The 121,143-nt window shown below is 41.4% G+C and overlaps 5 protein-coding genes across 12 annotated transcripts; 3 read left to right on the forward strand and 2 right to left on the reverse strand.

Annotated features, from left to right (window-relative positions):
- Window positions 1–18,782: 18,782 nt before the first annotated feature.
- LOC129767866 (ubiquitin-conjugating enzyme E2 L3) lies at window positions 18,783–21,120 on the reverse strand. 2 transcript variants are annotated; one of them, XM_055769108.1, is made up of 4 exons: window positions 20,995–21,120; window positions 20,677–20,772; window positions 19,540–19,726; window positions 18,783–19,484 (listed from the first exon to the last, which is right to left on the reverse strand). In XM_055769108.1, the coding sequence occupies exons 1-4, from the start codon at window positions 21,019–21,021 to the stop codon at window positions 19,333–19,335; spliced, it is 462 nt and encodes a 153-aa protein (XP_055625083.1). In that variant the 5' UTR covers window positions 21,022–21,120; the 3' UTR covers window positions 18,783–19,332. The 2 variants fall into 2 exon arrangements, with proteins under 2 accessions (XP_055625083.1, XP_055625084.1); XM_055769109.1 differs by lacking the exons at window positions 20,677–20,772; window positions 20,995–21,120 and adding an exon at window positions 20,283–20,426.
- A 2,818-nt stretch (window positions 21,121–23,938) lies between these two features.
- LOC129767990 (coiled-coil domain-containing protein 86) lies at window positions 23,939–24,622 on the forward strand. Its single transcript, XM_055769330.1, has 2 exons — window positions 23,939–24,267; window positions 24,323–24,622. Exons 1-2 carry the CDS (start codon window positions 24,056–24,058, stop codon window positions 24,612–24,614), a joined length of 504 nt encoding a protein of 167 aa, XP_055625305.1. The 5' UTR covers window positions 23,939–24,055; the 3' UTR covers window positions 24,615–24,622.
- LOC129767989 (DNA replication ATP-dependent helicase/nuclease DNA2-like) lies at window positions 24,616–48,392 on the reverse strand. The gene is made up of 10 exons (XM_055769329.1): window positions 47,978–48,392; window positions 47,562–47,909; window positions 47,279–47,503; window positions 46,587–47,220; window positions 46,359–46,520; window positions 45,629–46,296; window positions 25,724–25,917; window positions 25,244–25,658; window positions 25,007–25,186; window positions 24,616–24,937 (listed from the first exon to the last, which is right to left on the reverse strand). The coding sequence occupies exons 1-10, from the start codon at window positions 48,230–48,232 to the stop codon at window positions 24,638–24,640; spliced, it is 3,381 nt and encodes a 1,126-aa protein (XP_055625304.1). The 5' UTR covers window positions 48,233–48,392; the 3' UTR covers window positions 24,616–24,637.
- A 9,877-nt stretch (window positions 48,393–58,269) lies between these two features.
- LOC129767466 (zinc finger protein 39) lies at window positions 58,270–61,498 on the forward strand. Of its 5 annotated transcripts, none has more exons than XM_055768405.1 (10): window positions 58,270–58,614; window positions 58,664–58,817; window positions 59,006–59,227; window positions 59,284–59,629; window positions 59,685–60,029; window positions 60,084–60,211; window positions 60,266–60,355; window positions 60,415–60,504; window positions 60,560–60,700; window positions 60,756–61,498. In XM_055768405.1, exons 2-10 carry the CDS (start codon window positions 58,686–58,688, stop codon window positions 60,819–60,821), a joined length of 1,560 nt encoding a protein of 519 aa, XP_055624380.1. In that variant the 5' UTR covers window positions 58,270–58,614; window positions 58,664–58,685; the 3' UTR covers window positions 60,822–61,498. The 5 variants fall into 5 exon arrangements, with proteins under 5 accessions (XP_055624380.1, XP_055624379.1, XP_055624382.1 ...); XM_055768404.1 differs by having other exon boundaries at window positions 58,670–58,817; XM_055768407.1 differs by having other exon boundaries at window positions 58,270–58,595.
- A 17,313-nt stretch (window positions 61,499–78,811) lies between these two features.
- Window positions 78,812–120,258, forward strand: LOC129765370 (armadillo repeat-containing protein 2). Of its 3 annotated transcripts, none has more exons than XM_055765619.1 (10): window positions 78,812–78,954; window positions 79,018–79,106; window positions 79,177–79,488; window positions 95,773–96,029; window positions 96,100–96,240; window positions 96,320–96,454; window positions 118,160–118,262; window positions 118,344–119,260; window positions 119,351–119,900; window positions 119,961–120,258. In XM_055765619.1, exons 2-10 carry the CDS (start codon window positions 79,094–79,096, stop codon window positions 120,167–120,169), a joined length of 2,637 nt encoding a protein of 878 aa, XP_055621594.1. In that variant the 5' UTR covers window positions 78,812–78,954; window positions 79,018–79,093; the 3' UTR covers window positions 120,170–120,258. The 3 variants fall into 3 exon arrangements, with proteins under 3 accessions (XP_055621594.1, XP_055621593.1, XP_055621595.1); XM_055765620.1 differs by having other exon boundaries at window positions 78,872–78,933; XM_055765618.1 differs by having other exon boundaries at window positions 78,835–79,106.
- The last annotated feature ends 885 nt before the right edge of the window (window positions 120,259–121,143 follow it).

Consider the following 121,143-nt stretch of genomic DNA (forward strand, 5'->3'; position numbering starts at 1 on the left):
AGCATTATATGAGTAGGAAGCAAATAATCGCTCGAAAATAAGATGATTTTCGCGATGTGATTTTTTTTTCCGTTTTTCATGTTATGCATCCAATATTGGATACGAAAATTATCTACTGATAGGGAAAAATAATATTCAGAAGCTTTCCTGTCAATTGCGATTGATTGAAAAATCACAAAACCAAATGTATTTGGTTGCAGTGTCGTGTGGATAGAAAACATTAAAATAAACTCTTTCGCATGAATGTATTTTTCAATTCCCAGGGGAACTGGTAGATTATTTTTCAGCAACGATGATAGCAACGAGGGTTCCGCGCGTGTATGTGTGTGGCGGCTGCTCCGATGTTTCAAGCGGAACCGTGGCATCACTCTCCTCCTGATGGATTCCCTTCTGACCAGTGTTTGCCAAATGATCCACTCATTGAAAAAATCGCTTTCGTTTCCTTTCTCACAACATCCATTTCTCGTTTGAGAAATTGTTGACTAAACATCGTTTGCCAGTGCGCGTAGAGCGGGAATTCCTTAAGATTCATTGCACCTCTAATAAATTGCCGAAAGACGTGATCTTACTTTGATCGCACTTGATTGAAAAATCCAAAACGAAATGTATTTGGTCGCAGCATTATATGAGTAGGAAGCAAATAATCGCTCGAAAATAAGATGATTTTCGCGATGTGATTTTTTTTCCGTTTTTCATGTTATGCATCCAATATTGGATACGAAAATTATCTACTGATAGGGAAAAATAATATTCAGAAGCTTTCCTGTCAATTGCGATTGATTGAAAAATCACAAAACCAAATGTATTTGGTTGCAGTGTCGTGTGGATAGAAAACATTAAAATAAACTCTTTCGCATGAATGTATTTTTCAATTCCCAGGGGAACTGGTAGATTATTTTTCAGCAACGATGATAGCAACGAGGGTTCCGCGCGTGTATGTGTGTGGCGGCTGCTCCGATAATTCAAGCGGAACCGTGGCATCACTCTCCTCCTGATGGATTCCCTTCTGACCAGTGTTTGCCAAATGATCCACTCATTGAAAAAATCGCTTTCGTTCGTTCAAATATGATCTTTCAGGAAACATTTCCCCCAGCGGTATTCTATTGTTGTTATGTGCTGCAAATCACGACACAAAAGAGAACGAGACAACTCTGCATTGACGGCGCCAGTGGTTGTATGGTTAGCGTAACAGCCTCACAATCCGATCGGCCTGGGTTCAATCCCAGCTGGCGTCGTTGGGATTTTCTGAGGCGAAAAATCTCTGGTTACGTCTTCCTTCGGAGCGGAAGTAAAAGAAGTTGGCCCGGCTCATGGGTTGTTGAGTCTGATAGGTAGGAACAGGTGGAGTCGCCTCCCTGATGTCGGTGATTGGCACTAAAGTGGCGGAAATAGGCCGACGAAAAATAAGCGAAGATAAAAAAAAAAAAAAAAAAAAAAAACTCTGCATCGGCTCGCACTTCATTGCACACCAGCATGCAAGCAAAGCTATCATATACGCTTTCGGTGCAGAAAGCTTATTTTCTTCTTTGCCTCTAACATATGCATATCGACCTCTCCATGCATCATGAAACATCAGGATCGTACGGACAACGCAAAGCGAAAGATTCAAATTCAGCTAATGTAGCAGATCCTGATATTTAAGTCTCAGAGAGTGCAAACTATATGATTATTTAGCTCGATAGAGGCTAAGGGAAGGGTAGTCAGATTATATTTTCCATTTTTAACGTCTCTATCCCTTGAAATGTGTATATTCATATAGTTTAGTTATACTAGCAACACCGCTCCAGTGAGAAGCAAAAACTCTCGCGTTTTATCTCTTTTCGCATTCGCTGCTTTCCGCAAATGGTGACGTAATGATGACGTAATTTTTCTTGTATCATTTATTGCTTTGCACTTTTCTGTGCAGTGGGATTCGCTATAGTAAAATGGGACGATATATGCGGTTCAAACTTGTATGCAGGCTTCGAAAATGGTATGCGATGTTTGATACAGATTGGATATGCAATCAACAGTCTTCGTTCCTCTCTCAGTTTAATCACTAAATATTACACAAGTTATTACTGACATTCATACAAGTATCTGAATGATCCTCTCATATTTGGTTATATGTTCGTGAGAGTTTACTGGCATGACACATTGTTTATCATTCGATTTTGATCGAAATCCAAACACTGCTTCTGACCTAAAGTGCACAAACAGGCTCTTGGTGACACCGTTCATCAGCGCTTTCATGATAAACGAAGTTAGCTTCATCACAACAGCGACAACATGCTCCAATCGCTGTTCAATTATAACTGAGTGGGTTTACGAGCGGCGCTCGCTTATATACCGATTGGTGATTTCAATAGCCTGTTTTGAAAGCAATTGAAACAAGTTTTTGGATGAAAAAATAACAAGTATATAACGCGTAGACATTTTATCTTTCGAATGAAGTGTTTATCATACCATTTCGTCTAGTTGTTTAGGAGCTTTTAACGCTCAAAATCTCGGTCTCCGGCGTAACGCTTTCGTTTTCGAAACTTTGATTTTACACCCCGGTATAGAAATGAAAGACGTAGTCCTACGTCAAAAGTGACACTAATAAAAAGCGAGCGAATGACACTGAGACAACAGGTCTACTTCTTTTGACGATATTTTCGGCCAATAGTTAGAATCTCATGAGAATAATTCTCTCAAAAACCCACATACGCTATCATACTGAAATGTCTTCACATATCTTATAATGTCTTCGAAATGTCTTCACAAAATGAAATATCTTCACAGTAAGTCAAATGTCTTCAAGATGAAGACATGTCTTCAAACCTGGCATCTCTGATTCACATACACAATCACCGGCAACTTTGACGTCGGCAAAATAAGTCCAAGAGAATAGTTGACGGGACGGTGACGGTGACGCTGTATGTATAGCGCACTTTAAGCGGTGAGCGTTCCCCGTGAACACTGTTGTTTAATTACGGTACGAGGAATAGCTAATGAATAAGACGGGAAAAAACGAAATGTCATATGACATTTTTGGTCGACGGTACATTGACTGTTCATGTTATGATGTTCATTAATGACACAGCACATACGTCTCCATGAATAGTCATACGATGGTAACCATTAGCAAGACTGCATGAATCTGATAACTTCCCACAAATCTACTTACTAACGTTTGCATTAAAAATGATGTTTTTTCGGATGATGATAAAAAAAACTAAGACAGATAGGTGGACTTGATAAATTTCCCATGTAAGGTTATTATATTAGCTTACTTGCAAAAAATTCTACGCCCTCGTGAGCGGCCTTCCTGCAGTTAGTCGGAACATTCGCCATGGCAGACGAAAATATGCGTATAGGCGTGTAGGCGTGTTGTGACACGTAAGATTTTAGAAATATTGTTTCCTCGAGTTTTCAATAGTTCGCGTTCACTTACCTTACCTTACCTATCACTTACCTCAGTGAATCTTGATTCTTACCTCACCCACTAACAACGATCTCTCCCATGATAAACGCTAGGGAACCACGCTATAGAGGCGACCCTTCTGGCCTTCGGGCGGCGTATATCATACTAACATTCCTTCCCTTCCCCTTGTGACTGTATGGACGTGGCCGGCTTCTTTATTGACCATTTGAAGCTCGAATCACCGAAAATTGCACAACGAGAATGATTTGCTAGTCCCAAGCGTCATTCTGTGTGTTCTTTTGTGCAATTTGGTTAGTTCAGGTCAATCACGAAGAGCAACTACGAAGTGTACAGTCTACCCAAGCTCAAGCTCAAGCGCTTCCCTCGATTTATTTATCAATTCTTTTTCAGTTTTCGCGACAAAATTGTTGGAGTAGATCTTACGCTTTAGGTTTGCCCAGAAGTTCTCGATGGGACGCAGCTGGGGGACGTTGGGCAGGTTCGCAGACTTGGGTACCACATCGATATTCAGCCGCTCCATCTCCTCTAACAATCGCTTCGAGAAGTGGGCCGACGCCAGATCTGGCCAGAACACCACGTCTTCGCCCTTATGGTATTTCTTGATGAACGACGCAACTTCCGGTTTTCCCGTTCACGGCCAGTCCGAAGCTAAAGAAGAGCGGCTTTGACATCTCTTTCTCGCTGATTGTCAGCCACAGCAGCATCTTTTTAGGGAACTTGGTGTGTGAAATAAACTTCACTTCGGAGCTCACTTCCTTCGTGGGAGAAGTAAAATACGAAGTAACATGCCAGTCGTTGCCATCCATGGTGACATAGGTCTCGTCGTCCATCACCATCGCCACGGTGCGATTCGCCGGGAAAATCGACTTGACCATCTTATTCAGCCGCTGCCGCTACGTCATTGCCTGCAGCTCCGAGACCAGTGGACGGGGCTTCCGGTTCTTGACATGTATTCCATTTCGCCAGGTACTTTTTCTCTGTTGGACCGGTTGCACCGACCTCCCGGCCAAGCACACGCAGCGATGTAGCCACTTTTCCCTCGATCTTCCTCTTCAGCATCCTTTGGGGTTTCTTGTCGCACAGGGTCGTCGGACGTCGGGAACCAGACTTGCTATGATTATTGTCCAATAGTGCCAAGATGTTGTAGATGCCGGAACGGGCGTATCCGGCGTCCACAAAATGCCCCACGATGTCCGTTTTCGACGCAGCGAGGTAGTATTCTTTGAACCTGCACACTTCTGAACGGAGTAGCTTCACTGTTTTCGCCATCACGGTTAGAGTTCGACTGATAGAGCTGTCAATTTGTTTCTACTGACTCACGGGTAACTATTGATGCTGCATGGGTAGTTTCGTCAGTGCGTGTGAAGGTAAACCCATTAAAAATCGGCAATTTTTGTCCATTTTTTAATGCAAACGTTATTGGCGATAGACCGCGAAAGAGGGACTCAGACAGAATTTTGAAGGCACCATTCAGGATTGTGATGAAACGGTAGTTTCCACAATCCAGCTTGTCAACTTCTTTATAAATGGAGCAGATTACCCCGTCCTTGCACTTCTTCGGTAGCTGTTCTGTGTCCCAGATCCTGACTATCAACCGGTGCATACACTTTACAAGTTTTCCCGGACCTCCCTTGAAGAGCTCCGCTACGGAGCCATCCTTACCAGCTGCTTTGTGGTTCTTTAGCCGTCTTGAGCTCCTGTGTAACTGTTGGCGTAAGTGCATGGGTGAGATGCACAGAACTAACGAGTCTTGTTCCGTCTTGTTCACGAACTAAAACGGGAAATACCTGAGCGTGGATGAGCGTGATATTTCACCGCTTCATGCCACACTTACAACGACGAGATGACGCTACACTCCCCATGCGCTACCCGAAGACCAAAACACCCGCCATAGATGACACTATTTTTATGGCCAAGTATGATGGCGGAAACCACGGCACCTGAGAACGGACCCGGAGGGTATTTACCAGAGGCTAACGTGAATGCCCAGAAACACAAGAGAGGGGACTTCTAAAGAAACCTTTGTAACGAACGGTTGAATCGTATTCAACCAAGTGTCGCGCGAGGACAAAGGAATTACGAATAGCCGCGTGACTAAAGACTGTTTCGAAAACAGGAAGTGGGTTATATCTATGGTATAACCGCAAGGGTGACGTAGGACTATCGTTGATTTAGAGATCATTTGTTTGAAGTTGAATCTAAATCCATACTGAATGAATGAATAAATAAATATTTGGGTGACTTCAAAAACGAGAGCATTACGTTGGAGGCTCAAGGTTTTATGCATTCAATATTGGATACAAAAAACCTTGTTCTGAAGAATAATCTTCAGAAGCTTTCCTGCTAACTGCACTTGATTGACAAACCACAAAACCAAATGTATGTGGTCGCAGTATTATATGGATAGAAAACATTAAAATAAACTCGCTTGAATGTAATTTTCAATTCCAAGGGGAACTGGCAGATTATTTTTCAGCAACGATCATTTCTTTCCAGGTTTCTTCTCGATAACCAGCAAGCGAAAAGAGCTGATACTCTCTTGGTCACCTTCTCTTCTCCTTCTGATCGATCGGCTTTTCTGCGCTCCCTCACAGTTAAAGCAAACTGATTGCATTTCAGGTCAGGTCAGGCCAGGTAATGAATCCCTCGATCCTTCGCCGTTCAGCTCGTTCAGTAACGATGTTGTCTTGTCGATGTCCTCAGGCGTCGTGCACAAATTACGTAACGCTAAAAATCCGGATCGCCTCCCCCCCCCCTTACGTAACGCAATTTCCTATCTCCAATAAACAGAAAGTAACGCAACATCTACCCCCTCCCCCATTATCGCGTTACGTAATTTGTGCACGACGCCTCACCACCAGAATATCATTTAAGTATGCTTTTCGTGCGTGATTGAATCGTGAGAAGGTGTGGTTTACGATGGCAATTTGGAAGGCAAACTAAGGGAGAATGAACTCTCTGAGTATGAAAATTTCGGCGACTGAGCAATAATCGATTGAAAATTATATAATTTTCGCGATACGAAACATTTTCCGTTGCGCGCGCATACAATATTGGATACGAAAATATCCTACTGATGGGAAATAATAATCTTCCGAAGCTTTCCAGCTAATTACACTTGATTGAAAAATTACGAAATCAAATGTATTTGGTTAAAACTAAGGTTTTATGTTCTGCGAGGAATTATTATTTTCCTGAAAATTGAATGTTACATTAGTTCATATTTTATAAGCTTGCATGAAACCTATTCCGGGTTTTTCGACTTACGTTTAGTCCCTTCTTGTGACTTATCAATGTCTTAAATTCAAAATATAGCTGATTCGAGCTATTTGCACTCGCAAACTATTTGCACTATTCGTACTTCCTGTTCGTATTATAAATTAAGGCATGAGTATATGTCCGTACTATAGGTTAAGGTATGACTATTTATAAATAATTATAAGTTTTACCTTTTAACTACTTTTAAGTCCAATTAAGATTAGGTTCAAATACTGATAATTTTAATCGTTTTGTAAATTCCTAATAAATGGAAATTAGTAATAATAATTACTTTTTATATAGCACAATAGCGTAGTAAACAATCTGATTCGGTTTTAATTTCCACTCACGAGGATTACTTGTTCGTACTTTAGCTTTTGTGTCTTCTATAACTTGTAGAAAACCTATAGAAAAGTGACAAGTATTGTTTACTACGCTAGTGTGCATGGGATGGTTGTGCTGGTGAAAGCGACTGCCAGAACTGGGTTCTTGTGTGCTGGTCGAAAACGAGCCACAGTAGCGGCGCGTTGGCATGAACTCGCCATCAGTCGCTGTGTTATATGGTTAGAAAACATTAAAATAAACTCTTTCGCATGAATGTATTTTTCAATTCCCAGGGAACTGGCAGATTATTTTTCAGCAACGATTAGATCTTTCCGGACTATTTTTGCCGCGAACGGATTTTGGCGATTCACATACTAAACGAATCGGAAATTTCGCAAGATTTGTTTAATATGCTATACATTACAATCCCCTGGTTTGTAAATAGTTAAAATTCATGAAAACTTGAGACGTTTCCATTTTCCCATACATTTGTTCTGTCCATTTGTGTGCTTTCCCGAACAGACCTGTCAATAACGAGCAACTTATCGACGACCAACGGAGGGGAAATCGTATGATTCAAAGTCCCCATGAACAAAGGAAAAGTAGAAGAATGAAGTGGAATACTTGCCTAGAGTATAAACAGTGGATCTCGCTGTGGCAAACTTTCATTCGGCATCGGACTGTTGAGCAATCCAGTTCACTTTGCTTTCGCTGCGCTTCGATCTAAGATTGGACCCCACCAGTGGTAATCCAACTTGGATATCGTCGTTTGATTTTTCTGTTATTCGTACGTGTGTTTTTCTTTCCGCGTCATAAATTGGACGCTTCGCGTAGTGTATGATGAGCAAGAAGAAGAGGAAGGCAGGCTCGAGCCCTGCAAAAAACGAACACATTGCCAGGGGCAATAATATTTCGAGGCAAGCGTCATCCAATGATGCACGCGATGTTGGTGCAGTGAAAAGCGCTCGCACTGAACCGAGCCTTCGCGAGTGTGACACCGCATCGCACAACAGCGAAGTAGGCGATTTCGGCGCGTCGGTCGAAAATGTAAACGCCGTTACCCAGGCAGCAACCAAAATCAAGCTCCCCCGCTGGTGGTGAAGGCAGTCGCTCTTGACAAACTCAACAGCGAATTCGCATCGATGGGTGTTACAGCAGAGTACAAGCTGCGTGGCATAATTCAGTCTTTTTCCAAGCAGTTAACATTGTTTGTTTTCCGTCATCATAAGGGCTTCGTTGGTGCCTTTGGAATGCATCAATGCATTAAACTGACGTAATGGCGAAGCAGGCGTTAAGGTTGTGCGTCAAAAAATATTTGGGGAATACCAAGCATCTTGAATGTCTTACTGGAATGTTATAAGTTATTTGGGTTCGCGTGCCAGTTGCAAAACTGCCTTCAGCTAGGATTGCATTAGCGCTATGAAGCATTGCTACTGTTTTCGAGGTTGTTATTAACAAAAAGAGTTTATTTCGCTTGTTTAGTCACCGAGAAAGTAAATGTCGTTCTGGAATGTTGTATGTGGTTTCGCTTGCCAGTAGCAAAACTTCCTCCACTAAGGGTGATAGCTGCGCTTCTCTCGAGCATGAGAAAGAAATACAACTTTTTTTCGAGGCCAGTAATATTAACAGAAGCGTTTCTTTTGAGAATAGCGCAAAATGATAAGTGTTTTATATTCCTAGTAGTTTCAAGCCACCAATGTATGGCTCTGTATGCATGCTATGGCGAACGCTTGTTTGTCGCTTGGTTTACGTGGTACGAATGATGCCTAGAGGTGCGATTCCTTTAAGGAAATACTAAACAACATGTAGCATGATATTTGATACTTGCAAGTGTTGTCATTGTTGTTGTTTCTATGCGGTGCCAAAGAAATATTGATGTAGTTATGAGATGTGGAATAATGGTGCTGGTGCAACATGTATATAATCGACTCTAGCCGAGTCTATGTCAATTGCGAAAAAAGGCAAAAAAAAATGAAAAGCGTTCGAGGTAAATTTTCATTGCCATGACATGAAATAAATTGCGACTTACGATCAGCTAGTGTATTGTTTTGCTAGGGCAAGAATGAATCATCAATCAATTATCGTCAACAAATTCTACAATGAAAAAACCATTTCAGAGATTATTCTACTAAGCAGTTGTTTCTAAAATTTCACAGCATTATAGAATAATATCCGAAGGTATAAATAAGCGACTTATATAGAATAACAGCGTAGTTCTACGTCAACAATGCGGTCGTATCTTAGACACAACCTCCTATAATTTTTTTTCTTGGAATTTACTTAGCAAAAATAATGCCCTTTCCTAACAATTGAAAACGACAAACGGTAAACAGTTTCATCAAAGTGGTTTCTTAAGTGGTTAGTCTTTCGGTGGTAAGGCACCACGAAAGCAGCTCGGATAAGCGCACCAGCCGCAGGAAGCGTGAAGAAGGCACATCGCTATCGACCGGGAACTTCGCATGAAATTCGTCGCTATCAGAAGTCGACCGAATTGCTGATCCGCAAGCTACCTTTGCAGCATTTGGTTCGTGGAATTGCTCAGGACATCAAAACCGACTTGCGCTTCCAATGTTCCGCGGTTATGACGCTGCAGGAGGCTTATTCGAAGATACCAATTTGTGTGCTATCCATGCAAAACGCGTCACATCATGCCCAAGGACATCCAGCTGGCCCATCGTATCCGAGGAAAGCGTGCTATATTAGCTTTGCATATAATCAACGGCCTTTTTCAGGGCTCCAAATTTGATGGATTAGAGTTCAGAAAAGTTTTTTACAGGCCGAACTGAAAGGAGCATTTAGCGAAAATCGTGGTGTCGATGATAATTCGATACCGATAGGTGCCATGGATATGGATTTCATAATGAAGAATATGAAATACATGACATGATTTAGTGAATATATCCGAAGAAATCACTTTGGTGTAACTGCATTATAAAATTATTTGTGTACGAATGCCGCAATCGATAGTCGACTCTAATTTGCGCTGGGTAATTTCCTCGGAGGACTCGATTCCTCCTTTGAGCATTAATAATCTCTTTCTGGCAAAACGAAGTGGTATGAATCACATTATTTGAAGATAGAATGAAGAAGTTTTCTGCCAATTTCCTTCAACCTCCAAACATATCTTTCTTCCGTTTGTCGTTTTCGCGTTCGCTAATCCTTTCTCACAACACCCATTTCTCGTTTGAGAAATTGTTGAGTAAACATTGTTTGCCAGTGCGCGTAAAGCGGGAATTCCTAAAGATTCATTGCACCTCTAATAAATTGCCGAAAGACGTGGTCTTACGTTGATCGCACTTGATTGAAAAAATCCAAAACGAAATGTTTTTGGTCGCAGCATTATATGAGTAGAAAGCAAATAATCGCTCGAAAATGACTTGATTTTCGCGATGTGAAACATTTTCCGTTTTTCATGTTATGCATCCAATATTGGATACGAAAATTTTCCACTGATGGGGTAAAAAATATTCAGAAGTTTTCCTGTTAATTGCGATTGATTGAAAAATCACAAAACCAAATGTATTTGGTTGCAGTGTTGTGTGGATAGAAAACATTAAAATAAACTCTTTCGCATGAATGTATTTTTCAATTCCCAGGGGAACTGGTAGATTATTTTTCAGCAACGATGATAGTAACGAGAATTCCGCGCGTGTATGTGTGTGTGTGGCGGCTGCTCCGATGTTTCAAGCGGAACCGTGGCATCACTCTCCTCCTGATGGATTCCTTTCTGGCCTTAGGTGCACAAACAGGCTCTTGGTAACACCGTTCATCAGCGCTTTCATGATAAACGAAATTAGCTTCACAACAACAGCGACAACATGCTCCAATCGCTGTTCAATCATAACTGAGTGGGTTTACGAGCGGCGCTCGCTTATATACCGATTGGTGATTTCAATAGCCTGTTTTGAAAGCAATTTTAAGACTATTGAAACAAGTTTTTGGATGAAAAAGTAACAAGTATATAACGCGTAGACATTTTATCTTTCGAATGAAGTGTTTATCATACCATTTCGTTCAGTTGTTTAAGAGCTACCAACGCTCAAAATCTCGGTCTCCGGCGTAACGCTTTCGTTTTCGAAACTTTGATTTTACACCCCGGTATAGAAATGAAAGACGTAGTCCTACGTCAAAAAGGAAGTCCGAGCTGCGGTTTCGCGAGTGCTCGCGATTAAAGTTCGCGAGTGGTTTAAAGAGATTTCCTCGACATCAAAGAGGTACCAGAGACGCCACTGTCCGTCGTCTACACCCCGCCCTGGCTCAGAGCCCCGGAAATGGAAGATGAGTGTAGGCTTTGTTAAGTTTGTGTTTAGTTTCTTGAAGAACTTCCGCGATTCTCGAAAACGATAAAGCAGTTCCATCTCCTCGCACTCTTTCTCTTCCAAGCGGCCCTTTTTTCCCGAAAGAGATATGTTTGCTGCCTTCGCTTCAGTCTGTATCGTTCCACGTTCCACGTTCCACGTTTTGCTGAGTCGCTCGTTGCAGCATGGCTGTGCGCGCTGCATTCTACTCGTTCAGGAGCGCTCGGCACTCATCGTCACACCATTCGTTCCATTGTCCACATTGTTCATACCCGATGACGGTCTCTGCTGTGCTGCTAATTGCTGCTTTCAAGGTGTTCCAGCATTTATCGAGGGGGCAGCATCCAGTTCGTCTACGCGAGTTTGTTGCAGCAACGTTCGGCTCCTGCAGTCGTCTCAGGGTGGTACCGTGATGAGCGCTGGTGTCTTATGTTATTGACGACTGACAGTTCGGAACCCAGTTTGACCATCATCAGGTAGTGGTCTGAATCGATGTTAGCGCCACGATAGGTTCTGACGTGGATGATATCCGAGAGGTGCGACTGTCGATCAAAACGTGGTTTATTTGTGTTTCTGTTCGCTGAGATGATCTCCAGGTGTAAAGGTAATGGAGGCGGTTCTGGAAGAAGATGCTACGTATGGCCATGTTCATGAAGGCAGTGAATTCGATAAGTCTAAGGCAGTGTGTCGTGTTTTCCTCGTCGCATCCTCAGTCTGCACATTCTTTCGTTGATCGGCCACCAGCCAATCACCCGTTTCTGCAACTCCCCCACCACGATAAATCGATGTTGAATCGTGAATGACCTATTTGCGACTTTTCCGAATGATCAATTAACTCTCGTGAATTTCTTTTCCGGGCTCAAAGTGGCGTCATAGTGCAGCACATTTGAAGTCAGATGTGAAGAAGGTATATTCTAGCGGTGACAGCTGGGTTCCTAGGTTCCCATCCCATCACATTTTCTATTTGGTTTGGATTTTCTGTTGCCGTTCTAAGTATTCTTTGGAATGTTGTTCTAAGGAGCGTTGGAAATGTAATTTCGCTAAGAGAATACTGAAATACTACTTTAATATTCAATTCAGTATTGACGTAGAACTACGTCTTTCAGGAAGGGTGCCAAATCAGAAAACATGTCACGTTTTTATGAAATAAAGTTAATGTTGATAACTATTTTCACTGTGAACGAATTCTCATAATTTTTATACCAATCGAATCAGGGATTCTCTAGGATTTGTTTGTATAGCAATACATTACAATTCGCTAATCTCTAAACGGTTTAAATTCATGAAAACTGGAAGAACTTCCTTCTTTCCCATACATTTGTTCTGCCGATTTGTGTGCTAACCCTACCCGTATTTCGAATGCTTATAACTCGAACATTTCATAACAGATCGGAAAGATGTTTGCATCAATTGATGGGGAATATTTCTACGCGTCTATCACAATTAATTAAATGTTATTTTTCATAAGATGAACAATTGAATAACTGTAAAATGTCAAGCGTTATCTAAACGCCCTAACTGCCAAGGGTTGATTGGCCCGATTTACGGTTTCTCCAACACAGACTTCAAAATCGATGTACCTGTGGAAATCCGCTTATCAAATATATATGCAAGTCGGAGGTGTTTTTGCTCCCACCGAGCTGTGTTTCCCTAACACGGACTTCAAAATTAATGTGCCTGGGGGAATCAATACAATGATCGTTTGGAATTTTTCCGTTCCCATATTTTGGTAGTCCTAGGCATCATATCGGACGTACTAGGACGTTCATCAAAGGGCCTGGCCGGGTAAGGGAGTAAAACGTGCCCCCAAACCAAACACCAGCGTATGGCAAATATTGTATAGGATATTAAATAAGAAATTTTGGCGGTTTTTTTGAATCACTATGTTGTTTAGCATAGGATCTATAGTGAAAAATGTACTTTTTCGTTTATTTGACGCCATCCTCAGAAGCTTCGAAATAAAAATTTGAAAAAAATACTGAATGTGCATCTCACTAAGGTGTATCAAGCAAAATATAAAAAAAAATTCATCAAAAATTTAAATACTAAAAAAATATTGAAATTTTGAAAATTTGAAAATTTAGAGAGATTTAGTACTACTCTAATTCATATTTAAATGTGTTCCTACGGCTTTTCTAGATATGTGTGATTTTTTTCAGTATTGCGCGGTGCAAAAAATTTTTTTTTATATTTCCAATGGGCCTGGCTGGGTAAGGGAGTAAAAAGTGCCCCAAACCAAATCACTAGCTGTATGGAAAATATTGTATAGGTTACTAAAAATGAAATTTTGACAGTAGTACCATATGGTACAACATAGGATCTATGGTGAAAAATGCACCTTTTCGTTTTTCTCACGCAATTATCAATAGCTTTGAGACAAAAATATGAAAAAAATACTTAAAGTACATCTTACTAAGGTGTATCGATCAATATTTTCAAACAATTTTTTCATCAAAAAATAAAATACCAAAAAAAAAATTTTAAATTAATCTTTATTTGAATTTTAAATTATATATATTTTCAGGCATTTCGAAATTTTGAAAAAAAAAAATACTTTGAGACCCAATTTTGCTCTATTTTTTATTTAAATGCGTTCGTATGTGTTGTTTTTTCCACATGTAGCGTAATTTTTTCTTGAATTTTGAAGAGGATTGCGCGAAAAAAAATTTGTTTTGGCCTTTGGGCATTTTTAATTTATTTTGAATTTAGAGACCCAGTACTGCTCTAATATTTATTAAAATTTTGTTTTTAATATGTCTAAACTTTTTCTGTATATTTAGAGCATTATGCTGTATAAAGATTTTTTTCTCGTATTTGAAAATATATGAGATTATCGTTACATTGGAATTAGATGTTTTACCAAATTCATATGAGTCAGCAGTACGATAGAATTCTGTGAGAAAAAATTAAGCCCTTGAGGAAGGATCATTCGGATTAATGAGAAGAAACCTTAAAAAATCCAAATTATTATATATTTTTTTTATTTTAATCTTACAATTGAAAACCACGAATACAATAAAAAATCGATTTCAAGAAAATAAAAAAATAGTGGGTTATATCTATGATATAACCGCAAGGTTGACGTGGAACTACCTTAGCTTAGCAATCATTCGTTTGTATTGATTAAATTCTTGATTGAATGAAACAGTTTCCAAATTCTATTGAGTTCAATATATTTGCTCTGTGAGTGAAAAAAATGAACAAATGCCGTGTAAAGTCAATTCATTTATTGTGATTGATTGTTCTTCGTTACAAGTAAATTTAATGACGGACCTTTTACGTTTGGTATGATGACTAGAACAAAATATATGTACGGAAGAATTATCAAACGTTTGATGAACCAGCCTAAGGCTGAAAATCTTTCCAATAAAGACAAAAAAAAAATTATCAAACGATTATTCTATTTTACATTTCCCTCTGAAGTTTACATCCCAAAAGTGTACATACTTCTCGAATCTCGAATTTGCTTGAAACTGGGAAGTTCATTCGCTTCTAGTGGCTGCACGATTTTCCCAGGTTCCTAAGTTTAGAAGATCATGTTAGGACAGACATATTCCACTCTGCACAAAGGCAAGCGAGGACAAAAGTACTCGCAGTTTGCATTTATTTGCAGAGCCGATTTCCCCAGAAACCTCGGTTTTGAAGTCTGTGTTAGGGAAACACATTTCAATCGGAACAAAAATACCCCCGATTTGTATGAATTCACAATGCCGATTTCCCCACGCTTCATGGATTTGAAGTCTGTGTTAGGGAAACACATTCCAGTCGGAACAAAAATACCCCCGACTTGCATTAATTTGAAATACCGATTTCTCCAGGCACCTTGGTTTAGAAATCTCTATTAGGGAACACATTTCCGTGGGAAAAAAAGCTCCCCCTACTTTCGTGTGTTCTTCTTCTTCTTTTTGGCTTTAAGAGGGTTTAAAATTTTCAGTTCACTCGCCTCTAGGCTCTTTCGTGTATTTGCAATGCCGATTTCGCTGCTTGGTATTAAAGTCTGTGTTAGGGAACATTTTTCGATGAGAACAAAAGTCTCCCTACTTTCATGTATTTGCAATGCCGATTTCCCCAAAGGCTGCTTGGTTTTGATGGCTGTGTTAGGGAAACCGTAAATCGGGCCAATCAAAACGATGCAGTTAGGGCGTTTAGATAACGCCTAATATTTTACAGTTATTCAATTGTTTATCTAATGAAAAACAACATTTTGTTAGTTGCGATAGATGCGTAGAAATATTCCCTATCAAGTGATGCAAACATCTCTCCTATCCAGTACGAAATGTTCGAGCTATAAGGATTCGAAATCTTTCATTTTTTCCTGCATGTTTTGTGTTTAGGTTTTCATTTTACCCTCCATATATTCCGGTTAGACGTAGTCCCACGTCAAAAATAATAATGCAGACGATGAAGAAAATTATTTTTGTGTCTCGCAATGCTCTTAAAAATTCAGGAAAAATTTACGCCACATGTAGAAAATAAGACACATACGAACGCATTGAAATAAAAAATAAAGCAGAAGAGGGTCTCAAAGTTATTTTATGAAAATTTCGAAATGCTAGAAAATATATAAAATTTGTTTGTACCGCGTATTTAGAAAACGAAAAGGTGCATTTTTCACCATATATCCTATGGTGAACCATACAAGGACTCAAATATATGGCACTACTACCAAAATGTATTTAGTACCCTATACAATATTTTCCATACAGCTGGTGATTTGGTTTGGGGGCTCTTTTTACTGCCTTACCCGGCCAGGCCCTTTATTTGTAACGAAGAACATAATCTGTTACAAAACTTCGATGCATTCTAAAATAATATTCGAAGTGGTAAACAAGTGGATTGCATAATATAATTGCGTAGTTCTACGTCGGAAATATGCGGTCGTGTCCTAGGTACAACCCTTTACAATTTGTTTTTTTTTATTCTTTATTTGAGAGGTTTTCAGCCTCCTGGGTTGGTTCGCCTCTTCATCGACGGCATTGCCGCAAAGTTTCGTTGGGAACAGATTGCACATAAAATTATCTCATATAAATTGGACGTAAAAATTAAACACAAATCCTTTTGCGAAACATAACTTAACAAAGAGCTTGCTGTTTACTTGTTGGACCAGATGGAAAGGATTTCCTCGACCCATGGCTCTAGGCCAGTGGAGAGGAAGCCGTGCCGTTGAAGATGCCGAAGTGTTCTTATTCCCCTTCATCGTGATGGCAACAAGGATCATTTTGACTGATCCATTGTTCAGACGCTAGATCTTAAAAAATAGTTCGGCATCGACATCCGTTTCATATCCCTCCTATCCGAACGATAAACTTTTACTTAGTCGCGGCAATACATACACACACTCTTTACAGATACACGGGCCAAAGGTTGAGCAGTCCACTGATCATTCAACAAGAGCCAAAGGTTGTACCGCTCAACTCTACACGAGCTGATGATTGCGCCGGCTAGTGACCATTCTATCCTGGATTCCTCGAGTCGAGAAAGACGCACCACGCTAGATATGGGATACAGACTAGGGGGCGTTGCTGATTAATGGTCAGCTGCATCCCAATAGGAAGTATCCCGTGTCGGGCACACGTACAGAGCATCGAAGACTGCAACACACCAATTATGAGAACACTTGTAACACTAACCTCGAGCCAACCGCGAGTAATCGGTTACATATTACTAACATAGTTGTAAGCAAACATTGTCGAAATATTGAACTCCCGGCCCCGTTAGGCTGACGCCATATGAGCCTTAATAAAAATATATATTTTGGATAAATTATCCTAATCTTTTAGGTAACAGGCAAGCGCTGTTACTCTTGCTGGATCGTCCATCAAGATTAGCCATTCGCCATTCTTTCCGGGATCTTGGATGAACAGGAGGTTAAGGAAATTGGACGGTAGCCTTTCACGTTGTTGCTGCTTTGACCGACTTTAGGTATGGGTATTACTAAGCTGTGTTTCCAACCCTCGGGAAATTCGTGTGTATTTCACCGGTCGTTAAAGATGCTGAGAAGGGTGGACTGTCCGAGCTGGGACAACTGTTTCAGCATCTTATAGCCGATACCGTCAGGGCCAGTTGACTCACCTTTCGCGGAACGTAGGGCGACAGAAAGTTCCTCGATGGTGAAGTTCCGGTTGAGAGGATTATTAGGACGACTCACAGGGACCACAAAGTTGCTGACTGACCGAAGGGATAACCGCTCCCTGTCGGCGGATGAAATCGGGCTCATATTCGGAGATCGAGGACAATCAGCGCTTTATTCCCCGGAGTGGTTTTCGTTCTTGAAATGGAGGCTTCGGCTGCCTCCATAATGGTTTTGTTGAAAGTGACAATGGTGGTTGGGTTGTCACTAGATACCAAGAAGTCGGAGGATATTTGAAAAGCTGTCCAGTCAGCTCTTTCGAAGATCCATCTTGGTCTGCGAGTCGTGAGCGGCTGCGGGCCGTTCAAACTGATGGTTATCGGGCGATGGTCGCTGCCATGAAGGTCGTCGGCTTTGTTCCACCCTAACCTATCCACCAAGTTGAGACTAGCTGCTGAAATATCAATGGCTGTATTGCTCGTACCTCTACGGAAAGTGTTAGTGCCGTCATTTAAGACCGAGAGCTCCATCATCTCAAAGAGGTCGGCAATGATATTCCCTCTGACGTCTGGTGTTTGCATTCCCCAGTTGCGGTGATGAGCATTGAAGCCCCTCAAGATGATCTTTGGGTCTCCAAGCCTGCTAACGCCTCAGGCAGCTTCCGTCGTAGTTCCGGGATTATGCCACACGGTAGGTATATACAAATGATCGTCACCGGAATCGGGGCCTTGATTTGCTATTATTGGCAAGTCAGTGAATATTTGTTTTCGCAAATGGGGAATGTTTCTCTGGACACTCAAAGCAACGAAGTGTTGCAAAACGGTGCCCCGCTTAGTGTGCCAGTGGAATTTACCCCCGACAATTTTTTGTATGTTTGTTGGGGAAACTCGACTTATCTCTTGGAGTGCGATGATGGACGAACATAGCTCTCGGTCAAGGATCTCCAGTTCTCCCAAGTTGTTGTACAGTCCATTGATGTTCCATTGCAGAGCGAGGTTGGTTGATGTGTTGGTGGACATACTTTCCTGGTGATGGGCGGTATGGTGGGGAATCAGAGGTGTAGTGATACTGGATGTGACGATTCCCGGTTGAACTCCACCGACGATAACAGGTTGGGCAGCCATTCCACTCGGAAGCAGCCGAGGAAAGGTGGTGAGGTTCGTTGGGGAGCTGGAACTCCCGGCCATAGCTTGCGTGAGATCTCCTCGGCTACGTCTCCATGCATCATAGATATTGGCATCGGACCTAGCTTCGGCTGGCATAGGTGAAACAGGCCTTGCATGAGCTTCCAGTGGAGGGGTTGTGGCGGCCAGCTTAGCGCTGGCGGCGATACTATTCAATTCAGTGTTTCAATATCGCTCTAGTACATGTTAATTCTGAAAGTTAATTTTGAAATCTGCAATAGAGAAAAAAACACAAAGAAAAATATTTTTCAACATTCGTTCATTCTATTTATTGAACATATTTTTCCTTGTCTAATTATGATTAGAACGCAGTTTTTCTGTCACAGACGTGTTACATAGTTCACATATTTACGATCTAAACTAAATGAATTACACATTTTTTGCCATCTCATGAAGTATGAGTATGTTTCTTGCTCTGGCTTCATGTTGAATTTTGTTGAAGCATATTTGTTCATGTGTTACATATTACGTATAACAAAAGGCAAAGGGCACTCAAAGCTCAACAAGTTATTTGATCACAGCGAAAATGAAATGAAACAACAAATGAGTTTGAAATGATACAATGAAAAGCAAAGCTTAATAAAAGAAAAAAAAATCTTCATCTATTCCAATTTATTATTATCATATTTTTAACGTTGGATTTTCAACGACACAACTTCTTATTTAGCCTTCATTTAAATTAAAGAGATTTAAAAGAGAAAAAAAATACTAGATGAATTTAAGTTTACACAACGAAAAGTTGTGTTTGTGATTTGGATTTGCTTTTCGATGCCAATTGTGGATAAATATATTTTATTCCGGTCGCTTTTCGCTGTGCTTCCGTGTATACTCTTCGGCATTTTTGGTGAACTTTTTACGGTCTTTCAAATATTCCTCTGCTAAATCTGCCCTGAGTGGATGCTCAGGTTCTGGGTCATTGACCAGTGCTATGAGAGCTTGAATTACTGAAATTACAGGAAATTTTGACGTCATTATTTTTTTATAAAAGCTTGTTCTTACCTTGATCAGTCTTCGTTGCTGGTTTCCAATTCTCTGTGCTAATTATGGGCAAACATACTTGACCTTTTTCATCTATGTTGGGATGATAAATCTTGGTTTTGAAACAAATTTTCGGCGGTTTGAAGGGATATTCAGCCGGAAACGTAATTTCAATTCTAAATGCGCCTTTGTTGTAGGGTGAATTTTCCTAGAGGAAATATGTGGATAAAAGATACAAATTCAGATCAATGATTTTTTACTGTTTATAGGGTCTTAAATACATCAATACTACCGAAAACATTAATAATATTGTAATTATCTTATTATGTACTTATGGAAATAGATCATCATTGTAGATAGTTGCATAAGTCACAGATAGTGAAATCCAACCTTATTTAAGAGTGCACCACACCACTAATGCTTAATGGAACAAGAAAGCGTGTTTCGAAATCTGGATGGAAAAGGATTATGTTATCCAGTAAAACGGGGTCTATGCCAGAAGTTTTATTACTTCAATCGTCATGACATCGAATGTGAAATTTGTTTTCACATGATGATTAAGATTTGAAATCCATTAACTATTTGCTAAGTGCTGCACATTCAAATACAAAGGAAATGTTCTAAGAATTCTATTTTATGAATAATCAATCCTTGGAAAGTTTGCTCTTTGTTCTGAAAAGAAGTCTATTTTCGCTTTAAACGAAATAGATTCGCATTATCATTTGCTATTTCGGGCTGTAATCTTGATTGCAATTGCGGCTTACCCTTGAAAAATTTCGGCATTTTCCTCCCGACAGAGGCATAATATTTTACAACACGGAAATCATTGAGATTATAGGAAAACTAAATTCAAATGCATTTGCATCAATCATTCGTTCAGAAAAACGACATTGACGCACAAAAATAGCCTAACCTTCAACTGTTCGATGCGATGTTACCGGCCTATATAATCATAAGAAGTATTCACCTCATGTAATGAGATTAAAATTATCATTCCTATCATCAACCTATGTAGAATGAGTCACCTGCATGTATTCCATGACTCGAGGAAGAGGTATTTTCACAACCTTACCAATCCATTTGGAATGGTACGGTCTTGTCAGTTATTTCCACAATACATTGACTAGAAGGTATATTTCTTCAGCGATTATAACTTACCGGAACGATTAAACCTGACCATAACAAAAGATTTGCTTCATCAACTATAATGTCTCTGAACGATTTCAGACCAGACGCCCGGATATCTGCTAGCTCCTAAAATAGTGATATTGAACAAACCGATTAGAATAGGATACAATTTCAAGACTTGGTTATTTGAATTTTCGGAAGCATAATTCTAACCGAGGATTTGGTTCTCAATTGATGAGACTTCCTCTAGAAATATGCGGAACTTTATTTGCATCTTTGAAATGCCACTGATATGATAATACCAGTAAGCTATTTCATTTGCAAAGATGATCAAATTTGAAGAATTACCTTTTGAAGTCTTCTTGTGGCTGCCATTTTGAACGTATATTTGCAAAAAAAAACTATTTATGACTATTTTCCTTTTGACATTTGCAATATAGTTGTCAGGGATGTCAGGTGATTTTGGTGATTTTGTTTTGAAATGTCTTTAAACTCACGATAATTTTGTATGACATGTGCATAATTTCCACATGTCATACAAAACATAAAAAAAAATTTATTCATTATTCATTTTGAACAACAATAACATTGGGAAATGCTTATTTATTTCTGAAAATTCAGGTACTTTTCTAGGAAAATAAGGTAGAACCCCCATTATCCGCTGAAGTAAGTTCTATAGTAATTCTAAAGAGCTTTCCGAACTTTGTCAGTGAGTGGTAGGCTCTTGATCTTTTGTTTTGGTTATGGCTATCACATTTTCGGACCACTGATATACACGAGCTTAAAAATTCTATGTATTAGTTTTTATGCTGAAATATCTTTTTTTGCGTTTGGATGTTAGAGGCGATTGAACTGAAAAGTTTAAATCGCGTTGGTGAGATTGAGCTTCGTGTGCTCAATTTATGAAGCGAAAAAATAATGAATTATCAGGTATGTTACGACCCCTTGGTCGGCGCGACTCACGTCACAATTTAAGTAACCTTAGGATATACTTCTAGGCGTCTTGGTCATGATGACGCGACGGGCTCTCGGTTTGTAGAGCGCGATTCACATACAACATCCACATCACGTTCACGTTCCGTCACGTAACGTTGCGTCAATTATTATTCCATACAATTATTATTGAAGCATTCACATACACCAGCAACGTTGCAAGTTGCCGTTGCCGGTGTATTTGAATGTTTGCATAAGAACTGCTTGGAAGAATAATTGACGCAACGTGACGGGACGGAACGTGAACGTGGCGTGGATGTTGTATGTGAATCGCACTTAAAACGTCATCCAAGTAGCTAGGTGCCTAGAAGTATATGCTAAGGTGAGGCCGTTTCTGCACTAAGTTGGTTAGGGGAGCGGTATATGAAAACAGTACGGAAGAAAGCAGAAGAGGAATTATCAATCACAATCGTATTGTGTTTCGTTTACAAACAAAACACAGTAGACTTCCAAGATGACTGAAGAGTGGTTGCAGCAAGTTGGCTCACCTTAGGATATACTTCTAGGCGCCTTGGATAGGTGGTGATTTCCAAAACAGAAAAATTTGTATTTGTATTCTCATACCGCGAGCACCAAGTGAAATAACAAATTCAAGTTCAATTTGTATTCGAATAACCCAACCATTGACAGATTGCGGTAGGATTAAATTTATTTAAAAATGTATACATGTGAAATTGTAAACCTGACACGCACACACTAGCCAATTGTCGGCCGAATATTCTCGAAAGACTGTATTTAATTTGTGTTTGACAACGGAGAAGGGAACGGTGAAGGAAAATCAAAAAGAGATTCAGAGAGCATTGGGTGCATCCCATTCTCAGCGATTCGTACGGCACGTATGTCGGATGTCAAAATTGAGAGCGAATTGAGAGCTGTCGGCTGATAAACTATCGTCGTGTGTCCGTGGATCGATGCTAGTCAGTACTGATTAAACAAACGGCCGATAGTTGACCGACGGAATAGTTTGAATGCAATTGGGAAGCCTATCAAACTTTTTTATCGACCGGTACTGAATCGGCACATATGCATATCGCTCCATACTGATTAAGTCGTCCGACCGATCTATCGGCCGACAAAAGTCTGCAGTCTGGAGGGGCTCTTCGAGTTCCATATATTCCCGTCAACTATTCTCTTGGACTTATTTTGCCGACGTCAAAGTTGCCGGTGATTGTATATGTGAATGCTACCATACGATTTCCACAGAAGAATATTTGACTTTTCATTCCTTTACGTTGACTTCAAGGTGACGGGACGTTGTATGTGTAGCGCACTTAAAGTTCGCTACACATACAACGTCTTGTCAACTATTATCTTGGTTTTATTTTGCCGACGTCGAAGTTGTCGTTGATGATGTATGTGAAGGCTACCTTACGATTTCCATGGGAGAATATTTGTCGTTTCATGCATTTACGTTGACTATATGGTGACGGGACGTTGCATCTGTAGCGCACTTAATGTTTATTTTGAAATATATCATTCAATATATCATAATAACAACGATTTCGTTTGGAAACTATGAGGGTTTCATTTGTTTTTTCCAATAAATTTCAAGTCTGTTCATATCTTTGCATGTTTTTAAATATCTTTAAAATGGAGACATTTCTTTACATTTGGCATCACTGATTCGAACGTTAAATGCAGTTTTTGACGTTTTGAGGGATGCGAGTAAATGGAGTAAAACCAAAAAAAAAATTGAAGTAGCTCGCACGCCGGATCACACATAACACTGGCATGATGCGTTCACACGGTGTGACTCGTATGTTTACTCGCACCGTATAAAACCGGCTTTACATGATTCATCGAACAAAACAAAAATAATAATTTTAAAACCCAACTTTTGTTTTCGTTCGAAGAGTTTGATTGTAAAGATATTTATGAAAATCGGCTGGCAACCACCACTTGCGTTCACTCGCAGCAAACCACTCCTTAAACAGTTTCGCCGCGTTGAAATCCGCATCGCATTGCGTTTACTATGTCAGGTCCAGCGGTTTGCATTCGATTTGCATTTTGCGTGAACGAAATATCTTTCCCACGAACGAGCCCGCGTCCGCGCCCACATCGCATCGCTATGTCCTCGGTTTAACTCATTTAGAATCGATGTTTATTGTTTACCTAGTCAAATCAACACGAATTGGTGTTTAAGTGGTAAAGAAAAAGTAATAAATGTTCCGTTTTCGCAGTTGCATTTCATGAATCACTATTTTTTTGTTCTAGTGTAGAAGAAATTTATTTTGTGTATAAATAGAGTACAACTGAACAATTATTTTTCAAAGTACTCTTGACAATATCGTTTATTCGGTTCATTCGACCACCTGGAAACTCCCTGTTGATATTATTGGAAGCCGCAACATCTAAACGCACGTGTTATTTCTATTGAAGTCGTTTGTTTATTAAATAACATTTAATAAAAAAAACAATGGAAACTACATCCGTACCGGATATTTCTAACATTCTATCAAAAATCGAGAATGCTGATAATGTCAGCTTGTCAGAAGAGATAAACACCAAAAAACATTCGAAAAGCGCAAAAGCTAACGTTCAAAGTAAGGAACCAATAAAAAAGCCGGAACATGATATTCCCAGAGGCAAACCAAAATCTGGCCGTATTTGGAAAACGTCAAAAGAAAGGTACATCGAGCATCCGTTTAGTTCATGTTTCTGATTTGATTTTTTTTCATTATAGATTTGCGACCGTTAAAAAATCCGTCAAAGGCAAACCCATCAAGAAACACTTAGCGTATCGGGAAGAGATCAAACAGATTAAGAATCTGTCTCGTTCCATCAAGGAAGAACGTAAAATTCAGAATGAGGAGAAAAAGCAACGCAGCGAAGAAAATAAACGCCGACGTCTGGAAAACGAGCGGAAGTCCGAAATTGTACAGATAATCAAAAATCCTGCCAAACTCAAACGAATGCGGAAGAAGCAACTTAGACAAATAGAGAAACGAGATCTCGACAAAATAAAAGTAGTTTAAATTTGTAACTGAAAGTGGGTTTTTTATTCATCACAGTCTTCAAGCATATCCAGTGTACCTAGGACATCATTCCACTCGAAACCAAACGAGTTCTGTTGGAGGGTTATTCTACCAACCTTGGCGATGTGTTTGAAGAGCTCTCGAAACGGGGTATATCTCTCAAGGCACTGAGTGTCGCCGATAATGATCAACTTTTTCTTCGCTCGCGTTATTGCTACCGTCAGTCTTCGGCAATCTTCCAAAATTTCGTACTCTATGCCTTCTGAACTGTCTTTTGCTGGCACATCTGGATTTAGGGTTTTCGTGCATGTGTAGATTATTACCTAGCGGGAAAAATGTTATAGTATTGGGTAAATGTATGAAAGGGGTGTTGTTTTCCTTCTCTGACTTACATCTTTATCCTTTCCTTGATATTGATCCACGGTGTTTACTTCTATGTCCAAATTTTTGGGTTCAAATTGGTCGCGCGTTTTTTTGTAAAATTTCTTCAACTGTCCAAGATAATAGCTTAGTAATTCGACTTGTGCTTTGAACGGGGCTATTACACCGATAGCTTCGCCTTCGATGCCACTCTGAAAGGGAGAGTAAAAGTTATACACTTGCACAATTCACCGCTTGATTATTCCAACCTCGAGTAGTGTCATTGCTATGTAGAAGACCACTGCTGCCTCACAATAGTTTTTATACAGTGCTGCTGCATCAATTTTAGTTTCCGCCCGTCCCCATTTTGTGCTCTCGCCATATGTCACACTGCTTTTGAAAGTATTTTGTGTATTTATTAGCACGACTCCTAGCTCCAGTTGGGACGCAATAGCCCTCAGGAGCCACTTCTCCGTTTTATGTTTTTCTTGCACGTTTCGAATGTTTGGAAGCTTCAAGAATGAGCTCGCCACCGATTCATTAGCGCAAATCAATTTTCCTTTATATGAGAAATCGTTGGCCAGCTTTGTGATGGTTTTATTCATGCGATATTGTGCTGGTAGGACACAACAGGATGCATCCTTGTCCAGGCGCAAGAAGAGACTTTCATCTGCTCCAAATGCTCTAGAATGAAAAATAAAATATTTAATTCTCTCTGCTTCTCATTGAAATGCAACAAATCGCTTCACTTTGCTTTGCGCGATTTTACAACTGGAGGTAGTTGATCCGGGTCTCCGATGAGGATGAATCTGTTTGAAAGCAACAATGGACGTATCACGGCGCATTGGAATACCTGCGTCGCCTCGTCCACAACGCAAAAGTCGAAAGTCCTTTGTGTGAACATTGCATGTGAGGATCCGAGACATGTGACGCCGACAATTTTCTATGTGAAAATTGAATATTAGAATATAAGTTTCGAATTTATTAATACACTTAGGGTATGTGTACCGATTATGGAGAAAATATGCCACCAACTTGCAGAAATTTGCGAAAAATACTCTATTTTTGTTCAAAAGTATACTATGGTATACTTTTTCTAGCAGTTTGAACTCTGTTTTTAAAGATTATCACTGATATTTTGATGAATAATTGACTAAATGGTATAAAAAATATGTTTGAAAATGCCACTTCCATGTACCCATTAGGGGCTGTCCACATACCACGTGGACAACTTTAGGGGGGTAGGGGATACGAAAATGTATACGTTTGTCCATGGTGAGGGGGTGGGAGTTCAGATAATGTCCACGTGGACATGTTAAACAAAAGTTTTTTAAAAGCACATTCAGATCTATTTTCAAAAATAAATGAAATCTGTTCTGCAGTTTTAAGAATGTTTAAACTTTTCGCCCATTTTGAGTACTCCATATTTATCCATAAAATGGTTATTTCGGATATTTTTCCATATCAGCGAACTTCTTCGCTCAAATATAGGGTTAGGGAAAAAGAAATGTATTTCTGATCGAAATTTGACGCTTTATTTAACATACTTAAAATTATCTAATTTAAGTCAAATATGCGCCGTTTTGTTCGCAAACGTGTTGCTATTTAGAAGGCAATTTCATTATCCCCCCCTTATAAAACCCCCCTCCTTATTCGCAAGAAACTCAGACAGCCAGTTTTCGCAAGCCTCTTTTGAGGCCAACTTAGTATCACCAAGAGCGTTTTGCATGGACCAACCAATTGCAATCACTTGTAGCCAGGTCCGGACTCTACGGTGGGTACAATAGTACATCCCATCCGAGCTCCCGTAGTTTCTGGCGGGTCATCAAAGATGTGTGAGGCCGTGCGTTGTCCTGGTGGAGAACAACACCATTCCTATTGATCATTTATGGCCGCTTCTGGTTAATCGCCTGCTTCAAACGGTCAAGCTGCTCACAGTAGAGAACCGAGTTGAGGGTCTGGCCATAGTTGAGCAGCTCATAGTGAATGATTCCCTTCCAATCCCATCAAACAAACAGCAAAACCTTCCTGGCCGTCAATCCGAGCTTGGCGATGGTTTGGGCCGGCTCACCGCGCTTTGACCACGACTTTTTCGCTTTAGGTTGTCGTACGTGATCCACTTTTCATCACCAGTCACCATCTTCTTCAAAATGGGTCGAGTTCGTTCCGTTTCAGCAGTGCATCGCAGACGTTGATTCGGTCTAAAAGATTTTTTTTGCTTCAACTCGTGTGGCACCCATACATCCAGCTTTTTTAGGAATCCAATCTTCTGCAAATGGTTCCAAACGGTTTTATGGTCTATACCCAGTTCCTGGCCAATCGAGCGAGTGCTCACATGCCGGTCTACTTGGATAATTTCAACGATTTTATCGGTTTCCACGACGATTGGCCTACCAGTACGGGGTGTATCTTCGACAGCCACTACCGAGAACGAAATCGATCAAACCAACGCTGTGCGGGGCGAATCGTTATAGTATCGGGTCCATAAACTACACGATTTTTTTCGGCCGCCTTCGTTGCAGTTTTACCTCGCAGGTAGTAAAAACGTAAAATATGGCGAATTTCTTGCTTGGTGGACTCCATCTTTGACGCGCTATAACTTGAGACTGAAAAGAACAATCACAACACCGTCAAAACGACACTTGTAGCACAGATTGTCATCTTTAAATAGCCGTATAGTATGACCCGATGCGATAAGTGCAACAAAAGATATGTTTAAGTGCTGCCATATATTGACAATATACGACATTTCTTTTCCCCAACCCAATATGTATTCTAAATGAAACTCACATAAACTGTGAGCGATCAAGTTTCCATTGGAAGTAGAGGATCATTGTTTTCAACTTCTAAGCTACGTCATTTGATCATAAATTGGACAGCAGAGTACATGTGGGGTGTTGATAACATGATGAAATGACCGGAATATTTGGAGGATTATCTAAATAATTTGGGAAGGACTTAAGGAAATGTGTTTGGAGGCGAATGAACTGCAAAGTTTAAAGCCTCTTAAAAACAAAGAAACGTGAAAAAATTAAGGAAATGAGTCCTATCCAAATCTCTATACCTGCACTTGTGTATTAGAAGAACCAGATTCAGTCCACCTTTTCTGAGTACCCTCGTTCCCGAATATTTCCCGAATTTTGCGACGTTCTCTTTAATACAGCTGAGTTAGGCATGCTCAGCAGCGGAGAGCGGTTTTTTTTACTTTGTTCTACCGAACGAAACACCGCGAGTAATCGGTTTTCCACCTTACTAACCATAGATGTAAGAAAATTGTTTATATATATAGTTTTAAAATTATATTTAAGAATTCGACTCCTTTAAACTTAAGTTACTGAGCCTGCAAAAATAAACGAATTAATAAAAAAAATACCGAACGAAAGATTGGGATGTTACAAGTGAGATTTCCGTTATTACAACATTCGTGTTTTTTTTTCAAGAGGCTTTGAATCCGGGATTAGATTACATATTTTGCACCACAGCTAAGAGGAAACTGCTATCAATTAGATCAACGGCATAGTGGAAATCACAAGCGATAAGTCTTCCTATATTTGAAATTGAACTTGATTATTCCACGTTTTATGAAATTAACCGCATCGAAAATACTTTTGTTTCAAATTGGAGCATTTTAGGCCATCAAAATATTGTTTTATTAGTTCTGATTTTCGCTTCACTATCTGAACTTGTATCTCACTGTCAAAGTTCAGTAAAGAAGTATGTCGAAATCCATTAGTTGTTTCTCCATTGGAATGCTTTCGACACATTTTTCTTAATAGTATCTTGATTAGCTTCATTTAAAACAACATTCAATTGTGCTAAATCATTTCAGAAGTCTTCAGGAAAACTAAGTTCAATAGACACTTGTTTCTCGGAGATTTTCTGCAGGTGAATGATTTGTCGTTGGTTTTCTCGAATGTTCTCGAAAAGCTATTTGGAAGGAGTAATATTTTGGGCATAATACCAGTTATCATAGTGGAATTATTACATAAATGATTAAATAGATTTCCATACGTATTAGAACAAATGAGATAGAAAAGAACGAAATTTTGTTTTAGCAACTTTAACCCATCATTTCATACAGTTGCCATTACCGAGCTCCTCCTGCAGCAAACGATTTAACATATTTTCAAACTATATTGGTAGATATATTGGTAGGAAGAGGTGCAATCAATCAAAGAATAGAAAACAACCGCAACTACTAATAATGTTTCGTATTTTTTTCCTTTCCAAAAAAGGATTTAGGATTATGATCCGAGTAAAACGATTTCAATGTTGCAGGCTCCGGAAGTAAAGCAGTTTGCGTTGCATCGAAAGAAAGATGCGCTGCCTGAGTCAAGAATTGTCTAGTGTAATTGTGCCTCACGAGCACTCCGAGAGAAATCTGGATATTCAATGCAGAATGGTCGCTAGGAATTTGTTATTAAAACAAGTTTTCAATGCGAAAAACCAAAACAAAGGACATCTTTTTTCTTTATTTTAATTGTTTTTTATCATTATAAAAACACAAAAAAGGACTAATTTAAAATTGAATATAGACACAATGCAATTATTTCTTTTTTCCAATTAAAATATATGGAAGAATGTCCACGTGGACTACAGGGAAGGAAGGGTTTTTTTTGGCAGACTTATCTCACTTCTTAACTAGGCGAACCTAGCCAGAATTTTCACCTGCCCCCGGGCTTCTGAATGCCAAAGGGGGACTAGGCTCTGCGGAATGCACGTATCTGCATGCTCGTGCTGTTTTAGTCCTGACCGAGGAATTGTCGGACAATCGCGCAGGTGCTAAGGATGACCGACTTTTGGATGCCGGCCAATTCCTTCTCGATGTTCAACACCTTTAGCGCTTCCAGAAGTGTCTTCGGGATAATTCCAGTTCCAGAGAGAACGACTGGAACAATTCTTGGGACCTCCCTTAGCCCCCACAGTTCCTTGAGCTCCACGGCCAATGGTCGGTACTTGCAGATTTTGCGACCGTGGGTCTCCTCCAGATTCTGGTTCAGTGGAATAGCGACATCGATGATGGTGACTTTGCGGTTGCTCTTGTCGTAAACCATTATATCTGGGCGGTTGTGGTGGATCGAGAGGTCGGTCAGAACAGTGCGATCCCAGTACAGCTTGAAACGGTCATTTTCCAGGACAGGTGCAGGCAGGTACCGGTAGTTTGGTACGTTGTCTTCCAGTAGAGCACATTGGAGCGCCAGTTGTCGATGAACAATACGGGCCACGTTGTTGTGACGCTCGGTGTAGGCTGCGTTGGCCAAAACGGGACAGCCTCCCATAATGTGCTCTATGTTTTCACCTGGTTGATGGCACATCCGGCAAATGTCATCAACGTCTTGATGCCAGACGTACCGCCTGCAGTTTCTCGTCGGCATTATCCTGTCCTGGATGGCTATCATGTCGGCTTCTACTACTGAAGAGAGTTCACCACGCGTTAGCCACAGATTAGATGCGGCCTTGTCGACGTGTGGCCGGTCCAGTTGATGGGGGTGGGCACCATGCACTGCCTTCTGCTTCCAAGCTGCAATCTTCTCCTCCACTGTCTGCAGATTGCAGTTTAGTTGGTACTCCGCTTGCGCCAAGTGCAGAGCGCTGTATCCTCTGTCAGCGGCGCAGACAGCCCGGTATAGCGCGTTTTGGTTGGCGCGTTCTGCGAAGTACTCGCGCAGTTGTCGTACCTGGGCAACACACAGTGCAGAAATGTCGACGATTCCAAGTCCCCCTTCTTTGCGTGGTAGTGAAACTCTCTCCAGTGCCGATTGAGGATGGTGCATTCCGGCCTCTTTGAATGCTTTCCTCATCCTCCTCTCAAGGTCCTCTAGGTCAGTTTTGCTCCATTTGACTACACCAAAACTGAAGGTTTTTTTTTTTTTATAGAGGTGAGGAACGCTCTACCAGCCTTATCTGGGAAGGGTTAACCCAGACGTCGAGTGGGGATCGCACCCACAAAAACCAAGCCCTCTACTCGTTGCCTTATTCCCCCTGGGACCATATCTAGGCGACTACTTCAGGGGGCGGCTGTGCTCATGCACTCTTCGAGTTTTCAACGCTGACTAGCGTTGTCCTTCCCTTTTTCTCAACATTTTTTTCTCTCTATTCGCTTTTCATTCCACTGCGCTTATGTCCTCTTCGCAGGCATCCATTTACCCGTCGAGACGTGTACCGATTCGGAATTGCCCTCCAACTTGACGCGCAACCCGTCACAGTCACCCTCGCGGGATTTCTCACCTGTCGAGACGTGCACCGATTAGGAAGCGCCCTCCAACTTGACGCGCGCCCCGTCACAATCACCCTCGCAGGATTTCTCTTCCCAGCGGAGTGCCGATTAGGTAGTGCCCTCCTACATGACGCGCACTCCGTCACAGCTACTCTCGTGGGGTATACACCATTTTGATCACGGCTTCATCCTTCGCGGTGTTTCTCCATCCAGGCCACGATCAGGCGTTGCCAGGCAGGCATTTTTGCTGTTCTCCGTGGCAGTATCCGGTTACCTGTCGAGACGTGCACCGATTAGGAAGCGCCCTCCAACTTGACGCGCGCCCCGTCACAGTCACCCTCGCAGGATTTCTCTCCCAGCGGAGCGCCGATTAGGTAGTGCCCTCCAACATGACGCGCACTCCGTCACAGCTACTCTCGTGGGGTATGCACCATTTTGATCATGGTTTCATCCTTGATGCTCGCTCCTTCGAAACGTTCGCAGTGTTTCTCCATCCAGGCCACGATCAGGCGTTGCCAGGCAGGCATTTTTGCTCTTCTCCGTGGCAGTATCCGGTTACCTGTCGAGACGTGCACCGATTAGGAAGCGCCCTCCAACTTGACGCGCGCCCCGTCACAGTCACCCTCGCAGGATTTCTCTTCCCAGCGGAGCGCCGATTAGGTAGTGCCCTCCAACATGACGCGCACTCCGTCACGGCGGCTCTCGGGGGGGGGACTATCCGGTACTACAGCCGTCTCGATTATTCATCTCTTATGGTCAGGCGTTATCCGCATGCTGGTCGGTCCTCCACTTCCGCTGTAGCTCGGACATGATATGTACGATTGCACTGTTTACTGCGTTCCAGGTGCCCTCGTCACGACACATTTCCTCCACGATGTTCCCAGCATGAAGGGTAGGCAGCCCCTCGCGCACTGTGGTGAATCTGGGACATTCGAATACGATGTGTTCCGGTGTTTCCTCCACATTTCCACACTCCGGACAAAGAGGCGATCTTGCGTGTCCGAACCGATGCAGATACTGCCTGAAGCAGCCATGACCAGACAAAAACTGCGTTAGATGGAAATTTACCTCTCCGTGTTTCCTGTTCACCCAGCCCATTAGTGTCGGTATGAGCCTGTGCGTCCACCTGCCGTTTTGCGCGGCACTCCACTCTTGCTGCCACCTAGCCATCGACTCCGCCCTCATTAGATTCCGGATTCCTCTGGTTCCCCTCCTCCTATAGCACTCGCTGTCCTCCGCCAAGATGATGTCTATGGGGACCAACCTGGCTATGACGTAGACCGCTTCTGTTGACACGGTTCTGTACGCACTCGCGACTCGCATCGCCATGAGCCGGTACGTACTATTCAGCCTCTTCGTGTTCCGCTGAGTTTCTAACGCCGCGATCCAGGCTGGACCACCGTAACGTAGTGTCGATGAGGAGACACTAGCCAAGAGGTGCCTCTTGCTGCTGCTTGGGCCAAAGTTGTTGGGCATGATTCGTGTCAGTGCATTGATTGCCTTCGTTGCTTTTTTACAAGCGTAGTCGACGTGACTGTTGAAGTTCAGTCGATCGTCGATCTGCACCCCCAGGTATTTTAGGTCTCGCTTCGAGGTTATCGAGTGCTCTCCAATTGTGATTTCTGCACGTTGCACCGCCCTGCGGTTGCTGAAAATCAGCATTTCCGTCTTGTGGTGGGCTATCTGCAGTTTCACACTTTGCATCCACCTTCCGATCATGTCTAACGACTCGGTCGCGAGCATTTCGACCCGTTCCAAAGATTCCCCTGTAACGATGTCATCCGCGAAGCCAATGATCTCCACACCTCTGGGCAGATTCAGTTTTAGTACACCATCGTACATACTATTCCAGAGCGATGGGCCCAGGATAGAGCCCTGCGGAACTCCCGCCGTAGTTTTAATCTGCGCCTGGCCCGTGTTTGTCTCGTACACCAGCACACGGTTCTCGAAGTAGCTTCTCAGTATTCTACACAGGTAGTCTGGGACTTTCATCGTGTGGAGCGCAGTCGCGATGGCCTCCTAGCTGGCACTATTGAACGCGTTCTTAACGTCGATCGTTATCACTGCGCAGTATCGATTTCCTCTGAGCTTCTGTTTGGATGCTCTGTTGGCTCTTTCGACCACTATGCGAATGGCATCTACCGTGGATCTCCCTTTCCGAAATCCGAATTGATTATCGGACAGTCCACGAACTCCCTCCGTGCATTCCGTCAGCCTATTAAGGATGATTCTCTCCAAAAGTTTCCCAAGAGTGTCCAACAGGCATATGGGTCTATACGATGCTGGACCACCCGGCGTCTTTCCTGGCTTGGGCAGTAATACTAGCTGTTGTACCTTCCATCGATCCGGAAAGTAGCATTCGTCTAGACATTTCTGCATGGCTGTCCTGAACATATCAGGGAATGCTAGGACTGCCGCTTTCAAAGCTACGTTGGGGATTCCATCTGGGCCAGGCGCTTTCTTCGTTTTTAGGCGTTTGATAGCTGCAACTAGCTCATCGTTCGTCACATCTCTGCGTTCGATGCTATCCTCATCCTCTCCATATGGCGTGGGTGGCCAGGTCGTTGGGTCGTGCTGCGGAAATAACCCTTCCACGATAATTTTTAATTTTTCGGGACACATTTCGGAAGGTGTCGTTAGGCCCCTGAGCTTCGCCATCACCATTCGGTAAGCATTGCCCCATGGATTGACGTCCACGTCCCGACATAACTCCCTGAAGCAATTAGATTTGCTCCGCTTAATCGCCCGTTTAAGACTGGATCTAGCCTCTCTGAATTCCACTCTCCGCTCTTCTCTGGTGTCTATGCTTGACCGTTGGAAACGTCTTCTGGCGCTAAGGCAGTTGGCCCGAAGCACGCCAAGTGCCTCGCTCCACCAATAGGCTGGAGGTCGCTTATACCTGGGTTCCCTTTTTCTTGGCATTGTTATATCACATGCTGTTGCTAGCGTTTCCGTCAGTTCATCCGCGTTCATGTTCAAGACGTCGCTTTCCACGCGTAGTGCTTCGATGAAAAGGTCCTTGTCAAAGGTTTTTGTCTTCCACCTGCGCGGGCATGTCCTATTTATCCGTACTGCCACGGAGTTTCGTTGGCCAATGGTATAACGGATGGCTTGATGATCACTGTGGGTGTATCCTTCACATACCCTCCACCTCATTTTCGTCATTAACGAAGGACTGCAGAAAGTCAAGTCGATGATGGACTCTCGACCCTCTCGGCGGAAGGTACTAGTGGTGCCCTCGTTGCACAGGGTAACATCCAACTTGGCTAGAGCTTCTAGTAAACTAGTCCCTCTCGCGTTGGTGCATCTGCTTCCCCACTCTACTGCCCAAGCATTGAAATCCCCTCCTATAACGACTGGTTTTCGTTCGGCGAGCTCCTCGGTGAGGACATCCAGCATATAGTGGAACTGGTCCATCGTCCATCTGGGAGGTGCGTAGCAACTGCAGATAAAAATTCCGTTGATCTTTGTGATCACGAAACCCTCGCGAGACCTCGAAACTACCTCCTGAATGGGATATCGGCCCATGACCTGGATGGCGGCCATTCCTACTTTATCCGTCACCCAATTACCGTTACCGGGGGGAACGCGATACGGCTCCGCGATAATTGCGACATCACATTTTGTTTCTGTCGTTGACTGCCACAACAGTTGCTGTGCGATGTCACAATGGTTGAGATTAATTTGGGTTATCTCCATCACTGTTGGCTTGCCCACGCCTGTTTGTACACAGGGCAATTAAAGCCTCCCGTCATATGGTCATTACTGTCCTCTTTTTCGCAGAGCATACACCTTGGTTTTCCCTTGCAGTCGCTGGCAAAGTGTCCCTCTATTCCGCATTTCCTGCACAGTTTGGATCTATCTGGCCCCAAGCAGCCTTTCGCCAGGTGGCCGAAGTTTAAACACTTGAAACATCGCTCCAGTTGCTTGGGAACAGGCGGAATGATTCTAAAACGACCCACAGCCCAGCAGACGTTTATACTCTCTAACTTCAGTAACTTGTTCGCTGCGTCCGTTGAGAGACGAATCGTTGCGGTCTGCGTCCCGCGATACGCCTTTCGTAGTCGGATTTTCATCGGAACATCGAGAACCCTTTCTACAAGATAAGATCCTTGAATGCTGAGCTCCTGATTTCTGGGTCTCTCTTCAGCTCGAACAGCATTTCGCCGTTCTGGGTGCGCCTGGACTTCACCACGCTCTCCTCCAGTTTCTTGAGGCCAGGGTCCTCTCGCATTTTTTTAAAGAGATCAGCGTATGATACGTTGCCCTTCGCTTCGACGATGAGTGCATCGCCTTTGTCTCTCGCCCGCCGAGGATTAGGCTTCTTGTCTTTTGGCCCCTGCCACTTTTCATTCTCTTTCTTATTTTTTTCCACTATTTTCACTTTTCTCTCGCTCTCTTTTTCTTCGTTCCTTTGTTTTTTCTTGTTTCTTTTCGTAACCGTGCTCCAGTCGTTTCTCTTGCTATCGGTGCTGATCTGGTCATCGCTGTCACCCAGCTCTTCGCTGTCGCCCTGGGCGGCACTATCGTCTTAATCATCGTTGTCGTGATCGTCCTTGCGTTTTTTGAACATTTCTTCTTCTGCTGGTGAATCCTTTTTTCTTTTTTCCGAACGGTTTCGACGAATCTTTGGCGTCACCTGTCCAGCTGCAGCTCTTTGCAACGCTTCTGCGAGTGCCTTCTCGGCGGTTTTCGTCCTTTCGACGAGTCCATCGTGCTCCTTCAAAGCTCGTCCCAAGAGAGATCTTATACCCGACATCCTGGTCTTGATCTCCTTATGCACGTTGGGTTTGTCCTGCACGAAGGTGTCGAGTTCTTTGACCTTCAACATGATCGTGCTCAGGATGCTATCTCCAGTCAGCCCTCCTTCCTGGGTTAAACTACCGCTGGACTTTGGCAGGAACAGGGGATTGATCCCCCGACTTTGCTGGGTCTCAGGTATTCCTCCATTACTGCCGCTAGGGCCTGGTGTTTCCACTTGTTTGAGTATTGGCGATCGCAGAAGCTTTTTACTACGAATGAACGCGTTGGCTTGGTCACCTGTATCCATCATACTCTCTCTTCGTTCTTCGTTGGTTTTGTAGGTTGTCTCCATTTTGGTTGGGTCCCAACTTCGGGCCGCTATCTCCGCTCGTTGTACATAGTCGCCTTTTTGTGATCCCATGGTTATCTATGCAAGCAGTGAGGCCATGCAGGGGTTGACACGGTCCTTCATGGGGACCGTGTTCAGAGCCGGATCAGCGCAAGTCAGGAATGTGACATCTGATGCCTAGTACCTAGTGCCAAGGCCTAGACGAGCATCGAACGTACCCGAAGACTTGCCAAGTTGTTACCGGGACGGGGGCAACCGTACTATTAACCCACACGCCATTTCAGGTAGGTGTCACCCTTCCTTACTCAGGGAGCAGAATAGCACGACTGTCGGCTTTTAGCATCGCATTTTATCCGTTTTCGTGTCTTGTCCATTTTCCATGTCATACCAGTATGTCGTAATCAGGATCTTACTGGCGTCGATCCTGATGTGCTCGGCACTCCTCTCGTTGCTCCTGTACACGGTATTTCCCCCGTGCATTCTCATAGGTTTTACCGCGCCCTTACTCGCGTTGTCACCCGATTAGTCGCCTTCTACGACAGGGACAGGGACGTAGACCCGAAGTGCTATTCTAGGCCGGCAGCTCCACGGCTCCACGGGGTATAGTCAATGTCCACGCTTGTACACGGAGGGGGAGGGGAGTCTAAAATCGTGCTTTGTCTGTCCACGTGGTATGTGGACAGCCCCTTATGGTAATAGTGTTCCTGGAGTTTCGTAACAAGTGTACCTATTATGGTAATAGTCGGTGTCACATGGAAAAAGTGTTAATAGGATTCAAATAATACTTCAATAATAATTTTTAAGTAAAACTATGCCTCTAATTCTTATTTCTAGTGTGCAATACTATGTCGTTAATTCCACACTCGACAAAAAATATGGGAACGTAGCGCGAAGTCGAAATTTTTAAGTGATTTTAGAAACGCTGTAACTTTGTGAAAAACCAACGCATGAAGATGGGATGTACATCATTTTAAAGCTTCATTTGAAGCTTCTAGTTTTGAGATGGTTTGTTTGTTAGTTTGTAGCATGTTCCAGGTCCTGCCTGGGGGAGTCTTCGTGTTTGTCTACGCGGATGACATTCTTCTGATGGCAGTGGGTGACACCCATAGGATTCCACGCATCAGGATACAGGCAGCTACCAATGTCATCGGCCGGTGGGCGGCCGAGAGAGGATTTAGACTTTCATCGAAGAAGAGCAGCCATATGGTGATTTGCAGCGACAGACATCAGGGTCCCAACTCCAGGGTCCAGCTATACAAAAACAACATTCCCCGCCGAAAAACGCTAAAGATCCTTGGAGTGTTTGTTGACCACAAACTTAGCTTCCTCCGCCATTTCGAGGAAGTTAAGAAGAGCTGTGCCACTCGGTTGAATCTGTTGAAAACCATTTCCAAACCGCACCGGAGCAACAACAGAAATATCCGAGTACGGATGGCTAAAGCCATCATCAACAGCCGCCTCACCTATGGCCTTGAACTGACGTGTTTGGCTGGAGACAAGCTCCCAAAATCTCTGGCACCGATCTACAACAAAGCACTACGGACTGTCTCCGGTCTCCTGTCATCAACACCAGCTGCCTCTGTCAGCGCTGAAATTGGCGAACCTTCTTTCGATCTAATCACAGACTCGGCGATCGTAGTCAGGACTGCTAGTTTCTTGTTGAAAACCAGCGGTAGAGGGGAGACCCACCTGACCGCCCTTAGCAACACGATCCTGCAGCGGGTGGCGCATTCCAACCTCCCCCCGGTGGCAAAACAATCCTGGTTTGGTGCGAACGACTAGAGGTTCCCAACTGTTCTCGTCGAGAACGGTATTAGGGACAACTTTCGAGCCGGGGCGAGCTCGATCGGTCTGCTAGAATATTTCAAGGCCATCATAGCAGAAAAATACCGTCTCCACGAGATCAGATACTCGGACGGCTCAAAAGGACCATCGGGAGTTGGATTTGGGGTAAGCGATACTAATAATAGTCTGATTTCCAGCAAAAAACTCGCGGACGTCTGCCAGGTCTTCTCGGCCAAAGTGGCCAGCATCTTCGAGGCAACTACAACTCCATCTTCCAAGCCGTTGTTGGTCGTCTCCGATTCGGCAAGCGCCATTGATGCCATCGGTACGACCAGGTCCAAACATCCATGGGTACAGGCCATCAGGAAGTACATATTGCCCGACACTGTGCTCATGTGGGTCCCCGGACACAACGGCATCGCAGGGAATGAAGCGGCCGACCGGTTTGCCGGAATCGGTCACACCAGACCGTTCTTCACCCGGGATGTGCCGCTTGACGATGTGAAGTTGTGGATCACCAACTCTTTCCGCATCTTTTGGACCGAAAGGTGCTTCGCAGAGAGGGTGCAGTTTCTCAGAAAAGTCAACGGCACGATTGCCAGTTTTGACGATGTTAAAGGGATGAGAGAACAACGAATCCTGTCCAGACTGAGGACCGGTCACTGCTCGGTCTCACACGGATTCAATAGAAGACCCTTCCATCTACTCTGCGACCTCTGCCAAATCCACAACTCCACTTCTTGTGTGGTTGCTCGAAATTTGATGATCTGCGAAACCTTCATGGAATCAACGGGAGTGTAAGAGACATCTTGAGGGACGATCCAGCAAGAGTAGCAGCGCTTGTCTGCTACCTAAAAGATGCCGAACATTTTTTTAAGATCTAGCGTCTGAACAATGGTTCAGACAAGAATATCCTTGTTCCTTCCTCTCCTTTTGGCCTGGAGCCATGGGTCAAACAAGCAAACAGCAAGTTTTTCGTTAAGTTATGTTTCGCAAAAGAATTTATATTTGTTTAATTTTTACGTCCAATTTTTATGTGATAATTTTATGTGCAATCTGTTCCCAACTAAACCTTGCGGCAATGCCGTCGAAAAAGAGGAGAACCAGCCCAGGAGGCTGAAAACCTCTCAAAAAAAGAATTTAAAAAAAATGTATTAGGTGTAGTGGATAACAATACTGGAAAGAAAAAAAAAGTTTTCAAAATTTCAAAAAATTCTGTACAAGAATAATTATTTATTATTCGTTGTTCGGAAATTTTTGCCTAATTTATGCTTTTATCTTGATCGATTCTCTTAATTGTCTTTCTCTTACGATCACCATGGACAGATTTTGTGCCACATAATTTCAATATGCAAAGAACATCATCCAATTATTTGAATACAAAATTTAAATAAAAAAAACTAAGAACTTCAGGGATGATAATCTGAGAGAGGGTACACTTAATTAACTAGAAATCAAAAAAGAATCAACAAGCATTACAAGTTCCGGTTATGATTTATCTTCTGTTAATGAAAAATTATTGTTTTTTTCTAATATCCGGTATGCGGCCGGATACCAAATATTGATCGGATAGGAAGGATACCGAATATCCGTTTCATCTCTAGATTAGACTGTTGTTGAGTGCTTATCGGTTGTAAAATAACTGCCTGCTTCTCGTTGCTAGGCCTTTCTGCTAGCTGACAGGAGAATCACAAAGACGTGAGGGTCGTGATGCAGTTCTCGCTTCTCTTCAGGAACTGAAGAATATTAACCCACTCACCTAAGATTTAACATTCAACAGAATAGATCAAACAAATATGCTTCGATCGGACACGCTATTTCACTACACTACTGAGCGTTCAAAAGCGCCTATGAAATGCAATTGCACAGCGTGAAAACGTGAGGTACAACCATAATAGCATAACAACCATAACATAACAACGTACAACCAAAATAGGAACCAGACTTCCTGTGCGCGCGCTTTATTTTCGAGGGACGAGTATCGATTTCCTCTTCCTCACAACCCTTTCATGTGCAAGCGATGAGATCGGGCTTTAGTACACGGGCTTGGGATTGACTCTTTCTCTTTTCTTTCGTAAAACACTGAGAAGTGTCCAGACTTCCTTTGCGCGCACGCCTAAATTTTGAGAGACGAGTATTGATTTTCTCCTCCTCTCAACCCCTTCATGAGCAAGCGATGAAACCGAGCTTTAGCACACGAGCCTGGGTTCGGCTCCTTCTCTTCTCTTTCGTAAAATATTGAGATGCGCTCAAGAATACCTCGTTGCACCTCAAAATGAGCGATGTACATGTGTTGTATGCATGTAAGAGACGCTCGCGTATTAGTCCTCGCGAGACTTTCCCATGTACCTGCCTCAAAGTGACATTTGGTGCTGTCGGGGGAAGTTGTGCTTCTGGTGTTAAAATTTTAATCTTCGTAATATGATACGTACAACAATTAGTGATGTAGAACTGTTTCACATAAATATCGCTGCTAAAGTCATCTAATAAATTCATTCATTTGTTGCACACAGCTCGCAATGATTGTGTGAGGTACGAGGCTGAATAGCGAAAAGCATATTGTCTCTTGTACGTGCTGTGCGAGATCTCAGAAGGCCTGATCAAATTTCACATTGAGGCAGTTACACGAGTAAGTCTCGCGAGCACTAATGCACGAGCATCTTTTCGTGTACACAACATGTTCGCGCACGAAATAAATTATCTAAGCAAACTATGTCGAATGTCAAATTAGAATTTCGCCTCCATGCCAACCAAACAACCAATGCTACGCAACAGTTAAAACAACACATCAGTAATGTTTGTTCTTATGGTAACCAAACAAATCATACCAAGCAACCGTTAAAAACAAATATAACAGCGAATACGATTGGCCACCTCAAATTGTTCTAAGGGTATAAAATGAAAACCAATCTAGGATTTGATTTATTAGTGATCAAACCTTCCAAGTGAATGTTCCAGTTCCGGCCCTCCCAGTGCCAGTGCCAAGTTAGCTACTACATTCCGTGGTGACGACGAGTTCCAGTTCGGGCCCTCCCAGTGCCATTGCCAAGTTAGCTACCACATTCCGTGGTGGCGACGAGTTCCAGTTCGGGCCCTCCCAGTGCCATTGCCAAGTTAGCTACCACATTCCGTGGTAGTGACGAGTTCCAGTTCGGGCCCTCCCAGTGCCATTGCCAAGTTAGCTACCACATTCCGTGGTGGCGACGAGTTCCAGTTCGGGTCCTCCCAGTGCCATTGCCAAGTTAGCTACCACATTCCGTGGTGGTGACGAGTTCCAGTTCGGGCCCTCCCAGTGCCATTGCCGAGTTAGCTACCACATTCCGTGGTGGCGACGAGTTCCAGTTCGGGTCCTCCCAGTGCCATTGCCAAGTTAGCTACCACATTCCGTGGTGGTGACGAGTTCCAGTTCGGACCCTCCCAGTGCCAGTGCCAAGTTAGCTACTACATTCCGTGGTGGCGACGAGTTCCAGTTCGGGCCCTCCCAGTGCCATTGCCAAGTTAGCTACCACATTCCGTGGTGGTGACGAGTTCCAGTTCGGACCCTCCCAGTGCCATTGCCAAGTTAGCTACCACATTCCGTGGTGGTGACGAGTTCCAGTTCGGGCCCTCCCAGTGCCATTGCCAAGTTAGCTACCACATTCCGTGGTGGCGACGAGTTCCAGTTCGGGCCCTCCCAGTGCCATTGCCAAGTTAGCTACCACATTCCGTGGTGGTGACGAGTTCCAGTTCGGACCCTCCCAGTGCCAGTGCCAAGTTAGCTACTACATTCCGTGGTGGCGACGAGTTCCAGTTCGGGCCCTCCCAGTGCCATTGCCAAGTTAGCTACCACATTCCGTGGTGGTGACGAGTTCCAGTTCGGACCCTCCCAGTGCCATTGCCAAGTTAGCTACCACATTCCGTTGTGGCGACGAGTTCCAGTTCCGGCCATCCCAGTGCCAAGTTAGCTACTACATTCCGTGGTGGTGACGAGTTCCAGTTCCAGCCCTCCCAGTGCCAGGTTTGCTACTACATTCCGTGGTGGCAAAGAATCCAGTTCCGGCCTTCCCAGTGCCAGGTTTGCTACTACATTCCGTGGTGGCAAGGAATCCAGTTCCGGCCCTCCCTGTGCCAGTTAGCTACTACATCCCGTGGTGGTGACGTGTCCAGTTCCGGCCCTCCCAGTGCTAGGTTTAGCTACTACATCCGTGGTGGCGACGAATCCAGTTCCGGTCCTCCCAGCGGCATTGCAAGTGCCAGATTAGCTACTACATCCGTGGTGGTGACGTGTCCAGATCCGGCCCTCCCAATGCTATTTAGCTACCACATCCCGTGGTGGCGACGTGTCCAGTTCCGGCCCTCCCAGTGCTAGATTTAGCTACTGCAACCGTGGTGGCGACGAATACAGTTCCGGCCTTTTGCTGTAAAAGTGGTGGCGTTTCCCATAACAGTTGGCTAGGTCGCCAACATTTGGTCCTTCGAGCCGGATACTGAGCTTCGAAGATTGTAAGTAGATCAAGAAAGAAATTATCAAGAAAAAGTATCGTGTTTCAACTAAAAACACAGTATCGCCTCTGAAAGGCGTCGAGCTATTGACAGCAAGAAGGATTAAATTAGTATCCTGTGCCACGTTCAGCGTCAACATATTTCCAGTGCACATTTTGATAATCGATTTGTGATTCAGTCATCGTTGTTAATTCAATCAATACGCGACAGAACACCATTTGAATTTTGTTAATCACATTCGGAATTTTAATGCCGATCGAACATACACCGATAAAACCATCCACAAAAAGTGATACAATGAAACATGTGAAACAGCTCGTTCATCAAAGGGGTCAGATAAGGGCTCGAGTTACAGCTATCGTCAAGCTTCTCGATGCTGCTTTAACAAATCCCGCCCTCACCATCGTGGCACAAATTAAAGCATATTCTAGAAAATTGGAATTAAATTCCAACCGGGGGAGAATGTTCGCGCACGAAATAAATTATCTAAGCAAACTATGTTGAATGTCAAATTAGAATTTCGCCTCCATGCCAACCAAACAACCAATGCTACGCAACAGTTAAAACAACACATCAGTAATGTTTGTTCTTATGGTAACCAAACAAATCATACCAAGCAACCGTTAAAAACAAATATAACAGCGAATACGATTGGCCACCTCAAATTGTTCAAAGGGTATAAAATGAAAACCAATCTAGGATTTGATTTATTAGTGATCAAACCTTCCAAGTGAAAGTTCCAGTTCCGGCCCTCCCAGTGCCAGTGCCAAGTTAGCTACTACATTCCGTGGTGGCGACGAGTTCCAGTTCGGGCCCTCCCAGTGCCATTGCAAAGTTAGCTACCACATTCCGTGGTGGCGACGAGTTCCAGTTCGGGCCCTCCCAGTGCCATTGCCAAGTTAGCTACCACATTCCGTGGTAGTGACGAGTTCCAGTTCGGGCCCTCCCAGTGCCATTGCCAAGTTAGCTATCACATTCCGTGGTGGCGACGAGTTCCAGTTCGGGCCCTCCCAGTGCCATTGCCAAGTTAGCTACCACATTCCGTGGTGGTGACGAGTTCCAGTTCGGGCCCTCCTAGTGCCATTGCCAAGTTAGCTACCACATTCCGTGGTGGCAACGAGTTCCAGTTCGGGCCCTCCCAGTGCCATTGCCAAGTTAGCTACCACATTCCGTGGTGGTGACGAGTTCCAGTTCGGACCCTCCCAGTGCCAGTGCCAAGTTAGCTGCTACATTCCGTGGTGGCGACGAGTTCCAGTTCGGGCCCTCCCAGTGCCATTGCCAAGTTAGCTACCACATTCCGTGGTGGTGACGAGTTCCAGTTCGGACCCTCCCAGTGCCATTGCCAAGTTAGCTACCACATTCCGTTGTGGCGACGAGTTCCAGTTCCGGCCATCCCAGTGCCAAGTTAGCTACTACATTCCGTGGTGGTGACGAGTTCCAGTTCCAGCCCTCCCAGTGCCAGGTTTGCTACTACATTCCGTGGTGGCAAGGAATCCAGTTCCGGCCCTCCCTGTGCCAGTTAGCTACTACATCCCGTGGTGGTGACGTGTCCAGTTCCGGCCCTCCCAGTGCTAGGTTTAGCTACTACATCCGTGGTGGCGACGAATCCAGTTCCGGTCCTCCCAGCGGCATTGCAAGTGCCAGGTTAGCTACTACATCCGTGGTGGTGACGTGTCCAGATCCGGCCCTCCCAATGCTATTTAGCTACCACATCCCGTGGTGGCGACGTGTCCAGTTCCGGCCCTCCCAGTGCTAGATTTAGCTACTACAACCGTGGTGGCGACGAATACAGTTCCGGCCTTTTGCTGTAAAAGTGGTGGCGTTTCCCATAACAGTTGGCTAGGTCGCCAACACAACACATGTGCATCGTTCGCATCGAAACGCGACGAGGCATTCCTGAACGCATCGCAAAATTTCACGTACGAGATGAGAAAGAGCCAATCCCAAGGTCGCTTGTTAAAGCCCGGTCTCATCGCTTGCACATGGGAGAGTTGTGAGGAAGAAAAAATCGAAACTCGTCGCTCGAAATTTAAGCGCGCTCGCTCGGCTGCCTTCTGCCTCGCTCGTTTGTTGCAGACAGCTCCCAATGACTTTGTGAGATGCGAGATTGGATAACGCAAAGCACACTGTATTTTTGCGTGCTGTGCGAGATCTCGGAAAGACTAATAGGAACATAGCAGCTCTGCATTCCAGCTCTGCAGCGATTTCCTACAACCATAAAAGGAACAAGGCAGCTTTCGATATTGCGAAAATTGGCACGTAGACGTGAAATTGTACCAATTATGGTAATACAAAAATACATGTTTATTTCGATCGTATAAATTGGTCAGCCACTTCACAGCATAAAAATCTCATTATTTTGATCGCCTATTCCTTAGCAAAATGCTAAGAAGTAAGCATCAATTGGACATACTGTCAAGGGGATCTTCGTAACCACTTGGTTACGCATTCGCTTACTAAGCGATCGATCTTGAGTTCAAACTCAGGACCCTCGATTGACCATCTTTGTGTTGTTATAGAATAACGACATCCACGCAACCATCATCAGCGATGGAGATGTATCCACGGTGGAACAAAGATCGATTCCTTTATACAACTGCTCTGTTCTGCAAGAAACATCGGGCTGCTGTTCTATTAATAACCCAACAATGATCAATATCAACTGTCTCCGCTGTCCGGGCTGCTGAACAATGGAAGAACACGTTACGCCTAAATGGCTATTACTGTACAATTTACCATAATGTAATGAAACAGAAAAGCATCACGCCTAAATGACTACTACTACTGTGTAATTTATAATTTATAGAACTATAAACATATGCACACACGATTAAAACCCGGCTCTGTTACAGCTAAAGCTAATAAGCCTAATAAATAAAAAAATGGGACACACTATTTTCAAACTAAATTTTCAACAATTTTTTTTTTCAAACGGAATCAAGTACCAAAATCGACAAAGAAGAGATTTATGATGTTTAAATATCATATTAGAACCTTAATAATAAATATGTTTTCTAAACCAATAAATATTACCATAATAGATGCTATTGCGATGATAGATACTTTTACTCTACTTACAAACGAGTTGTAGATGGCCGTAAGCTCCTCGGGAGTTGTGCAGTTTTCTGTTAGTGTTTGTTCTGAGAATTGTTTTATTGCTGGATCGATTCTGGAGACATTACCAAGTCGAATAAATCTAACATTATGAAACATTAATCGCTTCAGTATGTTATCAACTGCGGAATGCGTGTTGCTGGTGATGAGTACTGAATTGTCCATTGCTACCAGAAGACGAATTAGGGCGATCACAGTTTGAGTTTTCCCAGTTCCCGGGAGACCCTTGAAGAGACAATAGCTTTTGGTTCCAATCGCTGTTAGTATAGCGATTTTCTGATGTTTGTTTAAATCTTTCAGGATATCCTTGGCAGTGGCAGTCACAAGCGAAGATACACTTCGTGTGAAGGTGGGTTTTTCTTTATCAACAATAATACGCCTCAGAATGTCTGATCGCTCGGTATTATCCAATAGCACTCCGATGTTGGTCAAATTAAATGTCATGCTTGTTTGTGATTCGTACTTGTCCAGAATAAATTGTTCGTCCATTGAAAAAGTATGACTAAGGTCACGTTCCAAACACATAGTAACATCTTGTTTACCAATCGCAATGACCCGACCGGCCGCTACTGCAATTCTCTTGGAAGTACTGCATATCAAGTACTCATCCACCTCAAAAAACGAACTTACATCTTCATTGAATAAGAAACAAATTATTTTCAAAATAATATGCCATCATTTTTTCACACTTTACCGTGGTTACTAGCATCTCTGTGGTCAAAGTTCTGCTGGAAAGTATGAAAATACTCATCTCCTATTCTAATTACTCGACCAGTGAGCTTGAGGTTTGTAACAGCTCGCTTCATTTCCATACGAACCTCTGGGGTTTTTGTCCATAGATGCTTCAGCTTGAAATCTGTAACAAGAGTCAAAATTGTTTAATCTGTTTCAAAAGCAACATTTACCACCTCCGTATACTTGCTTCTTCTAGATTCTTCGTGCTCGAGGAAGATAAGACCAGCCCAATGAATGAAATAATCTATGTGCTTGTCCGTCAAATGGCTCAACGATTCATCAGCAATCAGTTTAATAGCGTGATCATCCGAAAGATTCCTTTCTTCGCGTTTGAGGTATGCTGTACAGAGGACACTATATGGACAACGCGAACAAACGTGTCGGTTGTTCAACGGTTCTGGGAGTGGCAATATATCTTTGGAAATGTTGAAACTATCACTGGTAATATTTGGAAGTCCTTTCGATAAATAATAAGCAACTTCGTTTCGTAACATAATCAAATCACGTTTCATGTTACGGTTACTTAACACTGGGGCACATTTCCCCTCTCGCAGATACAGCAAAATACCCTTCTCCACGTGATGGCCAACAAGATTCATCATCATTTCGTAAAGCACTATCTGTCCTTTGTGCTCTGCGGAGAAGCTCGCTCGGCCTGTCTTCAATTCTAGAGGCATCAGCTGGAACTGCTCTTGCGGGGAACATCTTGCTTTAACTGTCACGTCAATTTTACCCTTCAAACCCAACTGATGACACCAGACATTTTCCTCAATATCTTTTATAGTGTTGATCTGTAGATCTGATTTGCTGTTCGATGATGTCTGAAAATATAGTCGTAAATTAAATTGTAGATGTTTACGCGGTGTCATCTCGAATAACCTGATTGTAAGAAACGTGTTTTCTTAAGAAGTCAAAAATTTTGGGATAAAACTGCTCCAATTCTTTCGAGGCATCTGCTTGGCTCATTTCACAAGCATAGAGCATATGTGCAATTTCTTTAGAGTTGACGTATTTCTTTCCCAGCATTTTGATATCATCGATACTTGTTAGCTGATCTCTGAGTATCTTCTGTAGCAGCTCGTGGATTATCGTACCCACAGTCATCTGAAAAAAAAAAACAATATGAATCACTGTTTGCAGTGACAAATAGTCACAAATTTACGATTTTATTATCAGAATCAATTCCCCTGAACCGTTCCTGCAGGACGCCTCTTCGTTGACAGTAAAGAGCTCCCACCACAGATGTACCCGAGACAAGGTGGTCCGGATCGGTGACTAACATTCCACCATTGGAGGTAATTTTATACAAGTTACTAGATGTGTCGAAATGTCCACTAAGTGAAACGACATCTCCTTCCTGGATATGTAATGTTGTCCACGGAGGCTCGATGCAACATTTTGCTTTTGCTCCACTGCTTTTTTCCTCTACAGTTAGAATCATGCATCGCGCTTCATGCAAAACGGAAATAATTTTGCATCGTTTCCAGGTACTGAGATCGAGGGTGTATTGCTTAGAGAATAATTTTTGAATATTGTCATTAGTATTACGGACAAGCTCAAATAATTAATAAATCATACCTCAGCTTCGTTTAGAGCATTTTCAAAAAAATCGTCATCCTCATCAAAAAAATTTTCCAAGTGGTCGATTTGTTTGGTAATTTTATTCATTCTCGAACCTATTTCCGTGGTATAACCGGTAACGTCCAGCTTCGGCAAACATTTATTTCTTTTCACGGAAGGTTGTATTTTGCCCACATCATCGTATTCATTCTCGTCGGTATCGGAATTAGAAACATTCGACTTATTTCTTTTAAACGCCCGTTTTCCGTCCATCGAGTTACAATGTGCAAATCGTGCAAACAAGTAGTAACGAGAAACCGCGAAAATATGAATTGGCGCTTTGTGTACAAATAAATGTTTATTGTTTGCACCAAGGCGCGTAGAAGTATGTCCTAAGGTGGGCCAACTTGCTAACACCACTCTTCAGCCATCTTGGAAGTCTACTGTGTTTTGTTTGTAAACAAAACACAATACGCTTGTGTCCAAGCTCGCTCGTGATCAGTCTGTCTCTTTCACGCTTCAAGGAAATAATTCCCCTTCTGCTTTCTTCCGTACTGTGTTCATATACCGCTCCCCTACCAACTTAGTGACGAAACGGCCTCACCTAGTATCATAGACCCGTCTTGGTTTGCACATCACATCCAGAATAAAAATAAACCATATAGGAAACCAACCATGTGGTGTAGACAGAGTTGCATGCAATCAGTATCACTATAGAGTGAAAACCTATTCACTTTTCAATTCGGGTTATGTAAGAAAAACTCACAAGTGTGTAATTGAACAGGGATGGCAGGATTTTTTTCATTTTTATAATGCATCATAATGCAAAATGTGCATCAACATGCCTGCGGCTGATCAAATTTTTATCTATCAAAAAGAGCCAAATTGGCTTCGCCCAACCAGCGTACGAGCACCCTGAGCAATGCGAGAAAATTTTGACCGCACCACGCACAACTACAAGCTCCTCGCACGTGAAATTGCCAGAATCGAACTTCAAACAGCTTTCATGACAGGGGTTTTGCATGGCTATGAAAATGAAAAAAATGGCAGACCTCTCCAACGTCATAAAACACAAAAATAATAGCAAAATACGAAAAAAAATATCGGACATATATGCCTTGAGCAACGTCTACTGCCTTTCCTCAACATGCAGGACAAGCCCGTTGTGTTTTGGCCGGATTTGACTTCGTGTCATTATGGAGAGAAGACGATAGAATGGTATGCCGAGAATAACGTGATCACGGATTCCAATACCCCAGAGCTCCATCCCATCGCCATCACCAAGCGGAACATAAGGAATACCAGTGGCGTAGTGTGCGAGGGGAGAGCGGGCGGTTCGCCCCGGGTGCCATTCTCAGAGGAGTGACACCAAAGTCTTGCTACAGCCTATTTCTTCCTATGTGCTCAGATGCTTTTTTGACGTGGGACTACGTCTAACCGGAATATATGGAGGGTAAAATGAAAACCTAAACACAGAACATGCAGGAAAAAATGAAAGATTTCGAATGCTTATAGCTCGAACATTTCGTACTGGATAGGAGAGATGTTTGCATCACTTGATAGGGAATATTTCTACGCATCTATCGCAACTAACAAAATGTTGTTTTTCATTAGATAAACAATTGAATAACTGTAAAATATTAGGCGTTATCTAAACGCCCTAACTGCATCGTTTTGATTGGCCCGATTTACGGTTTCCCTAACACAGCCATCAAAACCAAGCAGCCTTGGGGAAATCGGCATTGCAAATACATGGAAGTATGGGGACTTTTGTTCTCATCGAAAAATGTTCCCTAACACAGACTTTAAAACCAAGCAGCGAAATCGGCATTGCAAACACACGAAAGAGCCTAGAGGCGAGTGAACTGAAAAGTTTAAACCCTCTTAAAGCCAAAAAGAAGAAGAAGAACACACGAAAGTAGGGGGAGCTTTTGTTCCCACCGAAATGTGTTCCCTAATAGAGATTTCTAAACCAAGGTGCCTGGAGAAATCGGTATTTCAAATTCATGCAAGTCGAGGGTATTTTTGTTCCGACTGGAATGTGTTTCCCTAACACAGACTTCAAATCCATGGAGCGTGGGGAAATCGGCATTGCGAATTCATACAAATCGGGGGTATTTTTGTTCCGATTGAAATGTGTTTCCCTAACACAGACTTCAAAACCGAGGTTTCTGGGGAAATCGGCTCTGCAAATAAATGCAAACTGCGAGTACTTTTGTCCTCGCTTGCCTTTGTGCAGAGTGGAATATATCTGTCCTAACATGATCTTCTAAACTTAGGAACCTGGGAAAATCGTGCAGACACTAGAAGCGAATGAACTTCCCAGTTTCAAGCAAATTCGAGATTCGAGAAGTATGTACACTTTTGGGATGTAAACTTCAGAGGGAAATGTAAAATAAAATAATCGTTTGATAATTTTTTTTTATCTTTATTGGAAAGATTTTCAGTCTTAGGCTGGTTCATCAAACGTTTGATAATTCTTCCGTACATATATTTTGCCAAACGTAACGTAACCACTAAACGTAAAAGGTCCGTCATTAAATTTACTTGTAACGAAGAACAATCAATCACAATAAATGAATTGACTTTACACGGCATTTGTTCATTTTTTTTCACTCACAGAGCAAATATATTGAACTCAATTGAATTTGGAAACTGTTTCATTCAATCAAGAATTTAATCAATACAAACGAATGATTGCTAAGCTAAGGTAGTTCCACGTCAACCTTGCGGTTATATCAGAGATATAACCCACTCATTTTTTTATTGAATTTGGAATCTGTTTCATTCAATCAAGAATTTAATCAATACAAACGAATGATTGCTAAGCTAAGGTAGTTCCACGTCAACCTTGCGGTTATATCAGAGATATAACCCACTCATTTTTTTATTCTTTATTTGAGAGGTTTTGAAGGCTACAAATGGTGAGTTGACAACTGGGAATGAGCGTTAACCAGAGCTCTGATCCCCGCAACTTCTTTTCTCACGCCTTCACCAGTCATACTACCAATCGAAACATGGAGACAGTTGGTGGCGTAGCCTGGGCAATGTTGTCAATCCGACAATAGCAAAGTGAGGTGGTGTGACGTAAACACTGGCGCGGTAAAACCATAGCAAGGTGGTAAAGGAAATACTTCGCCAAACCCGAGCGTCTTTTCTCCAGATTAGGGGCGGCTGAATCAATCGACTTATTGAAGAGCCGTAAGTTTGACGTTGTAGCGTTGCAGGAGGTGTGCTGGATGGGTTCAACGGTACGTACGTTTAGAGATGGTCACACCATCTACCAGACCTGCGGCAACACACACGAACTGGGCACAGTTTTCATAGTTATGGGCGAGATGCGAAAGCGGGTGATTGGGCCTATCAGTCCTCAAATGTGTAGGTTGAGAATCAAGGGCCTATTCTTCAACATTAGCATTATCAACGTGCACAGCCTCGAAAGTACCGATGATGACAAGGAAGAATTTTACGCGCAGTTAGGGCGTGAATACGATCACTGTCCAAAACATGATATCAAGATCGTCATCGGGGATTTCAACGCTCAAGTTGGCCAGGAGGAGGAATACACACCAGCTGACCAACCAAATAAGCCTAAGGCTTATCGACTTTGCCTCCTCCAAGAACATGGCCATTCGTTGTACCTTCTTCCAGCATAAACTCCTACACAAGTACACCTAATCAGACAGAAACATAAATCGACCACGTTTTGATTGACTGCCGGCACTTCTCCGATATCATCAACGTCAGATCCTATCGGAGCGCTATCGGTTATCGGTTAAATCTCGCAGGGCTGAAGCAACCTGATGTCGCTGGAAATTACGTGCATTCGCTCGAAGCTGCGCTGCTGGAAGAGGACGAGTTGAACGAAGCCCCTCTCGAGGACTGTTAGAAAACCATTAAAATAGCCATCAACAACGTAGCAGAGAACATACTCAAGCACGTGGGGCGTATTCAGTGCAACGAGTGTTTTGACTATGAATGTAGGAAGATGATGGATGCGGAGAACACGGCGCGGACGTAGTGCCACTTCTCAGAACGTGGAAAGACTTCGACAGAAGAAGATGCAGCGTACCCAAATCTTCCGGGAGAAAAAACGCTGCCTGGTGGATACGGAGTATGCAGAGTTAGAACAGCAGAACACGATTTTTTTTCAATAATTGCGAAAATAAAATCCATGGCTTTGCAATATTTTTCAATAAAAGACTCATTGGCTTTCATTCGGTATACCGATTATCTAAATCGATTCAGTTATTAATATTTGAAAAAAGTCATTTTAAAAAAAAGTGATTTTTCGAACCACCGGTTAACTCTGAAAAATCATAACTCAAAAACGAAAAAATAGCGTCTCTGAAATCGAGATATGTTATGTAAAACATCCTCATCTTTCAAGAATATATAAAAAATATAGATATAGAATGTAGATACCACGGGTCTAATGTTTTGCAATAAAGAACAAAACTACCACTTTTTATTGAAATCTGAGAATCACTTCATCGGTTTGGCATGAAATGGCTGTATACATACAAAATAAACATATATTATTGGATCTGTGAAAATTCACGTTAAAAGACATTTCTGTGGATCCGCACACTTTTACAGACATTTTCACATTTTTAACAGACTTTCACATATTTTTACAAACTTTTTTTAAAAATAATCTGGCAACTCTTCGTTCCGCTTTTTATCGAATCGCAGGAGTAAACATTCACGTGACTGTGACTTCGTTTGTTTTTATTCCGTTCGAAAAAATATTATATCAGGGAAAGTGGAGATTAAAATGGCGTTGCTCAGTGAAATGCTGTCCGAATACGAGCGAAAATGTTCGCGGATGCTTTTGTCGTATACCCTCGGAAACGTTAGAGACGCGCTGGGTCGATTTCTGCGTAGACGACAAACTAGTTCCGAATAAGGGTTCCCGTATATGTGGAGTAAGTACGATGTTCGAATTATTAAAAACCAAAAGTGTATCAAACCTTTCATACACATTTTCAGGATTATTTTGATAGAAATACATCGTTACATTTCAACCGGAAAAAACCTCATGAGAAACCGTAATGCGTTCTCCACAATTAGGCCAGGCGCAAGTTGAGACGCGTATAGCGCGAGTAACTTGCCGCGATATAGCGCCTGTTTTTGTGGCTAATGAAAACAGATAGAACGGCGCAAATTGGCCAGATGACGCGAGATTGTGGAGCGCTCGTGAGACATGACTCGCGTGACGCTGTGGCTGAACCACAGTTTCTCGTGTTGGTCGTACCGGTCGGGTGATTGTGTTAGTAAATAAATATATCGCGCAAAACTGTGTGAATCAGACATTGTAAGGGAGTGGCACGTTATTTACACCAAACTGCGACTGAATATGCGCTCCACCACGCTACGTTTGTGGCACGTATGAGTCGTGTTGGTGGTCTCGTGTTCGTTTACGAGCGCTATACGCTTCTCAATTTGCGCCTTGCCTTAAGCAGGTAGTTGACTCAGAAGATTACGTCCATCATCAACACGAAGCGTAGATTGCTTTACCGTTATATCCCAGCAAACATTAAATCGGTAGGCATATCATGCGCCTAACTGGCATATGCATGCAAAAGTGGAGGCCATATACATACATGGCAAATGCTTACCGAATTAGTTTGGATGAATATGCAACTTTGATCGGCTATAATAGCGATTATGTTGAAATTGAATTGCGATCTAATATGAATATACCCAGCAAACATTAAGTCGTATGAATAGCTATAATTGGAGGCGATATACATACAACCAAGACACATTTGTATGATATATGATGCAGATAACTAGCATATACACACAAAAGTGGAGGCGATATACGTATATGCCATATTTTGTACGCATATAAAGCCGTATATAATGATATGCGATGCTTTTTGGACTGATATGCGATTTGATACGACAACGTTACCACTCAATCCATCGATGACATGAAAAATCGTGTTTTTGCATTTTATGCGATTTTAGATATATATGATCGATATTTTGATTGATATTTTATGCGATTGTGATTTGATACGAAATTATATGTGACTTATCATGTGCAAAGTTATACGATTTAATGTTTGCTGGGTACCCAGCAAACATTAAGTCGTATGAATAGCTATAATTGGAGGCGATATACATACAACCAAGACACATTTGTATGATATATGATGCAGATAACTAGCATATACACACAAAAGTGGAGGCGATATACGTATATGCCATATTTTGTACGCATATAAAGCCGTATATAACGATATGCGATGCTTTTTGGACTGATATGCGAATTGATACGACAACGTTACCACTCAATCCATCGATGACATGGAAAATCGTGTTTTTGCATTTTATGCGATTTTAGATATATATGATCGATATTTTGATTGATATTTTATGCGATTGTGATTTGATACGAAATTATATGTGACTTATCATGTGCAAAGTTATACGATTTAATGTTTGCTGGGTACCCAGCAAACATTAAGTCGTATGAATAGCTATAATTGGAGGCGATATACATACAACCAAGACACATTTGTATGATATATGATGCAGATAACTAGCATATACACACAAAAGTGGAGGCGATATACGTATATGCCATATTTTGTACGCATATAAAGCCGTATATAACGATATGCGATGCTTTTTGGACTGATATGCGAATTGATACGACAACGTTACCACTTAATCCATCGATGACATGGAAAATCGTGTTTTTGCATTTTATGCGATTTTAGATATATATGATCGATATTTTGATTGATATTTTATGCGATTGTGATTTGATACGAAATTATATGTGACTTATCATGTGCAAAGTTATACGATTTAATGTTTGCTGGGTATTCATGAATTATCAACGCACCTAATACGACTTTTGCCATACTTATATACGATTTATTACAGACATAGAAAAAAACAAATGGCGCAAAATATTTCCGTGAAACGTTTATTACAACCTCACGAATCGCCATTTTTATATATGAGTATTTGTATTTGTAGAAATAATAATTATTTAATTTACTTGTATTGTGAGTGAATATAAATGTTTAAAATGGCACAGATTGACTGATCCGATGTGGGTTCGAACTCTGGTCGTCTGGATTATCATCCACCAGCTATCTCGCGCGGCTATCTGAAATTTAATTCAACAGCGGTTAAAACTCATACATATGATTCGATATGATATAACCTAATACATTCTATGCAGTAGGATCAGTCATTCCTGGTTGCCGATTTTATTATTTAAGAAAAGGATCTTTGATTTCCCTATTATAGAAACCAAATATACAATATCATTGAACTGAATTAATAAAAAATAAATGAATATCAATGAAACTATCTCAATTTTAAATTATTTTTATTACAATTTTTACTATATAATTTGTTTTCTCAATCATATCCAACTAAATTCTGATTACTTTTATAATGAATATAATAAATAAATCTGGCAATCTTGCAAAGCGATGTGATGCAATGTGCCAAATTCGATGTGGTATGTATCTAAGATTGGCGTTCAATGGCGTAGTTCACTTCGTTTTGCTGCATGTTTCATTAGAAGGGTTGTTTACCGTTGTTGCTTTCATCGAACATCAGCAATTTCGAGTGCTGATATTCAAAAGTCCATTTTTGTAAATCATTTGTCATTGTTGAAGCATTTCATTAACATTTCAATATGATGTAATATGTTTTTTATTAGGATCTAATATGATTTACTGTTTCATGATTTTCTCCAGCATGCAACACGATTTACTACAGTACTGAATCGATTTAAATTATACGATTATACGACACACAAACTGCATCAGCGTAATATACGCATATGATGCGGACTAAATATATTTTATGACAATTTACATCATAAAACTGATGTTTATTATACCGAATTGCGACTTAATTTGATAATGATGTATAAAATCGAGTTTTTACATTTTATGCGATTTCAAATATACACGATACATACTTTGATTGATATTATATGCGATTATGATTTATTCTTATTTCTTAGCCCGTGCAAAATTATACGATTCAATGTTTGCTGGGATTCATCACCAGCACTAGCGGATCGTAATTACGCGGATTTCATTCGGACAGCTTCAAAGCAAAGCTGTTTACACCGAAGTTAAAAAAAACGTCCCCAAAACATTTCACTTTTGCTATTTATGTACGTATCGAAATTCGCCAATGTTGAATTTTGCTCCCACATTAGAATCATGGATTGAACTAAGTGTTATCCGTAGGTAGTTGATATTCTGTCAGGTTCTGATACCTTGCAATATAAGATGCTTTTTCAGAGATGCAATGGTCAATTAAACAATTGACGGAAAAATGTAGTTCGTTCATTTTATAAGTTTAATTATTTTTGCCTTTGACAACAATACCTTTTTAATGGTGTTGATTATCATAAGAAAAATAACACTCCTGATCGTTGGATCTTTTTTGACATTTTAATTGGATCTTTTTTGACAGCCGTTTTGATTTAGTCCGCACTATCTAGGTACAGCGATGAAACAGGTCGGTACAGAAACAGCGATTGTGCCGCATGGTCCTAGCGCTGTACATATAATTTTCGAAGTAGAACGCTAGTATAGTTGTATGTCTGTCATAAGTTGTGGTACACAAATTACGTAACGCTAAAAATGTGATTTATTACGGAATATTGTTATGTAATGATCACGGTTACCCCCTCTCCCCCTATGTAACATTAATAGCAAATTCGTTTTTAAAACTGAGTCAGTGCCAAACTGACTCTGTAATAAAAAAACGTTTTCTGTTTTACGAATGCGGTGGTTTGTTGGTGTGCGTGATATATAGCGAATTCGTTTTTAAAACTAAATCAGTGCCAAACTGACTCTGTAATAAAAAAACGTTTTCAGTTTCACGAATGCGGTGGTTTGTTGGTGTGCGTTATATAGTCTGCTTTGTTTATATTTGCGACGACAAATGTACAGTGTTGACATCTGGTGGCGATATTAGTGCTTGGGAGGTAAATTATTCTCTATCAGATTAGTAGGGCCAAGTGCAGTGGAAAAATATTAAATTTTGAATGAAAATTTTTACTTCATATTGTTTGATTACCTAACACATGCAGTGTTGACACTCATTTAACCATTTGTCGATGCATTTCCTGTTTGTTTCAAAAATAATTACTATTATAATATAAAATCATCATTAGACACAGTTTTGTTCAATATGTTTCTGCGATATCGGAAAAAACCTCTTATTTCATCACATAGAATAAATATTCGATTCGTTAAAGTAAATTTTCATTCATAATTTTGATTTTGAAAGCGTGTTTATTCCACCTGAATATCCATCATTATTTTCGCCTCCCAATGAAAGCACACATAGCTTAATGCCGTCTACTCGAATATACTCATCGAAATCAGAATCCGAATTGGATTACGATTCCAATAATACAAAAGCAAAAGCAGCAGGTTTTCCATTTTCATAGTCTTTATTTTTAGATTTTCCAAAATAATACTCGGAACGTGACAGTTCAGTATAGTTGTATTGGTGAACCCGAGTGCCAACCCGTGAAACATCTCAGTGAGAAACTAAGGCTAGGCGCAAATTGAGAAGCGTATAGCGCTCGTAAGCGAACGCGAGACTACCAACACGACTCATACGTGCCACAAACGTAGCGTGGTGGAGCGCATATTGAGTCGCAGTTTGGTGCTACTCGCATACAATGACTGATTAACACAGAGTTGCGCGATATATTTATTTACTAACACAATCACCCGACCAGTACAGCCATACAGTGTCAAACCCACGGCGCTATATGATTGTTCACTAACACAACTACCACAACCGGCATGACCAGCACGAGAAACTGTGGTTCAGCCACAGCGTCGCGCGAGTCGTGTCTCACGAGCGCTCCACCATCTCGCGTCATCTGGCCAATTTGCGCCGTTCTATCTGTTTTCATTAGCCACAAAAACAAGCGCTATATCGCGCCAAGTTACTCGCGCTATATGCGTCTCAATTTGCGCCTTGCCTAATAGCTTTCGGGGCGAACTAGTGCGGCACTGAGTGTGGAACTGAGTGAATAAAAAAACGATTTGACAGCAGTTAGTGCGGCACTGGGGTTGAAACTGAACAAAAACGAATTCGCTATAAGTAATAAAACCTCGGCTCATCTCCCCCCCCCCACTCACGGTACGTTATTTGTGCACATTGCCAAAGTGTTACAGGTCCGTCCAATTGGCTAGATGTCGAATTAGAGGCGAATATCTGTATACGGAAGGTACGAGATTTATTTCATGTTTCACATGTTTTTGTTAGCTGTGTATGTATTTAGATGGTATGACATTTATCACGATATGGCTTGTTTCTCGTGAAATATTAAAAACAAATTGGAATCTCAAAATTCTAAAGTGAAATTTCGCGTAGTGAATTTAAATACGTCTGAAGTCGATAAATAACAGTTGAAGCATGCACTCAAATATGTGCACTGTATACAACACATGATAGTTTTGCGCAAATATTTGGCGTTTTGCTATATGCAATTGCGTCAACATTAGAAGAATTATCGCGGGACGCCATGTTAATGTTGATTGTTTTGCATTCAGATTGTTTACGTTCAACAGTACAGAGAATTAAAAGTTTTCAAGTCTAGAATACCGTGAAATGAATGGTACTACAATTGCAGTGAAGTATAATAAACTATTTGGTGTACGAACTTCACTGTTTAACCTATTATAGTTGTAGTGTAAAAAAATAAACAATGGAGTTGGATTCCATGAAAAACTTGGAGTTGGATAAAATTTGTCGGATATGTCTAGCTGTGAAAAAGGAAATGCGACCACTTTTTGGAGAAATGGTAGCAGAAATGCTGATGGAGATCGCTAGAATACATGTGATTTTGATTTACAAATATAAATGGCTTTATTTTATATACTAGAGACGAATGAACTCTCAGAGTTTAAAGTCTCTCTAATTCAATACCTTCCTTCCTTCCTTTATATACTAGAGACGAATGAACTCTCAGAGTTTAAAGTCTCTCTAATTCATTACCATTACCATTATATACTGTTATTTTTTCAGATTGAGCAGATGGATGGATGGCCCGATAAAATATGTATTCAATGCATTCATCAGGTTAGTCGATGTCATGCGTTCAAAACACGAGTGGAGAAATCGGATAGCACATTACGGCAGTATATAAAGGGAATCACCGTTGTTGTGGAAGAAGATATGCCGAAGGAAATCGCTCTAGAAGCTCAAAGACAGGCTATTTCTCCTCAGAAGATTCAGCAAATTCAACCAGTAGACATTTCATCACAGCCTTCAGTACATAACAGCTAAGATATTTACCGTTTCAGATTCAAGAAATTCATATCCAGCGAACGGATATTCCAACGCTAGCTGAAGCACCTACTCCGACTATGATTTTGACCAATGCACAGTTATTAAATACAGGAACCCAGATCATAAATGCTGGTCATTTATTGACGACAGCGAGCGGACAGCAGATTATACAGGCACCTCAGTATCACGCAGCACAAATAGGACAATTCATCCAGAATCCAAACAATACGATACAAATGATTACTCATGGAGGTGCTCATCCAGCGCAGATTCTGCAAATTCAAAGAACAGCTGACGATCGCTGCGAAATAATTTTACAACCGGAGATGACAGAGCAACAGTATTATGAAGAAAACAACGGTATGCGAATCACATTGGAAAAAAAAAGTTTATTGAATGAATGATTGGTTTTCAGTAATCTCCGTAAACCCAGTTCAATCCGTCCCTGTTATGATGGCAGCTCCCACCACCACGTTACAGCAACACCACCAGATAACGCACCAAGCGATTCAACAACATCAGCATCACCAACAGCAGCAGCAGCAGCATCTGCAAGAAGAAGAGCTTCAAGAGGATGAATTAGAAGAATGTCAAGTTAAAGATAGCTTAGATTTTGATTCTGGTGAACCAGATGATAGCCAAAATGAAATCGAAGAGATAATAGATGAGGAACAACAGGACGAAGAAGAGGTGGAAATGGAATCTGATGATAAATTCTACATAACGGATTGTGAATCGGATGACGATGAGAAGAAATTAGGTAAATGACCCACTCATGCAAGTTCAGAGAACTACTAATTTATAAAATTTTCAGCTGAATTCATGACCTATCAAACTTCTTGTCCCAGTCCTGGTCGATATGTATGTAATTTGTGTCGAAAAGAGTTCAGTCAACCTAAATGGCTGCAGACACATATGTCCTCTCATTCAAACTGGCTGAAGGTAAGCGCACAAAGATAGAAGCAAAATTCTACTCATTAATTTACGTACAAACAGGCGAATTGTAAAAAACAACCAGAATGTGAGGTATGTCATAAAAGCTTCAGAGGACCTGGAATGTTACGGATGCATATGAAAACACACGAAGTAATTCATTCAAACAATCCAGTGTTCGATGTAATTAATTTGAATTATACTATTTTCAGAGGGCAGATAGGCTACCAACATGCTCCATTTGTCAGAAAGAATTTAAATCCAAATCAATTCTTTATCGACATCGTCAAACCCATTTCGAGGTAATTCTAGAATCAACGCAAAATGTTTTGATTTGTTGCCAATCACACATTTCAGAAAAACTTCGCATGTACATTATGTGATAAACGGTTTAGCTCCAATTACCAACTGAACATTCATATGCAACGCCATAAAAAGCAAAAACCACATAAATGTCCTCATTGCGAGAAATCATTTTATAATGCGTCCGATCTCAAGGTAAGCTGTTTTGTCGCAACATTAGACGATATATCTCACCGTTTCTTCAAACCAGGTTCATGTAAATCAGCACCTCGGCATCAAAGTGATACAGATTAAGAAGGTTTCAGCTACTAGCTAATCTTTTTACATTGAACAATCATCATAAATCGGAGCTCACGTAACTCACTCTAACGATGCTAGAGTTTTCGACTTAGCGGGTGTACATTAGGAGGTGCATCTTGAGCTAGAAACTATCGAGGGTGATTCACCCATAGGTAATGCAATATGATGTCTGAAACCCTTCTTCGTGCTAATTGAAAAAAAATCTATGGGAAGTGGAGAGTCTGTGTTTAGAGTCCATCTTTTTTATCTCGAAAATAGCGTTTTTGTGCAATGTCTTAGTTAGGAAAAGGCCCAGCTGGAATTTTACTGTGCGATTAAATTCGATATACTTACCGTTATATAAAAACTGAGTAAAACTAGTGAATACATTTCGTTGTTACTTTAATATTTATTCTATATTTAAAACACAAATTTTCATGTAAGTGCTTCAAGTTAACTAACGATTTAAACTAACGGGAATTACTGGGTTGTGGGGGATGATTTCCGAGAAGTGAATCTAGTGAAATATGATGTATTGTCTAAGTTATAGGTTATTCTGAATATGTCCGAATTCTTCCGTTCACTAAAGTAATTTATTATTTTTAATTAGGAATTGTAACATTGCATTCTTTGCTAGCTTTCTGGTAATATCTGTTACATTAAAAATATCGAAATGCACATTTTGTATAAATAAAATCATCTTTATTATTTCAATTGTGAAATCTATGGTAATATTTACGTTGGATTTTTCGACTGGTCGTATTTGTCCAAACTGCGAACGTTTCTGGACCGAATGATAATATAAAGAATTTCACCCATATTTGAGAATGCATCATTCAAGGTCTGTACTTTGTCCTGGATTCCAGACATTCAGGTGCGCATTACAATTACGGCACATCACGGTACTTAGAAGATTGGTAAACGACTGGACGAAGCGTACCATCGATACTTTGTGTATCTGCAAGCATTAAATAGACCCACTCGTGATTCTTAGCTTCTTGACCAGTAACTCTTAGCCAGTGTTAGCCCATTGATAGTTTCACTGAATAATTCGTTTTCGTTTGTTCAAATATGATCTTACAAAAATCATTTCCCCCAGTGACATTCTTTTGCTTTTAACGTTCGCATTAAAAAGATGAACTTTTTTCGGATGGTGATAAAAAAAAACTAAGACAGATAATTGAGTTTGAAAAATTTCCCATGGAAGGTACAGTAATCGTTCGCTAACTGGTCTTGGTTTAATTGGTCTGCTTTTCAACTGAGCGAACGTTAACTGGTCCTTGGACCAGTTAAAGAGCAGAATTTCGTAAACAATCGACGCCATATTCAAATGGAAGATTTGCTGTGAGGGGCATTCGAATGTAATTTGAAATGTTATGAAAATTGACATCATGCTCGTATGACAAAAATATTTGTTAAATTCATAGAAACATAATTTTCTCAAATTGTATTTCGTACCTGTTCTCGCACCCAATGCGGAACTTCTATTGGAATCCTTTTGTTTATTCAATTTCATGATCAACGCGAACCATACAATTCATTGAAGTTTCTCTCGATTTTATTTGACGTTTTACATGCCGGACCAGTTAAAACGCGACTGGTCTTCCCTTTTCGCCCAGTTAGCGAATGTTTACTGTAATTATATTAGCTTACTTGCAAAAAAATTCTACGCCCTTGTGAGCGGCCTTCCGGCAGTTAACAGGAACATTCGCCGTGGCGGACGAATACATGCGTGTAGGAATGTTATCGAGTTCTTTTTTCGTTTTATTTATCAATTCCTTCTCAGTTATCGCGACAAAATTGTTGGAATAGATTTTATGCTTCAGGTTTGCCCAGAAATTCTCGATGGGACGCAGCTGGGGCACGTTGGGTAGATTCGCCGATTTGGGTACCACATCGATATTCAGCCGCTCCATCTCCTCCAACGATCGCTTCGAGTAGTGGGCCGACGCCAGATCCGGCAAGAACACCGCGTCTTCGCCCTTATGGTATTTCTTGATGAACGACGCAACTTCCGGCAGGAACTTCTCGATTGTCAGCCACAGCAGCATCTTCTTGGGGAAAATGGTGGGTGAAATAAACTTCACTTCGGAGCTCACTTCCTTCGTGGGGGAAGTAAAATACGAAGTGACCTGCCAGTCGTTGTCATAGGTCTCGCCGTCCATCACCATCACCAAGTCGCAATTCGTCGGGAAAATCGACTTGACCATCTAATTCAGCCGCTTCCGAGACCAGTGGATGGCACTTCTGGTCCCTGGCATGTATGTCCATGTTCGCCAGGTACTTCTTCACTGTTTGGCCGGTTGCACCGACCGACCGACCTCCCAACCAAGCGCATGAAGCGATGTACCCATTTTTTTCTCGATCTTCCTCTTCAGCATCCTTTGGAACTTCTTGTTGCTCATGGTCGTCTGGAACCGGGCCTCCTTTCAATGCTCCGAATGTTGTCCAATAGTGCCAAGATGTTGTAGATGCCGGAACGAGCGTATCCGGCGTCCACAAAGTGCTGCACGATGTCCGTTTTCGACTCGGCGGGGTACCGTTTGCCTATTATCTTCTTCATCATGCTGCTTTGAAACCTTCTAGTACAACAACTAAGCTTCGAGTTATGTTTATTGGAATAGCAAAATCATCTCAACATTCTTTAAACGACGTACTGAAGGAAGGCCCCACGATACAGAGCGATATTTTTTTGACGATCCTGAGATTTAAAAAATATCGTCATTTATCACTGACATCAGCAAGATGTATCGACAAATTAATATTGATGAACATCAAACTCGCTTCCAGCGCATATTCTGGCGAAAATTTCCTTCAGAACCATCAAAGGTGTTAGTGCTCACTACTGATGTATTGTCTGGAGCTGAAAGTAACAATGAAGCAGTCCGTTTACAAGAAGAATTCCAGAAGCTGTTGGCGAAAGATATTGCAGATTTCAGATTTCATTCGATGAACTTTCTGGGTATGGATCAGTTAAATCACTTGGAATATTGTGGGATTCAATTCCTAAAAGTTTCCGATTTGAAGTCGGTGATGCTATACTTGACAAGCTTGTCTTAAGAGGTACGTTTTCTCAGAAATCGCTAGATTTTTTTATCCGTTGGGACTAGTGTCTCCTGCACTAGTACTTGCTAAAATGCAACGTATTTGGACCTCCGTTGCAACGAAGTTGGATTCTGACTTGCCTCGAGAGTGGATTATTTTTAGAGACTCATTGCCGGAGATTGCTGAACTACGGATGCCTAGATGCATGGTTGAATCAAACTCTACTCGTATAGAAATACATGGATTTGCCGATGTTTCCAATAAGGCATATAAGGCTTGTGTCGACTAGCGATATTTTAAGGAGGATGGATCCATAACAGTTAATTTCCTGTGCAGCAAATCTAAAATGGCTCCGATCACCGAGATGACCATTCTCAGGAAAGAATTATTACTTCTGGCCCGATTAGTGGAGAAGGTTTCTGCCGCAATGAAACTATCGATTGACGATACTTGGCTGTGGTCAGATAGTCAGACTGTGTTGTGCTGGCTGAACAAGTCGGCTCATAAATTAGAGATTTTCCAAAGCAAGAGAGTTATCGAAATTAATCGCTTAACAAATAATTGCAAATGGAGATACATTCGCACTGAGTTCAACCCAGCTGATATTATTTCTCAAGGTCAGTATCCTATTGATCTAAAGGAGAATCGTTTGTAGTGGGAAGGACCAGACTTCTTGCAACTTCAGAACTATGATGTTGAAGCAGTTTCTGACATTCCTGATGAAGGTCTTCCTGGAATTAAAGAATATGTTACAGTTGTTACATCTATCTCCACTCAATATTTATCAGTGTTTGAAAAATTCAGCAATATCCGGAAATTACAAAGAGTCATCGCTTATGTTCAACGCTTTATTCGAAATTTACGAATACAACCATCGAGAAGAATTAAAACCATGTTTGTTGTGGTTTTCGAGATGAGACAATTCTTAGAATGCATCGTAAAGGTGGTTGAAGGAATGGAGATTTCATTTGAAGTGAATAGTGTGATCGATGGCGAGACACCAAACAAATTATCATCAACATGTTCATCCATAGATGAAAGAGGATTGCTATGAGTTGGTGGTCGTCTTCAAAATTCGACTCTACCTTATGATATCTCTACCTACCTATATGAATTACTTCTACCGCATGTTCATCCAGTTACTGAATCACTACTTTGCACATTACAAATCGAAAATTTTCACATCGGGTCATCAGGACTTCTAGCTACGGTTCATCAGAAATTTCGGTAGACAAAGGCCAAATCAGTATGATCGTCCGCAGCTGTGTAACCTGTTTTAAAACAAATCCGAAAGGCGTTCAGAAATTGATAGGCAGTTTGCCGAAAAATCATGTGGTTCCAGCTTTGCCTTACGAATTAACTGGCGTTGATTACGCTGATCCAATCACAGAGAAGGAAGATTATCTCAACGATCTGCTGCCAATGTCTCCAGCACAACTTCAGCTAGGAAAACCGTTGGAACCAGTACCAAGACCTTCTTATGTCCAATCAAATCGTTTATCTCGTTGGCACTACCGGGACCATTTATGGATGTGATGGTCCAATGAATATTTGTCCACACTACAAACTCGTGTAAAATGGTCAAAGAAACGTCGAAACATACAGCCGGACGTGATAGTCATCACAGCTGAAGACAACGCACCTGCCCAAACATGGAAGTTGGGAATAATCGTAGCCGTATACCCAGACAACGAGCAGTTAGGAATTATTGAAGAGAAGGAATAGTCACATTTCGCCCCGGAAGAATGTTTGCGCCACACATAGCGAGCGCATACGTGTTCTGACATGTCAGGACGATATAAATTGAAACCCTCCATTTTGTCAGCAACAGAAATTTTACATTCACTATCCGAAACAATTGCTCCATTTCATTCCATCGTATCACCCCGCAACGTGCGAGAGCGAGATGAATGAAGTAGCAACATTGCAAACGAACAGTACCCGAGCGAGCCGAGCGGAGCCGACAGGACAATCACTCCATCAACTTCCGACAAACATAAAAGCAGCGCACAACGTGATTCATGATCCCAGTTATTTTCGGAACCGCCAACGATAAAGTGATTACCGAATGTTGTGTAATGAGTGAAATATAAAGAGAAAATTTGGACTACAACATCTTGTGTTTTTTTACTTAAACAGTGTGCTTAGCAAGAACTAGGATTGGGCGATCTTGGATCGATATTCAGAAGATCGATCTTTTTATCTCCGATTTCCGATTTTTTGGATCGATTCTTTGTACTCCTAAAAATCGAAAAAATCGAAATACCCTGTGATGTTGGTGCATTTACTTCCCCACTCCACCGCCCAGGCGTTGAAGTCGCCTCCAATGACGATCGGTGTTCTACCGATTAGTTCCTCGATCATTGCGTCTAGCATCTGGTGGAATTGCTCAGTTGTCCATCTCGGGGGTGCGTAGCAACTACACATGAAGATTCCATTAATTTTGGCGATTACGAAACCTTCATGTGAACCTCCAACCACTTCCTGGATAGGATATCTGCCCATCACCTGTATTGCAGCAATCCTTAAGCTATCCGTCGCCCAGCTGCCATTATCACGGGGTACTTGGTACGGCTCCGCTATGATTGCAACGTCGTATTTTGTCTCTGTTGTCGACTGCCACAACAGTTGCTGAGCTGTGTTGCAATGGTTCAGATTGATCTGAATTATCTCTGTTACTGCGATTCTGCTAACGCCTTCTTATACGAGGGACACTTGAAGCTTCCTGTCGCATGGTCGCTGCCGTTCTCTGGTTTGCAGAGCAGGCATTTCGGTTGCTTCGTGCAGTCTCTCGCAACATGCCCTTTCTCACCGCATCTCCTGCACAGTTCAGACCTGTCGGGGCCTGTGCAGCTTCTTGCCTGATGTCCAAAGCCCATGCATTGGAAGCATCTCTCCATCCGCTTGGCCACCCGGGGCACCATCTTCAGCGAGCAAACCGACCAGCCAACTTTTATTTTGGTCGTTTCTACCATCTTATTGGCTGCGACTGTTGAGAGCCGTATCGACGCCGTCTGCGTGCCACCATACGCCTTCCTCATACGGGTCGTCATTGGTGTATTGTCCAGCTTACACTGTTCTATTAACTCGCGCCTTAACTCCCCGTCTGTCGTGATTTCGTCGAGATTTCTGCATTCGACCACTGATTCCTGGGATGGAGCCCTCACCTTCGCCTTCTCACCGAGCGACTTCGCAACCAGTTCCTTGAAGGCTGAACTTTTGACCGCCGGATCCCTCTTGAGCTCGAAGAGCATCTCTCCTTTCTGGGTGCGCCTGGTTTTCACCACATTCTCTCCCAGTTCTTTCAACTCCGGATCGTCTCTCATTTTCCGCAGGAGTGATGCGTAAGTCATTCCTTCCTTCGCCTCGACGATCAGAGCATCTCCCTTACTTCGCTCGCGTCTGGGCCTGGTTTTTTTTGTCTCCTGCACATCTTTCTTCTTTTCTTCTTTCTCCGTCTGTTTTTCAACAGTTCGCCATCCACTGCCTTCACCTTCCTTTTTGTTTCCCAGGTTGTCATTTTTAACCTTCTTCAGGTCTTCTTCATCCCCTGGGGTATCCCTCTTCCTTTTGTCCGATCGTGGGTTTCGTGGCGTCTTAGGCGTCTCCTGTATCTCGACGGACATCTTCTCCCTTGCTTCAGCGAGTGCTTTTTCAACAACCTCTGCTCGCGTGATCATCTCCTTCTGTTCGCGGTCAGCAGCCGTAACGGCCGATTTGATGCTTGTGACTAAATGTTTGATCTTAGTATGGACATTGTTTTTGTCCTTAATGAATCCGTAGAGCTCGTTCACTTTTTTCTTGACCTCCCGACCTGCAGCCCTTCTAAAGAAGTGGTGGTGTTGGCTTTATGCGTTAGCACTTGTATCAGGCTAGTCTCTCCTTGTTGTGGATGCTGTTGGTGTCCTATAGGATTCGCTATGGCTGTCTGGTTGCGAATTGGTGATCTCTGGAGCTTACCGCTCCTTGCGAACACGCTCGCCTCTCCCGTTGGTGTGTCTTCATTACCGTCGTTTCGTCTGTTAAATTGTTCGATGGTATTCATGTCTGTTGGGTCCCAACTTCGGGCCGCTATCTCCGCTCGTTGTACATAGTCGCTATCAGTGATCCCATGGTTGTCTATGCAAGCAGTGAGGCCATGCAGGGGTTGACACGGTCCTTCATAGGGACCGTGTTCAGAGCCAGATCAGCGCAAGTCAGGAATGTGACATCTGACGCCTAGTACCTAGTGCCTGAGCCTAGACGAGCATCGAACGTACCCGAAGACTTGCCAAGTTATTACCGGGACGGGGGCAATCGCATTATTAGCCTACACGCCGTTTCAGGAAGGTGTCACCCTTCCTTACTCAGGGAACAGGATAGTACAACTGTCAGCCTTTAGCGTTGTGTTGAAATCGTTTCCGTATCGTGTCCGTTTTCTATGTCGTAACCAGTATGTCGTAATCAGGATCTTACTGGCGTCAATCCTGATGTGCTTGGCACTCCTTTCGTGGCTCCTGTACACGGTATTTCCCCCGTGCAATCTCCAATAGGCTTTACCGCGCCCTTACTCGCGTTGTCACCCGATTAGTCGCCTCATACGACAGGGACAGGGACCAAGACCCGAAGTGCTATTCTAGGCCGGCAACTCCACGGCCAAAACTAACAATCCTGATTTATATTCTAGTGTGTAGGTATTGGTGACTACCATACACTTCATGATTTTTATATGTGTGTGTGCAAGCGTTGAGCGTAAACGAATGTTTTCGTTTTTTTTAACTGTCAAGTTTCTATAAGACCAGTTACATTTTCCGTTGTTTTAGTTGTTTTGATCAATTAAATCTGGCAAATGCCGAAAGGAAAAGTCCTCACGAAGAGAGAAGAAAGACAAATCGGTGCATTTCACCAAGAAAATCTTGGTATCAGAGAAATTTTTCGTCGGATTGGACGATCCCATCAAGTAGTGCTCAATTATTTGGCGAATCCTCAAGGATACGGTAAAAAGGAGAAAGCTCCACGTAAATCGAAGCTCTCTGACCGGGATAAGCGGGAAATAAGTAGAACAGGTTCAAATACCTCAAAATCGCATGTGCAAATAAAGCAATATTTCAACTACTCAACTGCTCGAGTGACAATTCTTCAAATATTGGTGAAAAATCCTAACATAAAGAGAGTTTGAAAGGTTAAAACTCCTCATCTTACACCATTTCACATCGGAAGACGTCTGAGTTTTGCCAAAGCTCACATGAACCGACAGTGGGACACGGTATGTTGTGACAAAGAAATACATTTTGCTATATACCATAACGAAAAGTTCTTCAATGTATAGGTTATCTCCACTGACGAAAAAAAGGGAAATTTGGATGGTCCTCATGGTTTCAACGGGTACTAGCGTGATTTACGGAAGAAGGAACAGTATTTTTCAATCACGAATTTTGGTGGAGACACGTGCATGGTTTGGGCGGGATTCAGTGCAACCGGAATGCTCAAGATAGCTTTCACATCATTCAAGGGTTACACACATGTTCTGGAATCCTATCTCCTACCGTTTTGGGTGGATATCCTCACAAAAAAATCACATTGCAGCAAAACAATGCTACTATGAATACCAGCAAGTAAACTGAGCCATGGATTAAGGACCAAAAACTTAATTTTTTGGACTGGCCGGCTCGCTCTCCAGACTGGAATCCTGTTGAAAATCTCAGAGGGGGATCCTCGTACACAGAATCTACACTGAGGGAAAACGGTACACCACGATTGAAGAGCTCAAGGTCGCAATTTCGGAAAAATGGAAAAATATCGAGAAATCCGTTCAGCAGAATTTGGTAAATAGTATTCCAACACGAATTTTCAAGGTTATTAGTCTAAATGGCAAGGTTACTAATCAATTTTATTGTGAACTTAGGCGTCGTGCACAAATTACGTAACGCTAAAAATCCTGATTTTGGACCCCCTCCCCCCTACGTAACGCAATTTCCTATCTCTAATACACAGAAAGTAACGCAACCTCGACCACCGCCCCCCCCCCTCTTATCGCGTTAAGTAATTTGTGCACGACGCCTTATAGAAACTGGACAGCTGAAATAATCATATTTAAGCAAAATGAATAAATAAACAACTCTTTTGAACGAAATTGACGTTAAATATACTTTATTCTAAGCATTCAACAATTTATCTGATTTTTCTGAGTTGAGGCAGATCTGATTGCGAGTTCCAACGGACATGTGTATAACCCAAGTTATGAAGGGCATATCAGTTTTCGAATTATCTGTTTTGAAATAAGCTAACATCATTTCGAGGGGTTTGATGTGAAAACCGGAATGAGGATAGCCCAATCGGAATACTCGTAAATTCATTTGTTAAACAAATGGTTATAACGAGATTTTTCTGAGTGGCAGATCTGATTGCGAGTGTCAGTGGGAATATTATCCTTAGAATATGAAGGGCCTGAAGTGTTGGCTCGAATTAGGCTTGGGGATGCTCAGCTGTCTGGACTCGGAAACGATCGTATTAGTAGACCGTTATCGAGAATCTAGTAAAGCGGGAATGCTCTTGTAAATGCTTCGGGTTGGAAATTTTCTTGACATGCCATGGAATAAGAAAACTCGCGTGCTGCCTTATAAAGTTCATCAAATTTAGAGTCTATGTCTGTAGCACAACCAGTTCGTTTTATTTTATTTTATCTTTTTTACTGGTTCAGATTGATAATACAAAAGTAAATTCTTATAAGTAATTATCTTAAAGATAACTCGTGCTACTCAAACCTTTGTAGGGGAATGAGGTGGGACCATCATTATTACATGAATGTATCTTGTTGAAATTTTAAATGTTTGTGTTGCAACGAAATAGAATCAGAGTGTACAAAGCAAAGAAAAGAATCATTCGTCTTCGTGAAGTCGAGGCCGCCGGGTGTATTTTCTCCCGTCTGGTGATACCGTTATTTTGTGATACTGTTGTGATACCGTTACTTTCGCTGCTGGTGAAATAATTGTTTCACCCAAACGGGATTTTTGGACTGCAATAGTGTGAAGCAAACAAAGCGGAAGGAAGAAGACCTGCATCGCGGGCGCTGTGTGCTGGCGTGTTTATCGCCATATCATCGTCATCGAAATCATCATCGCACTGTGGAGCCATACACCGTTGCAGCTGTGCTGTACGATCGACACGCGGTTCGCTAGGAACCGTTCTAATTCAACCGCACGGGTGTGCGATATAAGTATATTTTTTATTAGATTAAGGTTTTTAGTTTAAGAAATAATCAGAAAAAAAGATTGAGAAATCACTGAAAACTGTACATCTGCCACTTTATATGGCAGAATGCGGAGAACCCGTTGACATGGAGATTGAATCCACTGTCTGTCCCTCCACATCTACGGGAGGTGGGAAGTCGCTTAAACGCGTTCCCCCTTCAGAAGAAGTCTTTTCGGGGGAGGAATTAACCCACCTAAACAAGCCCCCCTCAAGAAAATTTGCAAACCTCTCCTCTTCACCCCCTCAATCTCCTGCTCCCGTTCCTCCTCTCGCTCCCGTTCTCGCTCTCCCTCTCGCTCCCACTCCCGTTCTCGCTCCCCCTCACGCTCCCGCTCCCGCTGAACTCCCGATCACGCCACCCAACCCTGCTGTTTCCGCTTCCGCTCAACAATCGACCCCGCTTTCCTCTCCTGTTGTGTCTCCACCCCGTGTCAAGGTTTATCCAGAAAATGCAACTGGAAATGGCCCATGGGTTGTTTTCTTCCGACCTAAACCTAAAGGAAAATCTCTGAATGTCATTCAGATCATGAAAGATTTGACAAAAAATTATTCCTCCGTGGTCGAAATTTCCAAGGTTCGCCCGAACAAACTGCGTGTTGTCGTGGCTGATCGGAAGCAAGCTAACGCTATTGTTGTCGACAAGCGGTTCATTTTAGAATATCGCGCATACGTGCACTGCCATAACGTAGAAATTGCGGGAGTTATTACAGAAACGGGTCTGACGTGCGAATTTATTAAAAAAGGAAATGGAAAGTTCAAGAAGCTCCCCTCGATGGAAGTCGAGATCTTGGACTGTCGCCAATTAGGCAAAGTCTCCCAGGAAGGGGGAGAAACTAAATTCACGACTCGTTTCGAGTAACTTTTGCTGGTTCCGCTCTCCCTGACTACGTTATGGTGGACAAATTGAGACTGCCGGTGCGACTCTTTGTGCCAAAGCCCATGACTTGCAACAAATGCAAGTCAGTTGGTCACACTTCAGATTATTGTGCCAACAAGGAGCGCTGTGCAACTTGCAGAGAGCAACATGTGGGGGAATCCTGCAGTGCGACTGAGCATAAATGTCCATATTGCGGTGGAACTCCACACGCGCTCTCAGCTTGTGAAACTTATAAGAGTCGCTGGGAGAAACAGAAGCGCTCTTTAAAGGAACGCTCGAAGCGCACATTTGCGGAAATTTTAAAGGGCGCTTCTCCACTGACCCAACAACAACAACAACCAATCTCAACACACAATACTTTTTCCTCGTTGCCAGTTGATGAAATGGAAGCGGACACAGCTAGCGGGGACACACCGTTTATTTCCAAAGGGAATCCCCGGCGCAAGAATGTGACCACTCCCAAAGTTCAAGAACAAGTCCCCCCGGTGATACCCCCTGTTAGCTTGCCTAAAAAATCGAGTGCCGCGGACAAGCATAATCAGGTTCCTCCTGGCTTCCGTGGGAATAGTTCACCTTCGAACGACCCAGCACTCGAGGGGACATCAAAAACCCCAACTGTCCCTATTTTTTCGTCCAGTTCAACTTCCCAATCGGGATTTATAAAGTTGTCTGACCTTCTGGATCAAATCTTCAAGTGTTTTAATGTTTCCAGACTCCATCAGAACCATTGTCATCTCAATGCTTCCAGTATTAAAGACAATTTTGCAACAATTGATGCAAACATGGCCCCTCCTTGCAATGATTATCTCTCTTGATGTCTAATTTAAATAGAGAGGTCGGAGATATCACTGTTTTACAGTGGAATTGTCGTAGTCTTATCCCTAAATTGGATACATTCAAATTTTTAATACATAACTTCAATTGTGATGTTTTTGCTCTGTCCGAAACTTGGCTTTCTTCGCGAGATGATCTCTCTTTCCATGATTTCAATATTATACGCTTGGACCGTGATGACAGATACGGAGGGGTGCTATTGGGGATCAATAAGTGCCACTCATTTTTTCGAAATGACCTTCCACCTATTGGAGGGATTGAAGCTGTTGCTTGTCATGCAAACATCAGAGGAAAAGACCTCTGTATTGTCAGCTTGTATTGGCCTCCGAGAGCTGCGGTTAGCCGCAAGCAACTTGTTGACATGTGCTCACTTCTTCCTGAGCCACGATTGATCTTGGGAGACTTCAACTCTCACGGAACTGCCTGGGGGGAACAGTACGACGACTATCGTTCATCGTTGATATATGACCTTTGTAACAGCTTCAATATGACCGTTTTGAATACTGGGGAAACAACACGTGTTCCTAAACCTCCTGCTAACCCAAGTGCTCTTGACCTCTCGCTTTGCTCGAATTCACTATCGTTATATTGCAAGTGGAATGTAATCCAGGACCCCAACGGTAGTGATCACTTGCCAATCAAAATTTCCATCACCATTGGGTCGAATTCTTCTGAATCTATAAACATGGCATATGACCTCACAAGACACATTGACTGGAAAAAGTATGCGGACGCGATTGCTCTAGCCATCAATTCCAGAGATGGTTTACCTCCATTGGAGGAGTATAACTTCCTTTCTCGTTTGATCTATGACAGCGCAGTTCGCGCTCAAACGAAACCCATTCCAGGTTCCACCATTTCCCGAAGGCCTCCCAATCTATGGTGGGATAGCCAATGTTCCAAGCTTTATATAGAAAAATCGAATGCATTTAAAGCTTTTCGGAAACGTGGAACTCCTGAAAATTTTCAAACGTATTTAGCCCTTGAGAATCAGTTCAAAAATTTGATCAAAGGGAAAAAACGTGCTTATTGGCGAAATTTCGTGGGAGGTTTGTCACGAGAAACGTCAATGAAAAAATTATGGAAAGTGGCTCGAAACATGAGAAATCGCTCTTCAACGAATGAAAGCGAAGAATATTCACATCGATGGATTTTTAATTTTGCACGAAAGGTTTGTCCCGATTCCGCTCCCGTGCAAAAAATTGTTCGAAATATACCACAAGATAGGTGCGATCTTGATTATGAGTTTTCGATGGTAGAATTCTCTCTTGCTCTCCTTTCATGTAACAATTCTGCTCCGGGATCGGATCGAATTAAGTTCAACTTGTTGAAAAACCTCCCTGATGTGGCGAAACATCGCTTGTTGAATTTATTCAATCGGTTTCTGGAACATAATATTGTTCCAGATGATTGGAGACAAGTACGAGTTTTAGCTATTCAAAAACCCGGAAAACCCGCGTCCGACTTCAATTCGTACCGCCCAATAGCAATGCTGTCTTGTATACGGAAGTTGTTGGAGAAAATGATCTTGTTTCGCCTTGATCGTTGGGTTGAAACGAATGGCCTACTCTCAGATACACAATATGGGTTCCGCAGGGGCAAGGGGACGAATGATTGTCTTGCGTTGCTTTCTTCAGAAATTCAAATGGCTTACGCCGAAAAAAAACAAATGGCTTCAGTATTCTTGGACATAAAGAGGGCCTTTGATTCAGTTTCAATAGAGGTCCTGTCAGACAAATTACACTCTCGGGGTCTGCCGCCTCTATTGAATAATATGTTATATAACTTGCTTTGTGAGAAACATTTGAATTTTTCTCACGGGGATTCGACAGTAAGTCGGGTATCCTACATGGGACTCCCCCAGGGCTCATGTTTAAGCCCCCTTTTGTACAACTTCTATGTAAGCGACATCGACAATTGCCTTACACAAAATTGCAGCCTAAGACAACTTGCAGATGATGGAGTGGTGTCTGTCGTAGGATCAAACGAATCCGACCTGTAAGGACCCTTACAAGATACTTTGAACAATTTTTCAACCTGGGCCATTGGGCTAGGGATCGAATTCTCCACGGAGAAAACAGATGGTGGTTTTTTCTAGGATGACATGAGCCTCGAGGTTTTGGCAGGCGTACTCCCACTAAAAGATCGCTTCAATTTATTATCTCTTCGGTTCCTCATCCGGTGTAAGGTTATGAACCCATTGTTGATCGGAAATTTTGAGCAGCTGATCGAGCTAAATTTTCATTCTGGATTCATGAGCTCATATCATGAATTCGTCTCCATGCAGGTTGATCCTTCTTCGTATATTCCCAACCGTGTTTGTTTTCCTGACTACATCAATTCCTCTGTGCATTTTGATCTGTCCATGAAGCAGGATATCCATGGAATTCCAGATTATCATCGATCGGGGATCGTTCCTACGATTTTCGAAGCAAAGTATGGGCGTGTCAATTGTGATAATATGTACTTTACTGATGGGTCCTCTATGAATGAGTCCACAGGATTTGGAGTGTTCAACAATTTTTTTAGCACCTCACACAGTCTTCAGAATCCTTGCTCAGTGTATATTGCTGAATTGGCAGCAATACACTGGGCGCTGGACAGCGTCGCCTCACGACCTGTTGAACACTATTACATTGTAACGGATAGTCTGAGCTCTGTCGAAGCTATCCGTTCAGTGAGGCCGGAAAAGCACTCGCCGTACTTCCTTGAGAGAATACGAGAAATTTTGAGTGCTTTATCCAGACGCTGTTATGTCATTACCTTTGTCTGGGTCCCTTCACATTGCTCAATTCCGGGTAATGAGAGGGCTGACTCATTAGCAAAGGTAGGTGCAATTGAAGGCGAAATTTATCAGCGTCGAATCGCCTTCAATGAATTTTATTCTTTAGTTCGTAAAAATACCATCGTTAACTGGCAACGCAAATGGAACTTTGGGCCGGTGGCTCCACTCAATTATCCCTAAGGTTAGCCTCAATCCGTGGTTCAAAAGTCTGGACTTGAGTCGGGACTTTATTCGCACCTTCTCCCGACTCATGTCCATTCACTGTTCGTTAGACGCGCTGCTTTTTCGTTTTAATCTTGCCGACAGCAATCTCTGCGGTTGTGGCCATGGTTACCACGACATCGAACACGTTGTTTGGTCGTGCGAGTTGTATCTTGTCGCCAGATCGAATTTAGAAAACTCCCTTCGGGCTGGAGGAAAGCAGTCCAATGTGCCGGTGAGAGATGTGTTGGCTCGGTTAGACCTTGATTACATGTCCCAAATATATGTTTTCCTTAAAGCTATCGATCTTCGAGTGTGATGGTTCATACATCCTTTTCCCCTCCTTTTCGTCCTTCGCGAGCTATCGGTTCCCTTCCTACTAACATTAGAATAAGTTAAATTGTAAACACATATTAAATGTAAGGATAGTTTTAAGAATTGAGTGTGAAGTGTCAGTGTGAATGAGAATGTGAATGTGAATGTGAATGTGAATGTGAGTGCGAGTGTAAACACACATCTCCTTACATCCCATCCTTTTCCTAATGAAAATGTGTCACCCTTCTAAACTCGAGTCGACCGCGAGTAATCGGTTTCCTATTTCATTAACCATAGAATTAAGGAAACAACATGTTGATATATGCTAGTTGAAATATAGTTAAGAGTTTGGCTCCATTAAACTTATGTAACTGAGCCTGTAAAAATAATCGGATTAATAAAAAAAAAAAGAAAAGAAGAGAAGAATAGAAGCTTGTGATTTTACATTTCTGTGTTATCTGTACTTCTGGTGCGATGTCCAACATGGAGTAGATCTAGTGCAGAAACTGGCGAGTTTCTTCGATCAAGTTTCGGAAAGTGAGAAAATGAGATTCCAAGTTTCTGTGGACATATGTAGGTTGCTGAAATTAACCTGGACGATGCCAATCATTAGACTGCATTGGGCGTGTTAAATTTCATCGTGGAGTGAAACTTCCAAGGAACGCTTCCAAATATTACAGTGAGTTTGAAGCTGTTACTAACAGTTTGCGCTTGTTTGCAATCTTGTGAACGACGCTTATCAAATTTAAATTTAATTGAGAATTATTTGCGGTCAATGATGGGACAGGAATGCTTGGAAGGTTCAGCTCTGTTGTCAATAGAAAGTAAATGTACTAACTTTATTGACTTTGACGATGTGTTCAGACCAGTGTTGCCACATTTTAATCTGTACCAGAGGGGTTAAAAATCTTTCTCATCTGTACTTTTTCTTCCAAAAATCTGTACCATCGTAAATATTCGTTGTAGAGAAAAAATCCATTTTCTTCGCATAAAAAATACTCATTTATTTATTACAAATACTACATTCTGGTCTCGACGAGTGCATGGTTCAAGGGATTGAATGTAGGTCGTGATTTCATTCGCGTGATATCTCGGCTTATGTCCAATCACTACAACCTAAACGCGCATCTCTATCGCATTGGGCTCGCAGCAAACAATCTTTGTGATTGTGGCGATGGCTACCACGACATCGAGCATGTTGTCTGGTCGTGTATCCGGTTCCATGCTGCTCGCTCTCAGCTCTCTAGAGCACTGAGAGCACAAGGCAGACAATCGGATATCCCCGTCCGGGATATCTTAGGTAGCCGTGATCCTGATCTTCTGCTTCATCTATACCTGTTCCTCAGAAACGCCGATGTCAACGTTTAATGATGTTTCCTTCGTTGTGTCCCCGTTTCATATCCCTCCTATCCAAACGATAAACTTTTACTTAGTCGCGGCAATACATACACACACTCTTTACAGATACACGGGCCAAAGGTTGTGCAGTCCACTGATCATTCAACAAGAGCCAAAGGTTGTACCGCTTATGACAACTCTACACGAGCTGATGATTGCGCCGGCTAGTGACCATTCTATCCTGGATTCCTCGAGTCGAAAAAGACGCACCACGCTAGATATGGGGTACAGACTAGGGGGGCGTTGCTGATTAATGGTCAGCTGCATCCCAATAGAAGGTATCCCGTATCGGGCACACGTACAGAGCACCGAAGACTGCAACATACCAATTATGAGAATACTTGTAATACTAACCTCGAGCCAACCGCGAGTAATCGGTTACATATTACTAACATAGTTGTAAGCAAACATTGTCGAAATATTGAACTCCCGGCCCCGTTAGGCTGACGCCATATGAGCCTTAATAAAAATATATATTTTGGAGAAAAAAAAAATACTACATTCACATTTCATTCGTCATTCGTGTGTTTGACGATGCTTATACATAGTTTTCTGAATATATATATTGCATATATTGCATACTCATTTATTAAAAATTTCAAGTTTTATATACTAGTTTTATATATATACTTATGTATATATACTAGTAACAATACAGTAAGGAGTTCGGCTCCTTTAAACTTATGTAACTGAGCCTGTAAAAAAACAATTTAAATAAAAAAAAACTTTTAAAATTTTTTACGATTTTCTGCTACTTTGAGTAGACGATTTCTCTTGGAACGCAAAACAATAAATAAAAAAAAGTTCATCGCAACGAATTTTTGTTCGACATACTGGTGCCGATTGAAAAATGGAAATTGTCAATTGATTGGCCACTATAGTCCCTCTAATCTTAACTTTATGTATCTAGAACACGAATTACTAGAACAAGCACCGAATCATATCGAAATTGCTTACAACCTTGATTACGGTATGATTCAGGTACAATGTTCTTCAACCGATTCGTCGAAACAATATACAAGAGAAGGATATATCTCTTCCTATAGTTTATTTCAAAAGCATGCTGCATGTATTGGATTTTGGGAAAGTTCCGCATTATTTCAAAATGATGTATAATTAATGAAGCCCTTCTGCATCCATATAACTAATATTATAATACAGCAAGTGCTTGAGATACAGAATATGATAATTGTTGCTCCCCAAAACACATTTCGTACTTTTTATCAACATTATAGTTGGTCTCTCGCCTCAGTCTGTTGATGGCTACAAATTTCCGTAGCAACACGAAAGCGGCGCATGGTATTTATGGCTGCAAACTGTTTTCCCATACGAATCGATTACTTACTTCGTTGATTCCACTTTGACCGCTCTCAATATTATTCTTGATAGTAACTGAGTCGGTCCAACTGCAGAGGTGCTGAAACCTTCACATTTATAATTCTAGATTCTAGAGGATTCCCCAAGGTTAAATGATCATACCAAGGCGTAAAAGTTTGATATGCAAAAATCAAACCTAAATAGTGATCCTTCGTTATTGTTTTTCAATAGTGGTATCGCTCATGGCGACGGGAAACGAAAATTAGTGCGTAAAACTAGTGCAGAGATTGTGAGTGAAGCAAAAAGCATGTTGGCGGGAGGTGATTTGTTTTTCAGAGTGACTCAGGCGCAAGTGATTCATTTAAATTTTTTACCTCGATACATTGCCAGGAGGAACACGCTTGGTTTCCGCTAGGCGTCCAATCACGCCAAGAGATCCAAGACGACAGCTTTATGGCCGGGTGGCACCACCGGGACGTCCACCAAGTGCTATCAGTCTCAAATATTTGCAATTTGAATCACGCAATTTACCCTCACTGGAGCCCATTCAAAGCGCGGTTGAAGGTAATGGATTCAAGCGTTCGGAGTCAACCGATTCCATCTCGTACCCAGAACATGATGCAACTAATAACAACCAATCAAAGAGCAAACTACCAGCATTGCATAAAGGTCCCAACGAACAGACAGGTTCATTGGGTAACCGTGAGTATTCAACTTTACTATTAGTTAGTCTATTGTCATATGCCGCATTTCTTTAAAGTATATCGATCTGTTCGTGTCTCTGGTCGTTGCTTTTTGTATAATTTGTTGGTCATTGCTCTCTGGATTCAGAGTATTATTGATTGGAATTAATTCTCTTTTTGGCTTTCTAATGCTGCGACATCACGCAAGGAAACAATTATGTATACAGAACGAATTGTTTCGAATGCGTGGTCGACGGTTTGTTTGAAAGCACGCAGTAAATTGCAATTCGCATTTCGCTGTGTATTTAGAAAAAAACACGTCTTTACAACTCCAACGTGTTAACTTAGATAAATGATTGAGATTTTAAAACATTTGTCAAGTGATTTTATCTCTAATTTGATTTTTGAACCAGTTTTTGTTTCATTCCCCATACTATTCCAATTCATCTCATCGTTAATGTCTTTTTTCTTCTTATAAGCTAATTACTGTTCGTATTTCATAGATCTTCATATAAATTCCGCCATACATAACATGCGTTCAATTTAGAGTGAACTCAGTTGAGCTCTTTTTCCTAGTCAAACGAATAATTACTGCTTTCAAAGAATATACCATTTGTCTTTTGAGACGTTGAATGATCGGCTTTCTTACTGTAGTCATGTTCAAATTTCTGTATCTGTTAGAATTTTTATAGCCTATTAAATCGGATGTATTGAACGGAATGAAAGCTAAATTCGTAGGGATATTTTTTGCTTGGAAGAAAAAAAATATATTGGGTTGAACTGAAATTGCGCTTGGAACCAACATGGGGAAGTTAGAAAGATGAAATTTCGTACACCATAATATCTACCGTTTAATACTGGCCCCTAGATCGGATCATTGACGAGACCATACTAAATAAAACCTTTCATTCAATTGAAAAATTCTGGATTGTAGGACAACAATTTTTTTGTTTCGACAAAAACCACGCCGAATCATTTTTCGTCATCTTTATACTCGACGAAGTGCTGATATACAAGTCCTCTTCTATAATTGAATACAATACCATCATCACTGACGATGCAAGCAAGCAGCGGCGACTCTTGAACTCAATCGAAATAATTTCGCATGCACTGGTGCAGATCGTTAGTTGTTCAGTCCCTGAAGAGAAGCGACTGCATAGTGAGCCCCGCCCCTCAGTGATTCATTATCCAGTAAGAAATGCATAAAAGTCGCGGTATAGCAGTGAGGAGTTAGAGGCGAATGATCTGCAAAGTTTAAAGCCTCTTCAAAAAAACCGAAGAAGAAGAAACGAGCAGCATTCAGTACAGTGAAGCAGTTTGCACCAAAAATCAATGAATTTAGTTCCGGTTCCATCGATTTGCAAACTGCTTCACTGTTCGAAATCATACAATCATAACATAGTAATCATGCCATGGCTCGTTTGGAAAGCGGCAGCAGCAACGGCAGATGTCTTAAGTCGCTATTCCATCGAAGCAGTTTTTTGGCAACATTTAGTTGGCGGTATTGAAGAACGACTTTAAATCGAAACCACATATGAAAAATCTTTTTGATATATGTTACGAGCAGTGTTGGAAAAAATCATCTTCGCTAAGATCAAATGCATAGATTTTCGGGCTAGGTTGCATCGAAAACCTATATATTCCAAACGAAAATTTAAATGACAGAACCATTGAATATGAGCAAATGAACTTTTGTCCATCAATATGTTTTGATGTTTATTTTTTCCACCCAGTGTCATTTTCATCTTGATTATCGGAAACGTCAGAACTGAATTTCATTTCAGCCAACTGAATATCAGCTGTTGTTAACTTCTAACCTGAGGCTGCTGTGTGCGGTTGGGTTTTGCAGTTGCCGGATGCCGTAATCGGAAATACCTTATGAAATTCCCGATGTCGCAAATGACTTGACGGTAGCTAAAACCACTCGTTGTATCCATTCTGCATATGCCGTTGCTACCGTCTCGCCAAATAAAATTTATTTTGAACTTAAATTCACTGCTAGAACGAATATCGTTTCGGATGTGATGAATATCAATACGTTGCTTTTTAAATCCAAAGTATAAATAACAGCGAAGTTATGAACCCCACTCAATGTCGCATTCAGTGTGTTTCAAGCTGAAAAAAAGTCGTTTACAATGGAACAAAATCATATTCGTTTCTCGTGAATATTTGTTGATATTCTAAGACACTGGTTACGAGTCGATTGTTGTTCCTTCTTGGAGTGTATCATTTTTCGACACTATCGGTCGTGTCGAGCCGTGCTGGCCTTATCTAACAGTCAGCGGATTGGTGCGGCCTGTGTAGCAGGACATAAGATTGAATATTGAGAGAGCTAGGTCATTTATTGACGCTTATCATAATTAACTCGAATCATTAAACATCAGAATCTGGCTAACCTCGTAAACCTCGACCTAGCTAAACAGATTTCGTATGCGACGATGATTGAGTTTTGTACCAAACCTAACCGTTTGTGTCGCCTCAATGTAATTGCGGTTTTACAATTTCCTTTCACAACGGATCGGATTTACTGACGAGAATGAATCATCCAATTTGAGCTATCTATGTTTGTATCTCGCCCAAGGGAGGTTTATACGGTGAGAAAAAACAAAAAGAAAGTAAAGGAAAATTCGGAAAAAGTGATTTCCCATATGTTCTGCCGAATGATCTTAGCGTCGTAAGTTCAATTGAAATTCGCATTGGCGCGTTTAGTTTCGTGTTCTGTTCGTTTGAAGCGAAAATGGGAATGGAGAACCTATCCATTCAACCTCGATATATACTTTTCAATATTTTATCCATACAGAATGCAGGAATCATCCCGTCCAGAGTGGCAGAGGGCAGTTTTGACTATATCTCATTCCACTTCGGTTTTTCTTTCTCGTGATATACAACACTTACTAATCATCATCCTTCTGCCAGTATCACCCGATTGTACCAAGGAAGAGAGTAAGAAGTGAGCAAACATGTCTAACAATCAAACTAACCGGCCCTTTTCAGAGCCACAAAATTAGGAAAGAGTTGAAAGGTGTAAATTTCTAAATATATCAAAAATAAATAGCCTAACGTAATTCTACGTTAGTTATGCGGTCGTGCGTAAAAACAATATTACCAAATGCCGAAAAGGCTATTTATTCGGAATGGAACTCGACATTTTAATACTCTAAAGAACCAAGTTCCTTTTTTCAGAAAATACTTTTATATATATTTTTTATAGTTATATTAGGCTGTAAAAAAAGTGCTGCGGTATTTTTTTTTGAATTTTCATTTGTTCATAAAATTAGTTACAATCATCTGTTTTAAGTCAAATATGCGCCGTTTTGTTCGATGACTTGTTCCCAACGAGATGCCAACTTCATAATACCCCTGTTATAGAAGCTCGCTTCCTTATTGGCAAAAAAACTCGGATAGCCAATTTTCACAGGCCTCTTTTGTGGCTAACTTCTGACTACCTAGCTCGTTCGCCATGGACAAAAACAGGTGGTAGTCTCTTGGTGCAAGGTCCGGACTATACGGCGGATGCAAAAGAACCTCCCATCCGAGCTCCCGGAGCTTCTGGCGCGTCACCAAAGAAGTGTGTGGCCTGGCGTTGTCCTGATGGAAGATAATGCGGCCTCTGTTTATCAAAGATGGCCTCTTCTTCATGAGTGCTACCTTCAAGCGGTCCAGTTGTTGGCAGTACAGGTCCGAATTGAGCGTTTGGCCATAGGGAAGCAGCTCATAATAGATTATTCCTTGACAATCCCACCAAACACACAGCAGAACCTTCCTGGCCGTTAATGAGGGCTTGGCCACCGTCTGAGCCGCTTCAGCGGGCTTCGACCACGACCGTTTACGCGTCACGTTGTCGTAAGTGACCACTTTTCATCGCCAGTCACCATCCGCTTCAGAAACGGGTCGATTTTGTTGCGATTCAGCAGCGATTTACATGCGTCGATACGGTCAAAGATGTTTTTTTGCGTCAACGTGTGTGGCACCCATACATTGAGCTTATTTGTGAATCCAAGCTTCTTCAAATTGTTAATAACGGTTTGATGACTTATCCCCAGCTCTTGGCCGATGCTACGGCTGCTACTATGTCGGTCTTTCTCGGCTAATTCAGCGATTTTGTCGCAATTTTCGACGACAGGCCTTCCGGAGCGTGGCGCATCTTCGACGACCTCTACACCAGAACGAAAACGTTGAAACCATCTTTGTGCGGTGGAAATGGAAACTGTATCGGGTCCATAAACTGCACAAATTTTATTGGCAGCTTGAGATGCATTTTTGCCTTTGTCATAGTAGTACTGTAAAATATGTCGGATTTTCTCTTTATTTTACTCCATATTTGCGACACTATAACTCACGAACGACTTAACCAAACAAAACACTGTCAAGGACTATATTATAGCGCGCAAAAATACCTTTCCAACAAGCTATAGTATGACTCGATACAATGAATACAACTAGAACTACGCGCTTACAACGACACCTCGCGGAAATACCGCAGGACTTTTTTGACAGCCTAATATTTTTGAAGTTACATATCAAATGTAAAACAATTACACGCATCGAATAAATGTATATAACCCTGCAGCAACATCTGAAACATCAACCGGACAATTTCAACTCGCACACCTGGTAGATATGTATTGACTCCTTCCCATGAGCATTAGAGGCTTATAATGACGCCGATATAATTGGAAGTTCTGAGTATTTTGTCACAATGTTTCCATAACAACGACGGGAAATTCTATAACTTCCACTTTGACGTCATATCCCGTATATTGTTATACTGGACATATTAGGGTAGGGCGGGACGACTTGGCCATAGGGGTAAGTTGGCCAGTGACGATCAGTGGTGTCGAGTGAAGCATTCGCATACGCACTTTTTGAAAAGGACCAACAAAATTTTAGTCAATGGATGAATTGTAGGAAATTATTTATGTTTTCATTAAATAATATCAAGTAATTTTCAGAAAAAAAACCTCTAATTTTTCTTGAAAAAATGTTCTTTTAAAATTCTGAGAAAATAGATATGAACAACCCATACAATTTCCAACAAATCACCCATACATCAGAAGATGAGCACTTTTACAAGGAAAAATTTATATAAAAAATATATTTTATAATACGTCTTCGTGTGAAAAGAGTCTCCGAGAGTAAATCATATGAAGTATAATCAATACATGATGTTATTTTTATTATCCGTTAAATATGAGACACTCTTGCTGATGATGCAATAAATGTGTAATATTTGCCAGCCATGTTTATCCGAAAAGATCAGCGCTTTTCACATTCAACAAACATAGATTTTTTACATGAGATAAGACACTTATCCAAACAATTATTCTGCTCTTTCAAAACACCTACTTCAACGTAATTTGAACCAGTAGCTACTCAAATAATGATTTCTACGTATCCGAAATGATTCAGAACTTTTCACATTAGGTAAACAAAAATTTTGTCGCTTAGGACACTCATGCGATTATTCAAATAACATGAGACATTTAGGCAAACAGTAGTTCTGATACTTATGAACAATCTTTTCCATCACACCAAAGTGTTACAATGACTAAATTCTGCTGTTATGATTTTTGTCCCACATTTCTATGCATTCAACGCACTGTGCATTGTCTTGTGTGGGTTACTACTTTGTTTGATACTGAGTACCGTTATCTATTACTCATATGAACACCGTATTGATTCGTGAACAGGTTCACTAGACGTCAAGCTTCATTTAGGAAAAGCATAAACTGATACTTGGTTGAGTAAAATATAAGATTAGCATGGTTTCTTGCTGTGGTGGCTGACAGCAGACAAACGACCAGAACGGTAAAAAAGGTATGGTGGTTGAGAGCAGACAAACGACCACAAAGAGTTAATGTTTAATTCTTAACATTTTTATGTATATATTTTCGCGAATTACATGCTTTGCTAACTTTTTTTTTGAGAAACATGTCAAGAACATGTCAAACGCGAGAATTTGCATAAAAAATGTAACGAGTAAAATATTATTTGTTCGGGGGTCCCCATCGAAAATGCCTTATATTCCAGAAACAATGAAAGATAGAAAGTTGACGTCTTCGACGAAAGTTCATATTTTAATAAGATCTAAGACAAATGGAATACACTACATCGCTATCTTGACTTTAAACAGAATTAGGATTAGTTGATTTTTGTTTGAAGAAAACATGAAATAGTTGTTGTTAAAAAAAACTTTTTCCCTGTAAATGTGCCCATCTTCCGATGTATGGGCGACTTGTTAATATTAGGCTGTCAAAAAAGTCCTGCGGTATTTTTTTGAATTTTCATTTGTTCATAAAATTAGTTACAATCATCTGTTTTAAGTCAAATATGCGCCGTTTTGTTCGATGACTTGTTCCCAACGAGATGCCAACTTCATAATACCCCTGTTATATAAGCTCGCTTCCTTATTGGCAAAAAACTTTCACAGGTCTCTTTTGTGGCTAACTTCTGACTACCTAGCTCGTTCGCCATGGACAAAAACAGGTGGTAGTAACTTGGTGCAAGGTCCGGACTATACGGCGGATGCAAAAGAACCTCCCATCCGAGCGCCCGGAGCTTCTAGCGCGTCACCAAAGAAGTGTGTGGCCTGGCGTTGTCCTGATGGAAAAAAATGCGGCCTCTGTTTATCAAAGATGGCCTCTTCTTCATGAGTGTTACCTTCAAGCGGTCCAGTTGTTGGCAGTATAGGTCCGAATTGAGCGTTTGGCCATAGGGAAGCAGCTCATAATAGATTAAAGTCTGCTTCATTTAATATTGGAACACAAACAATTGCGTGTAGTTCAGTCATTTATTAACGAATTCATAATTTGTTTTTCATACAAATGTAGCATTTTCTTTACTCTTTCATAAAAAAAAATTAAAAAATTATTCATTGCTGTTTCGAAGAAATTCTCGTACTTTTCCCGTAATACGGCACATTAGGCGGCGCACACCCTTTTCGTCCACCGTTTTGGCCAGTTCTTCATTTGAGTCATGTTCCTAACAAGTTTTCCCTTTGCCTTAAGCCTCCGCTTCGTGATTGCCCAGTATTTCTCCATCGGCCGGAACTGGGGGCAGTTTGGGGGGTTGAGGTCCTTCGGTATTACGCTGACCCCGTTCGTTGCGTACCATTCCATAACCGTTTTGCTGTAATGGCAGCTTGCGAGGTCCGGTCAAAACATTACTGGACGGTCGTGGGCACGAATAAACGGCAGAATCCGTTCCTGTAGGCACTCTTTTTTGTAGACTTCTGATGTCATTGTCTTGTCAGTGAGAAAGACTTTGGTTTTCTGTCCACAACTGCATATCCCCTGCCAAATCATGTACTTGCGGGCGAATTTATCCGCAAACACGAACTTAAATTTTGCAGGTACACCCCCCCGAGCCGTCGCCAAATAAAATTTTTGACCTGGGATTTGCCCAAAGTCCGCCTTCACGTAGGTCTCATCGTCCATCAGAATACATCCGTCGAACTTGGTCAGCACTTGGTCGTACAGCTTTCGAGCACGGATTCTAGCCACATTGTTCTGCTTCAGCGTCCGATTTGGCTGTTTGCTGGCTCGGAATGACCTTATTCCTTCCCGGAGACGAATTCGTCGCACCGTACTGTGAGCGGCCTGGACCTTATTGGCCAAATCGCGGTCTGAAAGATTGGGATTCCTCTTGACGGCCTTGATGACTTTCCCACGCAGTTTCCGGTCGACAGTTCCACTCCGACGCTTCGAATGCGGCTTCCGAGCCGTCGTCAATGTTTCCTTGTACTGCTTGATAACACGCCATACGGTATTTCTGGGCATTTTAAGCTGTTTAGCTAGCTTAGATGCCGAAAACAATGGATTTTCAAGAAAACTGTGCACAATTTTATCTCTCCGTTCGGCTTCCATGGCGGTTGTTTACAAAATGCTATCGTTTGGTGTTATGACATAAATACATGGTGAAAGGTAATGAATTTCCCGACACGTGGGTGAAAAAAGTTTCCAAATCCGTCCACTAGGAGCGCCATAATGAGCAAAAGAATTTGTTCCAATATTAAATGAAGCAGACTTTATTCCTTGACAATCCCACCAAACACGCAGCAGAACCTTCCTGGCCGTTAATGAGGGCTTGGCCACCGTCTGAGCCGCTTCAGCGGGCTTCGACCACGACCGTTTGCGCTTCACGTTGTCGTAAGTGACCCACTTTTCATCGCCAGTCACCATCCGCTTCAGAAACGGGTCGATTTTGTTGCGATTCAGCAGCGATTCACATGCGTCGATACGGTCAAAGATGTTTTTTTGCGTCAACGTGTGTGGCACCCATACATCGAGCTTCTTTGTGAATCCAAGCTTCTTCAAATGGTTAATAACGGTTTGATGACTTATCCCCAGCTCTTGGCCGATGCTACGGCTGCTACTATGCCGGTCTTTCTCGGCTAATTCAGCGATTTTGTCGCAATTTTCGACGACAGGCCTTCCGGAGCGTGGCGCATTTTCGACGACCTCTACACCAGAACGAAAACGTTGAAACCATCGTTGTGCGGTTGAAATGGAAACTGTATCGGGTCCATAAACTGCACAAATTTTATTGGCAGCTTGAGATGCATTTTTGCCTTTGTCATAGTAGTACTGTAAAATATGTCGGATTTTCTCTTTATTTTGCTCCATATTTGCGACACTATAACTCACGAACGACTTAACCAAACAAAACATTGTTAGCGCGCAAAAATACCTTTCCAACAAGCTATAGTATGACTCGATACAATGAATACAACTAGAACTACGCGCTTACAACGACACCTCGCGGAAATACCGCAGGACTTTTTTGACAGCCTAATATAAGGGCCTTTCATATCATTTTTTGAGAATTTTAGAAAAATTTATTTGTGTGTGTCCTTACATTTCCACCAAAACTTTATACATAACATTAAAATATTGCCAGACACAATTTTCATTCAAGATTTATCCACCAATTGCAGAGAATGTGTTGCTTTTTCACATCGAACACATTTTTGATATGTAGAATTAACTTTCTTTAAAAAAATTGATTTGAAAGCGCGTTTATTTCTTCCGAATATCCATTTTGCATTTTAACTTCACAGAAATGGAACACGAAGCTCAATGTTGTCTATGTCGAATTGCGTATCAAGGTTGACACATTTGCACAACTCGAATTGACTTGAATCGAACGGTTTTCAGAATGCAAAATTCCAATTCGTTCGAATAATTTTGACTCTGACGCTGTTACGCTGTTGCTCATTATAGTGTTTCCCAAGTGAATGTATTCTTCCTCAAGCCACTCATGTTGATTTGGTCGTAGGAATCGCAGTCGTTCGCTCTCTACCCTTGCGTATATGTCGACCATGAATTGTTGGTACAACTAACGACATCATATAATGACATCATACAATACACATAAAATCCATCGAGCGCATTCTTTTATTTTATTCGTCTGATATTTAATAAATATTATTTCAAAATGAGTAATGATGTTCATAATGAATGGAGTATCTGTGACAGGATCACGTTCTCTATATTCATCTTGTTCTTTCAGAATGGTCGGGCATTTTTCAAAGATATTTCTTCTAACTTGCATTGTGGTCACACACATTCTAGAGCTTGCCACTCAGAATACCATCTGTCATTTAACAACGTAAATAAATTCGTTCTGTTTGAAAAACGACAGACGGTTAAATTATTTGAATATTGTTTGTACAAAACTGCTAAAATCGCGATTAAAAATGGGGTATGGGGGTTTAAATTTGTGGTTAAATGTATTGTTTGAAGTAAAATTTAAGAAAAAAAATATTCAGATTTTTTTTAGCATAGAGGCACTCTAATCGGTATTGAAAATTTAGTAATCGATATCCTAGCGGTATCGTAGGTTTCAGTGCCTAAGAAATCGCGGAAAAATAAAGTTAGGACAACAAACAAGGTGATTTTCGTAATCTACGTTTTATTTTCTATTTTTCTACATAATCGCCGTAACGTTCGAGGCATTTTTCATAGCGTGGCACGAGTTTTTCTATTCCGAGCGCGAAGTACGTAGCGTCCAACTTTTTGAAGTACGATGTAACTGCGTCGCGAATTTCTTCAGTGTTATCGAATCGTTGACCGCCGAACGCCTGTTTCATCACCGGGAATAAGTGATAGTCGCTAGGGGCGAGGTCTGGGGAGTAAGGAGGGAGCTCGAACACAGTTCATTTGATTTTTTTCAATTACTCTTGAGTTACGCGAGCAGAATGGGGCCGCGCATTATCGTGGATGAGGAACACTCCTTTCGTCAATAAACCTGGCCTTTTGTTCTTAATCGCGGTTCTTAATCGTTCCAAAACTTCACAATAGTACGGTGATGAAACAGGATGGAGGTCAACGATTCGATAACACTAAAGAAACTTTATTGTGTAATGTGTTGTTTTTTCACATCGAACACATTTTTGATATGTAGAATTAACTTTCTTTAAAACAAATAATGATTTGAGGCACTGAAACTTATTTTTTGAACGACCCTCGTATTCTCATACTTTCCAAGTTTTTTGTGCATAATTTCATCAAAATCGGTCGAACCGATTGGTCATTTATTAACGAATTCATAATTTGTTTTTCATACAAATGTAGCATTTTCTTTACTCTTTCATAAAAAAAAATTAAAAAATTATTCATTGCTGTTTCGAAGAAATTCTCGTACTTTTCCCGTAATACGGCACATTAGGCGGCGCACACCCTTTTCGTCCACCGTTTTGGCCAGTTCTTCATTTGAGTCATGTTCCTAACAAGTTTTCCCTTTGCCTTAAGCCTCCGCTTCGTGATTGCCCAGTATTTCTCCATCGGCCGGAACTGGGGGCAGTTTGGGGGGTTGAGGTCCTTCGGTATTACGCTGACCCCGTTCGTTGCGTACCATTCCATAACCGTTTTGCTGTAATGGCAGCTTGCGAGGTCCGGTCAAAACATTACTGGACGGTCGTGGGCACGAATAAACGGCAGAATCCGTTCCTGTAGGCACTCTTTTTTGTAGACTTCTGATGTCATTGTCTTGTCAGTGAGAAAGACTTTGGTTTTCTGTCCACAACTGCATATCCCCTGCCAAATCATGTACTTGCGGGCGAATTTATCCGCAAACACGAACTTAAATTTTGCAGGTACACCCCCCCGAGCCGTCGCCAAATAAAATTTTTGACCTGGGATTTGCCCAAAGTCCGCCTTCACGTAGGTCTCATCGTCCATCAGAATACATCCGTCGAACTTGGTCAGCACTTGGTCGTACAGCTTTCGAGCACGGATTCTAGCCACATTGTTCTGCTTCAGCGTCCGATTTGGCTGTTTGCTGGCTCGGAATGACCTTATTCCTTCCCGGAGACGAATTCGTCGCACCGTACTGTGAGCGGCCTGGACCTTATTGGCCAAATCGCGGTCTGAAAGATTGGGATTCCTCTTGACGGCCTTGATGACTTTCCCACGCAGTTTCCGGTCGACAGTTCCACTCCGACGCTTCGAATGCGGCTTCCGAGCCGTCGTCAATGTTTCCTTGTACTGCTTGATAACACGCCATACGGTATTTCTGGGCATTTTAAGCTGTTTAGCTAGCTTAGATGCCGACAACAATGGATTTTCAAGAAAACTGTGCACAATTTTATCTCTCCGTTCGGCTTCCATGGCGGTTGTTTACAAAATGCTATCGTTTGGTGTTATGACATAAATACATGGTGAAAGGTAATGAATTTCCCGACACGTGGGTGAAAAAAGTTTCCAAATCCGTCCACTAGGAGCGCCATAATGAGCAAAAGAATTTGTTCCAATATTAAATGAAGCAGACTTTATTCCTTGACAATCCCACCAAACACGCAGCAGAACCTTCCTGGCCGTTAATGAGGGCTTGGCCACCGTCTGAGCCGCTTCAGCGGGCTTCGACCACGACCGTTTGCGCTTCACGTTGTCGTAAGTGACCCACTTTTCATCGCCAGTCACCATCCGCTTCAGAAACGGGTCGATTTTGTTGCGATTCAGCAGCGATTCACATGCGTCGATACGGTCAAAGATGTTTTTTTGCGTCAACGTGTGTGGCACCCATACATCGAGCTTCTTTGTGAATCCAAGCTTCTTCAAATGGTTAATAACGGTTTGATGACTTATCCCCAGCTCTTGGCCGATGCTACGGCTGCTACTATGCCGGTCTTTCTCGGCTAATTCAGCGATTTTGTCGCAATTTTCGACGACAGGCCTTCCGGAGCGTGGCGCATTTTCGACGACCTCTACACCAGAACGAAAACGTTGAAACCATCGTTGTGCGGTTGAAATGGAAACTGTATCGGGTCCATAAACTGCACAAATTTTATTGGCAGCTTGAGATGCATTTTTGCCTTTGTCATAGTAGTACTGTAAAATATGTCGGATTTTCTCTTTATTTTGCTCCATATTTGCGACACTATAACTCACGAACGACTTAACCAAACAAAACATTGTTAGCGCGCAAAAATACCTTTCCAACAAGCTATAGTATGACTCGATACAATGAATACAACTAGAACTACGCGCTTACAACGACACCTCGCGGAAATACCGCAGGACTTTTTTGACAGCCTAATATAAGGGCCTTTCATATCATTTTTTGAGAATTTTAGAAAAATTTATTTGTGTGTGTCCTTACATTTCCACCAAAACTTTATACATAACATTAAAATATTGCCAGACACAATTTTCATTCAAGATTTATCCACCAATTGCAGAGAATGTGTTGCTTTTTCACATCGAACACATTTTTGATATGTAGAATTAACTTTCTTTAAAAAAATTGATTTGAAAGCGCGTTTATTTCTTCCGAATATCCATTTTGCATTTTAACTTCACAGAAATGGAACACGAAGCTCAATGTTGTCTATGTCGAATTGCGTATCAAGGTTGACACATTTGCACAACTCGAATTGACTTGAATCGAACGGTTTTCAGAATGCAAAATTCCAATTCGTTCGAATAATTTTGACTCTGACGCTGTTACGCTGTTGCTCATTATAGTGTTTCCCAAGTGAATGTATTCTTCCTCAAGCCACTCATGTTGATTTGGTCGTAGGAATCGCAGTCGTTCGCTCTCTACCCTTGCGTATATGTCGACCATGAATTGTTGGTACAACTAACGACATCATATAATGACATCATACAATACACATAAAATCCATCGAGCGCATTCTTTTATTTTATTCGTCTGATATTTAATAAATATTATTTCAAAATGAGTAATGATGTTCATAATGAATGGAGTATCTGTGACAGGATCACGTTCTCTATATTCATCTTGTTCTTTCAGAATGGTCGGGCATTTTTCAAAGATATTTCTTCTAACTTGCATTGTGGTCACACACATTCTAGAGCTTGCCACTCAGAATACCATCTGTCATTTAACAACGTAAATAAATTCGTTCTGTTTGAAAAACGACAGACGGTTAAATTATTTGAATATTGTTTGTACAAAACTGCTAAAATCGCGATTAAAAATGGGGTATGGGGGTTTAAATTTGTGGTTAAATGTATTGTTTGAAGTAAAATTTAAGAAAAAAAATATTCAGATTTTTTTTAGCATAGAGGCACTCTAATCGGTATTGAAAATTTAGTAATCGATATCCTAGCGGTATCGTAGGTTTCAGTGCCTAAGAAATCGCGGAAAAATAAAGTTAGGACAACAAACAAGGTGATTTTCGTAATCTACGTTTTATTTTCTATTTTTCTACATAATCGCCGTAACGTTCGAGGCATTTTTCATAGCGTGGCACGAGTTTTTCTATTCCGAGCGCGAAGTACGTAGCGTCCAACTTTTTGAAGTACGATGTAACTGCGTCGCGAATTTCTTCAGTGTTATCGAATCGTTGACCGCCGAACGCCTGTTTCATCACCGGGAATAAGTGATAGTCGCTAGGGGCGAGGTCTGGGGAGTAAGGAGGGAGCTCGAACACAGTTCATTTGATTTTTTTCAATTACTCTTGAGTTACGCGAGCAGAATGGGGCCGCGCATTATCGTGGATGAGGAACACTCCTTTCGTCAATAAACCTGGCCTTTTGTTCTTAATCGCGGTTCTTAATCGTTCCAAAACTTCACAATAGTACGGTGATGAAACAGGATGGAGGTCAACGATTCGATAACACTAAAGAAACTTTATTGTGTAATGTGTTGTTTTTTCACATCGAACACATTTTTGATATGTAGAATTAACTTTCTTTAAAACAAATAATGATTTGAGGCACTGAAACTTATTTTTTGAACGACCCTCGTATTCTCATACTTTCCAAGTTTTTTGTGCATAATTTCATCAAAATCGGTCGAACCGATTGGTCGACACCGTAACACATATAAATATAGGCGAACAGCGGAAGTTGAATATCGTTTTCCGATGCCATTTTAAAAACGAATAGGATTGCTTCCGGTTCATTGTAAACGGCACTAATAGACCGGAAATGAAGCTAGGGGAGTTCAGCTAGACAAAGTTAGCGTTAAAGCTAGACGAACGAAATGGCGGTAGTCAAAGAAAACATGCACAAACAGAAACAAAAACGGAAACAAGAACGGAAACAGGAACGAAAAAGGGAACGGAAACGGAAACGGGCGATCTTAGATCGATCTTTTCGTCTCCGATATCCTATTTTTGGATTGATTCTTTGTACCTCAAAATATCGAGAAAATCGATCTCTTCTTTTTCGATCTTTCCGATCTTTTCTATCGTAGGTAAATTTGTGTAAATTTGTTTATCAGTGAACATTGATGTTGATCTCAACAAAAATAACCTGATAACAAATTTCATAAACATTGGATCCCATCAAGGTTGTCAAATTAGTGGTCGCAAATTTGGGATAAGCAGTTTTATAAGTTACAAAACAAGTACTTCTTCTTCTTCTTCAATGGCACTAACGTTCCTAGAGGAACTTCGCCGTCTCAACGTAGTATTACTTGCGTCATTTTTATTAGTACTTAGTTGAGATTTCTATGCCAAATAACACGCCTTGAATGCATTCTGAGTGGCAAGCTCTAGAATACGCGTGATCACAGTGCAAGTCGGAGGAAATTTCTTTGACGAAAAATTCCCCCGACCAGAACGGGAATCGAACCCGAACACCCGGCATGTTAGTTATGACGCTAACCACTCGGCCACGGGAGCACAAACAAGTACACAAGTCATATTAACACCATCACGTTCACTAGGATGACAGTGAAAATTGTAACGAAATCGGATGGTGACATCAGGTCGATCCGTTCGATCCGTTAAGATCGATCTTTTTCGTTAGATCGCCTAATACTATATTCGACGTCTACAGGGTCTTTCAGTTTAAATGCTCACGCAAAAAAATTTAATAACTTCTACAAAAGTGAACCGATTTTTATTTAAAAAAAACTGGAATGAAGCTTATTTTAGGGCATTTTCGATGCTACCATCCTTTTTTTCGATAACGCGGTGAACGAAATTCTTCATGCACAACTCTAATATATCGACTTCCATGCCGTTGAAAATTCGAGTTATTTGTTCTTTAAGTTCCTCAAAATTTTGTGGCTTATTAACATAGCAACGGTCCTTCACGTAGCTACAGAGGAAGTAATCGACGACGAGAAATGTTGAAATTCTTACCATAAGAGGACAAAGTTTCATTAAGGAATGCAGTGTAGCGTCCGAGATCCAAGGGGTGGTCCGTTCAGGGCCACCGGTCGGATTAGGGCAACCTTCCCCCAAATCTCGACCTTTCTTGCAGTTATTTGACATTTGGCATAAAACAAAATTTGAAACCCCCGATATCATATACTCCCACTTGGGTGATTTTTCGATTCCCATAAAACTTGAGCTGAAATATTGCATAGGGTGTTTTTTCGAGGTGGTGAACATTTTTTATGGGGTAACTTTTTGAAATTCGAGATGACAATTTTCGTTTGGCACCCTAATATTTATACTGAGGAGCGAAATAAAAATGTTTCTTATTATTTTAATTTATCATCATTCTTACATACCTACAGTAATCACCGACAAATAATTATTTCCGGCACCAATAATTAGTTCATACATTACATTTAAATGAGGTCCGCTAACTCAAATTATTCGTTGGCACCATAACTACTTGAAATTCGTCTGGTTTTGGTTTTTATCTACGGAATCATTGAGAGTTATACTCTGTAACTTTGTAAGCATTATCTCAAATATCAAAATCGGTTTGAAGTGGAACCAGACCTTAATCATTGAATAACGTTATGTTTTCGAAAATACAACTAACACCATGGAATCGATCGATTTTTTATGATGCTCGAGACAAGTTGTTACATTACGAAATAAAACTTCGTTCTATCTTGTTGTATCGATTTCGATGCTCAGATTAACTAATAGTTTCAGAATGCATGTCAATGCAAAAGGACTTTAAGTCAACTGGACCACCATTGTCACTGAAGGTCGAGCCGAAGCTTCTAACAGAAAAACGTACAGCAAATGGGAAAGCACATGCGGAAGCAGGCTCTTCTGATACCATGAAAAGTATAGTAAAGAATCATCCGTTAAAGCGTCGGCAATTCCAATCACTGGATGAAGGCAGCATGGCAGTGGCTGAAAAAACTTCTCCTTCAGAACAAGTTGGAAGTGTGAAAGCGGTAAGTCAAACTCAAAGCAAACAAATGCTCTCACGCTGTTGTGTTATTATGCTATTTCGTTTATACATAGGATCAACTCTCGCTGAAGGCAAAGCTAAGCAAAAGCAACGACTTGCTGGTCCAGTCCACAAACGAATCCTTGTTGGAGATGCTGAAGGCTCACGCTGGAATAAAGGAATGTAGCGATGAAACTGTTGGTCATATTAATGGGGTTAGTCATTCAGCGAATTTTCCATACTGAAATATATTCAGCAATAAATTGGGGGTTGAGTGATTTTTGTATGGTTTAGATTTTAGGTGAGCTGTATATGCGTGTGAAGGGCTCCAAAGGAAGCTGGCGGGGAGCGGTGCTTGGGGCGCTCTATGGGCTAGTTGAGGCGAATTCGGCAAAAATTCTTCTGTCTGTTGCACGTGTGGTGCTGGCGGTGAGTTGTTTGTTAAATTATTGAATGAAATTACGGGTGCCTATTGGACATTTTGTTTTCATTTCTTTCCGTTAAATACTGGCTACGATTGATATGTGGTAACGTAAAACGTGTATCTCATTCAAAGCTCAGTTAATTTAGAAACGGGATTTCACAGTATGAGTCGGAAAAGTTCATATGGGTGGAATGTAGTGGAATAATGTAGTTTTCCTGTTGATACGGACCATATAGTGGGCGGTTATGTTCTTGGCTTTCCGATGCCACTTATTCTTCATCTGAAGAATGTTCTCGATTAGGTTTCCCGGTATCAACAAATTACGCTTCACTATTGCTGAAATCATCTCTGTTGACCGAAATTAGGTACAGCTCAGTAAACTGAGTTCTATAGGGATGAATTGGTTTCCATTACCCTAACAAAACTTTTTTTTTTGCTTTTTGTGTACAAGTGGTTTTTTTTTTGGTCGTGATTTTTTCCGTTGATTATCGTCTTTTTCTATGTCTTAAATATTTTATCCGAGCTATTACTGTATGTCAGTGTTTCGTTGTTGAATCGGTTCGTGTGTAATTCGAAATCTTTCCGTTGTGGTAAAATATCTCGTCTCGCGAGTGTTGTGCTTTTGTTGGTGACGAAAATCAGTGAAGCCGTACTACTTTCCACGCCGATTTTTTCTTTCGAAGCGCCATCTACCGGGATAAAACTTAAGCAACTCGCAGCACGAAAAATTGCACGCCACATAACTACTTCTTGCATCCAACCGACTTGAACGCTATTGTATTGCCTACCCAAAGGCGCATCACAATGACGAAAAACTGCGCTAAGTGCTCAAATGCAATTTCGGGCATCGATTTCGTCGTTTGTCGTGGGTATTGTGGTGCGGCTTTTCATATGAATGCCTGCTCTGGTGTTACCCGCGCGCTGCAGTTGTACTTCTCAGCGAACAGAAATAACCTTTTTTGGATGTGTGATCAATGCGCTGAGCTATTCGAAAATTCTCATTTTCACGTTCTCTCGCGCCAGGCTGATGAAACATCTCCTCTTTGCACGCTCACGACTGCGATTACAGAGCTGCGTTCCGAAATAAAGCAACTGCACTCTAAGCCTGTTACCCAATTTTCACCCGCAAATGTTGTGTCAGTGCCTATCTGCAATAATGATGCAGGTCGGAAATTCTGGTTATACCTTTCAAAAATTCGTCCTGACGTCACCGTGGTTTCTGCTATGGTTAAAGCCAATATCGGGACTGCGGATAATATTTCCGTGGTAAAGCTTGTCCCAAAAGGAAGAGGGTTGGATTCACTTACATTCTTATCCTTCAAAATTGGGCTCGACCAATCGTTCAAAGATAAAGCTTTAGATCCATCCACATGGCCTGAAGGGTTGCTGTTTCGGGAATTCGTAGACTACGGTTCACAAAAATTTCAAGTTTCTCCGAAGTACAAAAGGTCTACCACGCCGTTGCTGCCACCAGAAACAGTTTCATCGCCGATAGCGCCGATCCGGGATTTCAGTGTTTCGTTAGTCAAGAGCTGTGCCAGGACGTTAGGGTTATGCAAGCTCCATCACCGCTCGTTAAAATCTGTAGACATCATCCTCCCATACTAACGAAATTGAAAATATGTCCACAACAACGCTTTTGCGACACTACTGAGAGCGTTTTTTACGATTTCAGTAAGGCCGATTTCAATGGCATGAACGATTTCTTTTTACGTGTGCAGTGGAACGAAGTTTTCCAAGATTGCGACGCTAACCTCGCTGCTTCTACTATTTCTGGTATCCTGCTTTATGCTATCGACCAATTTGTCCCTTTGAAGGCCAAACGCGAGCCGTTGAAACCTGCTTGGACAAATGCCGATCTCAAATTTCTTAAGAAGATGAAACGAGCTTCACTCAGACGGTTTGCCAAATACCGTACGGATTCTACGAGGAATAGATACTTGAAGTTAAATAACGAATACAAACAGCTTAACAATCGTCTGTACAACGCTTATCAGAACAATTTGCAAAGACGCATCAAGAATAACCCCTAAAGTTTCTGGCGCTACGTAAATGAACAACGAAAGGAAACTGGACTGCCTTCAACGATGTCCAACGGTTTGATTGAGGCTGATACGATCTCTGACATTGCTGATATGTTTCGCTCTCAATTCAGCAACGTCTTTACTGACGAACAACTCGATCCGCCGGATGTGGCAGCTGCCACCCTAAACGTTCCTCGGTTTTCTACATCTTTGCTACAGTTTTTAATCATCGATGATATGGTTAGCACAGCAGGAAAGAAATTGAAGTCCTCCACGGGATGTGGCCCTGACGGTATTCCATCACTCGTGCTCAATCGTTGCATGCACTCGCTGGCTAAACCACTCGCAACAGTGTTTAATCTTTCACTGAACTCTGGCGTATTTCCGAACTGTTGGAAACAGTCGTATGTTTTCCCTGTGTTCAAGAAAGGGTGCAAAAGGGTCGTTTCGAATTACCGCGGTATAGCTGCATTAAGTGCCACGTCCAAGCTATTTGAATTGATCATTCTTAACGAGTAAGTGCACAGATCTTCTTCTTCTTCAATGGCACTAACGTTCTTAGAGGAACTTCGCCGTCTCAACGTAGTATTACTTGCGTCATTTTTATTAGTAATTAGTTGAGATTTCTATGCCAAATAACACGCCTTGCAATGCATTCTGAGTGGCAAGCTCTAGAATACTCGTGATCACGGTGCAAATCGGAGGAAATTTCTTTGACGAAAAATTGTTAGTTATGACGCTGGCGTGTTAGTTATGACGCTAACCACTCGGCCACGGGAGTGCACAGATACGCGCATTATATATCGGAGGACCAACACGGATTCATGCCAAAACGTTCAACGACGACTAACCTAACTTGCTTCTCTTCCTATGTAGTTCGTCAAATAGAAAATCGTCAGCAAGTGGATGCTATATACACGGATTTATCTGCAGCATTCGATAAAATGAACCATCAAATCGCAATAGCTAAACTTGACAAACTAGGCATGGATGACGATCTGTTACTCTGGCTGGAATCTTACCTATGTGGTCGTAGCATGTCTGTCAAGATTGGAAACCATGTTTCGAAACCCTTTCCAGCTTGCTCCGGTGTTCCCAAAGGAAATCACCTCGGACCGTTTCTATTCCTACTATACATGATACAGTTAGAAACATTCGCTAAATGGTGTCATAGTAATAGAATGTCACTAAACGTGTCCAAATGCGCGGTAATTTCGTTTGGACGTAAACGCTCTCTTTTTCACTTCGGTTTCAGTCTGGAAGGTGTACAATTACAGCGAGAATCGACTATCAAGGACTTGGGCATCCTGATTGATACGAAAGTTACCTTCAAGGATCACATTACACTCGTCGTATCTAAAGCCTCTTCGCAGCTGGGTTTTTTCTTTCGTTTTGCCAAAAAGTTTAGGGATATCTACTGCCTGAAAGCTCTGTACTGTTCCATTGTGCGCCCCATCCTGGAATATTCATCGGTCATATGGTCTCCTTACTACCAAAATGAAAATCAACGGATTGAGGCAGTACAGCGAAAATTCATCTTAGGTGGACGGATCCATTTAACCTGCCTAGTTACAAGAGCCGTTGCTTACTTATTAAACTGGAGTTGTTGGATGAGAGACGCAACGTAGCAAAGGCTTGCTTCATTGCAGACCTGCTGCAGGGCAACACTGATTGTTCTGCTTTGCTCGGCACTTTAGACATTAATATACGTCGTCGCAGCCTTCGTACACACTCGTTCCTTAGTACCCCTTCTGCTAGAACGAATTATGGTTTGCATGAACCAATGCGGAGTATGTCTCGTCTCTTCAATAGGTGTTACCACGTTTTTAATTTCAATATGACGCGTGAAACAAATAAGTGTAACTTTAGAAGTGTTCTGTGTTAATTTATATTATTTTACTTGTCATTGGGGTCATGTTACCTGTTGATCAAATAAACAAATAATAATAATAACAAAATATGACGCCTTAAAACAAACTGCCAGAATTTTATCTACTCATTTTTTGGTCGTTTCTAACAATTTTTTGTGTCTCTTTGAAAATAATCTGTCAAGTTGTGTAAATAATATAATGGTGCAATACATCAGTATATCAAAATGTACGGAAAGAAGAAGGTTGCCATTTTGTAGTTGCGGCGATGGTGGGATGACATCTAACTGCAGTTTACCACGAGAAACCTTTTTTTCTGGACCATACTCAAGGAAACCGAGTTGATAAGCTTTGAATATAGACTGCACGGTTAAAATCTTGAGACGTGTGGACATTATCAAAGACCTTGGAGTTATGTTAGACTCTAAACTAACCTTTCGTGATCATATAGCTTACATTACTTCTAAAGCGTCCAAAGCCTTTGGCTTTATTTTCCGTGTCACGAAACGATTCACAGATGTACATTGAATCAAGGCCCTATATTGTGCATTGGTTCGATCCATTCTAGAACGTGCTTGTGTTGTATGGTCACCATATTACCAAAATAGTGTACAGCGTATTGAGTCGATTCAGCGAAAATTTGTCCGATTTTCCTTGCGTAATCTGCCATGGAATGACCCATTGAATCTGCCCAGCTACGAGGATCGCTGTAATCTCATAGGATTGGATTCATTGGGCTCTTGAAGGAATGTTGCCAAAGCGTTTTTGTATCTGATATTATTTTATCAAATTGCGATTGCCCCGAATTGCTATACTCAATTAATTTTAACATTAGTCGTCGCAATTTGCGTAACTACTTGTACCATCCACCATCTCGAACAAATAACGGCTACAATGAACCCGTAACCAGTATGTGTCGTGTGTTCTATCTTTGTAGTTCGTGTTTTAATTATCACCTTTCCCGTTCGTCCCTCAAAGCGCTAGTTAACTTTCCGGGTTCTTCGGATAAAAAAATAAAATTGTCTATACGACTTGAATGCTGTATTCAGACTAACTTTCTTATTCATCTAAAGATCCCTAGTGCCCTAGCGATAATGTTTATAGTTTACAGAATGAATCGATATACCGATCGCGAGAACGATCGTGTTTTTGTTATTCTTAAATATTTGCTGCCGTCGTCGCCGTCGTCGTCGATGTTATTGTTTATGGGTTGGCTCTGGGATTGATTTACGATAATCGCTGTTGGTGTCGGAGTGTTGATATTAATTTTGTGGGATCGCTGACTAATGCTGACGCTGGAGTTAACTTGCCCCTCCTTAGAGTTGAGGCTCCGTACGAATGATGTCCTTCAAAGATTTATTTATTTATTTACCATCTTTGGTCACAGACCACACAGACTATTTAGACATTCTTAATTCTATCTTTAAAAACTAGTCTACTTATGTTGAAATCAAAAATATCGTGCACATCGTTAAAAAGCCTACAGCATCTATCTAGCGGATTGTTATATCCGTATGTAGTACGGTGCCCTTGAACTCTGAGAAAGGAAGTGCTTCGGAGTTGGCGGTTCGGAACGTGAATATTAATATTTTGCAGTATGCTGCCGCAGTCGATGTTGTTGCTTAGTACGTCGTAGATGAACAGCCTTTGCAGAAAACTACGCCGGCTCGACAGAGTTTGGAGTCCGATGAGCGCGCATCGATGTTCGTAAGGCGGTAGATTGTCGGGATTTGTCCATGGGAGCCGCCGTAATGCACTTCTTATAAAACGTTTCTGGATTTTTTCGATACGTGTTACGTGCACACTGTGATACGGGGCCCAGATCTGCACTCCATACTCTAATACGCTGCGAACCAGAGAACAGTACAGTGACTTCATGGCATGTACGTCGTCAAATTGCGCTGTATTTCTTCTCAGGAAGCCAAGCATGGAGTTTGCTTTAGTGACTGTCATCGATATGTGCTCGTTGAATCTCAATTTCCTGTCTAAAAGTAGCCCAAGGTCCTTGATAGAGCATACTCTCACAAGCGGTGACTCATTCATCGAATATTCGAACGTGACCGGTGTTCGACTTCGGCTGAAGGTGATGATTTTGCATTTGGCTGGGTTTGCCAACATTCCGTTCATCTTACACCACGATGACAAGCGTTCAATATCAGCTTGCAGAGCCAGGCAATCAACCGTCGTCTTGATAATGCGGTAGAGTTTTAGGTCATCTGCATACAAGAGCTTGCAGCAGCTTAGGTGGTCGCATACATCGTTTAAAAAAAGTATAAAGATGAGAGGACCAAGGTGACTACCCTGAGGAACCCCGGACGGTAGTTGAAACGCATTCGATGTGGCATCGTGAACCTTCACGAAAGCTTTCCTGGACGAAAGGTACGATTCTATCCAGCGAACAATCCACGAAGGAAGACCGAGGCGGCTCAGTTTTGTGATAGCGAGACCATGCGGAACTTTGTCGAACGCCTTGGAGAAATCGATATACACGGCATCAACTTGACGACGCTTCTCGATGGCACCAACCAGAGTGTTAGTGAAGGTCATCAGATTGGTAATGGTGGAGCGTTTCTTCATAAACCCGTGCTGAAATTCCGAGATTAACGATCGGACTGCCGTGTACAGCTTATCGTGTAGCAGTCTTTCCAGGACTTTCGCCAAACAGTCCAGTATCGAGATTGGACGGTAGTTTTCTACGCTGTGAATGTTTCCAGATTTGAAGATCGGGGTTATGGATGCTAGCTTCCATGACTCAGGAAAGACGCCGTCAAGAAGTGATCGATTGAAAATAAACTTCACAGGGATGGTCAATGATGCAGCACAATTCCTAATGAAGGAAGGTGGAATTCGATCCGGACCAGGACCTTTCGAGGCGTCAACAGAAGAGAGGGCTTTGAAAATATCGTCGTGGCTGAAGGTGATTTGCTGTAGACGAATATCAAAACTCGGCAAGTTATCGATGTATTCCTGCGGAGTCGGAGCCTGATCGACTTCGTAAACGGTTCGGAAGAATTCCGCAAAGAGATTAGCAGAGCTAGCAGCGTCAGAGGAGCTTTGACTACAGTATGTAACGTCCACTGGAATACGTGCAGAGCCTTTTCGGGAATTTACGAAATTCCAGAAAGATGATGGATTTATCTTGAAACTACTCTGCAAATTGTCAATGTACTGCCGAAAGCTAAGTTCATGTAAACCACTATACTCGGCTTCAGCCGACTGTACAGCAGTTTTATTAGCAGCTGTTTTGGAGCGGAAATAACGTTTCCGAGCTTTTCGCAGACGGTTACGCAGATTACGGAGTTCGGAATTCCACCATGGTTGTGTGAAATTTAGGGAAGGCTTACATCTTTTAACAGGAACGGTGTCTTGAATTATTTGATATATGTTGTCGTAGAAGGCAGAGACGGCTGCATCAGTGTCAGAGAGGTCAAGAAGCTCTGTCCAATTCAACGAGCCGATTCGCTCGTTGATAGCGTTAAAGTCACACCGTGCAAAGTCATACTCACTGCGAGCTGCTGGAACACCGGGCGGGCGGATCTGGCCAGGCGAATGGACGTCAAGTTTTAAAAGTAACGGCTTATGATGATCGTCGATTTTTAAAATAGCAGATGGTGGATCAAACAGCTCAATACCGTCTGAATCGCTAACGAATACCAGGTCAAGTAACTTGCCATTCACATTGACTAGATCGTTGATTTGCTTGAGTCCAACGGACAAAATGGACTCGACAAGAGCAAGTTCTTGTTCAGACGATGCATTGAGTGGCAACAGGCCGTTGATGTCTTCTTCGAAATTCCACACTAGATTTGGTAGGTTATAATCACCCACGACGATAGTTGAATCATGAGGCTTTGCCATATCTATAAGTTGTTGCACAGACTCGGCGTGTTTGGTATAAATATCCAGATGGCTGTTGGGACGAATATAGATGCAGCATAGGAAGAGCGATCGATGTAGAAGAACAATTTGTACGGCAATTTGTTCAAGGTTCTCACTGTCTAACAGATGCACAGATTTGCAATTAAGTCTGGGATTGACAGCAATCAAAACGCCGCCGCCGCGTTGAAATGAGCTGGTGCGAGAGTTCCGATCACAACGATAGATTGTATAGTTAGCTGCCAACTCGGTATTCGCAATGTCGGAATGAAGCCACGTTTCGGTGAAAATTACCACGTCGAAATCACAGGAGAGCAACGAGTGAAGCAAAGCGTTCGTTTTAGTACGTAAACCACGGACGTTTTGATAATAAATGGTCAAGAAATCACGAGTGCTGATTGAGGTTGGCAGAATTGTTACGTCGACGTTGCTCCCGGGTCGGCTATTGGCACAGGTTTCCAAAAATGCCGTGTGGAGGTGCCATTGTCCACGAATTCGCGAAATTCAATTCCTTGCGGCCAAGTAGAGGGGTCCATTGCCTTCATCTTCAGGTTTTGGTTGATTCCCAACTTAAACGACACAAACGTCAACGTGGTTGACGGTCGGCCCCTTGGAATAAGCGATTTTGCCACTACATCATCCGTCTGCAGACATTCCTTGGCGAGGTTTTGGATCTCCACTTCAGAAACTTCGGGTGAAATTTTCGAAAGATACAACCAAAATCTGTTATCTGATCTTTCTGTGGCTGCGATAGTTGCTCCGTTCGCCATCAAACCTGTACCACGAAACATTTTCGTTGGCCGTTCAGGTCGTTCGGGATCTTCGTCGCGGGCTCTTTTCGGTGTTGATCGATTGCCAAATTGAAAACGGTGAGGCAGGGGCGACAATACCGCTGGAGAAATTTTATTGAAGCCTCCTTGTATCTCCACTCTCAGCTCGGCAATCAAGCTGTCTTTTATCTCCGTCTTCAGATTATCGACAACCTTTTGGTACACATCGTTCAGTTCCTTGGTGGCAGCATTCATCGATGTTATCGTGTTCTTAAAGCGTGCGTTTGCCATGATGTCGCGACATCCTTTACACATCCAGAAAATAGCGGGATTTCCAGAGATTTCCTTGTATAATGTATCCGTTATTCTGGCGCATTTAAAATGGAAAGACGCTTTACAGAAACCACCACAGACAACTTCAGCAGATGTCATGTTTGATGCGCAACTATTGCAGATTTCCATTTTACGGAGGAGCAAACAAACTGGCAGCACTGTAATACTTCTCGAAAAACACCACCTGGGCGCACGTATAGATGTCAGATGGTAATCAAAACACACAATAGGCAACGGAACGGGACGACGAAATAGAAAGAAACTATTCGCTCTGAGCAATACGCACACTAACTCACGATTGGTATGTTTACGTTTTGCGCTTGGATGACGATGAGGGTGATAACTGCCGCGATGCGGAAAAACTGATGATGATGGATGTATGTGCGAGCTGCTTGTGAGTCTGTTTCGGAATCCGGAGTGAGAAGATGAGCAGCAGCGGGATAAATATATTATCAGATTGATACAGATGAATTTTTATGACAGTGGAAATTGATGATGAGATGATGAACGGATGATGAGCTAATGTTTTTATTTCGGTGGGCGGCACGGGGCGACAGTGTTGCAAAAAACAGTACAGGTGGAGAGCGGCGAGGTGGGAGGCTTTTGATATGGGGCAATGGCGACGGGCAGTTTATTTCGACCACACTCCAGCCAGCTCGGAAAAATATGATTTTTCACTTATCCTACCTGACTGGAATATTGCGATTTTTCGTAGGCGGTTTATTCGAGTCGTAGCGGATGAGCAGATGCAGCGCTGAGCGATGGTAGATGAGGAATTTCGATGAAACAACAATAAATAAACGGAACGATAGGAGAACACGACTCAATAGCACGGCAGTGATGCCAAACCTATCCCGAAGTCTATTGGTATCAATACATGACAATTTTGGTTTTTCAGCTTGTATGATGATATTTCGTTTTCGGGTATAGAGATAATATGCAAGGAATATAACACCTATTATTACAGGAGTGATTGATAATCCACCAAAAATTGACCAGTGTGGCCACTGTAAGCTATTGGCTTCGAGACGAATTGTCTCTAGATCTCGTCTTGTTTCAATGTGCAATTTATGGAGATGTTCGAGGCTTAAGTTTAATTTTGTTACTCCTTTTTCGAGTGCAATTCCGTTCAACGGAAGCAAGATTACGTTTTCTGTGAGATTCTGTACTTTGTTTGAGAATTTTCGGTTTTTTTTGTGATTTCACAATTGTGGAAGGTTACCATATAGGTACCAGATAGATTTCTTCGTGGTATACCGCAACTTGATTCCAATGTAAAATTGCCATGCAAATTTATGAGTACGTGCTGGTTGTCTATTACAACGATATCTTCAATAGGGTTGCTTACGTAGTCACAACTTGCCGATTTTCCTTTGAGAATATTTGGTACGCATGTGATGTTATCGAGTAAAAGTTCCTCCTTGTTGTATATATTCGGTAGTAAACTATTGACGACATAGTAATCATTGTCATGAATTAGATACTTGTTGTTTGGTAGGTGAATTTGATGTTTTGGATTCCAGGTAGGTACCAATAGTACTTTTTGAAAAATTGTTGGGATGAGTTTAGGCAGCTTGATGAGAAGAGCGATTTCATGTTCGTTGGATGCTATCGATGTTGTTGCGTAGGTAAGTGCTTCAGCGATATTAAGAACAGTTAAATTCTCTCTGTTTAAATCTACTAACAATATTTTGATTTCGCTTACACTTAATATTTTTTCATTAAGAATTCCTAACTTGGTTAACATAATTGTTTCTGAAATTTGGTACAATTTTTCATGTAGGTATTTGAGGTTCAAGTAAATGTTTATAGAATATAATTCTGATGATTTTGAGTTAAATAAATTTATAGCTTCTTTTGTCTTAAATAAGGCCTCTTTCATTTGAAACGTAACTTCTCTATTGATTTTAACCTGTGCATTGTTATTCACAATCAAATTATTAATTGAATCGTTTATAATTTTTAAATCATTTGCATCAGGAGAACCTGCTATGAATTTCCAAATAGTTCCTATTGTATTCCATCTTTTTACTCTTTTAATTGGTATCAAATTTTTTAAAGATATTTCTATTTTTTCAAACTTTTTCAATATTAAATTTGTGAATTGATTTTCTTCTATATCAGAGAATTTGGCCTTCAAATCGTTCAAATGTATAATGCAAGGGAATATTTTAAAATGGTGGATATAATAATTTGAGTCGTTTTGAATTCGTCCTTGTCCTTTATCTACTAATATTAATGGTAAGTCGTCCACCTTTTGAATTGATACATGTTGTCCAACATTCATTGTTGGCAGGGATAGAAACAGAAGTCTGTAATGGAAAGAGAATTGTTATAAAAATTCGTAAGTTAACGTATTTTAATGTCATTCTTGTGAACTCGTCTTTTGTCTGTAGTAATAATAGTGCTTTTGTTTATGACGTCTACATTCATCTTTTTGTATCGTGGTACAGTCTTAGTTCGTCGTCTAGTTTTTTCATAAGCCGTTTTGGTCTTGTCGATTTGTTTGGATTTGAGATTTCGATTGTGATAATCAAGATCTTTTTGTTGCCTTTTCTTCAAATTTTTATAAACTTCGTCTATGATTTGATGTGTTTTTGAAGAAGGGAGGATAACCTCATTTGGTTTGAAATTAGTGGATGAATGGATGGTATTGTTATACTTAGCAACAGCGATTTGAACTAAGTCAGGGACTGGAATTCGAGGTGTTTCTGATTTCGTTATACGGTAAATTTCTAATAAGGTAGAGTGAAATCTTTCTACGGTTCCATTCATTTCACTACGTCCTGTAGCTGTAACATATGGTGTGATTTGATGGGAACTATAGAAGTTATTTAAATCATGCGCCATGAATGACTTTTCATTATCCATTACTAAGATTTTGGGTGTTTGATATTTTAATAAACAATCTTTCAATGCCGGTATTATGTCTACAGTTGCTCTAGATTCAATAAGTTTAACTTGCGCATGTTTTGAAAATTTGTCTATATACGTTAAAAACTGTAATTTTTCCAAAAACAAAATATTAATGTGTGCGATTTCGAAAGGAACTGTTGGGATAGGAGTCTCTTGGATTGGAAACTTAATCGGTTTTCTGTCATACTTATTTTCATTACATATTTGACAGTTGACGATGAAGTCTCTAAGTTTTTGTTTAAGGTTGGGGAAATATGCTGTTCGTAGGATTTGTTGTTTATTTTCCTCGACACATCTGTGTGCTCGTTTGTGGGTGTGTTGAATCAGTTTCAATTGGTCCTCTTCATTAGTGATGTCCTGTAATATTTTTTGAGTAAAACGGATTTTTAACATGTTGGCTTGGCTAAAATGTTTCCGGTAGACTTCTTGGATAAGTCCCATTATATGCTCTTCTGTAAATAAACCGTTTACTTTAGTTGGATCGAAATTGGTTTTTAATATCTGTAAAATAGAATTTTCATTAATGTTGTTTATTGATATAATGATTCTATTGAAGTTTGGAAATGGTTGCTCTGTAGTTATTTTGTCTGGTCCATTTTTGATAACAACCTGTTGGCGAAAGACATTTAATGGCGCTTCAGTTGATATGATGAAAAAGTCGTCACTATTTTCTGCAGAGTGTCGCGTACCTGTCATTGAATAAACGATTCGACTAAGAGCATCTGCCACAACATTAGTTTTTCCAGGTTTATAAATAATTTCAAAATCGTGTTCCTCCAAATACGCTTTCCACCTTTTAAGTTTGGCGTTGGTATTTTTGGGAGACAGTGCAAAAGTCAATGGTTGATGATCAGTTAATATTTTAAACTGTGCACCATATAAATAATTTCGAAAGATTTTCAAGGCCCAAAAGATGGCTAACATTTCTTTCTCGGGAACGGAATATTTTTCTTCAGATTTGGAAAGGCTGCGGGAGGCAAAGTGAATTGGTTTATCTTTACCAATTTCCCCTTGTGACAACACTGCACCGATAGCAAAATCGGAAGCATCCGTAGTTAAAATAAATGGTTTAGAATAATCAGGATATATTAGAATATCGGATGATGAAAGAATTAATTTCAGTTTCTCGAAACATCGATGCTCGTTTTCTCCAAAAGTGACTTTCTTTTTCGAACTATCGTTCTTCTCCCCCCTAAGAAGGTTTGTAAGGGGTTTTGCTATTTTCGCGAAATCCTTTACAAATCTTCTATAATAGCTCATCATACCAAGGAAAGATCTCAGTTCATTTATCGTTTTTGGTTGAGGATAATTCTGGATTGATTCAATTTTCTTTAAATTTGGTTTAATGCCTTCTGAGCAGATTACGTAACCCAAAAACTCTAGTTCATTGTGCAAAAATTCGGATTTATCTAGTTGTATTTTTAAGTCTGCGTTGTTCAAAGCTTTTTAAATCAAGTCAAGATTCTTCAAGGCTTCATCCAAAGTTTTTCCAAAGACGATCACATCATCGATGTAAACGTAGCAAATTTTTCCTATAAACTGACGAAGTACATCATCTATTGCTCGTTGAAAGATTGCTGGAGCATTTTTTAAACCAAATGGCATTCTGGTAAATTCATATTTGCCATTATTGATTGAGAAAGCAGTTTTCTCAATATCAGCTGCTTTCATCTTAATCTGGTGAAATCCAGACGCTAAGTCAAGAGTTGAAAAATATTGTTGCCCTTTTAGTTGATCTAAAACATAACTAATTTGTGGCATGGGATAACGATCTGAAATTGTTTTTTCGTTAATTTTTCGGTAATCTATTACCATTCGAAATTTCTTTTCACCTGACGCGTCCGTTTTCTTAGGGACAATCCAAACAGGTGACGTCCAAGCAGATCGAGAAGGTCGAATAATCCCATCTCGCAAAAGTTTATCAATTTGTTTATTGACTTCATCAGTATAAGCAGCAGGGTACGGGTACACTTTTTGATGAACTGGGATATCATCGATAGTGTTGATTGCACACTCAACAACTGTACTGCATGTTAATCTTGATTCAGGTTTGTGAAACGCCGAATCATTTTCTTTAAGTAGTTGAAGTAATTGTTTTTTCTCAATTTCTGAAAGGTGAGATGTTCTGAATAAATGGGTTTGCACAACATGGGAACCTTGTTGAGGATTGAATAGTTTATTGAAATTTTCTTGTTGATGATTTGATTGTGGCCTTTCTACATTGTTCGATGTTTGTTTCTGTGGGGAATAAAGTTCAAGTGGAATAGTCATACTTTGTCCGTTATTTTGTAAAGTCAGAGTCTTATTTCTTAAATTAATAATCGCACCAAGTGCATTCAAAACACTTGTACCAATTATTCCTTCGAAATATGTATGAAATTTATGTAAAGGGTGTGTCACATCAAATTGCATCACGGAAAAAACGCTGTAGAAATTTAATTTTTAGGAATTATATCTTCAGCTTTCGCTTATAATCAGATAAGAGTGTATAGATCACGTTGGCCATGCTTCACTGTCAATTTTTCGTAAAATTGGAAAAATGTCGCCGAACGAAAAAGAGCGTCGTGAATTAATCCTGTGCACTCATTTCGGGACATCGGTAAGATGCTGGGAATCGTCCAATCCACGGTCAGCAGAGTACTAAAACGATACTTCGAGAACTTAACCATCGACCGGAAGGTGAAGAACGGCAAAAATGGATGCTCCGTCAGTGAAAAAGATCACAAGCGCGTAGTTAAGCAGTTTAGACGTGATACGAGAAGTTCGGCCCGGGATGTCGCCAATAAGCTGAATTTGTCAAGTTCATTCGTCCAGCGGACCAAGCAGCGGGAGGGCCTGCGTACATACAAGGTTCAGAAGGCTCCTAACCACGACGAAAGGCAAAACATGGTGGGGAAGACGCGAACCCGGAAGCTGTACACCGAAATGCTGACGAAGCCGCATTGCCTGGTAATGGACGACGAAACCTACGTCAAAACGGACTTTCGTCAGCTGCCGGGCTTGTTTTTCTTCTCCGCAGAGGACAAATTCAGCGTTCCGGAGGAGATTCGCAAGCAGAAACTATCCAAGTTTGCCAAAAAGTACATGGTGTGGCAAGCGATCTGCTCTTGCGGAAAGCGGAGCGCCCCCTTCGTGATGACCGGCACGGTAAACGAGCAGGTTTAACTTAAGGAGTGCCTACAGAAGCGCTTACTACCACTATTGAAGCAGCACGAGGGCCCGACCATCTTCTGGCCGGATCTCGCTTCGTGCCACTATTCAAAGGACGTGTTGGAGTGGTACGAAGCCAACGGGGTCACCTTCGTGACAAAGGAAATGAACACGCCCAACGCGCCGAAGCTTCGCCCAATAGAGAAATATTGGGCGATTATGAAGCAGGCCCTCCGGAAAAACCCAAAAGTTGTCAAATCGGAGGCGGACTTCAAGAGAAAATGGATTTCTGTTCGAAAAAAACTACAACCTGACGTTGTACAGAACCTTATGGACGGGGTAAAGTGGAAGGTGCGAGCATACGGGCTTGGGCTCGAAGTATGAATAAAAAGAAAATGCCAAAAGTTGTGTAATAGTTTTTATTTTACTGTCTAAAATTTTCAAAAGGATCGGTCTACTGGGCGAATTTCTACAGCGTTTTTTCCGTGATGCAATTTGATGTGACACACCCTTTAGAATGAATTGAGCTGTGTGGTCAATTTTTGGAAAAAAGAAATTTATGTCAATTGCGGATGTTGCACTAAAATTTCCATTTGCACTTGATATACTTCTAGTAAGGAAGCTGTATGGCTTGGAATGTTTGAAACTGTGAGCTAATTTTGGACTTATCAAATTGATGTTGGCACCCGTATCGATCAAAAATGGGAAATTTTCAATGGTGGTTCTCAACTGTATATACGGCAAAGTTACCACCTTTGGCTCCATTCTAAAAAATTAGTATTCGATTCGTTTATTTGTTCAACTTGTTGTGTTATCGGCTGCTGTTGAACTGCTGGTTGCTGCGTCACATCTGGTGGCGGAAGTTCAATGTATGATTTTTCGTATTCCTGATTATATTCTGTGTCTGAAGAATCATCATGATTGTAATTATACTCGTAATTATCTGTTGAGTATCCATATGCTTGATCATTAGTATCGAAATGTTCATCACATTCCAAAGGATGTGCTTGACGTTTGAAAGGAGGCTATATTGGCCTATATTGTCGGTAATCTGGATAAAAGTTACGTTGAAAGTTTGGCCTGTTTGAATAATCTATCATCCTGGAACGAATGCTGTGATCCACCTCCATCGGTTCGGGTTTTGGGAATGGCTTTGGAGGTCTAGGTGGACCTTGATACTGGAAAAAATTTCTAGGAGCTGGTATCGGATTTGACTGAACTCTGGGCATTGGAATTTGATTCATTTGAGTTCTAGGCATTGGAATTGGTTTGGGTGGTAACCTGGGAGTGTCTATATCCCTAGGTTTTGGAATATTTGTCATGAAGTGGTGATTTTGAAAAGGAGCAGTTCTTGCATCCATATTGTAATATTCGAGACAGAACTGGTATGCTCTGTTCAAATTTGGTGGATTAGCCGTTATTAACAATAAGCTTAATTGTCTATCTAATCCTCGAATGAAACTATCTAGAGCTTTTTCTCTGAAGTAATTTATACAAAACATCAGAAGCTTCTCCTAAAATTTTTCTTCGGACTGTTCGTTCTAATAGTCCGTATTGAATCGAATCTCTAGGAAGGTCTCTATAAATCGCAAAAATTCCTTCTACTTCAGTTAGCCAATTTACTAACTCAGTATGCTTACCATCAAAAACAGGTAGAAGTTTCACATAATCTGGAAGTCTGTATATATCAACAAAGGTACGAACAGCCTCAGCTGCACGTTGTTCTCTTTGTTCTTCTTGCATTATTATATTCGAAAAATAAACACTTGTCCCCGATTTTTTCGCAATTTTTAGAAGAAAGAAAAAAAATTGAAACAAAAATTACACAAAATTTCGCCTGTTCACTTCTAACTTTTTATCTTCAACACTGCACACTGTAGATTTATTACAACATAAACACAAAGCTTATTAATTTGTTAGTTGGCGGATAAAATTAAAATTACTTACATTAAGATTATCGCCAGCATTTGTGAACTGGACTTTTTCTGAGTTCTCCTTTGGGATGGCCTTCCTGTTTTGGGGGAATCCAGGGCAGGTACTTCGGGATGAGTCCTTTTTGCAATCCGCTACTAAGGTCCCTGGTACCGATTGGGATGAATCCGCGGTGTCCCTGGGCTCGCTTGGTCCTACTGTGCACTGGCTCCTGGTACCAGAATTTTCCGCTATCGTTGTTGCTGGTGCTCCTGCGGTGCGGCTCTTTTAACCGTTTGAAGCGATTTGGATTTTCACTTTTTTTTGAAGAATTTACACTCCACAACACGAATTGCAGTTTTTTGTAAAGACTTTCTGCACAAGATGAACTTATACTCTTCCCAAATTACAAAGGCGGTCCCTATTCGGGCGCCAGTTAACTTTCCGGGTTCTTCGGATAAAAAAATAAAATTGTCTATACGACTTGAATGCTGTATTCAGACTAACTTTCTTATTCATCTAAAGATCCCTAGTGCCCTAGCGATAATATTTATAGTTTACAGAATGAATCGATATACCGATCGCGAGAACGACGTGTTTTTGTTATTCTTAAATATTTGCTGCCGTCGTCGCCGTCGTCGTCGATGTTATTGTTTATGGGTTGGCTCTGGGATTGATTTACGATAATCGCTGTTGGTGTCGGAGTGTTGATATTAATTTTGTGGGATCGCTGACTAATGCTGACGCTGGAGTTAACTCGCTCTATTCTGTTGTTCTTGAGAAGTCATTAGGGGAAACATGTACGACTCTGCACGCACTGCAAGAGTGGTGATATCGGCCAGATTCAGTAGAATCAATCCGGAATGTCGATTGGTTTCGTAGATAACACATTTTGAAGGTATACGGCAGTGTTGATCGCCTCTGTTCAGTATTGCTGACCCAGTTGTGCATCTAATAGCATGCACCGTACCATTTCGATAAGCAGGTTCTTTAGCTCCGCAATCCCGTTCTGTTGCGGACTGTAGCCGGCGGTGTACTGGAATGAGATCCCTTCGCGCTTGTAGAAAAACCACAACTGCTTTCCGCTGTACTCACCGCCTTGATCCGAGCCTATGGCTTTGGGCCTCCTCTCGAAAACTGTTTTGGTAAACGCAATATACTCCTCGATTTTGACTGCGACCTCCGACTTCTCCCTTAGTAGGTAAAGTACACAATAGCGACTGTGGGAGTCGATCCTCGAACACCACTGATCGATGGCACCTCCACCGGACCGCAAACGTCCGTGTGCACCAGATCCATTGGCGCCTTTATTTTAGATTTGGATTCGCTAGGAATTTTTCAGACACCATGCACAGTTTTCGTCAACCCCGCATTCGTAAATCGTTGAACCATCTGCCAGATCAGCCTGCTGCAAACGAGTCCCGATGACCGAATCTCCGATGCCAGACGTACTTGCAATCTTTATTGTGGTGACCGCCCGCCATCATTACAGTATCCTCCGGTTGCTTGTGCGCACTCGATGACACAGGAACCTTCACCACATACGACCGAATTTAAATTCACTTTCAAGCAGCTCTCGAAAAACAATTCGATCAGCGACGGTATGTCGCGTTGCGCCGGAATCTACAATCCATGGTTTGGTTCTACTGCTTCCTATTGCTCCTCCAGCAGCTAGGGCGAAGGACACGGATTCCTTCTTGTTGGAGGGTTTCTCAGCAGTTTTGGATCTCTTCTTCGAGTCACGAGTCAACTTCCGGCAATCGCTCTGCTTGTGTCCCGGTTTCTTGTAGAAGTGACAAACGATTCATTTTTCCTTCTTACCGTCGGGACTGATTTTCAATGCCGAACTTGAACTGGAACCTTGCCGTTTCGCCGCTTCGTCGAGCAACTTCAGCTTGACCAACTCCAATGTTAGTTCGTCGTCGAAACGACATAAGAAGGCTGTGGTTAAAGTGTCGGATGAGCTAGGGAGACTCCCTAGGATCATCACAACCGTAAGTTTTCTGCCAGTTCCTGATCAGTGTTGGCCAGACGGGAGAACAACTCCTCCATCTCGATCGAAAACTCGGCCGTACCTTCGCCGTCAACGGAACGTTTGTCGCACGACGTTTCAGGAATGACACCTTCGACGTTAAACTGGTTTTCTGGTGATGTTTTTGGTGCACCGTCCAAGCAGCAACTCGATTTTGAAGTGCCAGGTTGGATAGCTGCTGTTATTCAGCTTTCGCAGCAAAAATCGATTTCCTTCCATCACTTCTCGCGATAATTGACCGTTGAATAAAATCGCTTTTACTCTGCTGCTGGGCCCATAACCTATCGCAGGACAATGGAAAAACGGAGCAGAATGAAAAACGTAGCTACTCTCCAAATGACGAATATAGAATGAAAATTTTTATTTATTACCGTATCGATAGCAACGAGTATGTGTGTAGAAATGTGTAGGAATTGGATAAATTGTCAGGGTCGAATTTGCATCGGTGTAACACGGCAGCTCCAACTAAACCCAAACTAGCGTTCGCAGAAAACATTTCATTTTTGGCAAAGCAGACATCTCTCTCTGTTTTCTTTTCTCTTTCCATTTGGGATTGTGCAAAAAAAATGACCATACGACGTCACGTCAATGGGGATCGAAACAAGGCCGGCTGGAATGCAAAGTTACTTTACACGACCACGCTATCCATATAGCTGTCAGCGCTATTATAAAGGAGCGTGATAATATTATATTATCGACAGACATACAGCTGTACTAGCGTTGTACGTGTACAGAGTTGTACAGGTACCATCGTACCATGACAGACATACTTTGGTTGTACATTGTACCGTATGTCAAACTGACAATCAGAACTTTTTCCGATTTTTACCACATATTTCAATGAAAAAGGTTTTTATTTAACGTTCAAACTATCAAACATAACAACCAAGTTTAAAATCTGAGTTTATAACTCAAGAGAAAGTCAATGAAAAGACCCACCACTAACCGTCTATGGCGCTGCGCGCAGTACAGCTGTAGCCATGTACAGCGGTAAAATAGGTCGGTACAGGTACAACGATTGTACCGAGTTGCTTGCATGGTTCTAGCGCTGTACATAGTGACAGACATACAATTTTCGAAGTACAGCGGTAGAACAGCTGTATGTCTGTCATAAGTATTACACCTCATCATAAAATGAAGTTGGAAGGTGTTTTCTAAGACGATAAAGAAGAACATGAACGAGAATATATCTTTCTCTGCCTGGGCCGTGTATTTGGCAAACTATACGAAAAGCTTTCATATGCTTTCATTTAAATGTGTCTCCTGTTTCGCTCCCTCATATTGGCTCCAGCATATATATTATACAAATGATATACATGTACAGTGGAACCCCGATTATCCGCGGAATAGATGGGCTAGCTCACCGCAGATCACGAAAATCGCGGATAACACAACAAATGACTAAAAATGAGATGCAAACACAAAAAAAAAACAGATATTTCAGTATGAAAACAATGTTTTATCAATACAGGATCATTGAACTATCCATCTGTAAGGTCGTGTACACCAGTAGTCAAATAATGTGAAAGTCATGACCAAAACAGAAGAATAAAATCCTACCACTCATTGCTTTAGGGTAGGTTCATAGAATTACTATGGAACTCGCTTTCGCGGATAAACCGCACCGCGGATCATCCGCTCGCGGATAATGGGGGTTCTACTGTATTGAAGAGTAGAACATTTTATGTTATCTTTCAGCTCATTTAATGTAATAAATCGTGATGGCAGAACATGTGCTAAAAATTAACTTTGGGTGTAGAAATGAATTGACGAACGGTAAGAGCGAGGATAATTGATGATTCATATTTGGCGTCGAATGCGTTCTTTATATAATAGAATAGGGGAGGACGATTATGGAAGTAGTCCTGTGAAGCGACTGAGAGGAAAGTCGATTGTTATGTTTCGTCTTCGAAAATGTTGCGCCCTACCTGCTATGATGGATGTTTAGAAGCTTCGTGATTGAAGCTAGTGATAAAGTGATATATTATTGACATTGGAGATCTCTTCCGATATCCAGCAGAGGTGCTACTGACTTAATATATGAACCTTTGGAATAATTCTGCCTGACAAGTAATACTATAGAGGGAAACCAAAAAAAAAAGACCGACAAGTAATATCTCGTCATCTCTATTAATTCTGAATAAACCCCAAAGAATGAATTGATGTGTTGTTTAGTTTCCCATGTTTTGTTCAATAGAGCTAAGGCAGAATAAAATGATAAAGATATTTGATGTGATGAATTTTGTTTTGAACATGTTGTGCGATGATTAAATGTGCCATCCTCTATACTGTTTCCGGTTGGCTATACATAATATTGACATTTTACATAACAAAGCATAACTTGCAGCCAATTGCCAGAACGCCGTTCCTCTTTCATATTTGAATACATGAAATGCCATTGAAATGTACACCAGCAGATAAGAGATAAAATCTGCCAAAAAATCAAATTACATATAGATGAACACAGATCAATTTCATTCATCCAAATGCGTAAAATCGAGAATTGAAAGGATTTATGATAAAAATATAATTTTTATGATTTTTTTCTGTCGCTTCTGTTTGGAGATACAGGAAAACCTGTTTTTGTGCGGTCGCCTTTTGTGCGATTTCTCATTTGTGTATCTGTTTTGGTGCAATATTATTATTTGTGCGATTAATTTGTGTGATTCAAGACCAGATGTCATAATAAAATTACAGAAAAAGAGTAGCACAAACGAGGAATCACGCAAAAAGTGATCGCACAAAAACAGGTTTGCTTGTACACAACCATGCGACAGTTCGATTAAGAGTGTTTTTATAATACTATAACAATCGATTTTTCTATCACTAGCTTAATGTGACTGGCAGCAATTTGGCAGGGGCTTGCAAACTGGTATTTAAAATTGCTCGCAACGAGAATAACGATACACTTTTTGCTGACAGTGATGTGCCAGGTGAGAACGATAGCACATCTGAGATATAACGTTCAATAATGGTATTTTCTATATACATTTTTTTCTTTTCGCAATAACTAGAGCTACTGGTGGATGGTTTGGGTCGTGCTTCACCAGCTGACGAACCGGAAGCGTGTATTTATGGATATGGAGCTATTCGATTTTTGGCAAGCTCGGCAGCTTCAGTTTCTCAGAAGGGCAAATCCGAAAACTCCCCCAGAGAATATTCAACTCGACACAAATCGTTGGCTTACCGTTTGACTACGCATGGTCTTATACAGTTGATGATTTTACATCTGAAAATGTTGAACGAACTAGGAAGTGCGAAAAAACTATCGGGACCACCGTTACACGCATTATTTCAGCTGTCGGGAGCCCTTAGAACACTAGCTGGCATTCCATCAATAGGCAATAACAATCCTTTAAAACCCAAGTCTCAGAGCAATAGCGTAAATTCAGAAACCGATGAAAAACAGGAAGGTGAGATTGTTCAGTTAGAATTAGCTGGGCCGCTGCTTGTGCGCGCGGCTGAGATGTGCATTGAAGAACCGGAAGTGCAAGCGAATGTTATTCGTACATTGAGTGTTCTTTCTGAACGACCAGAGTGCTGCGAGCAGCTCGCTGATGCATCTACCAGGCTAGGGATATTACTGGGCTCCATTACTGAAACTAGCCCAACGATTGAGAGAGGATTAGCGGCTGCAAATCGTTTAGGATATATTCTAGGGAATATCATGGCCCGATGGGACGCCGCTCGTCTGCAGTTCTACTCCAATGACGTGTCCATAACGGCTATTATAAATGCGTTGGAATTTTACTGTCACAAGAGGCTTAGCATAAAAAACCAAATGGGTGATTCTGTCGTGGAAGTACTCACAAAGCTGGTACGAGTCGTGGCCAACATCTGTGTGAATAGCGATGTAGGTTATGGCCTTAGCAATAGGCCATCACTCGGGGAAACTCTACTTAAAATTTTGTTAAAGGTGAAGGATAGCAAGGTAACTTGTGTTTGTTGATAATGGAAAGACCATATATTGAACAAAAGTCAAACAGAATATGGATACTAACAAAAATAATCTCACTTTCAGGAAAAGGAAATGGATGAACTCCTGTTTGCTACGCTCGGTGCGCTGCACAATCTTTGCTACTATTATGAACCACCTGAAAATCCTCTCGAATATAGTCACCCAGGAAGTGTGGCAGAACGCTTGAAGGACATTTGCGGAGTCTTATGTAGCATTCTCAGCACCAACTCAAATCCGGCTCGTTCCGAAGTGGCACGGGTTCTAGGTAACATGACTCGGAATGCATCTGCTCGTCAAACATTCTGCTCTGAGAATGGACTAAAAATTATAATCAGCTGTTTGGAATCGAATGACGTTGAATTGATGGTCACATCATGTGGAGTGTTGGTTAACATTCTAGGCGACTGGCAGAGAAGAGCACCGTTTCGGGAAATACAGGGACCAATCATTCTACGAAAGCTGCTGCAACGTGGTACAAGCAACCAGGACTGGATTCTTGCTGGAATTGCTTGTCAAGCATTGTGGAATTATCTAATCGACAGTGGAAACGTAATCAATTCTTTAGGAGAATCCGAGCTGGATTATATTTGTGGAGATCTTGCCGAGTGCTTAGGTATGGAAGTGTGAAACATTTGGTGTGTGAATTGTGATTTAGATGATATTATGGTTTTAGATGAAGAGAAACTTTTCAATGGCCAGGAACCTGATAGGTTATGGGAAGAATTTGCACCCGTTGCCACAGATCTCATGGAAAGATTGCAATCTTGCTTGTCGTTAGGAGATTCACCATGTCTATCTTCAGATGAAGATGAAGCGGATATGGTTATTGGTCAGCCTGGGGATCTATGGGGAGACCGCTACAAACAATGGTTGCAGCAATAAGTGATTTGTTTGTGTTTTAATTGTTGTTTCCTATGTATTGTTCTAGCTGTTAGGTATATCTTGAAAGATATTCAATACAATTTTATTCCTTGGAGTACTATCAGATTGTTGTTTGCTTTTTAAACCATAATTTATTTTGACACCGATAGCTTTGATGCGCTCCGAATACTTTCCAAATATTTGCATTTTAACATCAACATCTTAAATTTCGTAAGGACATTTTTCATTTCAGGTTAACTGAATTTTAGGGTTTGGCATGATTGAAAAGTATCGTCATATAATAAAATGGTTGGTAAGATGTTAACTGTATCATACATGAATCATATATAAATTATATCAAAAACAATTATTATAAACTAGTTTGGATTGCTTGATTTTATTTGAAGGTTGTTTTGCATGCACAAAACATCACTTAAATTAACGAATCCATATCTATATATATATATAAAAATGGATTTCTGTCTGTCTGTCTGATTCTTATGGACTCGGAAACTACTGAACCGATGAACATGAAAATTGGTATGTAGGGATTTTTGGGGCCGGGGCTCTTTAAGGGGGGTGGTGGATCTGCCATACAAATTAAACGCAAATTTCTGCATTACTCGAGAATTGTTCAAGCAAATGAAACCAAATTAGGCATATTGAGGTTTTATGGTGCAATGAATGTTTCTATGGTGGTTAGACTCTCCACCCCCTTCTCTAAGGGTGGGCTGTCATACAAATGAAACACAAATTTCTGCATTACTCGAGAATTATTCAAGTAAATGACTCTCCACCCCCTTCTCTAAGGGGGGGCTGCCATTCAAATGAAACACAAAACACAAATTTCTGCATTACTCGAGAATTAATCAAGCAAATGAAATAAAATTTGGCATTTGGAGGTTTTAGGGTGCAATGAATGTTTCTATGGTGGTTAGACTCTCCACCCCCTTCTCTAAGAGGGGGCTGCCATACAAATGAAACACAAACTTCTG

Source organism: Toxorhynchites rutilus, chromosome 2 (genome assembly GCF_029784135.1).
Source record: "Toxorhynchites rutilus septentrionalis strain SRP chromosome 2, ASM2978413v1, whole genome shotgun sequence".
Lineage (NCBI taxonomy): Eukaryota > Metazoa > Arthropoda > Insecta > Diptera > Culicidae > Toxorhynchites > Toxorhynchites rutilus.

Coding starts and splice junctions, on each gene's coding strand:
- LOC129767466 (XM_055768403.1), top strand. CDS start 58,841: ATGGCTTTATTTTATATACTAGAGACGAATGAACTCTCAGAGTTTAAA. Junction 59,630..59,684: donor GTATTATGAAGAAAACAACG/GTATGCGAATCA, acceptor ATTGGTTTTCAG/TAATCTCCGTAAACCCAGTT. Junction 60,356..60,414: donor TGCATATGAAAACACACGAA/GTAATTCATTCA, acceptor TACTATTTTCAG/AGGGCAGATAGGCTACCAAC.
- LOC129765370 (XM_055765618.1), top strand. CDS start 78,968: ATGCAAAAATCAAACCTAAATAGTGATCCTTCGTTATTGTTTTTCAAT. Junction 79,489..95,772: donor GACAGGTTCATTGGGTAACC/GTGAGTATTCAA, acceptor ATTAACTAATAG/TTTCAGAATGCATGTCAATG. Junction 119,261..119,350: donor TAAAGGTGAAGGATAGCAAG/GTAACTTGTGTT, acceptor TCTCACTTTCAG/GAAAAGGAAATGGATGAACT.
- LOC129767866 (XM_055769108.1), bottom strand. CDS start 21,021: ATGGCAGCCACAAGAAGACTTCAAAAG. Junction 20,773..20,994: donor CCACAAGAAGACTTCAAAAG/GTAATTCTTCAA, acceptor TCACTATTTTAG/GAGCTAGCAGATATCCGGGC. Junction 19,727..20,676: donor GGTCAGGTTTAATCGTTCCG/GTAAGTTATAAT, acceptor TATTTCCTCTAG/GAAAATTCACCCTACAACAA.
- LOC129767989 (XM_055769329.1), bottom strand. CDS start 48,232: ATGGACGGAAAACGGGCGTTTAAAAGAAATAAGTCGAATGTTTCTAAT. Junction 25,659..25,723: donor GTAAAATCGCGCAAAGCAAA/GTGAAGCGATTT, acceptor TTTTCATTCTAG/AGCATTTGGAGCAGATGAAA. Junction 24,938..25,006: donor ATCAAGGAAAGGATAAAGAT/GTAAGTCAGAGA, acceptor TTTTCCCGCTAG/GTAATAATCTACACATGCAC.
- LOC129767990 (XM_055769330.1), top strand. CDS start 24,056: ATGGAAACTACATCCGTACCGGATATTTCTAACATTCTATCAAAAATC. Junction 24,268..24,322: donor TGGAAAACGTCAAAAGAAAG/GTACATCGAGCA, acceptor TTTTCATTATAG/ATTTGCGACCGTTAAAAAAT.